Below are 144,179 nucleotides of genomic sequence, written 5' to 3'. Positions count from 1 at the left end.
ATTTGTTAACAAAGCCACGTGCTTTTTGACAGCTGTCATCGACAACAACGCAACGCTAACCTCACTGCTGCCATCTTGACGGGCCTAAATCTCACTAGTGCCAACTTAACCTAACTAGCGTGAGGTAAACAAACCCACGTGTTTTTTGACAGCCACGTGCTTTTTGACAGACAACAACGCATCGCAAACCTCAGTACTGCCATCTTGACGGACCTAAACCTTAGTGGTACCAACTTAACCTAACTAGCATGAGGTAAACAAAGCCACGTGCTTTTTGACAGCCACGTGCTTTTTGACAGATTTGTAAACAAAGCCACGTGCTTTTGACAGACAACAACGCATCGCTAATCTCAGTACTGCCATCTTGACGGGCCTAAACCTTAGTAGTACCAACTTAACCTCACTAGCGAGAGGTAAACAAAGCCACGTGCTTTTTGACAGTCACGTGCTTTTTGACAGATTTGTAAACAAAGCCACGTGCTTTTTGACAGACAACAACGCAACGCTAACCTCAGTACTGCCATCTTGACGGGCCTAAACCTTAGTGGTACCAACTTAACCTCACTAGCTCGAGATAAACAAATCCACGTGCTTTTTGACAGCCACGTGCTTTTTTGATAGCTGTCATCTGCCATCTTTAATCACAGTGCCGCCCTCTTTAGCTACTTACCTTTGAAATGTGGTAGCGGATAATTTGAAAAAATGCTTTTCGACATGCAGCCATCTTTAATCCAGAGAGAACAGTGCTGCCCTCTATGTGGTGGCGGTAAATTCCACGTGCTCTTGTTTGAAAACATACTCACGTGCTTTTTTGACAGCTGTCATCCGCCATCTTTAATCCAGAGAGAACAGTGCAGCCCTCTATGTGGTGGCGGTAAATTCCACGTGCTCTTGTTTGAAATCATACTCACGTGCTTTTTTGACAGCTGTCATCCGCCATCTTTAATCCAGAGAGAACAGTGCAGCCCTCTATGTGGTGGCGGTAAATTCCACGTGCTCTTGTTTGAAAACATACTCACGTGCTTTTTTGACAGCTGTCATCCGCCATCTTTAATCCAGAGAGAACAGTGCTACCCTCTATGTGGTGGCGGTAAATTCCACGTGCTCTTGTTTGAAAACATACTCACGTGCTTTTTTGACAGCTGCCATCCACCATCTTTAATCCAGAGAGAACAGTGCTGCCCTCTATGTGGTGACGGCAAATTCCACGTAGAAACAAAGCCATGTGCTTTTATTTGACAGCTGTCATCTGCCATCTTTAATCACCGTGCTGCCCGGTGACGGCAAATTCTACGTGGAAACAAAGCCATGTGCTTTTTTGACAGCTGTCATCCACCATCTTTAATCACCGTGCTACACTCTATGTGGTGGCGACAAATTCTAAATGCTTTACAAACCCATGTGCTTTTCTGACAGAGCTGTCATCCACCATCTTTAATCACCGTGCCCACCATCTTTAATCACCGTGCTACACACTATGTGGTGGCGACAAATTCTAAATGCTTTACAAACCCATGTGCTTTTCTGACAGAGCTGTCATCCACCATCTTTAATCACCGTGCTACCCCGGTGACGGCAAATTCCACGTGCTCTTGTTTGGAAACAAAGCTTTTAATCCAGAGAGAACAGTGCTACCCTGGTGGCGGTAAATTCCACGTGCTCTTGTTTGGAAACAAAGCTTTTAATCCAGAGAGAACAGTGCTACCCTGGTGGCGGTAAATTCCACGTGCTCTTGTTAGTTCGTGATTTAAAATCTAAGCTAGCTGTAAATCCCCGATTCTCGACAGATTCTTAATCCGAGTTGTCAGGAAGGGCAACCAAGAGCTTAGATACTACTAGTTTTGCATCAGGGAGGGCGACTAGTCTTAAAACAAATTCTTGCGATTTAAAATCTTAGTTTTGCGTCAGGAAGGACATCCGGCCGTAAAACAATAGTTCGTGATTTAAAATCTAAGAAGTGCATCTAGCTGTAAATCCCCGATTCCCCGTGTTAGACGTTGTAAAACAGATTCTTAATCCGAGTTGTTAGGAAGGGCAGCCGGTCGTAAAACTATGGTGTATGAGGTTAGATACTGCTAGTTTTGCATCAGGAAGGACAACTCAACACATTCATGTGATTTAAACACATTTTTATCCCCAAGAGAATCGAACCCGAGACTACCGGGTGAGAGGCATGCATACTGTAGGCTATAGATTTGTTCTACAGTCCTCGAAGTATCGGCACAGTCATTCTGAGCGAGTTGTGTGGAATGTGTGTGTTAGCTGAAATTGTACACGTATCTTCCGGCTCGACCTTGAGCGAGGACACTGATAAGCGGCTTGTAACTCGCGAACGTCTTCTTAGCTGAGTACCATTCAAGCTCTTAAAACACAGTACTAATTAAGGTTGTAAAATATTCTGAAATAGTCCTCCTCTGTAGTGCAGTAGTTAGCTGCTACCCTCGGAGGTCCGAGTTCGATTCCTGGCTCTGCCACGGAATGTGTAGCATTTAGCCTATGTAAGTTCCTAACGTAAACTATCATGATTGTACGGAGAGGTTAAAACACACACAGTGCCTACTCCTATCGAAAGAACCTGCACGGTACCGGCATGTAGGCTTCTCCTGGTGAAGGAGCTTGCACATGGTTTAACGCCTCCTATCAACAGCCCTTACTTAATGCTGGCTTTTTTGCACACCCCGCCTCACACCATAGTTTTATACGACCGGCTGCCCTTCCTGACTAGGATTTTAAATCGCAGTATACGTGATAAACTTGTTGTAGCGGGTTTTATAACTAGATATCCCGGTACCGATACATAGCCTACTCCACTGAAGAAGCCTGCACAAGGCTTATTGCCTCCATCCGACAAATGAATCAGCATCAACACTCTTGTACTCAAAAAATCATTTTCGAAGGAGTCTGCACAAGGTTTAACGCCCCCATCAACAGCCCTTACTTATTGCTAGCTTTTTTGCACACCCCGCCTCACACCATAGTTTTATACGACCGGCTGCCCTTCCTGACTAGGATTTTAAATCGCAGTATACGTGATAAATTTGTTGTAGCGGGTTTTATAACTAGATATCCCGGTACCGATACATAGCCTACTCGACTGAAGAAGCCTGCACAAGGCTTATTGCCTCCATCCGAAAAATGAATCAGCATCAACACTCTTGTACTCAAAAAATCATTTTCGAAGGAGTCTGCACAAGGTTTAACGCCCCCATCAACAGCCCTTACTTATTGCTAGCTTTTTTGCACACCCCGCCTCACACCATAGTTTTATACGACCGGCTGCCCTTCCTGACTAGGATTTTAAATCGCAGTATACGTGATAAATTTGTTGTAGCGGGTTTTATAACTAGATATCCCGGTACCGATACATAGCCTACTCCACTGAAGAAGCCTGCACAAGGCTTATTGCCTCCATCCGACAAATGAATCAGCATCAACACTCTTGTACTCAAAAAAATCATTTTCGAAGGAGTCTGCACAAGGTTTAACGTCCCCATCAACAGCCCTTACTTATTGCTAGCTTTTTTTGCACACCCCGCCTCACACCATAGTTTTATACGACCGGCTGCCCTTCCCGACTAGGATTTTAAATCGATATCCCGACATAGCCTACTCCTACCGAAGAAGGCAGCTTAACGCCTCCATCCAACAAATGAATCACACTCAAACACTCTTCAATCATTCTCGCTACTTCGGAAGATAGCGGGTTCGAACTGGAAGCCGTAAATGCTAGGCGAGGGGCCTGCGCGATCGTCATTACATGATCTAGCTTTAGCTCAATACCTACAGGTAAGGAATACCGCGTATGTACCCTCGAGAAGTCGAGGATCACACGCTAACTTTCCAAGGATCGAACTCTTAAATTCTGACACCTCGGTATCAACAGGAGGTTTGAATACGTCAGCCTGCAGGTAGGAGCTCTTGTTTGCATTCGTTCCGACTGTACCGCAGTTGTCAGCTCAGCGATTATCATATCCGCTTGGTAACAAGCAGAATATTTAGCCGCAGCAGTCTGCGCGAAGTGCTCACAGTTCTCTGTATGCGTTTATTACGTACACACACACATCTCCCGTCTGCAGTGAATATTATTCTTCAGCCTTTATCTTAAGGTAAGGTAGAACTGTTAATTACTTTTTTTTTTATTTGCAAAGCAACTTCTACGCTAGACATCTACATTCATATATGTTTGTTCTTTTTTTTTTTTTAGGTACCGTTCGAAAGTACGCAACAATTTTATTCATCCGAGTAACAGTCTGCAGCACGTGCATTTTTTAAAAAGGTATGTTTTCGAACTTTGAGTTGTAAAGATAATTAGGTTAGATGATGCACCCTACACTACATTCATATATGTACGACCAGAATATTATCATTCGAGTTTCAGGCTCACTGCATTCATATATGTTTGTTCTTTTCTTTTTTAGGTACCGTTCGAGTTACAGGCTTGAACGCACGCATTTTATTCATCCGAGTAACAGTTTGCAGCGCGAAGATTTTAAGGTATGTCTGACCTCTATTCGTTGAAACTTGGTTTCTTCTAAAACATCGTAACTTTAGTCTATTGATAAATAGTTGTTCTCTTTAATCCTCACGCTATAGACGAGGTGCGTACATAGCTATGTCTGCCCTCAACAGGCTGAAACTTGGTTTCTTCCGTAACTTTAAGCTATTCATAAATAATTGTTCTCTTCAACCTACATACTATAGACGTGGTATAATTTCAAACACGCACACATAGTTATGTCTGCCCTCAACAGGTTGAAAGTTGGTTTCTTCCGTAACTTTAGTCTATTGATAAATAGTTGTTCTCTTTAATCTACATACTATAGACGAGGTGCGTACATAGCTATGTCCGTCCTCAACAGGCTTAAACTTGGTTTCTTCCGAACATCGTAACTTTAGTCTATTGATAAATAGTTGTTCTCTTTAATCAACATACTATAGACGTGGTATAATTTCAAACACGCACACGTAGCTATGTCTGTCCTCAACAGGTTGAAACTTGGTTTCTTCCGAACATCGTAACTTTAGTCTATTGATAAATAGTTGTTCTCTTTAATCTACATACTATAGACGAGGTGCGTACATAGCTATGTCTGTCCTCAACAGGCTTAAACTTGGTTTCTTCCGAACATCGTAACTTTAGTCTATTGATAAATAGTTGTTCTCTTTAATCTACATACTATAGACGTGGTATAATTTCAAACACGTACACATAGCTATGTCCGTCCTCAACAGGCTTAAACTTGGTTTCTTCCGAACATCGTAACTTTAGTCTATTGATAAATAGTTGTTCTCTTTAATCTACATACTATAGACGTGGTATAATTTCAAACACGCACACATAGCTATGTCCGTCCTCAACAGGCTTAAACTTGGTTTCTTCCGTAACTTTAAGCTATTCATAAATAATTGTTCTCTTCAACCTACATACTATAGACGAGGTGCGTACATAGCTATGTCCGTCCTCAACAGGCTTAAACTTGGTTTCTTCCGAACATCGTAACTTTAGTCTATTGATAAATAGTTGTTCTCTTTAATCTACATAATATAGACGTGGTATAATTTCAAACACGCACACATAGCTATGTCTGCCCTCAACAGGTTGAAAGATGGTTTCTTCCGAACATCGTAACTTTAAGCTAATCATAAATAGTTGTTCTCTTTAATCAACATACTATAGACGTGGCATAATTTCAAACACGCACACGTAGCTATGTCTGTCCTCAACAGGTTGAAACTTGGTTTCTTCCGAACATCGTAACTTTAGTCGTTCTCTTCAATCCTCATGCTACAGGCCTAACTCACAGCCATGTCCAACCTCTATAGGTTGAACATCACAACTTTAGGCTAATCTCTATTGGTTGTTCTCTTTTCAGAACTTGTTGCATACGCTGTTCACCTAAACACTTTATTCGAAGAAAGAGAAGACACTATGTTCCCATGCGAGCTGTGTAAGGCAATGTTCACAAGACGTGACAGCCTTGCACGCCATGTAAAAACAAAACATCATCAGCTATCTGCTTGCGACTATAACCCTACTATGTTCCCCTGCGAGCGGTGTAAGGCAACGTTCGCAAGACAGGATAACCTCGCACGTCATATAAAAGCAAAACACCCTAGCATAACATCTGCTTTATGTGATGTTTGCGGGCTGTACTTCGCTAATGTAGAGCAATACCAGGCTCACTTAGCAGAGGTACATCAAATATCTACTTGTCCTCAGGTAGTAGTAGGGAAAAAGCGTGCAGCTACTGATGTAGCCGTAGAAAGTACTAGTAGTAAAAAACCTAGAAAAAATCATGAACTTCAAACTATTCACTGCGAGCACTGTAACACTGATGTACCATCTTCGCATTTTCAGGGACACTTACGGAGTAATGTGCATAAAAATAATGCGTGTAGAAGTGGTAGTAACGCAAACATCGAGGAAATTAATACAGCATTTAAAAGTAGGATTGCTAGTTACCGAATTCGCACCAGTCAAAAGTTTCAGAGCACTTCAAACTTTTTAAATTGCGTTCAACCGGATGTACAACAGCTTCTTGCTAAATCTTTGTCCAATCATAGTTTATTTAAAGTTAATTTTGAACTTTTCGCCTTGTACATTAAAAGCACGGATGAATCCGAAATAACGGACATTAAATCATTTAATACGAAGAATTTTGTCATAAGTCAGTCGACTAATTTTGGCGATGTACTTAGGGATGTCTCTAACATTATTTCAACTAAGAGCGAGGAATTTCAGGAAAAGGAATCAGGGTGGGCTTTAGTTGAAATAATGTATCTAGAAGTTAACATCAATAAGTACAATCCTATGCGTGGATCTTCGCACATCGAGCTGCCGACATGGATTCAGCGAAAAGAAGCTGTTGTAAACATCCAAAACAATGACGAAGCATGTTTTGCATGGGCGGTGATGTCGGCTTTAAATCCTGCTAAATCGAATGTAGCGTATAGAACATCATCCTATCCACACTATTCAACGCAGCTAAATTTCGATAGTATAGAATTTCCTGTGCAGATAAAGGATATTAAGCGCTTTGAGGAACTAAATAACATTAGTATCAATGTGTATGGTGTAGAGAAAAAGTCTGTAGTAGGTCCTCTGTATTATACATGTCATAAGAAGAGTACTCACGTTAATTTACTCTATATTGAGAACAGTGAGAATAGCCACTTTTGCTGGATTAAAAATCTGAGTAGACTTGTTGGCAGTCAGTTGTCAAAACGTAATGGTAAAAAGTGGCTATGTGATGGATGCTTGCAGTATTTTAAAACCGAAGATCAGTTAACGGAGCATTCCAAGAATGACTGCAATCATGTACGTACGGAGATACCTACTACAGGCAATAATGTTTTAAAATTTACAAATTTTCACAAGCAGATGTGGGTACCGTTCGTGATTTATGCAGACTTTGAAGCCATCCTCACGCCATGCAACACATGCTCACCTAATCCTGACAACTCTTTCACTAATACTACGCACATGCATGTCCCGTATAGCTTCGCGTATTACATCAAGTGTAGTTACGATAGTACGCTTAACAAGTTAGAGCTGTATCGAGGACATGATGCTGCTAAAGTATTTTTAGAAAGACTTGAAAGTGATGCAGTTCGTCTCAGTCGTATCCTGAATAGTAATATTCCTATGAAGCCACTCACCGAAATTCAGTTAAATGATCATGAACGTGCTACAAAGTGTAGCATTTGTGATGGGGAATTTTCCGAAAATGACCCTAAAGTTTTTGATCATGATCATTTAACTGGTTTCTACAGATGTGCCGCTCATTATAGCTGTAATCTTAAGTATAGAGTTCCTAAATTTATCCCTGTAATTTTTCATAACTTATCTGGTTACGACTCTCATTTCATCATTTCACAATTTGGAGCTTCGGATGAAAAAGTAGATATAATCCCTCAGAATAAAGAGCGGTACATTGCGTTTGCAAAGTCTGTAAAAGTAGATGCTGAGCATTCTATAAAACTGAGATTCCTTGACTCGTTTCGCTTTATGGCGAGTAGCCTCGATAAACTTTCTAGTCATTTACAGCCTGAACAATTTACAGAAATTCGACGCGTTTTCCCTGAAGAAACGCAGTTTAATTTACTTCGGCGTAAGGGTGTTTTTTGTTACGAATATCTCGACTGCTTAGACCGCCTCGAAGAACGTGCCTTACCATCGAAACAATCCTTTTACAGCTCGCTGAATTCAGCAGATATTAGTGATGATGACTATTTACATGCACAACATATCTGGGAGCAGTTCCACATTCAAACGCTAGGTGAATACTCCGATTTATATTTAAAGACAGATGTACTTTTGTTAGCTGATGTTTTTGAAAATTTTCGCTGTGTTTGCATGAGCACCTACAGCCTTGACCCATGTCAGTATTTTACTGCACCTGGGTTAAGTTGGGACGCGATGTTAAAATACACGCGTGTGAATTTGGAGCTGCTAACCGATATTGATATGGTGCACTTTATAAAAGCATCCATTCGAGGCGGTCTGAGTCAGTGCAGCGGCCGGTATTCGAGTGCTAATAATAAGTACATGCCGAGTTTCGATTCCAGTCAGGAATCTCGGTATATCGTTTACCTCGATGCTAATAATCAGTATGGGTGGGCGATGAGTCAGCATCTACCGGTGAGTGGTTTCCGCTGGCTGACGCAGTGCGAAATTGATGCTTTACAGCTACACGCCCTAGGTGATGAAGCTGATAAAGGTTATTTCCTCGAAGTTGACTTACAGTATCCTAAAGAGTTACACACTTCTCATAATGACCTACCGTTCTGCCCTGAAAATATGAAGTCCCCGTACATTGCATCAACGACAAAAATGCTCATTGCTAATTTATGCGATAAATCTAAGTATATCATTCATTACCGAAATTTAAAACAGTGTTTGCAGCATGGTTTGAAGTTATCCAAAATTCATCGCGTACTAGAATTTAATCAGTCACCGTGGCTAAAGCCATATATCGATCTGAACAATAATTTAAGAACGAATGCGGTTAACGAGTTTGAAAAAGATTTCTACAAGCTCATGAATAACAGTGTGTTTGGTAAGACTATGGAGAATGTTGACAAACGCGTTGATGTAAAATTGATTACAAACTGGGATAATATTAAGAAAAGGTATGGTGCTAACTATTTAATAAGTAAACCAAATTTCCACAGCTGCACCATCATACATGAGAATTTAGTTATTATACAGATGAATCGTGTCAAGGTTAAGTATGACAAACCTACCTACGTCGGCTTCACAGTACTTGAATTGGCTAAAACACTCATGTATGAATTCCATTACGATTATATGATGAAGAAGTACGCGCATAATGCGCAATTGCTCTACACAGATACCGATTCGTTTATTTATCAAATCAAAACTGATGACTATTACAATGATATAAAGCCTGACTTGGGTAGGTTTGATACGAGTAACTATCCTGCAGATAATCAATATCATCTACCGCTAGTGAACAAAAAGGTTCTAGGTAAAATGAAAGATGAATGTGCTGGGAATATTATCGATTCATTTGTAGGTACTAAATCCAAGTCATATTGCATAAAACTCTTAAATGAATTACAAATAAAGAGATTGAAGGGGGTTAAAAAGAATGTCGTTCAGAATCAGCTAAGTTTTGAAAACTATAACAATTGCATTAAAAGTAATCCACCTGTTTTGCATAAGCAAATGTCTGTCATTAGAAGCAAGAAGCACCAGTTGTACACTCATTTAATTAGTAAGGTAGCCCTTAATAGCGATGATTGTAAACGGTTTGTCATTCCAAATTCTACCAACACGCTAGCCTGGGGGCATAGTAGTATTGATAAGTACTACTTTACATAAACATTATGCTAGAGGTGTGTGTACTTACGTTACGCTGTCTTACATCACAATTCGGGAGAGGAACGCTGGTACGGCAAGTCTAAACTTGTACATTCAAGAATTGCATCGAGAAGTACGCTAGGGTAAAATGATTCGAGATAAAACTTGTACATACAAGATGTAAATAAATAATGTAGAATTGGCATATTCTTTTATTTTAGGTTAGGTATCACCTTCCTCCCGCTCCTTATTTGCAGGATAGAGTTTTTGTTTATTACTCATAGAAGAAGAAAGAAGGTGATGAGCAGTTTCGTAAGTATAGTTCGGTAAGTATCTCGAGAGCAGAATTTTTTTTTTGTCAAAAAAGCACATAGCTTTGTAAAGCACGTAGAATTTGCCACCACCCGGGTAGCACTGTTCTCTCTGGATTAAAAGCTTTGTTTCCAAACAAGAGCACGTGGAATTTGCCGTCACCGGGGTAGCACGGTGATTAAAGATGGTGGATGACAGCTCTGTCAGAAAAGCACATGGGTTTGTAAAGCATTTAGAATTTGTCGCCACCACATAGAGTGTAGCACGGTGATTAAAGATGGTGGATGACAGCTGTCAAAAAAGCACATGGCTTTGTTTCCACGTAGAATTTGCCGTCACCGGGCAGCACGGTGATTAAAGATGGCGGATGACAGCTGTCAAAAAAAAGCACATGGCTTTGTTTCTACGTGGAATTTGCCGTCACCACATAGAGGGCAGCACTGTTCTCTCTGGATTAAAGATGGTGGATGGCAGCTGTCAAAAAAGCACGTGAGTATGTTTTCAAACAAGAGCACGTGGAATTTACCGCCACCACATAGAGGGTAGCACTGTTCTCTCTGGATTAAAGATGGCGGATGACAGCTGTCAAAAAAGCACGTGAGTATGTTTTCAAACAAGAGCACGTGGAATTTACCGCCACCACATAGAGGGCTGCACTGTTCTCTCTGGATTAAAGATGGCGGATGACAGCTGTCAAAAAAGCACGTGAGTATGTTTTCAAACAAGAGCACGTGGAATTTACCGCCACCACATAGAGGGCTGCACTGTTCTCTCTGGATTAAAGATGGCGGATGACAGCTGTCAAAAAAGCACGTGAGTATGTTTTCAAACAAGAGCACGTGGAATTTACCGCCACCACATAGAGGGCAGCACTGTTCTCTCTGGATTAAAGATGGCTGCATGTCGAAAAGCATTTTTTCAAATTATCCGCTACCACATTTCAAAGGTAAGTAGCTAAAGAGGGCGGCACTGTGATTAAAGATGGCAGATGACAGCTATCAAAAAAGCACGTGGCTGTCAAAAAGCACGTGGATTTGTTTATCTCGAGCTAGTGAGGTTAAGTTGGTACCACTAAGGTTTAGGCCCGTCAAGATGGCAGTACTGAGGTTAGCGTTGCGTTGTTGTCTGTCAAAAAGCACGTGGCTTTGTTTACAAATCTGTCAAAAAGCACGTGACTGTCAAAAAGCACGTGGCTTTGTTTACCTCTCGCTAGTGAGGTTAAGTTGGTACTACTAAGGTTTAGGCCCGTCAAGATGGCAGTACTGAGATTAGCGATGCGTTGTTGTCTGTCAAAAGCACGTGGCTTTGTTTACAAATCTGTCAAAAAGCATTTGGCTGTCAAAAAGCACGTGGCTTTGTTTACCTCATGCTAGTTAGGTTAAGTTGGTACCACTAAGGTTTAGGTCCGTCAAGATGGCAGTACTGAGGTTTGCGATGCGTTGTTGTCTGTCAAAAAGCACGTGGCTGTCAAAAAACACGTGGGTTTGTTTACCTCACGCTAGTTAGGTTAAGTTTGCACTAGTGAGGTTTAGGCCCGTCAAGATGGCAGCAGTGAGGTTAGCGTTGCGTTGTTGTCGATGACAGCTGTCAAAAAGCACGTGGCTTTGTTTACAAATTCAAATTTCGCGCTAGTTAGGTTAAGTTGGCAGTACTGTCGCGCTAGTTAGGTTAAGTTGGCAGTACTGGAAGAGGCCTCTGGCTGAGGTGGAGGTGGCCACTGGGAGCCGGAGGTGGCGGTGGCGGCCGAACTCTCCCATTATACTACTATAGTCTAAAATGACAGAGATTAGTTTTGGATCCACGGCTCTTGGGGTCGCAAGGCTGATTGGTGACAGTCGCAATAACAGTTGAAATCGTGTACGTGATATCTGTAGCGCGACGGGTAAATGCATATAGTTATCACTAATTTCTTTTTGAAAGGATCAAATACTTCCCAGCCAATTCGAGCTTCCACGAGGACAAAGTTTTACTAAATAATTAAATAATCTAAAACTTGAAATAAAACACATCTAAATAACACTAAAACTACATAATAGATCTAAAAATATCAATAAACATTTCAAAGGAATGATATAAAAATCAATTCACACATAACTAACTGGTAATACAAATCTAAGGTAAACATTCAAAAGCTACCCGGACAACGCCGGGTACTACAGTTAGTATATACATGTCGTTATATGTTTGTTTGTATGTATGCATTACATCTCCTCCTAAACCAAAGGAGCGATTTACTCCAATCTTGGTACACTTACGCCTTAGTATCAGGAGACAAACCGCGTGGGGGGTAAGACACCCCAAGTACCCTTAGGAAGGGGCGAGAGGGGTCACATTTTAAAATATTCGAAAATGGTGTCGAATCCATACATTTCGGGGTCGCTGGGATGAATAGTGACATCCCGGAATTTTTCAAAGTCCAAATTCAGCCCCCTTTTGGGCGGAGGGCGAGGGGGAGTGATATGCCAATACAATCGAAAATAGTGTCGAATCCATCCTTTTCGGGGTCGCTGAGGTGAATAGTGACACTCCGGATTTTTTAGACAAACCGCGTTGGGGTAAGATACCCGAAGTGCCCTTAGGGACGGGGGGGCCGACGGGGGTGACATTTAAAAATATTCGAAAATAGTGTCCAATAAATACTTTTTGGGGTCGCTGAGGTGAATATTGACACTCTGGAATTTTTAAAGATCAAATTCAGCCCCCTTTAGGGAGTGAGATATCAAAATAATCGAATATAGTGTCGAATCTATCCTTTTCGGGGTCGCTAAGATGAATAGTAACACTCCGGACTTCTTTTGACAAACCGCGTGTGGTAGGACACCCCACGTACCCATAGGGGCGTGGGGGGAGATGGGGGTGACATAAAATATTCGACAATAGTGTCGAATCCTTACTATTCGTGGTCGCTGAGATGAATACTGACACCCCGGAATATTTCTAATTTCAAACCGCGTTTAATAAGACCCTTAGGGCCGGGGGGCGAGGGGGTCACATATCAAAATATACGAAAATAGTGTCAAATCCATCGTTTTCGGATTCGTGGAGATGAACTGTGATACTCCGGAATTTTTCCAAGTCCAAATCAGCCGCCTGTTGGGTTTGGGCGAGAGGGGAGTGATATATCAAATTAATAGGAAATAGTGTCGAATCCGTCGTTTTTGGGGTCGCTGAGATGAATAGTGGCACTTCGGATTTCTTTTAACGAACCGCGTCGGGGTAAGACACCCCATGTACCCATAGGGGCGGGGGCTGAGGGGGTCACATATAAAAGTATACGAAAATAGTGTCGAATCCATCGCTTTCGGATTCGCTGAGATGAATAGTGAAATTCTGAATTTCTTTTGACAAACCGCGTGGGGGTAAGAGACCCAATGTACCAATCGGGACGGTGGGCGAGGGGGTGAGTATGTCACATATAAAAATATACAAAATTAGTGTCGAATCCATCGTTTTCGGATTCGCTGAGATGGATAGTGATACTCCGGAATTTTTCAAGTCCAAATTCAGCCCCCTTTTGTTTGGGGGGCGAGGGGGAGTGATATATCAAAATAATAGAAAATAATGTCCAATCCATCCTTTTCGGGGTCGTTGAGGTGAATAGTGACACTCCGGATTTTTTTGACAAAACCGCGTTGGGGTAAGACACCCGAAGTACCCTTAGGGGCGGGGGCCTAGGGGGGTAACATTAAAAAATATTCGAAAATAGTGTCAAATCCATACTTTTCGGCGTCGCTGAGATGAATACTGGCAATCCGGAATTTTTTAAAGACCAAATTCAGTCCACTTTGGGGTGGTGGCGAAGGGGAGTGAGATATCAAAATAATCGAAAATAGTGTCGAATCCATCCCTTTCGGGGTCGCTGAGATGAATAGTATCACTCCGTATTTCTTTTGACAAACTGCGTGGGGTAGGACAACGCACGTACCCATAGGGGCGTGGGGGGCGAGGAGGAGTGACATAAAATATTCGACATTACTGTCGAATCCATACTTTTCGTGGTCGCTGAAATTAATACTGACACTCCGGAATATTTTTAAGTCCAAACCGCGTGGGGTAAGACACCCCATGTACCCTTAAGGGCGGGGGTTGAAAGGGGGGTTCACATGTCAGAATATACGAAAATAGTGTCGAATCCATCCCTTTCGGGGTCGCTGAGATGAATAGTATCACTCCGTATTTCTTTTGACAAACTGCGTGGGGTAGGACAACGCACGTACCCATAGGGGCGTGGGGGGCGAGGGGGAGTGACATAAAATATTCGACATTACTGTCGAATCCATACTTTTCGTGGTCGCTGAAATTAATACTGACACTCCGGAATATTTTAAAGTCCAAACCGCGTGGGGTAAGACACCCCATGTACGCTTAGGGGCGGGGGTTGAGAGGGGGGTTCACATGTCAGAATACACGAAAATAGTGTCGAATCCATCGTTTTCGGTGTCGCTGAGATGAATAACGACATTCCGGATTTCTTTTGACAAACCGCCATGGGAAGGTCACCACATGTACCCATGGGGGCGGGGGGGGCGCAAGGGTGGTTACATATAAAATATTCGAAAATAGTGTCGAATCCATACTTTTTACGGTTATTGAGATGAATAGTGACATTGCGGAAATTTTTTAACTCGAAGTTCTGCCCCCTTTAGGGTGGAGGCCCCCGAGGGGGGTGTTAAATTAAATAACCGAAAATGGGTTCGAATCCATCCTTTACGGGGTCGCTGAGATGAATATTGACACTCCGGATTTCTTTTGACAAACCGCGTGGGGGTAATACACCACCACGTACCCATTGAGGCGGGAGGGGGGTCGAGGGGGTGACATAAAATATTTGAAAAAGTGTCGAATCCATACTTTTCGTGGTCGCTGGGATGAATAGTGACACTCGGGATTATTTTAAAAGTCCATGTTCAGTCCCCTTTCGGGTGGAGGCGAGGGGGGAGTGATATATAAAATTAAACGAAAATGGTGTCGAATATATAGTTTTCGGGGTCGCTGAGGTGAACTGTACAGTCCGGATTTTTAGTATCAGGAGACAAACACGTGGGGGTAAGACAGCCCAGGAAACTATAGGGGCGGGGGGGGGGGGGCGCTGGGGGTGAGATATAAAAATCATCGAAAGTAGTGTCGAACACATACTTTTTGGGCTCGCTGAAACAAATAGTGACACTCCGGAATTTTCAAATGTCCAAGTTCAACCCCTTTCGGGGTGGGGGACGATGGGGGAGTAATATATAAAAATAATGGATTATAGTGTCGAATCCACAGTTTTCGTGGTCGCTGAGATGAATAATGACACTCCGGTTTTTTAGTATCAGAAGACAAACAACGTGGGGGTAATACACCCCAAGAAACCTTATGGCCAGGGGGGCAATGGGGCTCAGATACAAAAATCATCAAAAGTAGTGTTGAATCCATACTTTTCGTGGTCGCTGAGATGAATAGTCACACTCCGTAATTTTTTCAAATCAAAGTTCAGCCCTCTTCGTGGTAGGGGGCGATGGGAGAGTGATATATAAAAGTAATCGAAAAGAGTGTCGAATCCATAGTTGTCGGGGTCGCTGAGATGAATAGTGAGACTCCGGATATTTTATAAGTCTAAGTTTATCCCCCTTCGGGGTGGGGGCGAGGGGGGTTTGATATATAAAATTAATCGAAAATAGTTTGGAATACATAGTTTTCGGGGTCGCCGAGGTGAATGGTACGCTTCGGATTTTTAGTATCAGGAGACAAAGCACGTGGATGTAAGGACACCCCAGGAACGCTTAGGGGCGGGGGTGCGAGGGGGTGAGACATATATATCATCGAAGGTAGTGTCGAATCAATACTTTTCGGGCTCCCTGAAATGAATAGCAACACTCCGGAATTTTTTAATGTCCAAGTTCAGCCCTCTTCGTTAGGGGCGATGGGGGAGTTATATATAGAAATAATAGAAAATACTGTCGAATACGTATACTTCGGGGTCGCTGAGATGAATAGTGACACTCCGGAATTTTAGTATCAGGAGATAAACCACGTGGGGGTAATACACACCAGGAAACATTAGGAGCGAGGGCGAGGGGCTGAAATATACAAATCATCGAATGTACTCTCGAATCCACATTTTTTGGGGTCGCTGAAATGACTAGTGAATCTCCGGAATTTTTTAAAGTCCAATTTCAGCCCCCATCGTGGTGGGGGAGATAGGGGAATGATATATAAAAATAATCGAAAATAGTGTCGAATCCATGGTTGTCGGGGACGCTGAGGTGAATAGTGAGACTCCGGTTATTTGATAAGTCCAAGTGTATCCCCCTTTGGGATCGGGGGCGAGGGGGGATTGATATATAAAATTAATCGAAAATAGTGTAGAATACGTAGTTTTCGATTTCGCCGAGGTGAATTGTACATTTCGAAATTTTAGTATCAGTAGACAAACCACATGGCGGTAGGACACCCCAGGAATCCTTAGTGGCCAGGAGGGGCGGGGGCGAAGGGTCTGAGATATAGAAATCATCGAAAGTAGTGTCGAATCCATTCTTTTAGGGGTCGCTGAGATGAATAGTGACACCCCGGAATTTTAAAATTTCAGCCCCCTTCGTGGTGGGGGGCAATGGGAGAGTGATATATAAAAATAATCAAAAATAGTGTTGAATCCATAGTTGTCGGGTCGCTGAAATGAATAGTGAGACTCCGGATATTTTTTTTTTTTTTTTTGCTAGTGGCTTTACGTCGCACCGACACAGATAGGTCTTATGGCGACGATCCGGATATTTTATAAGTCCAAGTTCATCCCCCTTTTTGGTGGAGGGCGAGGGGGGATTGAGGTATAAAAATAATCGAAAATGGTGTCGAATACATAGTTTTCGGGGTCGCTGAGATGAATAGTAACACTCACGATTTTATAACTCAAAGTTTAGCCCGCTTTGGGGAGGGGGAGCGGTGAGTGAGATATAATAAAAATCGAATATACTGCCGAATCCATAGTTTTCCGGGTTGCTGAGATGAATAGTAACATTCCGGATTTTAAAGGCCATCTTCAGCCTTCTTTGACACAGGGGGTGAGAAAAGGTGAAAAAATAAATTATCAAAAATGACCGAGATAATGGACGTGTGTATGTTCCGGTATGAATTTCAAGTATGGCTTACTACCTGGAAAGCATACTGTGGGACTAATACGCCCCTAGAACCACTAGGGAAGCGGGTGAAATATAATCCATATTAATAAATTGTACCCCCCTGTGGGTGGGGGCGGTAGAATAACACACACGGTATCCCCTGCCTGTCGTAAGAGGCGACTAAACGGGGCCCCGGGGGCTGTGAACTTTGGAGCGAGGGTTGGCGACCACGGGGCACTTAGCTGAGTCCTGGCATTGCTTCCACTTACTTGTGCCAGGCTCCTCACTTTCATCCATCCTATCCGACCTCCCTTGGTCAACTCTTGTTCTTTTCCGACCCCGACGCTATTAGGTTTTCGAGCGCTAGGGAGTCTTTCATTTTCACGCCCTTCGTGGCCCTTGTCTTTCTTTGACCGATATCTTCATTTTTCGAACTGTCGGATCCCTTCTATTTTTCCCTCTGATTAGTGTTATATAGAGGATGGTTACTTAGATGTTCTTCCTCTTAAAACAATAATCACCACCACCACCACATAATAAATTGTAGTCAGTTTTGGTATGAAAATGAAAACAGACGTGAGTAAATGAGACCATTCTAGGCACCTTAGAATCTTAAAACTTAGCACCAGACAAGCTGATGACTTCAGGATCCCTAGAAAAATCTAAAAGTCTCAAAATTCACTGAGGGGGACACGCTGGGAGTTTCAAATCTGCATAAGAACATAGTCGGTGGTGATATTTATTGAAAACTAGGTTTCATGGGCTTAAAAGTTTCCCGAAAGTCCTAATTTTTAACACCCTCCCCCATAATAAGATGGCAGCACAATCTACCAGAGGAGTTAGAAAATAGAAATTTGGCAAAAATATCCCTTTTTGCCTGTAACCGATGGAAAATTTACGAGACGTTTAAAATTTTATTTGTTACCCTCGAAAAATATCGAAATATGGAGGCAATTTTAATGACGGTGCAGACTTTCCTTTCGAGGTATTTGGTGGCTAAATGGTAAGTCGTATCACAAAACGAAGTGATCTACAACCTTGGTCCTACGAATTTTTGTCGTATCTCTATCCCATATACGATTAATTTGGCTCTATTTCTGGATTTACGTAAATTTTGCACTTTGTACACGTAGAGTTGATGGTTTGATTCACTTATAGGAAAGATGGGATCATCAAATTCTACACGAATATTGGCCCACCCAGTACCCATATGTGAGCCGAATTCTATGTTTGAAGCTGTCGCATAAGTATCTGAAAAGTAATTCACTGTGTGAAAACCTTACACAAATTTCACCCTATTTAAAGTTTCTAAAACAATTTTACCTTTAAACAGATGAGATACGAGGAGATATCATACGACCAGCCATTTAGATCGCTAAATGATGCCAGAGGCGTCTTTTCGTACAATCCGTTTTTCGATATGATGCACCGTTTAGCAGCAGTTATTCTGTAAATGTATGTGAACATGCATATACTTCCGTATATCGATCTACATTTATTCATTTAAGTCGATTTGTAGCGATCTAGAAAGGGGTGTGTCTTACATTGTAATTAATACTTTACAAATCAATAGTGACCCTCAGCAGGGTCTGCTGTTGTAATCAGTACTCCCCACACCGACTTTAACTAGCAATAGGAAAGGGGTCCTCCTTCAACGCCTGTGTACCATTGTAATGAATAATTCCCTTCTCGATTTTACTAGAGGTAGGCAAGGGAGCGTGCATTTTTTCAAAATTCTTTTACCTGATTCTCTTTATCATTAGATACAGGTGCCCTTTGCAAGGATGCCCCGGATTATTAAAAAAATACCCATAAAAATGTGACCGACGTTACGCATAGTGAATTGCGGTAGACAAGTGGACCTGCCGTTATCATCACAACACCGCAACTCGCACTTTACATCTGAAACAACGTCTGTGGATCTCCCTATGCTTTTTCTCGGATTAACGCCAAGAGAAATGCAATTTAAAAATTCTTATTCTCTTCTTGTACAGTAATTTACTTCGATATCCGTGTACAATGTAGAATACCGTAGCGAAGCACGGGTACATATGCTAGTATATATATAAATGTCATTGTATATATGTGTGTATGTATGTGTGTGTATTACATCTCCTCCTAAACCACTGGAGGATTTACACCGAACATGGTACACCTACGACTTAGAATCAGGAGACAAACCGCGTGGGGGTAAGACACCCCAAACCCCCTGTGGGTGGGGGCGGTAGAATAACACCCACGGTATATCCTGCCTGTCGTAAGAGGCGACTAAAAGGGGCCTCAGGGGCTCTGAACTTTGTAGCGTGGGTTGGCGACCACGGGGCCCTTAGCTGAGTCCTGGCATTGCTTCCACTTACTTGTGCCAGGCTCCTCAATTTCATCTATCCTATCCGACCACTCTTGGTCAACTCTTGTTCTTTTCCGACCCCGACGCCATTAGGTTTGCGAGGACTAAGGAGTCATTCATTTTCACGCCCTTCGTGGCTCTTGTCTTCCTTTGGCCGATATCTTCATTTTTCGAAGTGTCGGATCCCTTCCATTTTTCCCTCTGATTAGTGTTATAAATGGATGGTTGCCTAGTTGTACTTCCTTTTAAAACAATAATCACCAACCAACCAACATAAGACACCCCAAGGACACTACCCTTAGGGGTGGGGGGCGAGGGGGTCACATATAAAATATACGAAAATAGTTTCGAATATATCGTTTTCGGATTCGCTGAGATGGATAGTGATACACCGGAATTTTTCCAAGTCCAAATTATCCCCCTCTTGCTTGCGGGGCGAGGGGGGAGTGATATATCAATATAATAGAAAATAATGTCGAATCCATCCTTTTCGGGGTCGCTGAGATGAATAGTGACACTCCGGATATTTTTGACAACCCGCGTTGGGTTAAGTCACCGAAGTACCCTTAAGGCCGGGGGGGTGAGGGGGTGACATTTGAAAATATTCGAAAATAGTGTCAAATCCATACTTTTTGGGGTCACTGAGATGAATAGCGACACTCCGGATTTCTTTTGACAAACCGCGTGGGGTAAAGGGAGTAACATCTAAAATATTCGAAAATAGTGTCGAATCCATACTTTTTACGGTCACTGAGGTGAATAGTGATATTCCGGAATTTTTTAAAGTCGAAGTTCTGCCCCCTTTAGGGTGGAGGCCCCCGAGGGGGGTGTTAAATTAAATAACCGAAAATGGGTTCGAATCCATCGTTTTCGGGGTCGCATGAAATGAATAGTGACACTCCGGATTTCTTTTGATAAACCGCGTGGGGGTGAGACACCACCACGTATCCATTCAGTCGAGGGGGGGGGGGGCGAGTGGTGACATTCGAAATATTTGAAAAAGTGTCGAATCCATACTTTTTGTGGTCGCTGAGATGAATAGTGACACTCTGGAAGATTTTAAAGTCCAAGTTCAGCACCCTTTGGGGTGGGGGCGAGGGGGGCGGTCATATAAGATTATCGAAAATAGTGTCGAATCCATACTTTTTGGGGTCGCCAAGATTAATAGTGTCACCGCGGAGTTTTTAAAGTACATGTTCAGCCCCCTTTGGGGTGGGGGCGTGGGTGGAGTGATATATCAAAATGACCGAAAATAGCGTCGAATCCACACTTTTCGGGGTCGCTGAGGTGAATGGTTACACTCCGGATTTGTTTTGACAAAACACTTGGGGGTAGGACGCCCCATGTACCCATTGGGGAGCGGGGCGAGGGGGCGATATATAAAATATTCCAAAATAGTGTCGAATCCATCCTTTTCGGGGTCGCTGAGATGAATAGTCAGACTCTGTATTTTTTATTTGTCCAAATTCAACTCCCCTGGGGTGGGGGCGTGGGGGTAGTGATGCATAAACATTGTCGAAAATAATGTCGAATCCACATTTTTTGGGGTCACTGAGATGAATAGCGGCACTCCGAATTTTTTGTATCATGAGACACCCCACCTAACCCTTTTTAATATCCAATTTTAGCCTTCTTCGGGGTGGGGGAACGATGGGGAATGATATATAAAAATTGTACCGGGCGGTACACCTCCACGCCGCTAGTTCAAATATTGCGCCAATTTAATCTACTCTACAGGAGAAAGCCCAAACTTTGAAAAACTTTATTAATTCTACTGTTTCTCCGTAGATGGCTCTATGTGATTTTCGAGGTGTTTTTGTTTGCTCTGTAGCAAGAAGTGTGGACATTCTCTTCTAGATGTTACTACATAAAAACTATACCTGTGCACTCTGGTGCTATGGAATGAACCTTCTTGAAGACATATTGTATTCCTAAGTTTTATTTTAACTTAATTTTGTTCTGTGGCTTTGGGGGATTGGCAATATAAATCAGTTCTTTCCGCCCGTTTTGAATGTAACCAATCATGTATTTTCTAAATTAATTATCCACCAATCCTAGTTTTCTTCTTCAGTTTTGACATGTAATCTTTGGCTGACCAATAAATGCTTGTGGGAGGGTGTTATTATTCATGAAAGGTCTCGAATGTTCCACGAGGGTATGTAAACTGCTGATTTTCTGGGGTCGAGGCCACTTCAGTAACATCTTTTTTTGTGTATGGATATGTAGCAGGGGGCGGGAAGCGCCTCTTCCTTCAAGCAGCAGTTCTTCTACAAGGTAATGGCCTGTTAACATCTTCATTTCTAGCTAGCTCAGCAGTTTAACTCTCAGGGAAGGTTCGAAACCTTTAATATGTAACCGACCTTTTAAAATGTAAATTCTTTTCTGTCTATCTATAAAGTACAAATCTGTAAAGCGGGGATAGAGAGTGCTTCTCCCTCTCGAACTCCCCTTCATTTTGTAAAAAGGAGGTGACTACGTTTTCATAATTGTTCTTCTCTTTTTTTATGTGGTAAAATTTTCTCATACGTGTCACCTCCCTAGTATGGGATTAGCCCCTGTATAACTGGCCGAGTGCCACCTAGGTTTTTGGCAAATTCATGTAGGACTGCAAGCTACGCCTCCAGTCCATTTGGTTTTCTGGGCCATTTAATTGACCCGACATTTTGTTTTCCTCATATAAAGGCCCTGTAGGTTGGGTATTAAATACCCCTGTTTTTTGGTGTGCCTTGAGGGCAGTCTGAAGTGAAGGTTGTTGTAGCCTTTGATAGGCTTGTAATATTGAGAGCGGTTCTGCTCTTTTCTTTAACATAGTAATTAGGAGCAAGTGTTCCTTGTACTTAGGGGTTTTCTGCCCTGTAGATCTGTGATTGTGAGCTGAAAGCTCGAGAGTTAATGAATTCGGGCCGTAGCCCAGTAAATAGTGTACCTGATGTAACGTGTTGTTATTCGCTGACAAAATTCTATACTACTATTGTTAAGTTTTGAAAATATAACCTTGTTAAAATTTTAATTCATCTTTCATGCTTCAGTAGTTGAGACCTATTTCAACGAGCACCTTCTTTCTCCTCTGCAAATCCACAAAACTCCGTAACAAAAATAATAGAAAATCGTGTCGAATCCATACATTTCCATTTTTTTTGCTAATTTGCTTTACGTCGTACCGACACAGACATTTCTTACGGCGACGATGGGATAGGAAAGGCCTAGGAATTGGAAGGAAGCGGCCCTGGCCGTAATTAAGGTACAGCGATACTTTTCGAGGTCGCTGAGATGAATAATCACACTCCGGTTGTCGTTGTTCATCCCCTATCGGCATGGATATTAGAAGGGTTGGAAAGGAAAATGTTCAAAATGACCAAAAATACGGATGTATTTTTCATCCACCATAGCCCTCATATAGAATTGGTACACATATGACTTGCTATCTGAAAAAAATACTGTCGGGGTAAAACACCTCTAGCACACCTGCGGGAAATGGTGAAATATAAAAATAAACGAATTCTACTGATATTAATAACGAATACGTTCTTTACGAGGTCACAGAGTTGATCTGTGACACTCTGGATGGTGAAGTCATACTTCAGCCGCAATCACTTGAGAGGGGGTGAAAATAAATGTAAATATAACGGATATTAAGGATGTGCTGTATGTGGGTATGTTCCAGAGTTGCTCTCAACGAAACTTGGTACACATATGACTTACCATCTTAGAAAAATACTATGGAGATGAAGAATCAGAGCCTCCGTTGGGGGCGGGGAATGAGAGGGACTGACGTGCAAATTTGATGGAAAATATCAGATATTAATGTCAAAAGCCATTGTTTATGTGTCTATTATACGAACTGTGACGCTCTTGATACCGTTTAAGTCCACGTTCAGTATTAGTTGAGACAGGAGCTGAGAACGGCTTAAAAGTATATAGTATAAAATGACCGAGATTAGTGTTGAATACACTGCTTTTGGTGTCACTAGGCTGATTGTGACAGTCTCAATGACTGCCGAAATCGTGTACATCATTACGTACGGTGCGACTGGTAAATACATATAATTATTACTTTTATTTTTTGGAAAGAATCAAATACTTCCCAGTCAAGTCTAGCTACAACAAGGACAAGGTTTTACTCGAAAATTAAATAATCTAAAACTTGAAATCAGATACATCTGAATAAGTCTAAAACTACATAATACGTCGTAAAATCAATATCTTCAAAATAAATCAATAAGCATCCACCTCACACTTAACTAACTGGTAATACAAATACTAAAGGTAAACATTCAAAAGCTACCCGGACAACGCCGGGTACTAGAGCTAGTAGTTATATATACATGAACAGTAGATGCTCAATTTAAATCTTTATGAAAAATAGTTGGTATTTTATTTTTATTTCAATGTACGGCACCGAAATCCTCTAAATTCGAATACACTTGCCTTTGGTTACGCTCGCTTAAAGACTCAACATGGCGGCTCCATAAGTAACATTCGTGTCTTGACCTTCCTAGACAGACCTTGGTGCAGACACGTTTTGATTCACGTAGTTATCAACTTGATTTCCGAAGGTAGTGGGTTCGAACCCCACTTCCCGCAGCCCTGAATATGGTTACCGTGGTTTCTCATTTTCACATCAGACAAATACTGGGGCTGTTCCGTAATTAAGGCCACGGCCGCTTCCTTCCCACTCCTATCCTTTTCCTGTCCCATCGTCTCCATAAGACCTATGTGTGCAGACAAGGTCCGTCTAGGGAGGTCAAGACATGAATGTTACTTATGGAGCCGCCATGTTGAGTCTTTAAGTGAGCGTAACCAAAGGCAAGTGTATTCGAATTTGGAGGATCTAGGTACGAGACATAGAAATAAATGTAAACTAACGATTTTTCATGTAGAATTTAATTTGCTTATATTACTCATGTACTGCATATATAGGCCAAACTGTATAACACGTGACATGAATACACCCACAGCTATGCGAATAGGAAGATAATTATCATAACTTGAATTTCATTTTTTGAGAAACAAGAATCAGCAGAAGGGCTCATGTATATCTTTTTACTTCCATACAACTTGGTCTTACTGTGTTTCTTATCATTATCATATGTAAAATACGTAATATTATTGACAGAAACATAGAAGTCTGCACGTTCCCTCTGTTGTATGATGATTACATGAAACACTGAACTTAATATACTTAAACAGAGTTATAGTAAATTATCTTCAGCATTTCCTTTATTTAGGAAGTAATTACCCATACTACTGTGCCCTACTGCACTTTAAAGTTCCGTCCAGGCGAAGGCCGGTCTCGAACCCAGAGTACAGTAGTGAACGAACTCTCACAGACGTGAGCTGGTGCACATAGTCTTACCTGAACACAGTCCTCTTCATACAGCCGGGAAAGCGCTCTTCTCAGGGATAACATGGGTATAACGGGGCAACATAAAGATAAAACACTAGGACATGTGCCTACTCAGGTAAGAATTCGCTAAATCAAATAACATAAAATATCAAACAGAAAACATCGCTGCATTCAAAGTTTAACAAATAGGGATTTATTACACAAAATTGAATTATTTACAAATGAAAGAGCTTTTCAATATGATAGGGTAAAATGACGCTGAGCCGATGACAACCAGTTCACTGCCTTCACGAACAGCGGTACTGCAACAAGCATGTTACAATCGTGTAAGTAACGAAGTTTAGAAAGATGGATATCTGCTTACCTACTCATACACAGTGATTCCCATAAAAATATACAATGCCTCGCGCCGTCGAACCCCGGTGCAAACAAAAATCACCACAAATTTTACAATGACCTGACTCGGTCACGAACCCTAGTCCCATGACGAGTAAGGCGTCCAAGATACCTATGCAAACCATATAAACGGACCCAATCAACATATACATGGGTGTCAGTATAAAACGGGTCAGTGTTAAAATTTTACGTAAAACAAATAGGACATAAAAAAAGATCACACCCTGCTTTCAAAACATGAAGGTCGTTTCTTCCCCCCAGGCACCCTTGACAAACTGCAGACGTCAATAACCAACTCACAAGCCTGTGACGTCAAGCTCAACGACCTCCACCCTCACCACTTCACTTGCGGCAGCCCCCTAATTTATGAGCTCAAATGGGCGACAGGCTAAATTCTTGCCTTTCAAAAGAACACCTCACGTAGTCAGCTGCTAAAGCCCTCATTTAAATATACCTGGGCTATCTGCCCTCGTCTCAATATCTCCAGCAATCTCGCTAATCTTACTTATGCCTCTCATGGGCTAAATCCTGGTGCTACAAAACACTAATCATTAAGCGATCGTCACATGGCCATACTAGGCATTTCCAAAATCTATTCAATAAACTCTCAATGGTTGGGCTCTCTCATGTCAACTGCAAATTTTTCTTCTGCCTCTCATGGGCTCAAATCTCTTAAATATTCGGACTCGCTCGCTCTATCAGTGAATCTGGGTGAATTACTGGTCACGTCTAGGTCACAAATATACACATCTACGTCTGCAGAAACAAATGCCTAAATGCGATCTAATAAAAGTACCTATCTGTTAGACTAACCTCCTATGACCAAATGAGTTCGATCAGACCCTTACAAAAACACGTACGTTAAAATAACGCAATCAAAATGAAATATGAACTCGCTAACAAGGACTCTACAAATAACATCTACCTTAAAGTACGGGGTTCGAGTTTGAGGCCTAGCTCTAAATTACAAGGAAAATTTTCCTAATACCACAAATCTGTTGACTGACGGCCCCCATATTCCTATCTAAATTTAAATGACATGCTTGAAACAGAATTGGAAAGCTCTGACCTTATTTATCGGGGACATAGCGGAGCAGCCATCCCTGTGGACCACTGGATCTACCACATCATGATAGACTGCGGAGCTGGCATCAGATACTGTTGACCACTTGGAGACATTCTTGCTTGTGTGGCGTCTTCGTACAGCTCCCTCTGTAGTTGGAAGGTGTCCCCTTCGATGTCGTGCTGATCAGGTGCTCCCAATGTTCCTGGATCGATGCCCGTTGTCGTGTTGGCTTCAGCTCCTGGTTGTGGCTTCTTTGCAATGATGCTGTCAAACACTCGTTCTGACTTGATGCTGGGGTAACTGAAAATAAATTCATATATTACAGACTGTCCAAACTCGATGCCTGTCTCCACTACTATCGTGTCTCACACGTCACATTGACCAAGTCTCGTTCAGAGTTTTAACCTGGTACACAATAGTTTCTTCACTCCTCTCAGTCACTGTTCTTTCACCCTATCACACGGACAACAAATAGTTTCAGAATTCCTAACCTGAGCCAATATTAATTCTAGCCTTTCGTCCGTAATAACTTGACCTCATAGAAATATGAAGCTACTAGTTCATTAGTCTCTTATAAGCAGTACTTCATCTCCCCATAGCATATTCTCACAGGTACAATCTTAAATTCATCTGAATATTCAAGTTGATTACTTACTTCCTTGCAGAAATAGCAGTACGGGTAGTAGGTGTAGCTCGAAGACAAAGCGTTGTTCTCAGTATCAACAAGCAGTATGACGATTCGTTCAAGCAGCCTTTTGGTCCAAGAATGACTCTGATATGCCCGGTGGCCTTATTTTATAATCCCGGATCGCGTCATCAAGCCGCTTGACTGCGTGCAATCTTCGCGCGCCCGCGAAGTCTTCCCACATCAAATATATCATGAGCTCTAATTAGCGAATGCATTAATGAATGCAGCCCTAATGCATATCAAAATAAAGCAGAAATTATCCAGGTTGCAATTCTTGTCTCAAATCCAATGCAACTCTTCCGTAACCAAAGATATTAATTTAATTCTTTCTTCCCTCCTATAATAAGTTTAGCCGGGATCTGGGAAGCGTCCCCAATCTTCATCAAGAGGCTTGGCTTGGGACATAACTCCTTTTAATGGGTTTCTGGAGATTTCTCATAATGACACTCGCACACACTTCACACAAGAACGCTTCTTCTGGACCCCTTTATGACATATACTGTAAGACATTGGCTTCGTGGGTGGCCTAGTGTGATTCCAATATCCAGTACTCAAATTAATACATTTGTCCCAATGAACAGAATGGTTCATAGCCCCCGTGAACGACAAAATAAAATTTTGTCAAGAATTTTATTTTCCTAAATGCCGAGATCATCTCCTCATTGCAATCATATATGCTGTCAATATTCAAAACTTCATGGCACGGGACTATCTTCAGCTACAGACATGATAGCCTCCCTATCCTTCCTAACTTGGTAATAGGCATCCAGCAGAGCTAGAAATCTCCGGTGGTTACTCTCGCAGTCTTGACACTCCGTTTCTTCGCGCTGCTCAGATAGCTGTTTCTGGTTCCCTGGAGAAATCATATTTACTTCTTCTTCGTCTTCACCATAGGTTACCTCTGGTTGTTCTTCTTCGCCGTCATGTTCATCTTCTTCCGGGATGACAACCTCCTCTCTAGCCATATTTTCGGTATCTTCCTCCTCAAGTTCTTCTTCCTCTTCTTCGCCTCCTTCTTCTTCTTCTTCTTCTTCTTCTTCCTGATTGTCTAATTGATATTGGCCGGGTTGGAAAAAAGGCTTAAGATTTGATGAGTTAAAGACCTTAGTCACTGTAGCGTCCAAGCTTTGTACCTTGTATGAGTTATTTTCATAACTATGAATTATTCTATACGGCCCAGTGTATAGCTCAGCGAACTTATGGTAGTATCTCTCCGTAGGGTTAGAGACAGTGGGTGTCTTAACTAACACCAACTCGCCCACTTGTAGGGGTCTATGAAATCGTTTATTCCTAGTTCTTCGCAGCCGCTTCTCAGCCTGTGCTTTTAAGTGTTCCGCAACGTTATTAACACATATCTCTCGTGCTAGTTGAGGGTCCCTCGGGCACGGAATTACATTTTCCCAAGGACGCTTAGGCAGCTCATTATTGTGAATCCATGCTGGAATCATACCGGTCGATTCGTGTCTAGTTGTGCTAATACACTCTGTAATAATGGGCACTACAGTGTTCCACTTATAATGTTCTCTCGGGCAGTATATCCTACAATACTACTTATATACAGTGGTGTTCATCTAAATGGCTCTTCTATTTGTCAAGCTTACAGAAGTTCCCTGTCTCACGGCCGTTTCGCAACTTTCTTCACACCCTGTCTCATTCATGCTGCCTTCTAGCCTGCAGAGGTTCCTGGCACTACGTGATTGTTTACTTCTGTAGTTAGAGAGGTTCCCTCTCTCTGTTCCGCTCTTTATTTTGTGGATTAAGAGATATTCCTTTCTCTCGGTTTTCCAGTCAATTTTCTTCCGCCTTATTTCACGACACGCGGAAAGCCACCTCTTCGCAACAGTACGTTTTCTCCTCAACTGTTCCACGTAGCTTCTTGGTTTAAGCATTCGTCCCTCTTTCATATCTTCTTTTCGCCGCTTCTTCTTTCTTCTGCCGATTCTCGTCTTCCACCTACGGCGTATTCTTACTTGTCTTGCGAACCACCCAAACTGGTATCGGTATTTTTGGTTCTTCTTGCGTCTCTTGTATGACCTAGTTCTCTTTACTTTATTTTGCTTCGAATGCTGGTTATACCATTGATCGTCTCCTTCATTTCCGGCTGCTATTACTTGAAGATACTTTCCAACCGTTTCCCTTTGATTAATCTGTGCGTCCCCGGTCGGGTCTCCCATTTCTATTTGTACAGAAATCCCATTAACGTTGTTTGCTATTTTCCTTCTTATATCATCTGCCTCGACCTTGGATACTGTTACATATTCCTGACTCTCTTCTTCCATCGCAGAATTTATGAGGTCTTTACCCTCAGACGTCGTCGCGTAGCACTTGAGCTCGGCCCTTCCTGACAGGACTATGTTGCCAGATCTCTGCACCCTGAGATTCTTTAGCTGTATTTCTTCTCCCTTCTGTAGCCACACCAAAGTTGCCACTTCCCCAGCTTCCTTGCTTTGGTCTGTCTCCACCTCCGTGCTTGCTGTGTCATTCAATCCTTCTTCTGAGGCTACGGTAATATTCTCGTTTCCTGGTGTATCTTCCCTTTCTGCTTCTGCCTCCTGAACCATTGGACTGTTTGTATCTGATTGCTCCATTCGCGCCACATCGATGTCTGGCGGTTCAACCGGTGAATCAGACTGCTGAACTTCTTCGATAATTTCATCCTCGGACACCTTATCGCCGACTTTACCTTCCTTATTCTCTTCCGTGGTTTGCTCTTTCCTCCCAACTCCTTCTCGAGTCCTCGCCTCCATACTGTCTTCTACTTTCTGCTCTACTTTTTCTAGCCTCTCTTGGGTATAATCTATGCGATCTATTGCTGCTACCAGGTCTTCTTTAACGGTTCTCAGTTCGGACTGAGTCTCCTTATCTTTTTCTTCCATGCGCTGTTCTATTCCCTCGATACTATTCTTTACTTCCCGAATTTGCTTTTCTACCGTTCTGTGCGATTCTCCAACCTGTTGACTCAACTTCTCGGTCGTGGTAACACAGCATAGCCGTACATTCTCTATTTTGGTATCTAATTCTGCTATGGTTTCCCTAGTCGCTTCATTTTCAGAGGCCAATTGCTCCAAACGAATGCTAGTGTGTTCCTTTAGCTCCGTGATTTGGGTCGCTACCCGGGTTTCTGTGAGTACTAATTGTTCGGTCAAGTGTTCCTTAAGTTCTTTTACTTGTTCCGAGTTCCTAATTTCCTGTTCTTTAAATTGAGCACTGACTTGGTCGTTCAAACGCTCACCGTTCTGAACCAATAGCTCACGATTCCTAGTCACTTGTTCGTTCAAACGTTCACCAAGTGCCACAAACTGTACCTCGCTTTTGGCACCCTGTTCATTTAATAGCTCACTATTCCTATCAGTTTGTCCTTTAATAATTCCTACATCCTCTCTAAGCGCCACAAGCTGTTCGCTCAGGTGCCTCAGCACCTCTCCCATGTCTACCGACATCCAACTCACTCGTTATAACGTCCGGCGGGAAAAACCGCTCCGTATGTCTTCGATTAAATTTCAAATACTATAAATTTCCTACACTTTCTAATTTATCAAAATGTTCCTACTGCTAAACTCTCGAACTTTCAAAGCCTAAATTGGCTACCTCAATCTAATATCATGTCATTCAAACATAGGGTAACCGTCAGTACAACACTATGATACAAAATATATATACAACACAAACATAAAATTCTCCAACAAAATGTCATAAAAACAGCAAAACTACAACATGCACAAATCCAAGCTATCCGATTATACACCTGTAAAACACAACACCTTGCAGGTCAAATCCCCGCACGAATATCATCCATCACTTCAAGGAAACCACAAAATCAGCACATCCTCGCTAAACACCATCAACAGCAATATCCATCTACTAATGGTAAGACCAAAGACATAACATCACAAAATACCTCTCTGAACTGGCAGTCATTCAACCTCACAAGTTTAACAACATACTCCAAATATATCACACAGCTAACAGTACAGATCAAAGACCAAACTTGGTATATCTGCACAACACATAATTGAATGCAGCGGTCATAACATATGCCTGAAATCAAGCCTTGCACGACCTTTCTTTACCGAAATATCAGGTTCTGCTTTCATAGACACAAGCTATGACCTATAGCCCTATTCTATGGGGAAAATCAGTAAAATACCACTTGGTTGTGTGAGCTCGTTTACACAAATATCAAGCATCACCTGCCGGCATAATAAAACAAGCTGTATGACCCTCCTTACTACAATATCGGTCCTCAGTTAGCCACACCAAGTTCACAATGTAGACAATGGCGCTATGGTCCCTTTTACTGAAATATCGGGCCATTCGTTACTCGTCGTCATTAATACCGTGGCGCTATGGTTAGCCCTTTACGAAAATTCGGCCAACACGATGGCTAGTGCCATTAATACTATGCCGCTATGTTTACTCTGTCCAGGTAGCCCTTATTTACAGAAATCTCGAGCCACACGTTGGCCTGCGCCATTTATACTATGGCGCTTTATTTACACTGTCTGGGTAGCCCTCATTACAGCAATATCGAGGGCCCACTTTGGGCGCCATTTATACTATGTGCCCTACTGCACTTTAAAGTTCCGTCCAGGCGAAGGCCGGTCTCGAACCCAGAGTACAGTAGTGAACGAACTCTCACAGACGTGAGCTGGTGCACATAGTCTTACCTGAACACAGTCCTCTTCATACAGCCGGGAAAGCGCTCTTCTCAGGGATAACATGGGTATAACGGGGCAACATAAAGATAAAACACTAGGACATGTGCCTACTCAGGTAAGAATTCGCTAAATCAAATAACATAAAATATCAAACAGAAAACATCGCTGCATTCAAAGTTTAACAAATAGGGATTTATTACACAAAATTGAATTATTTACAAATGAAAGAGCTTTTCAATATGATAGGGTAAAATGACGCTGAGCCGATGACAACCAGTTCACTGCCTTCACGAACAGCGGTACTGCAACAAGCATGTTACAATCGTGTAAGTAACGAAGTTTAGAAAGATGGATATCTGCTTACCTACTCATACACAGTGATTCCCATAAAAATATACAATGCCTCGCGCCGTCGAACCCCGGTGCAAACAAAAATCACCACAAATTTTACAATGACCTGACTCGGTCACGAACCCTAGTCCCATGACGAGTAAGGCGTCCAAGATACCTATGCAAACCATATAAACGGACCCAATCAACATATACATGGGTGTCAGTATAAAACGGGTCAGTGTTAAAATTTTACGTAAAACAAATAGGACATAAAAAAAGATCACACCCTGCTTTCAAAACATGAAGGTCGTTTCTTCCCCCCAGGCACCCTTGACAAACTGCAGACGTCAATAACCAACTCACAAGCCTGTGACGTCAAGCTCAACGACCTCCACCCTCACCACTTCACTTGCGGCAGCCCCCTAATTTATGAGCTCAAATGGGCGACAGGCTAAATTCTTGCCTTTCAAAAGAACACCTCACGTAGTCAGCTGCTAAAGCCCTCATTTAAATATACCTGGGCTATCTGCCCTCGTCTCAATATCTCCAGCAATCTCGCTAATCTTACTTATGCCTCTCATGGGCTAAATCCTGGTGCTACAAAACACTAATCATTAAGCGATCGTCACATGGCCATACTAGGCATTTCCAAAATCTATTCAATAAACTCTCAATGGTTGGGCTCTCTCATGTCAACTGCAAATTTTACTTCTGCCTCTCATGGGCTCAAATCTCTTAAATATTCGGACCCGCTCGCTCTATCAGTGAATCTGGGTGAATTACTGATCACGTCTAGGTCACAACTATACACATCTACGTCTGCAGAAACAAATGCCTAAATGCGATCTAATAAAAGTACCTATCTGTTAGACTAACCTCCTATGACCAAATGAGTTCGATCAGACCCTTACAAAAACACGTACGTTAAAATAACGCAATCAAAATGAAATATGAACTCGCTAACAAGGACTCTACAAATAACATCTACCTTAAAGTACGGGGTTCGAGTTTGAGGCCTAGCTCTAAATTACAAGGAAAATTTTCCTAATACCACAAATCTGTTGACTGACGGCCCCCATATTCCTATCTAAATTTAAATGACATGCTTGAAACAGAATTGGAAAGCTCTGACCTTATTTATCGGGGACATAGCGGAGCGGCCATCCCTGTGGACCACTGGATCTACCACATCATGATAGACTGCGGAGCTGGCATCAGATACTGTTGACCACTTGGAGACATTCTTGCTTGTGTGGCGTCTTCGTACAGCTCCCTCTGTAGTTGGAAGGTGTCCCCTTCGATGTCGTGCTGATCAGGTGCTCCCAATGTTCCTGGATCGATGCCCGTTGTCGTGTTGGCTTCAGCTCCTGGTTGTGGCTTCTTTGCAATGATGCTGTCAAACACTCGTTCTGACTTGATGCTGGGGTAACTGAAAATAAATTCATATATTACAGACTGTCCAAACTCGATGCCTGTCTCCACTACTATCGTGTCTCACACGTCACATTGACCAAGTCTCGTTCAGAGTTTTAACCTGGTACACAATAGTTTCTTCACTCCTCTCAGTCACTGTTCTTTCACCCTATCACACGGACAACAAATAGTTTCAGAATTCCTAACCTGAGCCAATATTAATTCTAGCCTTTCGTCCGTAATAACTTGACCTCATAGAAATATGAAGCTACTAGTTCATTAGTCTCTTATAAGCAGTACCTCATCTCCCCATAGCATATTCTCACAGGTAAAATCTTAAATTCATCTGAATATTCAAGTTGATTACTTACTTCCTTGCAGAAATAGCAGTACGGGTAGTAGGTGTAGCTCGAAGACAAAGCGTTGTTCTCAGTACCAACACGCAGTATGACGATTCGTTCAAGCAGCCTTTTGGTCCAAGAATGACTCTGATATGCCCGGTGGCCTTATTATATAATCCCGGATCGCGTCATCAAGCCGCTTGACTGCGTGCAATCTTCGCGCGCCCGCGAAGTCTTCCCACATCAAATATATTATGAGCTCTAATTAGCGAATGCATTAATGAATGCAGCCCTAATGCATATCAAAATAAAGCAGAGATTATCCAGGTTGCAACTCTTGTCTCAAATCCAATGCAACTCTTCCGTAACCAAAGATATTAATTTAATTCTTTCTTCCCTCCTATAATAAGTTTAGCCGGGATCTGGGAAGCGTCCCCAATCTTCATCAAGAGGCTTGGCTTGGGACATAACTCCTTTTAATGGGTTTCTGGAGATTTCTCATAATGACACTCGCACACACTTCACACAAGAACGCCTCTTCTGGACCCCTTTATGACATATACTGTAAGACATTGGCTTCGTGGGTGGCCTAGTGTGATTCCAATATCCAATACTCAAATTAATACATTTGTCCCAATAAACAGAATGGTTCACTACGTTTCTGAAAGAATACCCCAGCATGTTGACAAACATTGAATGCCTCGTTAGTTGAGTGCATTAAATTATATTTGCCAACTGTTGTTATCTATTCACGCAGTAATTTCTTCACATATACAACTCGAGTGATGTTCTTAGCTACTCTAACTAGTTTATGGATAACCCATGCAGCTAAATAGTACAGAGTGGTGGCAGTGGTTGTTGTGTTGCTGATCATTGTTTTAAGAGGAAGTACAACTGGACAACCATCCGCTATTATCACTAATCAGAACTAAAAGAATGGAAGGAATCCAACACTTAGAAAAATGAAGGTATCGGTCAAAGAAATACAAAGGCCACGAAGTTCGTAGAAATGAAAGACTCCCTAAGCCTCGAATCTCTAAAACTGTCGGGGGCAGAAAAGAACAAGAGTTGACCAAGGGACGTTGGTTGGCATAGAAGCCCAGTACAAGTAAGTGAAAGCAATGACAAGACACAGCTAAGCGCCTCGTGGTCGTCAACCAACGCTCCGAAATCGAGAGTCCCTTTTATCCCCTCTTAGGTGAGGCAGGGGATAGCGCGGATGCAGCACATTGCCCCCACAGAATGGTACAAACCTACATCTACATAATGTTTATGTCAACATTGTTTGAAAACTGACGATCGCAATTTGTAGGGCTAGTCTTCATTTGGCTTTTGGCAAGAAAATAATTCAAAATAATACTCATCACATTCCTCATCAACCTCGTCATCAAAGAAGCAGAAGAAGAAGATGAATAATAATAATAATAATAAGAAGAAGAAGACCGAAAGAAGAAGAAGAAGAAGAGAAGTAGCTTGAGTCACGTAGCTATGAACTTGATTTCCAGAGGTAGTGGCTTCGAACCCCACTGTCCACAGCTCTGAATATGGTTTACCGTGGTTTCCCATTTTCACATCAGGCAAATGCTGGGGCTGTTCCTTAATTAAGACCATGGCCGCTTCCTTCCCACTCCTATCCTTTTCCTATCCCATCGTCTCCATAAGACCTATGTGTGAAGGTGCGACGTAAAGCAGATTATAAAAGTAGAAGAAGAATACTTAGGCATTTTGTGAATATTGGGCTACACTTATCGTGTCTCACTTTTATAGGAGTGGTATAACACTTGTGGTAAACCACTTCGAACCAGTTTGCTTTCATAATCTTTACCCCCTGTGGGTGCGGTGGTAGAATAACACCCACGGTATCTCCTGCCTGTCCAAAGAGGTGACATGCAGAAGCGGATTGGTGACCACGGGGCCCTTACCTGAGTGCTGGAATTTTTTCCACTTAATTGTGTCCTCAATTAGTGCCCGTGTTACGGATATTGGGAGACTTTAACTACACGTTCTGAGCGGGGGATGTTTCGCTCTTCTTGCTGCAATTTCATATCAATAGAATATTTACATGGTCATGACGCTTACAGTGTCAAGGATGACACAATGTGGACACACTCTGACCTCGTTATCATATGGCCACGATAAAATGTCCCGCTCATCCAATGCTCTCTCGCTTCTCACAGGGAATCCTAAAGACTTCCCGTCATCGTTATATAAAATAAGGCACAGTAGATATTTGTTATGTTCCATTCTCAACTTCCGTGAATTTACTGGTGAGTAAGGTGTTGGATTGGACTGCATATTTTTCTGGTTTCATTTTGGTAAATCGGTTGAACTCATAATAGATCCCAGAAAATCACTGGACGGGGGAATGCAGTATTTTGAAAATCTTCTCAATGTAAATGTGAATGTTTCTGTCGATGTCGCGAAAACCCGAGCTCATCAGGAGGAGGACAAAAAGTCTGTGAAATTAGGCTTGAAGAATTGGAGACGATGGTAAATAATCACCATTGTCGTAAAGCAACTGTAATAGATTAAATTAGACCTAAAATGGTGAAGTGTATTGGGGAGACGGGGATGAAATAGCTTAATAGAAAATTAAGGTTATCATGGAATTTTAGTAAGGTACCTTCAGATAGGACGAACGCAATAGCTGCAAGCAAGGGGACAGAAAGGGCTGCAACAACTGTGGAGGTATTTCATTGATAAGTTGTTCGCTGGCAGTTTGAAAGGGAGGATTCGGTCAGTAGTTGAGAGTATGTTGAATGAAAACCAGTGTGGTTTCAGACCACAGAGGAGCTGTCAAGATCAGATTGCCAATATGTGACAGGTGATTTTAAGAACGATACTAGAGGAATAAGCTGCCATTTTTATGTTCCGTATATCTAGAAAACACGCCAAAGTACCAGAGAAAAGTTGTTCGCCTTACAGCGGACTGCGGGATTGAGGGTAGGTTATTAAAACCAGCCAAAGCCATTTATCTTGACAAATGGGCAACGGCGAGAATTGATGCTAGAATGTTTTCTTGGTTCACCTTTGTTGTTCATAGTTTATATGGATTATCTACTGAAAGATATAAAGTGACCAGGAGGAATTCAGTTATATCGAAATGTAGTAAGCATGTCGACGACTTGGCTTTAATGGCAATAAGTAGGAAATAAAAATTAACTTTTCCAATACTAAGGTGATATCAGTAGGTAAGAAACCTAAGAGAACGGAATGTAAGTTTGGGAATACGTACTTGGAACAGGTAGATAATTTTAAGAGTTTAGGATGTGTGTGTCTTCCCAGGAAGTGTGCAGCGAATCTAATGCAATGAGTTCGCAGTTGCAATCAAGAGTATTCTGTTAGAAGGAAGTCAGCTCCACGACGAAATTATCTTTAAACCAGTCTGTTTTCAGACCAACTTTGCATTACGGTAGTGAAGACTGGGTGGACTCATGTTATCGTATGCATAAGTTCGAAGTGAGAGACATGAGAGTAGCAAGTGTAATCGCTGGTACAAACAGGTGAGAACAAAGTATGGAGGGAACTTAATGGATGAGACTGTACGCATGGAGCGACTACGGTGGTGGGATCATGTGAGGCGAATGGAGGAGGATAGGTTACCTAGCAGAATGGGGGGTAAGCGAAATAGAGGGAGACCAAGACGACGATGGTTAGACTTAGTTTGTAATGATTTAAAGATAAAAGTTATAGAACTGAAAGCGGCCAAATTCTTAGTAAAATCACAGAGGGTTGCAGACTAAACGCTGAAATGCATAACATTAACAGCACGGCTAGCTCACTCGGCTGGACTGTTTTTTCCAAGCAACAGATGTTTAGGGAATTATTATAAAATAAATGTCATTAATTAATTGTGTTTGTGCAATTATTGCCAGTGATTTTTGTGTTAGCGGTTATAACGTGTGTCTTAGTACTTCTACGCTAATCATTGATATAGGCTACTGTATTTATAGTCTTATGTATACAGTTGTGGGGAGTCCGCTGTCTGTAATGTCATTTATTTCGCCATATTTTGATATATTTACCCGTTTTCGGTCAACTCAAGATCGTATCAGTAGTGTTTAGCTTTCGTGTCTGTTTGTCTAATTGTCTGATCTCGACAAAACTTCATATATAGAGTCTAATTATCCAGGGGCAGGTTTCGATATACGTATCATTTAAAAATCCTTGAATAGACTGGGTTTACAGGAAGAACACAAGGGTTTTTTCAATTTTCTCTTACACTATTGATTGTATCTCAATCAAACTTCATATTTATGATCTACTCATCCAGGAGCAGGATCAAATATGAATATAATTTAAAATCCACTCAATACACTAAGGATTTATAGAAAGACCACAAGAGATTTATTTTCAATTTTATCTTACACTACTTATTATATCTCAACCAAATTTGGTATTTGGTGTCTATTCATCCAGGAGCAGGTTTCAATATGCATATCATTTTAAAACCACTCAATAGTCTGAGGGTTTATAGGAAGAACAGAAGAGTTTGTTTTCGATTTCATCTTACACTGTTGTAAATCTATAGGCTACAGTATATGCGAAACGCCTTAATTTAAAATAATATTGTTGTTATGAGAAAAATTTCGCTTACTCTTTAAACGACGGAGAACATTATTATTTTCCACGGGCTTCATACTCTACTGCCAGTGACGGACACTCTCTCAGAATGATCCATAACAGGAGAAAATCAAACGACGCATTATGCTTCGTTCGGCTTGAAAATTCGCCCCACCTAATGTAACTGAACACCGAGGAAAATGAGGTAGAACTTTTCCCTTTGGTGTCTGCCCGTCTGGTTATCTATCTGTTTGTATATTCATATGCATATGATGCATATGCATATGATGTCGTGGTAATCACATGGATTTGGTATTTATAGGAAGATTACTCTCGAATATTTTCGTGAGCGTTAGGTTTATCGAAAGGCTGTATATTACAAACGTTTAAGGAGAGGTCATTTACGTTCCTTTATGTCATGCACGTATTTATCGTACGACGGATAAAAACGCAGATGAATACGAAAAATGGTATTTTTAATCCAAGTCCCGTGGTACATCTCGTGCAAGGTGGGTAACGAGAAAAAAAAACCTCTAGAGCCATTTTATTCTTTTCGGTAGGGCAGATATTAAGGGAGGTATCATCAACGTTAGACCGCCACGCCAGTGGTCAGAGATACTATATGCAACCTGAGAACCACGGAGAATTTCGCACAACTACGAACCAGGACTGTTCCGTACAATAAATTCAGAAATCGTCCTCATTCTCTCTCCCTCGACTTTGTTCAGCTTAATCATATTTCGCGTTACTGCCACGCGCTTTCGTGGGGAAATATTTTAGCATATCGCAATAAACCTATGAATAGAGCCATGTTACTTCTCATACATTCCTGAAGGAAACATGTAATCCGTTGCAAATTCCCGTGCGAAGAACAGATACAAATGCTGGTTATATATAAAATTGCCCTCTTCATTTCACCTACTGATCACCTTTATCAGAACACTCCTCCGTAAAGCGACCACACTTACTGTACAAGTAGGGAGCTTCCACTGTGTCTTCATTAGCTAGAAAGAATCTCCGCGATCGCAAGTTATAAAGCATAGGAACTTCCAGTGTGGGCTAGTCGCATTTCTGTTCCCCTACAATAATACGGTATCTTCCTTAATAAGGCAAGTGTGATTGAATCTGATATCCTTGAACAGATCTGGCAGGTCTGTACCCTGCAGGGTACTGTAATCTGAAATCTTATGGGGATACATTTCCACTACAATGTGGGCACCTACTAAGGGAGGGTTTCAAAAAATTCCACATCTAAGGGGGGTGAAACGGGAATAAAACCCTGAAAACCAAAATATTCATTACTCCGAAACCGTTCACGGGACAAAGTTGAAATTTCACTGAACGATTCCTCCTTTATGTACTAGAAATGAAATAAGATAATTTTAGAAAAATTTTCAGCCCTTAAGATTTAAATGGGAGTTAAGAGTCGAAAAAGAAAGTATTTATATCTCTGAAATCGTTTGATATACGAGGTTGAAATTTCACATGATGATTCCTCCTTTTTGTCTTGCATTTCAAGTAAGATGCGTTCTTAATGCAATGCACCAGTAAGGGGTTTTGACCGGGATGTGAGGCCTGATGAGAAAAATAATAATTTCTCTGAATCCGCATGATGTACAAAGTTGAAATTTTACATGATGTTTCCTCCTCGCTGTCTTCAATTGTGTGTAAGAATTGGTCTTAAAATGATGCGCTCGTGAATTGTTCTGACCTGGATAAGTCCTGATAACAAAATATTACATTTTCTGAAACCGTTTGACTTACGAAGTTAATATCTCACGTCATTGGCGCTCTTCATTCTTACATTTAAAATAACAAGTGGTTTTAAAACAATACGTCCCAAAGGGATTTTGAATATTGGTTATTAGTGGGGGTGGTGGGGAGGGGGAGAGCGCAGTGTGAGACCTCATGTCAAATATATTCATTTCTATGATAGAGTTAAACTTACAAAGTTAAACATTTCACCAGTGGCGGCTCGTGATGATAAAAATAGGTGGGGCACGTTCAACATATTAGGAACACTAGGAATCAAATCAATTAAATTAATCTTACCTTTTTATTTCTTGCATATAAAACTGTGATTGTAGGTTCTATTTTTATCTTTGAACACTTGATTTATGCTAAGCTCTGGTCTTGGTCGGCCCGTTTCTTTAGTTAATAATCTGTTTTCGTAATTAAGCGAATTTGCTTGAGAGAGAGATTTATTAAAGAAATAAATCGTCCGTTCTCCAATGAGGGTGACCATTTGGATCCGGAATACAGTTTCAATTCGAATGGAGTTTTAAAATATCAAGAAATGAAGATTTAATCGTTGAAGCTGTTATCATCTTTTTTCCCGGGGTTAGTGGGGGAGAAATGTCAATCACGTTCTCAGGTACAGATGGAAATGAATGATTTGCGGAGTCCCTCAGTATCTGTATTACTATTTTTTCTAACTCACAGAATGGAACTTCCAATTTTTGTAAGAAGTTCGATGTCTGACTAGGGAGGGCCCCTCTTGCTCCGAATAGCAGGCCTCTGACAATCCACCGATCGATAGGTATTTTATACTTAGATGAAAGGTAAGGCAAGCATGGAATATAAATAGCTTGCTTTTCTAGGTCCACATCCCGAGCCTGATCCAGGTCCCTTTCAAAGCGAATGGTGGGATCTAAGACCACCTCTCTGTTGATGGCTACGATGTCCGCCCTCCGATTAGAGTCATCAGTAGAGATGCATTGAACCTCCTCGTATACCTCCCATCCATGCTGACTCAAGCCTTGAGCAATCGACGATCTTACACGGTGGTGGCTGTGGTTGCACATTAGTTCAGTGCTCCGGCAGAATCCCAACACATGTCCAAGGGTTTCTGTCTCCTTGCAGCCATTTTGGCGGCAACGGGTTGTGTTGAATGACCTACCGGGAACCGACCTGACTGCGGTGAGGTTGCATGTCATCTTCACTGCATTCATGTATTCAGAGGAGGACAGAGGTGATTTATGAGGCATCCAGGAGTTTGCTTTCGGGCAGTCTGAATATAACACTACTCCTTTTCCTTTATGTGGTAGCTGACACCACGACTGAAAGGATCGATTTCTCATAATTTCGTGTAGTTTCCTTCCGTCAATCTTCGGGGGGGAGACTTTCCTTTTTTATATCAAGTCTGTGGAGTGCCATATCTTGTTCTTCAGGTAACTTCCTTACGTATGGTTAAGTAGCTCACTTGATTCATTTTAAAAACACTTATGCTCGCACAGGAATACACTCAGATACATCACACTAATCTTCACACATTTTTCAGACTTGCAATGAACATCGACACCGATGGACACGATTAATCTAACGGACGTACAAGGTAAGCACAGGTTTGCTATAAACACTACTTTTGCGCGCGTTAATAATACATATGTCGACAAGAAAGTTGCTGGGTGCTATCTAGTAGGCTAGTAGGCTGTAGGAGAAGTAAGTTCAAAATACGAACTAGCGGTGAAGTGTCTCGTCGTAGAAATACTGTGACCGGGTCAATGGAATTTGTCATAACTCCCTTCACCCCTCACAGCTCGCAGAATGAGGGGATGATGTTCAGGTATAAGAACGAGTCGGTCCCATCCAGGATTAGACCTTTACTATGTTGCTTAGTTTAGTCCAGGGCTGCTAGAACAAGAACAACCACGGTGAATCATAGCCTCTTGAACTCACTGAAGATGGTCGTGACACTAATCGTGCACAATGTTGTTCTGATTTTTATAATAGTTTTAATCGGTCGAGGGGCACGTGACCATGTGACCTAAAGGCAGAACCACGCCTGCATTTCACATGAGTGGTGCTCCTCACTCTTAGATTTTATGTAAGAAGAGGTCTTGAAGTAGTACATCCCTAATTGATTTTGACTGGAGGGGCAAGTCGTTGGTGAAGCTCCGTGACGAGAATAATTTCTCTGAAACCCTTTGAAGGGGTTGATATTTTACCTGATTGTTGATCATCTATGTCTTATATTTTGAATAAGGAGTAGTCTTAATACACCCCTAAGGGGATTTGATCGGGGGTGGGGCCTGATGACAAATATATTAATGTTTCTGAAATCGTTTGACATACAAACTGAGGGTGAGTTTTACAGGTTCACCCAACGTTGAACTCTCCAAAACTGGAGACTTTTAAAGATAACTTTAATTTCAAAACCGTAGCTTTTGCATCCGGGAGATAGTGTGTTCGAACCCCACTGACGGCAGCCCTGAAAGTGGTTTTCCATTCTTTCCCATTTTCACACCAGGCATACAGTATGCTGGGACTGTACCTTAATTAAGGCCACGGCCGCTTCCTTCCTACCCCAAGGCCTTTCCTGTCCCATCGTCGCTATAAGAACTATCTGTGTCAGTGCGACGTAAAGCAAGTTGTGAAAAATAAAATAAAAGCTGTAGCAAGCACGGGCATCTTGTTAGTCAGTTATATTCTATTTCGTTCACAAAATTACCACAAGTATCGGCGTTACGTACAGTTCTCTAATACCTGGACTGAGGCAGTAGCTACTGACCAGGTAAGCGCAGATTAAGTTACATTGTAGAGATGAAAGATTGTGTTAGGTTCTTCCCAGTGCTCAGAATTTCCTCGTTATTAACAATTCAGTGGAACTTCAAACACATTGACGGATTCAGTTTCAAAATTTGTTGATTATTCTGCAAGGTGGTACAAAGAAACAATCGTATAGACTCAGCTACCGAGACGCATACCTTTTCAAGTGGTGCCATCTGGCTGGCATTGCTATCGATTTCGACATTCTGATTGTGATGCTATCTAGCAACGAAAGTGGATTTATAGTGGAATGACGCTAATTTACTTATGTCACGTGACACTTCGTTCTTCTCCAGATATCTGTAATATACCCATAACAATAACATATGGTGTTAATATATTTGACCGTCCTTCGAATATTGACTACCTTATAGGGGATCATCAATCGGACACTACCACTGAGGCAGCTTAGTCAGGTGGTTTGCGTTAAGTATTGGCAACATCGTGGTCACATGTCAAGTACCTCACGATATGCAACTGAACGAGGACGATCATGGGAATTGATGTAGAAGTTCTGAACGATTTTTCAGAGATTTATCATTGTTACCTGTATCACTGACTTCTCTTCCGCTGTATTGAAGGGATTTCAGTTCCATCCTGACCAATATTAATTAAAACAATGTTGATTTTTCTTCAGGCAAAACCATGCTGCTCTCTCTAGTTTTACTGGCGATGATTATAGAGTCATGGACCGTCTCCGCGCAGTGTGACCGGTCCACAATATTGAAATTCTCGGTGTCCAGTTGGAGGAATGAGTCGGGTCATCGGCTTGTAGCGGTGAGTATACGGGACCCATATTTCGTCCCCTTAGCAGGTTGGGACTTGTAGAAATTCAGGAATATTATGGATAAGGCTAGAAATTGGTATGTATAGTATCGAATATATTCTCCACTTAGGTGAAAATTACAATTAAACTTTACAACGTAAAGTAGTCAATATTTGAGAAAAACATAAACACTATAAAAACCAAACTACCAAAAATGTGTTCGTAATTTCGTCCCTCACCAAATTTATGAAAATTACAATTAATTTTAATATATTTTTCCTTTCTGTCTTACCAAATACGTTCCCTATAATGAATTACTTGAAGGCTGCTACAGTAACTCACGCCAGCCACCTCACTGTAGCGATTACACGCCAGGAACTACACCACACGACTGAAATGCAGTCCAGTACTGTATTTCGTACACATATCAGAGCTCACTCTGGGAATAACAGGCTCTTAATTTGAATGCTGCACTAACTCAGCTTAGCATGAAAAATGAATCCTGCTTGTATATTGAGACTGAACGTGGTGCACACAACTCACTCTCACAATAAAACAACGGGATGAGGTTACACGTGTGGGCGTGGCTAAACATTAGGTACTAGCGTTCAAACTGGAAATCCTAGAGGGACGAAATTAGGCGCGAGGACGGGATTTGGGGTACCTAATGCACGTGCGTGAGTCAATCAAAGCTCATTTCTTCACATTCACATGCTATAAAAGAATCACATCCTCAGATAAAGGCGATTTGTTCATTATTATTACACGCACATACATGCATACCTACATACATACATACATACATACATACATACATACATACATACATACATACATACATACATACATACATATTCATTATAGACTGTTATGCCATTCAGCATTCAGTCTGCAAGCCTCTGTGAATTTACTGATCGCCGCCAAAATCCTCTCTTTGTCCTCGTTCAGTTTTATATCTCTTATCTTTAAATAATTGGAAAACGAGTCTAACCAACGTCGTCTTGGTCTCCCTCTAACCCTCTTACCCTCCATAACAGTGTCCATTATTTTCCTAGGTAAACTATCGTCCTCATTTCGACTCACATGTCCACACCAATGAAGCCGGTTTATGCGTACAGCTTCATGCATCCAGTTCATTTCTAACAGCCTTTATTTCCTGATTCCGGGTACCCTCCTGCCTTTGTTCCCACCTGTTAGTACCAGCAATCATTCCCGCTACTTTTGTGTCTGCTACTTCTGCTTGCAGCTTATGAATAAGATATCCTGAGTCTACCCAGCTTTCACTCCCATAAAACAAAGCTGGCCTGTAAACAGACCGAGGTAATGATAGTTTGGTCCGGGAGCTGACTTCCTTTTTACAGAATACTGTTGTTCACAACTGCGAGCTCACTCCATTAGCTTTAATGCATCTTGATTCAATCTCACTTACTATGCTACCAGCCTGACAGAACATACTTCCTAAATAATTGACATTATTTACCAGTTCCAGTTTTGTATTCCCGATCTGTCATTCAATTATCTTGGTTTTTTTTTTACCTACTTCGTCTTAGAAAGGCTAATTTTCATACCATACTCGTTGCATCAAACATTAGGCTGCCTGCTTTCGGCACAATCTGCCATTAAGACTATGTCGTCAGCGTAGGCCAGACTGCTTACTATATTTTCACCTAACCGAATCCCTCCGTGCGTCTTTATACCTTTCAGCTCAAACAACAGAAAAGCAACTTGCAGGAGAACTCCATATACTCGGAACCATTTTCACATCTGGAAGTAGATACTGCTATTAAAAGCCTCAAACCAGGTAAAGCTGCTGGCTTTGATGGGATATTTCCTGAGTTTCTGATACATAGTAGTCCAAACACAAGGCTCTGGTTGGCTAAATTCTACTCTAATATATTATCGTCTGGACATCTGCCATATGAATTTCGGGTAAGCAAGATCATTGCAATTCTGAAACCCGGTAAACCGGAAGACCAAGTCGATAGCTACCGTCCAACAGCATTGCTGAGTGTTTGCTATAAACTCCTTGAGAGACTTGTGTACAATAGTATTAGTTCGGCCATTAATGAAATGATCCCAGTAGAGCAAGCTGGATTCAGGCAGAACCGAAGCTGTGTTGACCAGGTGCTAGCACTAACAACTCACATTGAAGCTGGTTTTCAAAGGGGTACTAAAACATCTGTAGTCTTTGTAGATCTAAAGGCTGCATATGATACTGTGTGGAGGCAAGGGTTGATGTTGAAGCTGCAACGAGTCATCCCTTGCAAAACTGTAACCACACTGATCAACAATATGCTAACCGAAAGGCTCTTCCGTGTCGTCATGTATGATGACATTAGTCGTCTTAGGAAACTAAAAGACTGGTCTTCCCCAGGGATCAGTATTGGCACCTCTTCTATTCAATCTCTACATATAGGATAACCCTGAGACAAAATCATTAAAATTTTCCTATGCAGACGACCAGCCATTGCCATTCAACATCCAGATCTCAGCCATGCCGAGGTCATCCTGACGTCTGACCTGAATACACTTAGCTGTTACTTCCGAAACTGGAGACTACAACCCAGCATGAATAAGACAGAATCTGCTTGCTTCCATCTCCACAACAAGTTGGCTACTACAAAACTCCAAGTATGCTTCAATGGCTCAGTGCTAAAGCACAATCCTAATCCAAAGTACCTCGGGGTAACGCTAGACCGAACCCTATCTTATAGAAAGCATCTTGTAAACCTCGGATCTAAGTTGAGATCACGTAATAATATTCTGTTTAAATTGTGTGGAACTTCATGGGGTGCTTCAGCGGACACATTACGACGCACTGGGCTTGGCCTTGTGTATTCTGCAGCTGAATACTGCTCTTCAGTATGGCTTAACAGTTGCCACGTGAAGAAAGTTGATGTACAACTTAACACCACCATGCGTATCATCTCTGGTACTCTGAAGCCTACTGCAACGCACTGGCTGCCAGTCCTGTCCCACATTGCTCCACCAAGCCTGCGACGTTCAAGAGCCCTTGTTCAAGAATATGATAAGATCATGTCCAATCCAACTCTACCTATCCACAGAGATGTTGCAGACCTCTGGAGACAAAGGCTGAAATCCCGTAAGCCACCAATGAAAACAGCTAAGAATCTAATGGATGCTGGTTTCAATTTACAAGAGGAATGGAAAGAGCAATGGATTCGTACAGCTCCGGAGTGGCCAAGCCTCTTTAATCCGAACCACGCCCCAGCTGGTTTCAGTTTGCCAAGAAGAACGTGGGCATCACTAAACAGGTTTCGCACTAATTGTGGAAGATCTGCATTCTCCCTTCACCAGTGGGGCTTCGGGGAATCTCCAGCGTGTGATTGTGGTGCATTAGTCCAGACCATGCATCATATAATGGACGAATGCCCTCTGCGTGCTTATGGTGGAGACCGGAAAGACTTTGCTGATGTCTCAGAATCCCTAGTGCAGTGGATAAACAATTTAGATATCCATGTGTAATTGTTCCCTACTTACCATGTATTCTTTGCAGGTTTTTCGTTTGTATAATATTGTATATACTTGTCCATTCTGTAAATTCCATACGCTTAATAATAATAATAAGCAGATGATCCATGTGAACTATGAACAGTAAAGGTGAAAAGGTACAGCCTTATCTAACCCCTGTAAGTACCTTGGCCGTGCGGTTAGGAGCGCGCAGCTGTGAGCTCGCATCCGGGAGGTAGTGGGTTCGAATCCCACTGTCGGCAGCCCTGAAGATTGTTTTCCGTGTTTTCGCATTTTCACACCAGACAAATGCTGAGGCTATGCCTTAATTAAGGCCACGGCCGCTTCCTTCCCATTCCTAGGCCTTTTCTCCCGCATCGTCGCCATAAAACCTATCTGTGCCGGTGCGGCGTAAAGCAAATAGCAAAAGAAAAAAACCCTGAGAAATTATACTGTCAATTCTCAATGCAGCCCTATTATCAACATAAATTCATTTGATTGATTTTAATAATCTACCCTTAATCCTATAGTCCCTATTGTCATTATTATTATTATTATTATTATTATTATTATTATTATTATTATTATTATTATTATTATTATTATTATTATTATTATTGCGTGTCAGAGCGTTGATACAATATAAATATACATAAACATACACATTACAATCACACAAAATACACGGCATTTAACAGATGTACAGTATATTTCGTGCGGTCACACTATGTCCATCCAACCAGCAACGACAGCAAATCCTTCTTCGGTCGCTTGAACGAGGTCTTGAAGTGTATACTAGGGTTGCCACCTGTCCCATATTTTACGAGACATCCCGTATTTGAGGTGAAAATTTTGCGTCCCGTAGGCTATTATGAACTGTTGTCCCGTAAAAACGAAGTCCTGTAACAACCTCCTTGGACTGCATTTCATCCCGCTCAAATCTGAATGTTGGATCGAAAATGATGCCTTTGTTAGATTTAATATCAATGACTACAATGTCCGCTCGTTTAATGGAACCTTATCCCTCCTTTCACTTAACCACGTAAATTACAAGATAATACATATATGAAAGAAATAACACTCTGTTATAAAACAACTAAGCAGAATAACAAATTTGGAGAACACATAATAAAGATGGAAAGCTCAACAAGTACGATAAATAGAAATCCGGAGCATAAAGGTAAAAAAGAAAGAGAAAAGTCATAATGATAAAAAGTAACATAGAAATAAAATATAATCAATGCATAAACAAAACCCAATACATAATAAAGTAATGGAAATACAAGTGTGGCCATAAATACTGATCTATGTATATGAGTTAAAAGCTAAATATTACGTACGTTTACACTACAGTAAATGCCAATGTTACCAGCCTACCTACCACAACCACACAAACTATCATTCGTCACAAATCACACGGAACAATCAGGTAATCTCTACACGCAGTCTTGAATTCTTTTTATTGACTTAGAGCTGGGTGTGAATTTCAAAGTATTGACCCAGCCACAATGAAGGATTTATTGTATATCGAAGCAGTCACACAAGTAATTGGCTGCATTTACAACTTTCTACGTCATCTCCAGTGTCCGAATTCATTTAAAATATGCTTACCTTTCTAATCCTGTTATCCACTTTCCGTAGAGTGATGGTTGTATATAACTTACATAACTGAAATCCGCATGCTCGTTTTATACTTCCATTGGATACAGGTTCAAAAATATGCCCAATATATGTTATCATCGAGCATTTACGTATAGCATTACGTGATAAGGATATCAACCCAAGGTTGTTTGAGATTATAACAAAATGTGTGAGTGATTGTCTGTATTGTGTAATCAGCGTTCACATAGCATTAAGGAAGTTTGAAGATGGAGAATAAATTGCCCTGAAAGCAATGAGAAGTTTCAGTGAATTCACCATGTCAGAAAAATCGGATACAGTATTCATATCACCTGTGCATTTTCCTAAAAAATGTCAGGAACAGTAGGCAATGGCATGTCACTAACTGCTCATTTTGAACTTAATCTGAGTTTCAACGTGGAGGAAAACTAATCTTGAGAATGCTACAATTTATTATGCTCTATGGGGAAAGATAATTGGTTTAAGCGACGGAGAACGGGCTCGAAATTCTGAGAAGAAAGACCTTGAGTTAAGTTTTGTGCAAGTCCTTAGTGAAACGTGGACTTGTTCGAGGAGGTTAAATTTAATCTAGTATTTTATTCGAAGCAAATTCTACGTAAATGGCAAGTTACTTGTAAATTTTCTTTGCAATCATATGTGTTTCGGAAAACCTGATAACTGTCCCTAATCTTGGAACCAACAGAATAAGAGCTGCAATATTTGGAGTTTTGCGCTTATATTCTGAAGAATGTTATCAACAATGTGTAGTTGTACTGTAGAAGCAGTTAACTCCTTAAGTCTCAGGGTCAGATATGAAGAAACTTATGTTACCAGATGGAAATCTGTAGGTGTGCTATCGAGAAAAGCATCCCTTGACATAGTGAAATCGCAAGAGGTTGAAGAAAAACTAGCTTCTGATGTAGTTCTTCATGTGTTAAATGGAACGTGCATTAACTTAGTAGTGGTTTCTTTTTTACATATTTACCACCAGGGACAGGTAAAACATTTCACTAGACACTGCTACGTATTATCAGACGAAACAGGTTTTCTAGCTGCACCAATCGTCTGCCGGAATAGCTTGCACACTTTTACTTGTAGAAAGAAATATTTATGCTGCATTGATTGTTATTGTCAATCGTACTTGCAGCGTAAAGCCAAACATATCTGAAGAAACCACCCTCTTGAATACAATATAAGTTATGAAGGATGAGACTCCAGTAATGCATGTGAATGCATTGTTTAGCGAAGGTCTGACGTCTGAATGGTCTGAGCAACATATCGATAAATTCCGTTGCAAATTAATCGTACTAGGTGCGGATTTACATTCTCTCGGCAATAACTAGCGGTTCACGGTGTCTGACTGTTGTAGGAGTTGGCATAAACAAATTCAGAGTGGTGAAAATTACCTAGGAAATGCACTATGAATTCTTAGAGAAAAATTTCATCGTCAATTTAAAAGTAGGAGAGGACAACGCTGGAATGACAATTATGACGCCATCAAAATTCTATTCAGAAGTACCACACATATTTGAACAATATTGTACGGTGACACTGACGTTACTACTGTCAGCACGCAGCGCTTCAAAGGAAGGAAGGTTCCTGCCACAGACTAACAAGGATACCATAGCTGACTGTTTCGGAAATACAAACCAGTTTGAAGTTTATGAAGTCACTTGTAGGTCAACTGAAGGTTACAATAAACTAGCGGACACTGTAGTCATTGATAGGAAATCTAACAAAGGCATCATGAGTGAGATGAAATGCAGTCCAAGGAGGTTGTTACAGAACTTCGATCATACAAACAGAGAGGGCGCTGCTGGCAGAACACGGCGCCAGGACAAATATCAGTTTACTTTGGGCATTTATGCTGAATATGCTCAAGACCGACTCCAATCCTCAGACCTTAATGCTATTCTCGATCGTTCAAAGATGGCGAATCGAGTAGCCGGACATGTTGGAAATGAGGGTTTGTTTTGGCTTGTTGTTATCGTATGTAGTCGGTGTAATTTAATTAAATTTGACGATAGATGTTAGTTTATTTGTAGAATATAAGTGTGCGAGTATATTTATATGAGTATATGGACACTTAGGATCTGTAATTATAAACAGTATGTGAGAATGCGTTTGTTTTGATCAATTTGTGATCCCGATTTAAGTCTAACTATGGCAATGCCTCTCATACGACTATTATTAATTTCTCTACGGAATAAAACATTAAGGGAGACATGGGTTTGGAATATAAGTTACATGGTGATTATTTTGAAGTCGATGACAAAACTGTAGTGTGCATACATCATTTTGAGAATATGTCTGAGGTTAGGGTACACTTCTCTAATTCCAAACGGTGAACCTCTTCATGTTCCTCAAAAAGTATGATGTAGATAGAATGTAATTGGTGTAATGATATTCCGTCAGTATCTATGCGCTTTAAAGTGTCGAGTGATTTAGATGCAAGTGTATTTCACAATAATTTGTGCTTGCCTGCTGAAATGTTTGACTAGATCTTGGAATATAAGAATATAACAACACTTTTAAGTGTGACAGGTGGAGCAATCTGCATACTGTTACACAGAAGAAATAGTGACTTGGAGGGATTAGCTGGGTTTGTAACGCAGGGTTTAATACTACCAACACCTTGCGATTTACCCATTATCAAGCAGATTACACCGAACTGAAACTCGTCCATATGGTTAAATATCAATGTTTAGAGTGAATAGAGATTTTGCACTCATGTTCCTTAATGGATAGAAACCTATTATATCTTTAAGTGTCTGAATATTTCATTACTAAGGTTACTATCATTGTGTGAAATGCTGCTATGCCATATGTCAATATTTTGTTAGCATTACCAGGGCCGTTTACTAGGTTAACATAATCATTTCGGGTGTACTTGGGCTGAGTGGCTCAGACGGTTAAGGCGCTAGCCTTCTGATCCTGAGTTGGCAGGTTCGTTCCTGGCTCAGTCTGGTGGTATTTGAAGGTGCTTAAATACGTCAGCCTCGTGTCAGTAGATTTACTGCAACGTAAAAGAACTACTGCAGGAATAAATTCCGGCACTTCCGCGTCTCCAAAACCGTAAAAAAGTAGTTAGTGGGACGTAAAGCCAATAACATTATTATTTAGGGTGTACTTCCCTTTCATTGGGTGCTAGACATAAGAAATTGTCCACCACTTCAAAAGTAAGGTACCGGGCGAGTTGGCCGTGCGCGTAGAGGCGCGCGGCTGTGAGCTTGCATCCGGGAGATAGTAGGTTCGAATCCCACTATCGGCAGCCCTGAAAATAGTTTTCCGTGGTTTCCCATTTTCACTCCAGGCAAATGCTGGGGCTGTACCTTAATTAAGGCCACGGCCGCTTCCTTCCAACTCCTAGGCCTTTCCTATCCCATCGTCGCCATAAGACCTATCTGTGTCGGTGCGACGTAAAGCCCATAGCAAAAAAAAGTAAGGTAACAAATTATGTTTCATAATTCTTACGAGAACGAATAAATTGAGGAAATTCACACCTTAATTTATTTTGAAACATTCAAAATGATGTTATAAATATACCGTAATTTTAACAGTTTTATTATGCATTTTCCTCCATCGAGCGAAGTGAAATTTAAGAGAAAACGTTATTTGACTAAATTAAATTTCTAAATTATCGACTTGTTGTTCTCTTTTCTAGTAGAATATAGCCTATGTGATTCTAGTCGATTATATATGGTGCGTGCTTGTTGGCGAAGCGTTTTCATACGTAAAAAGTTATTTTTCCTATGATGTTTCATTTATCACGTTAAATTACCTCCATTTTACGTGATACTTCTGCGTTAGCCAATCCGAGCAATCCGGCTACTTCGGCCGCCATGTTTTTGTGATATTATGGTCTGAGGATTGGAGTCGGTCTTGATATGCTCCGGCTGTCGGCGTAAGCGCGAAATTTCAAGTAATCATTGTCGATATACGAGACTTTTTCTGTATAATTGTAATGTATTGCAAACATAAAACAGCAGGTATTTTCGTAAATGTGATAAGTGAAGGACGTTAGTTTGCCGGAATATAGCAAAAATGGTCATATCTTGCACTGCTTATTGCAGTCAGAGATTTAAGAAGGGGAGTAAAATACCTTTTCACAGGTAAGGAATAAAATCTGTAACTGAAAAGACAGTGACATGATTGCATACCGTATCTGGGCAGCCAGAGAAAGCGAGTAAGCATATAAGTCTTGTACTCTTGTCCCCTATATGGATATTAACATGTTTACTTGTACCTTTAGGGAACTAACTAACTAACCCCATGGCACTACAGCCCTGAAGGGCCTACCAAGCGACCGCTGCCCAGCCCGCAGGCTTGCAGATTACTAGGTGCCGGGTGGTCAGCACAACGAATCCTCTCGGTCGTTATTCTTGGCTTTCTAGACCGGGGCCGCTATCTCACCATCAGATAGCTCCTCAATTCTAACCACGTAGTCAGAATGGACCTTGAACCAGCCATCATATCCAGGTAAAAATCCCTGACCTGGCCTGGAATCGAACCCGGGGCCTCCGTGTAACAGGCAGGCACGCTATTCCTACACCACGGTGCCGGCGTATCATTAGGTCGAAATGAAATATTGTACATATAATTTAGTTCTGACTTATACTACTTATACTACTTAGACCAAAGACCGAAATCCCTTCCAGGACTCACATAGTGGACTTATCTTTGAACATTTTCGACCTCCCAGCATAGCCGTAAAGTCGCGCACCATGACTGTGCGGCTGAACCAGATGCTTGGAAATAGAGGGTTGGAATCCTGGTCCTGACAGTGGCCATCCTGAGAGTGGTTTTCCCGGGTTTCCCCACACCCTTTAGAGGAAATTGCCGAGATGGTACCCAATTGGAATTCCTGGGGCACCGACCCAAATCCTAGAACCTGAAAGCTAGTTATACACGCTAGGTTATCAGACAAACTCAAGAAACACATAAGTATACCTGGATGATGGCCAATATGTCCCAAGCCCCTCAAATCAATTAACATCAACATCATTTATTTAATGTAAAGGACCGGGCTGAGTAGCTTCAACGGTAGAGTGCTGGCCTTCTGACCCCAACTTGGCAGGTTCGATCCTGGCTTAGTCCGGTGGTATTTGAAGGTGCTCGAATACGTCAGTCTCGTGTCGGTAGATTTACTGGCATGTTAAAGAACTCCTGGACAATATTTTCAAGAAGTACAGTTCTCACGGTTTAACAACGCTCCTGGAGAAGAATGGTGTATGACTTACATGTAAATATTTGTTTCCGTATTGTATGGTACATTTATTGACTGGCTGTTTTGGTGGGTTGTAGCCTACATTATTTTATCGGCACACTTTATCTTGGTGCATTTACACCCTAGTGCTGAATCGGTCGACCTCGGCAATCTTCGAGATTCGTAGTGGCAACCTTTGAAACACAAACTATGAATCGCTTAAGCATCGTTGAGCGACATCTGGCGTACACTTTACGTACTAGTACTGTTGTTGTTTACACAGCAAAGCCAAACTATAGAATTCATGCTAGGAACAAGATTCGCATCGAGAAATGTTATATAATGTGTATGTGACACAGTTATTGGCTTAAGATAATAACGGTTTAGAAACTTCATATCGATCGATCATATTCTCGATTCAATTCAGATTTCATTTTCATTCAGTTGGCAGCACTGCCTTAACCGGGACAGTTCCCTCCTTACTCCTCACCCCCGTACACAAATGCACCAAGATATAGTGTGCCGATAATACTTCCTGTCTTTCATCATATTGTAAATTGTTACAGTTTTAATGATAGTTCTGTGAATGGTGCATCTCATTAGGCTTCCTTAACTCAGTTGTACCGGTTAGTTGATATACAGTAGCCTGAGCATTTAGAAATGTTAAACAGCTTGTGGTGTGTGTGTGTGTGTGTGTGTGCTTATTCACATCTGATAGTGGCTGATAACCTACAGGTTAGGCCCTGTAAAACAATAATTATCAACCTGTATACCTGTACGGTATATCTACAAGCTAGATGTGAAGGTCTGTGAGTACGTGTGATAGTGGTGGTGATAGCAGTTCTTAAGGACAGAACATCGAGGTTATCAGCTGCATTAAGTAGTATATTAGTACCTTCAAATTTTCTTTGACGATAATTATTCTAGGTTTTAATGGGAATGGCTGCGTAATTATTGGCCACGTTTCTCGATTTATAAGACTTAATCAGATAAATATCTGCATTATTAAAAAGAACTACTTTACACAAATATTACGGAGGAATTTCAACTTATGAAACTGGAAGACAAGTAATTAAAATAGGTTAACTACGTCGTCTATTCACTCCCCCGCGTCGTTTAACTGATATGTAAACACATCAAAATATCACACATATAATGATATTTAACACTTTTCCTACAAAAAGGAAATGATATATTCCAAGGGAATTGCATTTATCACCGTCCGGCTCCCTGGCTAAATGGTTAGCGTGCTGGCCTTTGGCCACAGGGGTCCCGGGTTCGATTCCCGGCAGCGTCGGGAATTTTAACCATAATTGGTTAATTCCGCTCGTCCGGGGGCTGGGTGTATGTGTCGTCTTCAACATCATTTCATCCTCATTACGACGCGCAGGTCACCTACGGGTGTCAAATCAAAATACCTGCATCTGGCGAGCCGAACTTGTCCTTGGACACTCCCGGCACTAAAAGCCATACGCCATTTCATTTTTTTTGCATTTATCACCATCTTCTATATTTTCGTAAATGTGATAAGTGAAGTACATCAGTTTTAAATCAGTTAATCATAAGGAGCACACTTAAATGGGGATTTAAAAACACTCCGTGATGCTCTGCTCAAAGAAGACCACCTTGTTTTGGCATACATCAGCTGATCGCTCAGAGCTTGATGTTGGTGCCACGCTTGGGCGGTTTGTATGCTCAAAGTTACTAAAAAGTTAAGGCACTCTGAGCCCTGATTTCGTGACTTGGGACACAAGTAAAGAATTCATAACTGAGAAGTTATTGGTATGTTGTTTTATGTGCGCGGAACAATCACAACTCTGTGAATATTTCAAAAGGTTTTTACTTGCTCTGCATGAAATATCAACTACGATTTTGAGAGATTCATTCCAAATAGTACAAAATTATGTGTATAACTTAAAAGTTATTTGAATAAATATAATTCCTCCGTGGGGTGAGGTGAAGGGAGTAGCTTTCCGAAAATTAATAAATATTGCCACATTTTTAAAAATTCCAATGAAAATTAATTAAAAGTGTATTCTTATTGTCCTTGCGGATTAATCAGTAGGCTGAACCGTTGTGGTTTCCCTAGAATTAAGGCAGCTATCCTAAGTGGATTTTCTCTCTCTTTCTGAACTAACTAAAATCAACAATCATATACGACACTTTAAGGGGAAATGAAATCGGATTTTGGGTGAAAAAGTTCAAATTTTGTTTTCTGTCTTACATTTTTCTTTACACCGGACTCTTTAAAATGACACCTTGAACATGACTGTACAGTAATGGTAACTATTTTATTTTTCCATTTATCTGACACGTGAGCGTGGCGTCAATGCTGACTCCATAGCTGTCTCACTTCATTCGTGACTTCAAAGCTGCACCTTGTCAATGGGATGTTAATATGTGGTAAATGATTGTTGATTTCAATAGTTGGTGCCGTGCATGTGATGTTATTCTGTTTATATATATATATTTTTCCCCTTGGATTTTGTTGGATTATCCTTTGCGGCTGTTTCGAATTTTATGTTATGGCAGTATCAGTAGTTTAGTACTCTGTGGAAACGCCTAGATTTAGTGGTGACGTTTTTAAAAGGCGTATGAATTGGCAGAAGTTAAAGGAAATCAATTTTCAGGACAGTGGCAGCATACAACGAAGGGAATATTACCAAGTGTCAGGTCCTGAAAAATTAGGGTTGCATCCTGGTTCTCAGACAGTTGATGCTATGCTGGATTCAGATAAGCTCCGACTCAGAAATGCCGACGTACAGTGAAGATTTTATCCAGAAGAGCAAGCCAAGATAGGATAAGTGCCAAGAGATGCCTTTGAAGATGACGAAGGAAGTGGAGGTTGTGCAACAGGGATGTTTTAACTCTGAGCTCAGTTTTCCGTAAGTTAAAATTTTCATATTCAAGGAATTAATCTCAAATTATACTGACTCTGTTCTTCTCAACATTTCAGAACCTGTTCATTACGGTACTACAGATGTACTGAAACGGGTTTATTCCAAAATCTACCACAATGAGAGTTTTAGAGGGAAAAATATTCATAAAATATGTTGAAAAATTCATACCCACAGAAAATTAATATCCCACTCAGGAATAGCACTCACAAAAAATTATTGTTGCTGTACAGATGTTTGCATGCAATTGTATGCAATGTCAAACATTTAGATTTGTGGCCGCAGTGGTTTATAAGAAAATGTTCCCTGTATTAGGCATAACTTTGTGAAGACAGGTGATTCCATTTCCCCTTAAGTTTTACTACGAGGTTCGGTGGACGGTATTGTAAACAACCATGTATATGCTCAATTTAATTACCCCGAGGAATTGTTTAAAAGCCTAACGCAAACCGAAATGCCCTCAACAAACATCAGCTGGAAGACGCTCTAAGTACGTTACTGAGAAAATGAAAGTTATTATTTATTTATTTATTTTATTTTCGTGTGGCTATTACTAGCCGAGTGCAGCCCTTGTAAGGCAGACCCTCCTATGAGGGTGGGCGGCATCTGCCATGGGTAGGTAACTGCGTGTTATTGTGGTGGAGGATAGTGTTACGTGTGGTGTGTGAATTGCAGGGATGTTAGAGACAGCACAGACACCCAGCCCCCGGGCCATTGGAATTAACCAATGAAGGTTAAAATCCCCGACCCGGCCGGGAATCGAACCCGGGAACCTCTGAACCGAAGGCCAGTACGCTGACCATTCAGCCAACGAGTCGGACAATGAAAGTTTAATTACGCTGAAGAATTGTTTATCAGCCTAACGCAAACCGAAATGCCCTCCACAAACTTCAGCAGGAATGTGTTGTAATTACGATACTGAGAAAAGTGAAATGAAATAAGAATTTTACTTGCAGAATTACAGCATAACATTGTAGAAGGAACTGTCAAGGATTTTGTTCGTAAGGGAACTGTTACCGTACCAAGAATATATGATGTGAGCGAACCTTTTAAGTTAACAAGGTCGTTTCAAATATGTTTTACATTTTCAATAATAATGACTTATGGCTTCAGGTGTGGCCTGCTTCAGGCTAACTACATGTCCGTGAGGTTGGGGTCCTACCTAAGATGGTTTCTAATAATGAACACCACAAACACACCCAGTCCCAGCTCTAGGCGAATTAACTAATTGAGGTTAAAATCCCCGACCTGCCCGGGAACGGAACCCGAGTTCCTCTGGACCGAAGGACAGAAAGCTAATCATACAGCCATGGAGCCAGGCAACCAGCGTTGTCAACCCTACAGTTTGAACCGTTCACTAACGGTTTTTAACCCTTTATGTACGGTGTACTGTCTCGAATGTTAAACCATACGCGCTATTACGGTTCAGCAACATTTTTAAATTAACATTTTTTATTATTGGAAATATTCAGATTTTGTATACATATCTTTTTTTTGTTTGAACACACTTCATTTCCTGGATATACACGACGTAGCCTCTATTTGAATGTCGTGATTCACCTTTGAGGTGATCTGAATAGTCTGAAACGTGGGATTTTTCTGGCCGGGATTACGCTACTTCAAACTTTATCGGCTGTGAATGTCGCAGTCGTGTATTTGTTCACAAGGACACACGTAAATGAGCCCACACCGAACTCCGTCAACCGTTTCTTAACCAGCGTGAAGTGTGGCGTAACATCAAACATGTGGCCTCTAGTTGTATATTTGATAGATAACGTGATTTCGTCAAACTTATGTATAATATTGTGATGCACTTACAAATTCTTTTGCGTGAGAGTGAAGTGTTTCAATTTCTTATTGGTTGCCTTACTATGTATTAATTAAGTATATATTGATCCTTTGGTGTTTTTTTCGAATGTTACTTAAGTAAAGATGCGGTTAACTTCTGATTCTAAAACTGAAACAGGTCCTTCGACACGCAAAAATGTAAATGGGAGAGTATAGACAATGTAGCAAGTGGCTGCGTCCTCATCCAACTTGTGAAGAAAGGCCAAAGTGTTTATGTTGCATTTTCTTACTTCTAGTAATGCGTTTCAGTTAAGTATTTCTATGAGATATTATTGCTACTTGCTATTATTGCATTCATTCTATTGGATTCTAGCGTATTTGAGTGAATATTAGTACTGTACGGTTTTACGATTACTTAATTGGTGCACGGTCTTTTAATTTTCGGAGGTTGGCAACACTGCAGGCAACAATCTCAATGACGATCTGTAATTCTCAGAATCACATTTTTGACGAGATTTGTCTTTATTTGTAAAAGCTAGGCTTTATTCATTTCCAACTTTATGTAGGTCTTTCACGAGGGCAATCGCTAGATAGCAGGTTAGAACCTGGCAGAGGTAGCCTGATTTTTGAAGGGCAGAAAAAGTCCATTCGGCACTCCTTGACGTACGATGGCGGCATTGTAAAGGTCTTTCTCTGGTGACACATTTGGTGTTGTGCCATTTCACCGTTCTATAGTTGCAGTATTAGGAACAAAAATGGCGTTCCAGCCATTAAAGGATCAATATAAAAGCAGTTAACAGCGGTACGAGTCGAAAAGATAATAATTTCAACCGGCAATCACCGAAAGAACCATTCTTAGAAGGCGGTGAGAAAGAATGACAGGAGCGGATTATTTAAACTGATTATTGAAAAAAGACTTCCATTAGAACAAAAACTCAATCCAGCACTGCAGCGAAGAAAGGACGGAATCGTGTAAAGAAACGAGTTAGATATCAGATTCTATAATCAATTATTGAAGAAAGAATTAATTCCGCGACAGCACGCTCAACGTCAGCTGTAGGTTGACATATATGCGTGAAATTGTAGACCAGCTACAAGGAAACGTCAAGTTTGGTTCAGTACTACGTCACAGTTGGGCTCGGAAGCATTATATTTTGCCCGATACTGCACAACGTAGAGAGAGCGGAATTCAACTGGCTATAAAGTGCAATTCTAAAAGCACAGAAAATTTACATCAATTGAGAAAGCAAGGGAGTTGACAAATAAGAGCACATTTAGAGCTGTTATAGTCAAATTAGACGGCCCAGAACACATATTTTCTTTTATCATTGGCAGTACGAAACGGATTACATCATGTCGAAATCAACTAATGCATTGTGTTATTCTGTCCCTGACGTTCTGAAGACCACTATGATGTTCTAAGAGGCTGAGGCAGAGACTACTCCGACTATGGTGGCGCTTCACGAGATTGATGACCCAGGAGGGTGGTAATCAGCTGAGAGGACGAGATGGACCCGATTACCTAAGCCGAACCATGGAGCGAGGCCTACCATTCCCGATGAACAACAGCGAGATGGAAGACACTACCCAATAAGCAAAGTCCCCTATGAGTCGTTTCGTAAGTAGAAACCTTTATTCTTTTGGCTATATATATAATATGCTTTATGACATTGTGCGTGCGTAGTTAATATTCAAGTGTAGTTACAAGGAAGTAGGTATTCATCTGAAGTTACCGTTAATCCCATACATAGGTGTAAAATACCAGTGAATGCCGTTCGCAAGTTTATCAATGTGGTGTTAGAGAAGTGATTAATATTATTAAATCGTTGTCAGTGATGTGTTAGAGTATTAAGTGGAGGTTAATATACATGCGTGATGGCTTAACTGTATAATAAGCGAGGAGATCGTATTTAGGGAATGTTTACGACGAAGTATAGTAGCACAGTTTAATGTTGTGATGTACTTTTCTTTGATACTATGACGGTAATGATAATGTTTTTATATGTGTAGGTTATGACACATATGCTGCGTATTTGATGAAATGAGTGCCTTGAGACGCACTAATATGAATGCTACGTGATATTTGAAGTGATAAATGGTGAATGAAATAATAATATGAGTTGATAGTAAGTTATGATGGTGATAGTTATTGTTATTTGGAAAGTTGGTCATAGTATTCTTCGAGAGATGATAGTATGTGTAAATTGCGCATGCTAAGGTATATATTGAAACGTACTGTTTTCAATTGCTGTTTTTATTCCCTAATATACAAAATAGGTTAGGATACGATCTCAATGCCATCAATATAGAGTTAATTGAGTATGTAGGATCATCAGAGGAGCCGAGAGGCCAATAACGTTAATATTTAGGCCTTCACTGACTTATCTACGATCATTTTCGAGTATTCTCACTTACGGCAACTTAATTTATGGTTTTATGGGAGCAGTTTGACACATTACTGGTAACTTAGTCTTTCATATATGGATTTTAGAGGAAGGTAGAGTCTTCTAATATGTCAATTTTTCCACTCATGATATTATTTGTTGGAAAGTTAGTTGAATACACTTGGCAATGCTACATTAAGCCAGATACGCACTTTAATTGAATTTCAACCATGAATTAAAATAATAATTGAGTGATTTAGCCACATAAGCCTTATGATAGAATTAATTTGAGATTACTTACGACTTAAAGTGGACTTGAATTTGCTTATATGGAGGTCAGACAACATGAAATATGAAAGATTATGGAAATTTTCAAACTTAAATTAATGGAAATCCCTAAATAACAAACATTACTTTCTCACACGATTTTCCTACTGTGCATGGACATGGATGTGAAGTTTTCAGCAAAGTGATATTCATTTCTCTAGTCACATGGGAATTTAAGTTCAAATGATAGAATTTTTGGTAATTTTGAGGAGCAATCCAGCTCAATAAGGAAAGATTCCAAACCTTAATTAATTAATTAATTAATTAATTAATTATTGGCTATTTTCATTGCGTTTCACATTCTTAATTGAAACCATAATTTGAAATATTGTATATAGTAGGGAATATAGTTTTGTTTTCACTTAAACCAATTGGATGCATCTAATTATTTCAACTATATTGAATAATTTTTCACTTGATTATATATATAATTTAATTTTTCCTTTTCATTTGATTTTCACGGATATTACTTAATTACAACATAATATTTTGACAGGCCAGAACTAGCGTAACAGATGAAAGAGGCCTGATTTCCATTTATTTGTTAAAGGTTTTTCAAACTTGTTTTCTTTCAATGCAACATAATTACGGCACATAGAGGTGCTGATTGCGTTATGGAACCATCTACATTATTAGAGACAACTTCTAACGATACTTTACGTGAGTTTCAAATCATACTTAGACTGATTTGTCAATAAAAACTGAGTAGTGAAAATATACAAATTCTTTTAATGCCTACTTAGAATAAGAGCTAGATATAAGGCTATAATGACTTTATTTCTGATTACGATTTCGATAGCAACATGCACGAATTTCTTGAAATGCCGTAACAACCTGGATTTTGCGATAAATTTCGGCAACATGCGAGTATGGTATCCGACTGATAGCGTGTTGGAGACGTCCTTCTGCGTAGGTTGGGATTTACCATAGGCCATCGGTGTATTTTCTCACGCGGAACTCACAACCCAGCAATATTAGATAGATGGAATCGTTATTAAGAGCTAGTCTGGAACTCATGTATCCCCACCTGGACGCGGGAGCGGTACAGTGTTCATCCTACAAAATTAATTGGAACTCAGCCATGGACGCTCAATAGATATTCGGTTTATTCTTCCATCCAGTAGGCCTAGAGTAAAGGTCGATTCACACATCTCCGTGACGTGACGTGAAAATAAATCATCGTCGCCTTGTAAAAGGAAGCGATGAGTTCCAACACTTCCGTGACCTTCAGTGCTTCTCCGTGATCCGTGCCGGCAAAACGTATTTGGTCACAACGATATTTTCTTGTTTTCACGGACGTGATTCTACCCTCACACCTTCCCGCTTCTCAGATATCTTGGAATGCTGTGGTTGTCTGTGAAAGTCTGAACTACCCGAAATGAAGGACGGACTGCTGACTGAATTAGTGAAGGCACACTCTGTTTCATTTAGCTGATACGAAATACATGGAGAGGCGTGAAGAAGCGTGCATGGGACTGAATAGGAGAGAAAATGGAAGATGAACGGAAGTAATTATAACATAAGATAGAGTTTGAGGGATGTTCCACCGTTCAAGATATTGTAAAATATATTAATTTATAAAAGACCGGTTCCGACTCCCTTGGAGTCATCATCAGTTCTTGTTGAAAATCAAATCAAGGGGACTCTGATAACAATCATCATAATAACAAATTATATACCTAAAGGCGATTGCCTGTAAACACATCAATGGGTTGATAGCCTAATTCATTTGATTACTTATCAGATAAAAAAAGCTGTGTGTGATATTTAATACAAATTTAAGGAAGTTAGTAACATTACAGACAATCATGTAGGCCTGTATAGTATAATAATATCATAGCAATTAACAATGTTGTAAAAAATTGCCTTTCTGAGAATTTGACATTTTAGCATTTCCTTCGGTGTAATTGTAGGTCTCCAAAACGTGCCCTCTCTTGTTAGTGAAAGTTCGACCTCCTTCAACAGCACACTGAATGTATTTTTGTTCATCCTAAAATTTCCGTGAAATTTCATTCCGTCCTCCATGAAACCTTACTGAGAATAGAAAACTCTCATTCTAAATCTCTGTGTTTCCATATAGGATGAACCCACTCTTTCTTCCTTTCTTCCTCTGAATCCGAGATTACAGCTATCATTGACAGGTGATCATCACTAAAACTCATCATAGAACACTAGACTACTCACGTAACTGCACTGAACTGAACCGTGGGAACAGACGTCATAAATTCATTTCGGAAAGAACGGATAAGGAAATGGAGATGTGTGAATCGATCTTAAAACGGATCGTCGATATTGACGAGCAAGCAGCTAGATGACATTAACGTAATTTGTTTGCACATGGTAGATGAGACCATAAGATTATTATTATTAATATGTAGACTTCCACGACAGCTAAATGTCATGACAATAATTAATTTGGGGATATTAGGTTACGTAATGTTAATAATCTGCTGACGCGTTTCGAACCTCCGACCAGGATAGTCTTCAGAGCAGTAACAAGTTATGTACTGGCAACTGTCACTCCATAGTAACGAGACTCCAGATAGAGAGACCCTATTAGAAATATAGTTCACTAGCAAATGTACCCGTGCTTCGCTACGGTACTCTGCATTGTATACGAATATTGAAGTAAATACTGTGCATGCAGTAAATAAGATTGTTTTAAAATAGCATGTCTCTTAGCGTTATTCGAGAAACAGCATGGAGAGGTCCCCATACGTTGTTTCCAATGTAGTGCTTGTTACGGATTTGTGATGATAACGACAGGCTCACTTGCCTACTGCCATTCACAATCGAGTTGGAAAGTTTACATTATAATTGCAGGGCCCATTGCCTACTGCGCGGTCACAATCGAGTTGGGAAGTTTACATTATAATTGCAGCCCCCCTTTCCTACTTCCAGACATATTACAAATTGAGGAGTTTTTATTATAATGGCAGGAAACTTCCCTACAACCAGTGAAAATTGAGTTGTGCAGTTATCATTATAATGACAGGCCCCTTTTCCAACTGCCAGCCACCTTACTGCCAGTCACACCAACTTGGTGAGTTTCCATCAAAACAGCAGGCCAGTATGCCTAATACCAGTCACATTTTAGATGGGTACATCTGTTTATAACTGCGGGAACGCTTGCCTACAGCCAAACATAATCGGGTAAGGGGAGTTTTTTTTATTTGGTTTTTGGCATTTGGTCCGTAAGACCATGCTGCCAGCTCTGTACATTTAGAAAACAGGAAAGTCAAAGAGCAACATCTTTACAACATGGGACCGTTAATGGCATTGTGACTAATTGGTGATGGAAAGCCACGGTACAGGAACTTTGGTTGGATGAGAACAGTTTAACTACAGACTACAGAACAAACTTATCACAATGTTAAATTGGCTTCACTAAAAAATTTGGCTATTGCTTGATATATACGGATGTCATAGCTGCTGAACAACGACGAAACGGAAGTGGGAAGTGGAACTTTCAGTTGTATAAGCGTTTGATATAAATTGGTCACTTGTGGTTTGTATCTAGTGCATCCTAAAATTGTATGGTTGAGGTCTGCTTCTTGATTGGGGTCAGAGGGACAATTTGGGGAGTCTATGACTTTGAGTCTGAACAGATGACTGGGGTAAGATGCATGTCCAAGTCGCATTCTGATAATTGATGTCATATGGCGGCGAGTTAGAGATAGTAGACTGAACCATGGTCTCTGTGGGATGTGTCTCTGGATAGCGGCGTAATGCTTGCCTTTGATGCGTTGAGTTGTTGCCCAGTAATTTGACCATTCTTTGTAAGCCTGTTCCTTGATGTGGCTTTGGAAGTCCGTGTATGGTAGGCGTAGTGCTTGGAACTGGCCTTCTGTAATGCTCTGCTTTGCCAGTTGGTCTACGGTTTCATTGTGTATAATTCCAGTGTGACCTTTGATCCACATAAGATGAACTTCTTTTCCGTTTTCCTTAGCTTGGTATATGCAACTTAGGATGTCCATGATGTATTTATTCGAACGCGTGTTCCTGCATGGTTGTTCTAGTTTTTGAAGTGCACTCTTGGAGTCCGTGAGAATTAATATACTGCTGAAGTGCTGGACGCCGTACGTGATGGCTGATTTAATGGCAAGTATTTCAGCTGTGAATATTGAAGCTTCGTGGGGAAGGGAGAACATTTTGCTAGTGTTGAATGCAGGGCAGTAGTACGCATATCCGACTCCTTCATTGGTCTTAGACCCATCTGTGTATATTTGAGTATAACTGCCCCAATATGCATTGATAAAATTTGTTACTTTTTCGTTGATATTGGTATTGCAGATTATAAAATCTGGAAGATGAAATGTGGATGGTTGAAATACTGAAAGTTCATACCTCTGCCGAAATACTGGAAGCGCTGTATCTTGAAGAGTAAGGGGTATGATGTGCTGCAATTTCTTGATACTTTTGACCAATAGAGGTATCCGTAGTCTTCTGTTTGTTCTTCTGTCACACAGTGGAAGGAGGCGGCGCAGTTTAGATGTTATAGGGTGGCTAGTTATGGACGAGCGTTGCAGAAGAAAGTTTTTGGCAAGCAGATCTCGTCTTATCTGAAGGGGCATTTCTTTAGCCTCTACCAGTAGTGCGTTAGTAGGACTTGAGTTCATGGCTCCGAGACATATTCTGAGTGCGCGGAACTGCAGGACATCTAGTTTTCGAAGGACATACTGCGGTGCGTTACCGAAAAAGATGCACCCATAATCTAGTACAGATCGGATTAACGATCTATATAATTGTAATAGGACAGATGGGTCAGCTCCCCACCATACTCGACATAATGTTCTGATTATGTTTAACGTTCGGCCCACTTTAGTTGCCAGGTACTCGACGTGGGTTCTCCATGTAAGTTTACTATCGAGGTATAAGCCTAGTTGCTTGGCTGAAGTTCGTAAAGGGAAGGAGTATGGCCCAAGATGTACAGATGGTGATGTTGAGTAGAATTGCTTTCGAGTGAAGACAATAATAGAGGATTTTGTTGGGGATAAATTAAGACCTGTTTGAAATGTCCAGGCGTGGAGTTTCCTTGCAGCGTCGTCTAGCCATAAGCATGTTAACCAAAGAGACTGCGATGATGCGTAGATACATACGTCGTCTGCATACTGAAGAACTTTGACTGTTTATTTAAACATGTGATCGAGATCTGCAGTGTAGATGGCATACAGTAAAGGACTCAGTATAGCACCCTGAGGGAGTCCTTTTGTTACTAGTCTGGGCCCATACAGGGTGTTATCTTGGGTTCGAATATAGATTGTCCGCCGGAAAAATAAGTTATATATACCTCGCACGTATATTTCGGGAAGACCAAGGTCATGTAGCTTTTCAGAAAGTACTTGTATATTAACGCTGTCATATGCCCCAGATATATCGAGAAATATGGCGGTAAGGTAACCATGGTTTAGAAATGTATGTTCAATGTCCGTAGTCAGAATGCTAAGATGGTCGTAAGTAGAACGACTTTTCCGGAACCCATATTGAGAACGAGGCAATAAATTATGAAACTCTAACCACCACTCCAGTCTTAGTTTCAACAGCCGTTCAAAAGTTTTAGCTATGCATGAAGATAGAGCGATGGGTCTGTAAGAAGCAGCTTCGTTAGGATCTTTACCTTGTTTTAAAATTGGGACAATAATCTGCGTCGTCCAGTCGTCAGGAAAATTGGTTTCATTCCAAATATATGTGAAAAGTAAGAGCAATATTTCCTTGGCATTGCGAGATAAGTTAGAAAGCATGCAGTAATGTATATGGTCATATCCAGGTGCAGAGTTAGCAGTAGTTTTTAAAACTTGTTCTAATTCATGTAGCGTGAAAGGTGATGTTAGAATATCTTGCGTAGTACGGAAAAGTTCGAACGGTGGACGTTGTTTTGGAGGAAATGAGGTCGTAGGTGGAGCAATAATATCTGAAAACTCTTCTGCCCAACATTTAAGTGCTTTAGGGGTTGGCGTTTTGTTCTTCATTTTGTTAACCATCGACCATATTTGCGATAAGGGTGTATCCTTGGTCAGTTTTTCACAATAAGATCGCCAGCTATTCTTCTTTACCCTTTTCAGAAAGCGTTTGACTGCTGCATCTATATTCTTGTAATTGAGGAAATTTTCCATTGTAGTTGCTCGCTTTAACTTGCTGAGGGCCTGATTTCTCTTAGCTATCTGTCGACTGCATTCGGAATTCCACCATGGAGCAGGGAATCTTTTGGAGATGTTGGTTTGTTTTCGTTCAGGAATGGATATGGCGGCAGCGAAATTAATGGTGTGTACGAAGGCGTTGTATTTATCAAGCGTGGTTTTTTGATGTAACACAGAGTGTATATTTGCGTCTATCACCCTTCTGTATTTGACCCAGTCAGCGTTTTGAACATTCCATTTAATAGTGGGTTTGATCGGTGAAGGACGAAATGGTAAAACAGGCGAAATGATGATAGCATAATGATTAGAACCCATTGGATAGGCAAGATTTTCCAATGAAAATCATATGAGATATTAGAAGAACAAATGGTTAGGTCGACAGCGGAGAGACGTTGTCCCGGTACTGGTAACAGGGTAGCCGATCCATCGTTTAACACAAATAAATTGAACTCATCCACTATTTGTAAGACAGCATCACCATATGTGTCATTTATCTCGCAACCCCATGTTGTGCTATGTGCGTTATAATCACCACAAAAGAGAAAAGGTGGCTCTATCTGTTGCGTAAGCCGATACCATTCTTGAAGTTGAATTTTTGTTCGTGGTGGGCTATATAATGAGACCAATGAAATATCTTGGTTGTTAATGTGAACTCTTGCGGCAACGGCCTGAAAACTTGCAATCTGCGAGTGATCAATAACTGCTTCTACGTATGGAATTGTATTCTTTATTAATATTGCTACCCCTCCATATCCGTCTTCTCGGTCCTGTCGGATGACATGATAGCCAGGAATGGTTAGATTAGAATCGTTCTTAAGCCAGGTTACACTCAAGGTGGCGAAATCAATATCTTCAGTGTATAAAACTCTTCGTAAGGTCTCTTTATTCGCAAGTACGGAACGTGCGTTCCATTGGAGTATTTTATTCATTACCTGAAGTAAATATACTTGCGATCATGTTATGTATTATAGCCGGGTTAAAGGCATCGGGCGTTGTAGATTGAGCTTGAGTAAGGAGGAGCATGATAAGGTTAAATATCTTTCCGATCAAATGCTCATAATTTTTGGAGGTGGTTGTCATGATGTTATGTGGTTGGGGGGGATAGGGGTTGTGGGAAATTGGTGTTACAGGCAAATGTGGGGGAATATACTGACGTTGTTGTATCGATGGATAATTTGGTTGCGGTGTAGATGGGGGAGGAAGTCTCTGGGGCCGTTGCAATTGCTGTGGTATGCGAGGATGCACTCTCATCGGCGTTTGTTGTCTTTGAGGAGGCATTATTTGTTGTTGATGGTGCTGTGAGGTTAACGACGTGTTGGTTAAGTTGTTTACTTGCAGAGAAACCTGTTCTGGATACCGAGGCTGCATGTTAGCCGGCGGGATATCCGTGCGTGGTAGCTGTGGCTGAAAGTCCGTTGGAGACGGGACCGCTGATTGTGAGAGAGGAGGGAATTCTTCCCTGCTTTGCCAATTGAAAGACGGGGCCAGTACAGCAGTAGAATAATTTCTGTTATGGTACATTTTGATTGCTACTTCTTGAGATACATTATTCTGAGCCATAAGGTATTTAATTTCGGACCATTTCTTGTACTCGGGACACTCCCTATCCGTGGCTAAGTGTGGACCGTGGCAATACATGCATGATGGTTGTGCAGTGTCAGTACAAGTTCTTACGTCATGGGGTCCCGCACACCTACTGCAGCGTTGCTGTCCTCTGCATTGAGATAATGAATGGTTATATCTTAAACATCGGTGACATTGCATCACTGGAAATATGTAAGGTTGAACTTCGCACCGTGTTCCTAGGATATAAATATGTTGAGGTAGGTGTTGGGCACGAAATGTTATGAGGCAGACTGGAATAGGCCGCGTGTCTCCATTAGGAAGCTTCTTTGTAAATCGTTTCACTTGGGAAATGGGAATAGCACTCTGAATTTCCTTTAGAATTTCATCTTCACTAAATGTCGTGTCTACATTTCTGATAATCCCGAGCCTGTGCACAACACTGCTGGGAATATAGACATCAAGGTGTTTTTCCTTCAAAAAGTTTGATACAACTAGCTTGTTTGCTGCTATTCCGGATAAGGTCTCGATACGAAGTCTATTCTTACCAGAAGGTTTAATGTCCAGAACATGTTGACGGGGAATTATATTTTCACTAAAGATCAATCGTCCTATTGACATCGGATGTAAGTTCCCTATATTATCCTTAGTCCCTTCAACAACAACAAGGAACGGTCCGTTATCAGTATTATTGTACCTATTATTTTGACTGAGACGGGATGACGACGGTGTACCCCTAGTAGAAGATGATGGGGCAACTAATGGGGTATTAACAGAAAGGTGGTTTGATGCATTTGTGTCATTAGTTGTGTCGGAAGAGGCATTTTCATTCTCAGTATCCATGTCTATTAACTGTTCCGTATGTAAGTTGGGATCGGCACGAAAACGCTTAGTTTTAGGGTCTAAATTGCACTTCATATTAGAACTATTATGACTACATGTACCTGTACTTGATCCTCGTTCGGTTGATAAGGTGTCCGTGCTGACGTTGCTCTCTTAACGATGTCGAGTACGTAAAGTGTGATGTTGCTCCACTGGGAGGGCTGGTTGCTGTTGATCTTGAAGTCTTGATTGGAAATCAAGAGGATTTATTCGTAAAGGTGTTGTAGCTGGATCTGCATAACAAGTCTGTAGGGCAGAATTAATGATCTGCCCCGTATCGGGCGGATCATTCATAGTCCAGTTGATAATGTTAGCTGCAGTTCAAGAGCGATACATATCCTACACGAACACTGAAAGCTGTACGACGGGAATACCAGGCTATGGATGAGTCACACGTAGCGAGCACGAAAGCGACTGCACTCCACCAAGGTTGCGAACGTACTGGGTAAGGGGAGTTTTGAACAAAACTGCATGCTCCCTTGCCTTCTACAAGTCAAATCGAGAAGTGAATTATTCATTACAATGGTAGGCCTGCCTTATTAATGCCAGTTACACAGAAATTGAGAAGGAGCCCATTCCTACTGCCAGTCAAAGTCGGTGTGGGGAGTACTGATTACAATAGCAGACACACCCTTTCTCGATCGCTACAAAATCGACATCATTGAATATATATAGTTCGACATACGAACGTATGTGCTTGTTTACAATATTGCAGACCTTCATTTACAGATTAACTGCTGCTAAACGGTACATCATATCGAGAAAGGATTGTACCATAAGACGCCGGATTTAGCGGCCTAGATTGCTGGTCTTATGATATCTCATCTATTCATGGGTCAGATTGAGTTAGAAACGTGGAATAGGGTAAAATTTGTGTAAGATTATCTCACATTGCATTGCTTTTCGGATAATTAAGTGACAGCTACATACATAGCATTTGGCTCATTTATGGCTATTGGGTGGACCAATTTTCGTGTAGAGTTTGATGATTCTACCTTTCCTATAAGTGATGGAGGGTATGAATTATGTATGTGAAAAGTCCAAATTTACTTAACATCGAGAAATAGAGAAAAATCAAACGTAAAAGGGATAGAAATACGACAAAATGTCGTAAGACCAAGGTTGTAGATCACTCCAAATTGAACGGGGATTGTGCCATCCGTTATGTGATAATACTTCCCGAAGGTCTGCACCATCATTAATATTGCCTCCATATTTCGATATTCTTCGGGATAAAAAGGGGAACATTTTAAGATCTTGGAACTTTTCCGTCCGTTACAGGCTAAAACGTATAATTTTGCCAAATTTCAATATCCTTCTTCGACAGATTATGCCGCAATCTGAGGAGTGTAAAAATGAGGACTTTCAAGAAACTAAACCAAAACATATGCAGATGGACATTATTACCCCTTAAACGTGTAGTTGTACGAAATTTTCGCCAAAATAGTCAATGTACAGGCACACAGTCGTTACGATTTTATTTACATAGATAAGGAACCTGCTCCACGTACAACACCTTTTGGGCTATATCCGCTGGACTTAACCTGAAAAACGGACCGTTTATAACATCTCCCTTATTAATCCTCCTATCGACAAAATGCACATTAAAAAAAGTTTTAGAGATGGAATTCCATCACGTCTGGTCAATTTCCAGTCAGGTTGGTCTTGTACTGTATATATTGTGTAAGAGTAAAATCACCATTTCGGTTCCCTATAAACCGCCAGTCCATTCCGGGAACATGAAATGTTATTGACGATTAACACCTACTGTTGGACAGGCGGATGTTAATGCAAAGTTTGACTCAAATACCTTCAGTAGTTTTCAAGTTGTAAAAAATACGCTTTACACGCACCCGCTCTTGAGTTAAGTCCGATGGGACTTGTACCGGAAAACGGTCCGTTAATGATATCTCCCTTATTAATCCTCGTATTGAAATGATGCACATGAGGAAAAAAGGCTTAGAAGTTAATTTCCATTAAGGCAGGTAAATTTACATTAAGTTTGTTTGTGTATATTTTGTGGGAATGCAAAATCACGGTTCCGGTTTCGTATAATCCCCAAGTCAATTCAGGGATTTAGAAACAATATTTGCCCTAAAACCTACCAAAGGACAGGTAGATTCTAAATATCAAGTATGGTGGAAATATATCCAGTAGTTTCCAAGTTATAGACAAACAGACAAACATACAAACAGATACCAACACTGAATATATGCAGATGGTCATTATTACACCTGAAACGGATAACTGTACGGAAATTTCGCCGAAATCGTCAATGTACAGACACACTCTAGAAGTGCACACCTTTATTTCGATAGTTACTGCTTTGAAACTGTACGACATATCTACAAACGGACTTCACCATCAGACGCCCCTTTCAGTGCTCTACATGGTTGGTCCTATGACATCTTCTCGCATCTCCTATATTTATGGGTTAGATTGAGTTAGGGTCATTGAATGGGGTGAAATTTTGTACAGTTTTCACATACTACTTTATATTTTTGATACTCATGTGACAGCTAGAATCATAAAACTTGGCTATAACACGGCCAATGGTCATGTCAATGTGCGTGCCGAATGTCATGATTCTACCTTTCCTATAAGTGTGCCAAATGATAACATATATGTGTAAAAGTACAAAATCAACTTGAAATCGAGAAATACATCTGTATTTAACGTATTAGGGATAGAAATACGACGAAAAGTCATAGGACAAAAGTTGTAGATCTCTCCAAAATGAAACGCCATTTGCTTTCTGACTTGTGATACGACTTACTGATTAGCCACCAATTACCCCGAAACGAAAGTCTGAACCGTCGTTAAAATTGCATCCATATTTCGGAATTTTTCTGGGCCAAAATTTATACATTTGCATAGCTTAGAATATTTTCCTCAAAGTAAAGAGTGTCCAGCATTCGGGATTAGCACTCGCATACATACGTGTTAATTAAGGAAGAAAATAATACAGTTTAGTAAGTTGAAATTAATAGAAAATGGATTATAACTGAGGACATCCGGATGACGACAAATATGTAAATACCAAGTGAATGTATTGGAAAATCAAATGCTCCTCAATAAATTATGCCGGTGTGAGTTGTGGATATAAGAAAGCGGTAATCGGAAAGAAATTTAGGCGTAGGGATTCTTAGGTAATCAGATAAGAAGATGAATATTTGTGTTATTACTTAAGCTATTCGAGGGGTTATAACCTCCAATGATATTCCGCCAATATCCCGCAGAATGGCCGATTGACGACTCTCTTGCTTTCTACTCAAGGGACAACCACGAATTTAAAGGAATGATGAGGAAAATGGCAATACGTTACTTTCCTGCTGGCAAGCAGTCAGAGACGTTGCCATGGTAACCCATGTATTCGTTGTCGGTCTGTCGGTCACTCAATGCAGAGCATGGTATCGGCAGAAAATAGTACGTTTCTCCGTCATTTGAAGAGTAAGGTAAATTATGAACATAGCAAAAGTTGTTTATAATGAAGAGACCTTTCACATACGGTCCACAGACTTTACAGAAAATCAATAGTATAAGAGAAAATGGAGGAAAACCGTTGTGGTTTTCCTATAAAACCCCCGTCTTTTCAAAGATGTTAAAATGATATGCATATCAAAACCTTCCCCGGGATGAGTATACTCTAAATATGAAGTTTGGTTGAGATCTATCCAGCCGTTTCGACGTGATGGTGGAACAAACAAACAAACAAACAGACACGAAAAGTAAAAACCACCGATTCGGTCTTGAGTTGACCTAAAACGGATAGGTATTTGAAAATTTGGCAAAACAAAAGAAATTACAGACAGCGGACCCCCTACAACTTTATTTATAAGATTCCAGGAACTCCAGACTCAAGGAGGAATATATTGACGAGTTAACTATGGAAGGTAGCCTTCCATTTGGTTGAAATATGTCGATGACACGTTTTTGTTATCTGGCCCCACGGTGAACACGAATTATCCATATTTTTGGATCACTTGAACTGCATACATCTAAACATTACATGGATACTTGCCGTTCTTGGATGTTTTGGTTTCTAGGAAATCAGATGGAACTTTAGGTTATTCGGTTTACCGCAAATCCACCCATACCAATAGATATCTTCATGGGTCCTCTCATCACCATCCTTGCCAAAAGCGTGCTGTGCTCAACACTCTTATCAGCCGAGCAAGGGAAGTTCGTGAGAAGGATAAGGTAAACGGTGAACTTGAGTTCCTAACCATATTATACCTGAGCAATTGCTACTCAAGGAAGCAGATTGACGAATTGCTACATCCTAAGCCAAAAGACAGATTTTCACATGATTCTCGTCCTTTGAGTCTGGCCTTCTTGCCGTACGAACAATCTGTCACGGAGAGGATTGGCAATATTCTCAGAAGGCACAATATCAAGAACATTCCAAAGCCTAATATCATCACAAGCAATTGCTTGCGAGCTGTGAAAAGAACCTATTGGTTTAAAGTGTGCTGGAATATATATGATTCCTTGCTCCTGAGGATCGGTTTATTTTGGCCAAACATGTAGCAAAGCCCGCCAGGTGGCCATGATCCTTAAGGCGTTGACACCGAAGTTAGCCGGTTCGAGTCCCGTTGCTCGAAAACATTTTCACCATCATAATGTAGGCTGCAGGGTATGAGAGGTGGTGATAGACAATTTCTAAACACTAGATTGTGTACCAAAATCCTAGATTAAATTCCAAACCTCTCCGCAGTGCTCATATGGAGCGAGGGCATATGACTCTGTTGGTGATTTGTCTGGCGGATGGGGACGTAAGACCTTGAGCAGGCCCCTTGGTGCTATTCGATAGGAGCAGGCTATGTGCCGGCATCGGGTTTCACTTCTCCCTTCCAACTACCATCCATCACGTCCTTCATTTCATCTCATTAAGTCCTCTGATGAGCTTGACGTCAGGAAGGGCATCCGGCCATAAGAACCCGCCACGAAAGATTCATCTCAGCTCATACCCGAGCCCGTAGAGAAACGGGACAAGGGTTGGAGAAACGTGTAGGAAGGTAGCAACGAGTGTTAAAAAACACCGTAGGCACTTACGTCTTTGCCAGGCAGAGAAGTCTGCTGTGGCAGAACACGCCATACACAATGGCCATCAAAACATTTTTGATGCAAGTTCTATCATTTATAAAGAGAAACATTTTATACCTAGTGAGGCGATATAAATTGCTAAACATCCGAATAATTTTAACAGAGGTGACGGCTATATACTGAGTAGATTATGGCTGCCCTCCATAGTTAATTCGCCAGTATCTTTCTCCTTGACTCTGGAGACCTTGGAATGAACTATATTTCTAACAGGGTCTCTCTCTATCCTGAGTCTGGTTACTATGGAGTGACAGTTTATAGTACATTATTTGTTTTTGCTCTGAAGACGATCCTGGTCGGAGGATCGAAACGCGTCAGCAGATTATTAACATTTCGCGACCTAATATCCCCAAATTAAGTGTTATTATTATTCAGATCATTAAATGATATATCACCAAGTCAAGAAATGAGTAATTATGTATTGAGCATAATTTCCGATGATGACTGCCATGAAACCAGCCAGATTTCCTGCTATCGAATGTTACGTAAAGTATCGAAGGTAATTTTGGAAGTTGACTGCTATGAAATAATTGCTGCAGTGGAATTTGAAGGTATGTTCAGCCTCAACGTGGTTTATTCTTCAAAGAAATAAGAAGGCTGAATTAAGTGTGCTTTATAGAGCCATGTTCTACACACACAGGAAGATATACGTACTTTCATGAGGAGTTCATTTGCATACCATACACCACCAAACTTGTAGATGTCCACGCCGTATATACAAGCAGATCAAAATGAATTGTTCACGTGTCTGTAACGAATTTCTTGTATCATGAACCTTTTACACGTGCTAAGAATGGTCAAGTGGGCTGGACAGGTAGCCATTAAAGAATGTCATAAAAGACGTACACTTGAATCAAGTACGAGAGGCATATTACATTATCGGCTTTGAATATTTCCTTTGACGATGGGGACAACCCAACTGGTCGTCATGTTGTCGTGCCCCACAGCGCGCTACTCTGCGAACCTTCCAGAAGCGCTGCGTGTTCCTGATAGCGAGCATACGGAGCAGTGACGTCATCCCGCTAGTGGCTTACTATCGTGGAAAAAGTATAGATATCCTTTATCCTTTGTCCTTCATAGAAACAAGCTATACCAACATTTAGCTTATTTCATTCTACGTTTAATTATGTGAAGTAGAAATTGTTATCGTATCCAATTAAAATTTTAACGCAGGTTGAACACAACGCAGGTTGAACACACACACAAAAAACAATTGCCGGTCTTTTCTTCCATTTCCAACGGAGCGTTCACTTTGAAAATTCACTACTTTAAAAGTATTGATATGATCTTCACTAAATTTAATAAGGCTTACAGCAACTTATTGTTGATTTGTATACCAAGCTTTTATTTAATCTGATATTTGTGAAGAAAGTTGTTGTAAAGTTTGTGAAACAACATTTTCTCATTACTGGGTGATCATAGCCGTAAACAATTCAGCTCATTATGAAGCTCATGAGAATGTCTGGCTAAAATTAAAACGGATTTTCTCTGCATGCAGTTGTTGATTTTATATATATATATTTTGTTATTTGCTTTACGTCGCGCCGACACAGATAGGTCTTATGGCGACGATGAGGCAGGAAGGGGCTAGGAGTGGGAAGGAAGCGGCCGTGGCCTTAATTAAGGTACAGCCCCAGCATTTGCCTGGTGTGAAAATGGGAAACCACGGAAAACCATTTTCAGGGCTGCCTACAGTGGGACTCGAACCCACGATCTCCCGAATACTGGATACTGGGCGCACTTAAGCGACTGCAGCTATCGAGCTCGGTATTATTAATTTTATATTGATTTATATTTAACTGAGTGGTTTTGAGGGAAGAAAGCCGTCTAGGTGGAGATTGTGGGCGCAATCCTGTTTCTACAATGTATTAATGACATTCCCTGCACTACCAAAACCTTCACGGCCATCTACGCCGACAACACGGCCAATATGGCCAAAAGCCGCAACCCAGACTTAGCAACACGTACAGTAACACTTAAAGAGGCTCGAACCCTGTCTCACCAAATGGAAAATCCAGGTCAATCCCCGCAAAACGAAGTCTGTTCTCTTCACTCGGAGACACCTACAACCTCAACAACACCTAACACCACACAACCAACCTATCCAGCGGGTCACAAGTCACAAATATCCTGGAATTACACCAGACGCAACACTCAGATTATACAATACAGCGATCTAGACAGCATATTCTAATGCTATACCCACTCATACATAAGCGTAGCACTCTCTCAGCGAAATGTAAAATGTAAAATAATAAACCTACACTACACTCATGGGCTTTATTACCCACTCCACTATAATTATACAAAATACAGTATAAGTCATTCAAAACTGCGCACTTCACCTAGCAGTTAAACACTACACCATCCCCACAGTAGAACTACACGACATCACACAAGTACTCTACATTCTAGATTACGCACTAACACTCACCACAAACTTCTACAACAATACCCAACATAACTGTAAACCACTCATTAAAAATGTAGGACAATACGAACCAGACCAACGAGATAAAATTAACAGACGCCCTAAATACATATTCCTAATTAAGGACATTCTCATCAACCCTGATGAAACAATCTACAGCCGTCATAATGAAGACCTAACACTTCAACCACATCAAACAGGATCAAATAACCCTTTAGGTCTTAATATAAATTCAGATAAAATCCCATTTCACCCCTACTTCTCCTTCAAACATATTTTCGGTTTAATTTTTATAGCCATAAGTAACCTGTAATTAATTAACACACACCAAACTGTTACTCTCACAACACAGATAAAGTCAACCTCTGCGGTGTACATGTTCACGTGATTAGCTGATACACCGGAGGACCGGGTTCGATTCCCGGCTTTGCCACGAAATTTGAAAAGTGTTACGAGGGCTGGAACGGGGTCCGCTCAGTCTCGGGAGGTCAACTGAGTATACGGTGGTTCGATTCTCACCTCGAGGTGGTTTGCAGTGGTTTCCCACTTCTCCTGCAGGCAAATGCCGGGATGGTACCTAACTTAAGGCCACGGCCGCATCCTTCCCACTTTTGTCTATCCCTTGCAATCGTCCCATCTCTCCGCAAGGCCCCTGTTCAGCATAGCAAGTGGGGTAGCCTGGGCGAAGTACTGGTCCTCCTCCCAGTTGTATTCCCAACGCCAAGTCAGAGGTGGAATCCCGCGCTGAGTCCGAGGGATAAACCAACCCTGGAGGGTAAACTGTTTAAGGAGGAAAGAAAGAAAGAAACAAACAAACAGATAGGAGTCGTTTTTACAACTGATTCCCCGTTAAGCTAGTCGCACCACATCAGCCGAGGTGAAGTACCACCAGCTGCCAACAATGCTGTAATTAAATAATATCCGCAATTACTTATTTAGCCTTAGCAATAAATAAGTAGCGTGGCCGTTGTAACCACAAAGCAACACTGGGCCTGGATAGTATCTGGATGGATCACCATATAGCACTACCACATCGTGCACACTAATTCACTGTGTCAACAAGCAACCCATGATCCTGGACACACTATACACATAAACAAGCACACCTTAATTGCTAGTAAATTATTAAATGACATCAAAATTCGCGAGATAAAATGTAAAGTCATTTGTGGTATTTGCTGAACGTCCAGAACTTAATAACTGCGTGAGCACACGGACATGTCCTTCGTCTCTAGAATGGTCGAACGGTGGGTCGAACATTCCAAAGACGTGTTGAAGTATAACAGTTCTAGGTAGCAACCGCTGCCACTATGAAAGCCGCATGTTCGTGTACTGGGATGCAGCACCTGTAGTGAACTCTATCATCGTATTCGAGCAGCTTTGGTCTCCTCGCTACGATCTAGGAAGTCCACTGCGTGTCACCATGTGGCACCAACAGGGGAGTGATAAACTAGAAGCTGTAAAATAATAATAATAGTAATCGTATGGCCTCAGCTACCGTGTGCAGACATTTCAATTTGACGCCATCTAACTGTCTGCTCGTCAATTTCGACGTTCCGTTTTACTCTAGGCCACCACTAGACGGCAGACCGAGTAAACCGAAACTCTCTTGGGCGTCTATGGCTGAGATTTAATGAATTTTGTCGGGTAAACACCAAATGTGTCACCAGAGATCTTTTACATGCCGACATCGTACGACATGGAGTGTCGAATGGACTTTTTTCCGCCCTTCAAAAATCCGACTGCCTCTGCCGGGTTTGAAGCCGCTATCTTGGGATCCGGAGGCCGACACTCTACCGCTGATCCACAGAGGCAGCTACTAGAAGCTGTGAGGTACCTACAGTACGTCCAGGATCCAGGGGTTCTGCTTGAGACCAGCTTACAGCAAGCAAAGGAGATTGATGCAGAGATAAAATCTACGAGCCATGTCTTCCATAACACAGTGAGAAATATAACATCCCTTAATAAAGTGGAGGGTGTACGATCTACATCTCGGAGCTAGAGGCGGCATGGCTCGTATTCGGGTAGAGCTGGGTTTCTCAATGGGCTTTCTACAGGATACATTCCTGACCTTGGTGAAGGATTCTCACACAATTTTATATGACCCTTGAATATCTACAGCCTGTTTCCAGTCACTCGACCGGGTCAGGAATGGAATTACAGTGACTCTATATGTACAGTGTGGCCAAGGCCAGTCCAGCCGCCATGTTTTAGCCAAGTACTCAGTCAGCTGATAGATGAAGGAGAGTGATATTATTATTATTATTATTATTTCAATAAAGAATAGACTAGGTCAATATTTTAAGATGTTATTTATTTTGCTTATGCGGTATGTATATAGGCCTTTCCGTATTTGTTATATTCAGAGTCTGACTACCTGATGTAAGACTTCAAAATTTAGAGTTATACGTGGTTTAGGCCTACAAGTCACAATTATTGAAGAGGTTAGAAATTCTTTCTTGGTAGCTAGGCCTATCATAACATTTATATTATAATACATGTGGCATAAAATAGTATAGTCATTGTCTTGAATAATATATGTGGTGACTGTAAAGTTAGCCTACATTTAATTTTTTTCTATTTGCTTTACGGCGCACCGACACAGATAGGAGACATTGTCAAGGTCTCTGATCCACTCATGCGCTCTGCGCTCTTTTCAGTGAACTCAAGTGTCAAGCGATATCTCGACAGAAATTTATGAATAGTTAAAAGATAGAGTTATAATAATGGTCGAGCATATACAGTCGTATAGAACTCGCTTATCATGTTAATTAAGACACTCTTAAACAAACTATAAAACTCGTGTCTTAATTATTGGCGTTATAGGCTTGTTGCATAATGTACTATTATTTGCGAATGACCACTTAGGATCACGCTGCAATTCATTTTTTCTTTGTCTGAAGTTTCCTCTTCTTCCAGTACTCCTTCATATGGGCGCTATGCTGTTTCTTCTATTCTATCAGTCCAGGCTCTTCCCCTCTTTGCAGTTCTTTCGACTTGAAACCCTTCCAAATTTTGAATCATGGTCCGAAATGTTTTCCTGTGTAACATCTGAACTTCCTGGATGTTGGAATTCTCTAAATCTTTACGAACTTCCTTAATCCATGCCGTCGTTATCTTCTTGTTCCACAGGTAGTCGAATAATTTTTGCTTAGTCTGTATTTGTCCATTCTGTACAAATGTCTGAGAAGTGATAACCTCCTCTGAAGTTTTCCCTATATTTTTGTAGACTTTATTTTTGGTCCGTAGTCTCCAGTTGGTTTCAGTCTGGATTGGGCCCAAGATTATCCGTAGTATTCTCCTTTCTAGGATCTCCAGCTTCTCCGAATTGTAATTCATATTTTAATATCTAAAGGATGCATTTTAAAGTTTCATTAAGAATTATTCTTTGTAGCTTAATACTTTTGAAATAACATGTAAATTATTCTGTATCCATGCGCCCAGCTCTATCAACAGTCAGATATTTATTTCTACAATAGTGTTTTCCTGTTATGATACTATTCCTTTGAGAACAAAGTATTTCCGTTTAATGACAATTACTTCAATATTTCTAAAGTTTTATTCAGCCAACTACATAAATTATGAATCAAATTTCAAAAACTGTTGTATATACGAAACCAGGCCAAAAAGGAATAATAATAATAATAATAATAATAATAATAATAATAATAATAATAATAATAATAATAATAATAATAATAATAATAATAATAATAACCACAAGTTTACAGGAATGATGACGAAAATGGCAATACGTAACTTTCCTGCTGGCAAGCAGTCAGACACGTTGCCATGGTAACTTGTAGGTTCGTTGTCGGTCTGTCGGTCACTCAATGCAGAGTAATTTTCTCCGTCATTTGAAGTGTAAGCTAAATTATGAACATAACAAAAGTTGCGTATAATGAAGATGTGTTTCACATACAATCCACGGATTTCACAGAATATCAATAGCATAAGAGAAAATGGAGGAAAACCGTGTTGGTTTTCCTATAAATCTCACTTCTATTGACATATTTTTAAATTATTGCATACCAAAACCTTCTCCTGGAAAAGTATGCTCTATATATGACGTTTGGTCGAGATCTATTCAGCCGTTTTGCCGTGATGGTGTAACAAACAGACACGAAAAATATAAACCACTTATTCGGTCTTGAGTTGACCTAAAGCGGATAAATATCTAAAAAATTTGCAAAAGAAGCGAAATTACAGACATCGGACCCCCTACAACTTTATTTACATAGATTGCTATGAATTAATAAAGGCCTAGGTTTCATACAGAAATGACAGATGTCAATTGAAAGATATGGACTGTGGGACCATGACGGAATAGATACAGAAATAAATCACTCTCAGTATTTAACTTGGTAGATGTTTGTTATGAGTGGTAGTGAAACCGAATATGATGATACACATGTAAATGAAAATTATCAAAAGATCACCCTCCATTATCCGATAGGCAAGCAATCACCTTTACAGTCACCAGATTTATTAATTTCGAAACGAACGAGGAATCTCTTTCCCCCCGAACAGTTTGTTACAACATTTCCTAGCACTAGAAGACCCGTACTGCTCCCCAGGATTGATTTTGATTTGCCTGTCGTCGTCATATTGCTTTTCCTGCCATTTTTAATGCTTTTATGACCATTTAACAAGAAGCGCGTTATGGTATGCGGCAGTTCGTAGTTAGAATTAATCCAGTCTGGCGTCGTCATGTCGTCTGTTTGGTAAAAATCTATCCCTGTCTTCGCTTTTTTTTAATCCTACAGTTCTTGATGTAAAGCTTGCTGTTGTGTCGTAGAAGGCAATGGTATATTTTAATCGCAGTTCTTCTATATAAAAGGGTTGTCTTGTGAGCTCATAGGTTAGTTTGAAGGAGCGTTTCCTTTTTTAAGATACACGTCCTTCACTCTTTGTAGTGTGGCTAGGTTATCCTTCAATATGTGTTCCCAGATAATATGTCATGAGGTCATGATGGGGTCTGTTTATTTCTCGTATCAGCATGTAAGTTATTAAGAACGCTCTGCCATCTTTTGAATATATTGCAAGCTGGGAAAGTTTAGAGAATCAGAGAGTATCTACGAGGGGCGAACTATGTAGATTTACACTTTCTTTTTTGTACGTCGGCGTATGGTTCACATTTCACTTTTGAAGGTGGTAACGTATAACTGGTGTCTTGTTCCACCGCTTGGTAGCACCACGCGCAGAGAGGCCAACGAATGCACTCGTCATAGCCATTATATAACAACACTGTCAGCGCAGGAGCAGGCAACATGGAAAGCAACCGTCAGGGATAGCGCTATACGACTTGGTTCCTATGGAAAGAAAGTGTGGCCACTGCAGAAATTCATCAGCGCTTGGTGGCGGTCTGTGGAGAATATCCGCCGTCACGGAAAACAGTTTACAACTGGGTGAAAAACTGGGAAAAAGGGCGCACATCGGTGGACAAGGGAACCAGCTGGAAGGAATGTGTCAGTGTCAACACCAGCCAAATTGCACGGATCGAACAGGCCATCCGATGAAAGGGAGGCAGCCACGGGAATTAGTCGAAACACTCTGCAGCCACTTACAGTTGGAGAAGGTGTCATCCACTTGGGTGGGTTCCTAGGCTAGACGAAAAAGCAGAGGCGTGTGGACGTGTGCAACGCCATGACCAAAATCAAGCTGACTTCATGGCTAGGCTTGTGACTGGTGATGAGACATGGCTTCTGCAGCATGGCAATGCCCGTCCCCATATTAACCGATAGATCACCGCTGCAATTGATCAAATGGGATTCACGGTGCTGCCACACCCACCGTACTCTCCCGACGTGGTACCAAGTGATCATCACCTGTTCGGGAACATGAAGAAACCTCGGAAAACCATCCTCAGGGCTGCCGACAGTGGGATTCAAACCCACTATCTCACGGATGCAAGCTCACATCCGCGCGCCCCTAACCGCACGGCCAACTCGCCCGGTGTGCATACAGTTACAAAGAGATTATGTTGAGAAAGTGAACCTAACAACTGATGTGTAATGTACTTCATTTGAGTAGAAAAGATAAAGTGTAAAAATATAGTACGCCCTACGTAGCAGCGAATATTCTTCTTCTGTGATCAGAGGAAGAGTATATTGTCTGGCTTGACAGGTAGTAATCAAACATGGCTGCATGCAGTCACATTACGTAGGATGAAAATCACATATGTATATCAGTATAATAATGAAAGTGTTAGTCGCTTAGCAACCTGCTAAGTACAGAATGTATTGTGGGTTAGGAGCCTTTGCCAGCAGTTATTGGAGTGATCATTTAATGATTTGATTTTACCCCCTGTGGGTGGTGGACGCAGACGCAGAATACACCCACGGTATTCCATGCCTGCCGTAAGAAGCGACTAAAAGGGCGACCAAGGGATGATAGTATTAGAACTACATCTGACTTGTACCACCACGCGTGGAACACCATGGGTCGCTTTTACTTGCGTATAGTACCACTTTGTTAGGTACCAAATAGGTTTGTGATTAGTAGCACGCAGGAGTACCGTGCGATCAGCCTCCACTTAGAGTGCACTGCCGGCTTTTACAGTACCTATGATTGGTACCACTATATGAGCGACACCATGGGTGAGCTACACCATGGCTCTGGCTTGCCTATGATTAGCACCCACTATATGAGGAACACCACGGGAAAGTACGAGTCCCTGTGGTTAGTAGACTTATGTGATGAATACCATAGGTTTGCGTTGCCTGTAAATGCCGCCGCAATATCTGTATTACATGTGCGAATTTCACTACCTGTGAGTAATACCGTAATGTGTGGAATACCGCGAGCCCCCGCTACTTTTGATTAGTACCGCACCATGACAAATACCATGGTTCTACTTTCCTAGCGACAAGTACCATTATGAGGGGCCGATGACTTGGATTTTGGACCCCTTTAGACTGCAAGCATCATCGATTCAGTCTTGTGCTTTAGGAACAGTTCCTTGGTCAGTAATACTATTGTTTTACGCAAATTTCTGTGAAAGTGAGTAACTGCGGGTCGGATCCACTGATTGTTTTAAATTCATATCCATCCATTCATTCTTAGTCCTAACGTTTTGAATTCTGGTCAGTGGAGGATATTGGACTTTTAATTTGTCATTATATTTCGTCTCATTTCGTACCATTAGGGGCCGATGACCTAGGTATTAGGCCCCGTTAAACAACAGGCATCATCATCATCATCATCAATTATTTGATTTTATGATTACCCAAAGTTGGATGAACTCAGAAACCTAACAATATTTCATGATTCACCGGCAGGTGATTCCGGAGAGAATGAAAGAATAATGGTGCAAATCTGTCCAGTAGAACGGACGGATGGATTTGCGAAAGCTGTATTTAGTAAACTCTTTTAATATGTAGATATTACTAATTGTGATGCCACGTGGCAAAAATAACGGCGTGTTTCACTTTATCATGTTCTAGGCTGATGTGCTGTCTGATGTATCAGACAAGGATGGTGTTTACATGACCGTGGAACTGCTGTCCGAGAAGTGCGGTGACAGCAGGGCTGTCGTCCTCAAGACACTGAGTAGTGCTGGACAGCATGAGGAGCAAGCGTCAGTCAGCTATAATGTACCACCAACGCAGCCTGAGGAACAAACGTCTGTCAGCTCTACTGTAGCACCAACAGGTTGTATCTCCAAAGCAGTAGGATGCGATTATTGGCCCAAATATTGTTTACAGTAGCCAGCTGGCGTTATTGGTCCATAGAAATCTATGGCGGTTAGGAGATATCATTGGTCCAGATATCTCTATAAGAATTGGGTGATATCATTACATTAGGCTGGACACATTTTTAAGTGTTAGGTGGTGTTATTAGCACAGACAACTCTATAGGAGTTATATGATGACATTTGTCCAGAAATCTCTAAGGTAGTTAGGTGGTGTCATTGGTCCAGACAACTCTCTAGGAGTTATATGATGACATTTGACCAGAAATCTCTAAGGTCGTTACGTGGTGTCATTTTTCCAAATATCTGTAGGTAATAGGCGGTACCATTGGTCCAGATGTCTCATTCAGCTGCTGCCTGCGGTAAGTATAGCTATAATACGTATAGTTATATTCCTGAAATATAATATAAGTCTACAAATTTAGAGGAGGCGTCATCCTGTAAATCATTAATCAATTTCTAAATGTGTCTCATAAATGAGTTTTTCATCGTTTATAGTAATGACTCTTACTAGCGTTCTAGACGGCTTTTGTTCTTCTGGTGATTTAAGCTACAGAGTACCTATGTAGGTAACTCTTATAATGCTACTTTCTCGACCGTAACCTTGTGCTAGATAATTTCACTAGTACTGTTTTACGGAGGCTGTTATTGCTTGCCGGTGCTCTATCGAACTCCTATTCCGGCGATGCACTCATCAACGGTTCGAAGTCAACTGCGGTTGTTGCGCCATTCAGAGCTGTTTTAACACCGAAGCACGTAGACTAGATCTTTCCGCGTAACTGCCAGTGACTGATTTGTTCACATATTAACATTCGAAATCGCAAATGCTTAAATTATTCAGCCGTACATTTTGTATCTCTGTAATATTTTTTCACAGCCCGCCATACACAATGGTAGTTGCTTCTTCCAAGGGTTTTCCTTCTTAATAAATCACACTACGATTTTGTGCAATGAAATATCATAACACACCTTTGAGGAAGTTATTTGCATTTCTGTGATATCGTACGTTTGATTTTGGTCGAAGTCATCTACTGACTTTGTGTCAGGTAGAGCAAGCTTATGTCTAAAGGTGTAGAATATACTCACGAGCAATTAAATTATAGAAACCTATCCGGTAGCGTGTAGGACCTGATGATGGCGGAGATACGAGGAGGCATGGGAATGACAAGACAATGGTAGGGTTGGGAATTCGTCCCGATACACGACCGCTGTACAGCTTTCCATAATGCATGGACATTTATCGGAACATCCTCCAGAGCAATCAAATCGCTCTTAGCAGCATTTCAGGTGTGCTTGATAGGGCTGAGGTTAGATGAATTTGGGTTCAACGCAAACAGCATCACTCCCAAGCCATTTTAACTGAAGTACACAGCCACATTTCTGGTCCAATAAATGAGTGAATAATGTTGGCAGAGGGGTCTCTTGCAGTGTGGTGAAGGTGAACTACCGAGCTCGATAGCTGCAGTCGCGTAAGTGCGGTCAGTATACAGTATTCGGGAGATAGTAGGTTCGAACCCCACTGTCGGCAGTCCTGAAGATGGTTTTCCGTGGTTTCTAATTTTCCCACCAGGAAAATGCTGGGGCTGTACCTTAATTAAGGCCACGGACGCTTCCTTCTCATTCCTAGGCCTTTCCTGTCCTATCGTCACCATAAGACCTATCTGTGTCGGTGCGGCGTAAAGCAAATAGCAAAAATAAAAAGGTGAACTAATGGCTGGATATGTTCTGAGAGCTTGTTCGTGTATTTTTCACCGATGAGGGACGTGGACATATGTTCCAGTGGCAACATTTCATCCCAATGAACAGTCTCCACACGAGGATGCTACCATCGGCAGACTGAACTACACCATCCGAGTTAGACAGGACCATTGCCTCATGTTCTTGGAGATACACTTGTACCCTGATAACGGCGTGTACCACTTGGTACTTCAACTCATCCGGTGAAGTGATCTTCAGTCAGGCTTTGAGAGTTCAATGGCGAAGTTCTTTTGCCCATGTCTGTCGTTGTGCCTTATTACTTGCAAAAAGGAGAGGTCTTCTAGGTAGACGGCGGCTTCTGTACCTTTTTGGGAGGAAAAAGTTTTGATGACTCACACATTGTTATTATCGAGGACTGAATTCGTGAGAGATCTGCTCTTATTGTCCGAGCTAGCCGAAGGCGACCCCTGAAATAAACACCTTGTACTTCACGCGATTTGACTGCGACGGTGTTGGTTGTCCTCGAGTGCACGTGCATTTTCGAATCTTGCAATAACTTTGCAGTTTTGTCTCACAGTTATTACAGTGTAACTGTGTTATAACTCTTTAAAAATGTTTTACACAGTTTACTATTTGCTACACAAAATTACATTTATTCTTGGAAAATCGTTTCACGAATGTGTTCACTGCGCATCTAAAAGTAGGCTGTCTCCAGAATTGCGCAAATTTCTCGCCGGGAGCCGTTCTGATTTGCGGACGTGTACACTCTTGCCTTACGTATCTGAATACAGGATGGCCGATAAAAAACGTGAGAGTTACAGCGTTGGTCAAACTGATCAGCAATATTTAAAAAAAATACGTCGATATCTCGCGCCGATTGCAATTTATTAGCTGCTGAATTAACCAATCAAATCGCTTCGCGGGTTAATTCTAATGGGCTATACGACGCACACGTGGCTTGGTCGGCACGTGAGCCATGCCGAGAAATGAGCATCAAACACTAACACACCGTGGGTTTCAGAGAATGTCACCGTAGTGTGCTTGCTGTGGGCCGAACCTGTCAGCAGGGATGTCCTTCTTCAAGTTCCTCCCCTGGAGAAGTTTTTTCTTCCATGGCGCTCTCAAGCCAATCATGAGCAACGTACATATTTAGCATCACTGCCTCTCAAAGTCCATCAGAAGTTCCCCGCGAAGCGATCTGATTGGCTAAATTCAGCGGCTGATAAAATGGTAACGGCTCTAGATATCGACGTAATTTTTAAAATTATTATTTTATTATACAATCTTCCCACAACAGGTGCAGGATGCCCAAGGACAAAGAGTACGTTAACAACAACAATGGATATAGGTACAGTAGATAATGAGATCGTATGAGCTTAAATGTAGGCAAAAGAGCTAGGCACAAAAAACATTTATTTGAGGTCCGCAAGTGTGGTTCTTGAAGAGAGTAGTAACGGCGACGTTGTTCGTAAAATCTCTATTCAGCCTAAAGGTATTGCAGAAGTTGACAAAACATTTAGGTATGATTCCTCGAGCACCTAACATCAAGCCCATTACAGAGATGGATGAGAGCTTACAGTATATTTTGCTTATGGAAGTCCACCGTTTCTTCATAAATTCTTCTTTTTCTCCACATCGACCTCTTCTGGCTGGTTTTGTTGGTCTCAAATCTAAGTGTTGGATCAATGATGAAACCTTCAGAACAGGATGGCTTGAAAGCAATAATGTTAATGCGTCGGTAGCTCTGTTGGGGAGACCGTATACTTCATCATATAAATTACAACCTTCTCCTCTCAAAGCGTTAGCTATTATTGATCTGCCTACAGTATGGCGTGAGTTGGGTAGTAATTCACAATGTGGACAGACTCCCAGGACCCACTAACGCTCAAATAGCTGGTTCACGTTGTTTCCGAACATCCTCTACGAAACACGACTGCACTGCACGCGGTTAATATCTTAGTTTCACAAACGAGATATAGCATGACTTGAAATTATATTCACACTTCACAATCAACTTTACAATGCACTGACAACTGTTAGTCTGCATTACGACGACTCAGTATTCGGCTGTCACCGAAGTAACACAAGAACTCGACCGAACAGATGCACGAAAACACACTCCGAAAATTTAATCCATTTGGTCACTGACGACTAAGTATCCATGTGACTGTTATACCTTTTTCAGACCAACTGTGGCCTCACTCTCCATACGACTGACTATCTCATTGTATACCATCCGTCTCCTTCCAACTGATTCCAATTGACTTACTGGCAAGTCTATCCATTCAACTCCTTCCAACTAACTGAACTCTCCAACTGTACTATCCCTATAGGATACAACCCTTTATATAGACATAAGTTGTCACACACACGTCATTTCTAAAAGAGTATATGATGTAACTCCCACCCCGTTACAAATGTTACAGAATGTGATGAAATACCCTCAGGCAACATTAGGAACTCCCTAAATATTATCTACAGTTACAGTTATCTACAGTTACTGTAACATTATTACACCATATTTTGTAATGTCAAAAGGTTTCACAAAACATATCCATATCTGATGTTAGGCAGCAACTCTCACTCTACATGGTTTTAACGCTAATATACAAACACACATATATACGCACAATAAATTAACTACAATGAAACAAACGATAATTATTTAATACATAGCAAAATCAGATTACAGAATTGAATCAAACAAAAATACGAGTTACAGATATAATAATAATAATTGTTACGATGTTTTGTGGGCCGGCAGAGGTGAAAGAAGGTGCTGGGATGAATAGGTCTCAACTTACGAAATTAAAGTTAATTTAAAATTTAACAAAGGTTATATTTTCTTTTCAAGATCAAGAAATAACAAGTATAACAGGTACTCAGTAGCATATCAACAAATTAAGAATGTACAATTGCAATTAGTTAATGGATTTGGGCTTCGAGCCCCCAGACACGCAATCCTTGAGCAATGAGCTCAACTTTAGCTATGTACAAAGTTCAACAAAGGGGCAGAAAACCCCAATCATGCCAAGGAGCACTAGCTCCCAATTACCCAGTTAAGCCTGCTCGAGGCACACAGAAACCAAATTTAAGAAAGAGCAACCCGCTCTCAAAGTTCAAGCCTATTCAAAGGCCACACCAAACTCCACCTTCAAGCTGCCCTCCAGGCACACAAGAACAAGGGTAAAAATACCCAACATACTGAGGCCTATTCAGTAAAGAAACAGGACAATTACATGGCCCCAAAATACCAACTTGAGTGGAGGCGTAACTTGCACTCCTAATACACTTTTTTAAAAACTTATTTGGCACTAGGCCGCTTATGCAAGGGCTAATCCCATACTACGGAGGTGACACGATAGGAAAACTTTATTACATTACGAAGAGAAGGGAAACTGTTATGAAAACGTAGTCACCTCAAAACAATATGAGTGGGAGCTCGAGAGGGTAAGCACACTCTATCCCAATTTGTAGTTAGAGAGACAGAATTTATACCAAGTGTCTTTTACATTTTAAAGGAAAGTTACATGATAAAAGTTTCGAACCTGCCCCGAGGGTTAAACTGCTGAGCTAGCGAGAAAAGAAGTTATTAAAAGGCCATTACCTTATGGATGAACTGCTGCCCGAAGAAAGAGGCTCTTCCCGCCCCCTGCTACATAATCACACTAGGATAGATGTTACAGAAGTGGCCGGGAGACTAGAAAATCAGCAGTTTAAATACCCTCGTGGAACATTCGAGACCTTTCAAGAATGAGAACCCACACCCCCCTCAATTTTATTGGGTAGCATAAAGCAACATCTCCATATCGGAGAAGACATACGTTATTGGTCAAAAATTAATTAGTGAAATTCGGGATCGGATAAATTCAAAACAAGCGGAAAGAGAAGGGTTATACTGCCAACCCAAAAAATAACTGAAAGAAATTTAACAAAGAACAAACTTATGACTACAAAATTTCTTCAAAAAAGTTCCTTCACTTCGCACTAGGGTGCACAATTGTAGTTCTTAAGTAGTGCCATCTAGAAGAGAATGTTCACACTTCTTACTACAGAGAAAACAAAAACGAATCGAAACTGACATAGTTCAGAACACTTCAAAATTGACAGTAGGGACATCTTCTGAGAAATCTTAGAATTAATGTGGCTGTTAAAGTTCAGGCTTCCCCCAGTAGAGGAGTTTCAACTGGCGCAATGTTTGAATTACCGGCGTGGAGGTGTACCGCCCGGTACAGGCCTCCCCCCCCCAAAAGTCCTTCCAAGGGGTGACACAGAAGAACACCAAATTTTGTTTTAAAACAAGGTCCAAGTTATGATGTTGATATAGAAATTAATTGCAGAAGGATTCACAAAAAGGTTTTCTTAAGGTGGTTTGATCCAGTTTCAAAATTCTTTGTAGTAACTTTTGATTAAATGTCTTTATACTGTAGTAGTTGAATTCAGAAAGAAAAACTTTTAATTCTTGAAAGGAAAATAAAAATTCTAAGTCCACCAGATGTTGCAGTCCAATCCAAAAATGTAGTAATTGTAGATATGGAATGTCCATGTAGCTGGATAAGTACATTAGTTGCCTATTACTTGATGGCAAGACCAGCCGCAGCAGCTTGTGTCCAGATGAGGCCGCTCGGATCCCTCAAGTACCCTGAGATACCGCTCTCCCGCACTATGAGAGGGGTAGTGGTGGTGAAGCACGCCGCACATGCGACGATTGTTTACAGTCCGCGGGCAGTTTGCCGGAGGAGCGCCGCACATCAGCCTTGGCCGGGAGGAGGGCTCCGGCTCGCCGTACACTGTTTGTCCTCACTGGAGTAGATCGGGCCCGTTCTCTACTACAGGAGCGGTACGGCGCCGCACGGTTGCGGGGGCACTGAAACATTAAGATCTCGGCGGCAGACTTTTGTTGGACCATAATGATTTTAGGGTACAGTCTTTGTGGTGAGGCAAAGGGGCCAGCGGCGTGGAGGTTTTATTTCATTTCAATTAGCCACTGGTGTGTTTGAGCAGGAGACGGGAGCATGATAATGACCATTGCGAGGACAGGATAGCAGTTTAACTGGTCGGGGGGAGGTTGTACAAAGAATATTTTAATACAAGAGACCTAATTCAAGGGGCAGAATGCCTAAAAATGAAACATAAAAAATATAACCTTCCGAATTCTTTCAAAATGTAACAAAAATTTAAAAACCCGCTAAGTTAGCGCTGAAGTTACACCGGTTTCACCTGCGACAGGTGAACCCTAAATATCCTCTCGGTGGCTGGATTGCTTAATAATAAAGTAACGGGTGTAAGGAAATCAAGAATAATACATGGCCCATGAAATCTGGGGGCAAGCTTGCCCGCGGGAACAAAATTCTTGACCATAACCTGGTCGCCTACCTTCAAATGGGTGGGTCTCCGTCCACGATCATATCTTTCCCTAACCTTTTCATGAGACACTTTAAGATTGGCTTTAGCCTCCTTCCAAAGATCTTTAATATTATCAGGATCTATTGTCTCAGGTAGAATGTCACTCAGATACTAAAGGTTAGAGAGCGGCGTGTTTGGAACAAACTTGAACATCAAAGAAGCTGGAGTAAATTTATGGGATTCATGAACCGCCAAATTCAAAGCAAAAGCTAACCAATGCAGGGATGTGTCCCACCTGGAATGATCGTCGTGATGATAGGCAATAAGGGCCGATCTCAGATTACGGTTGACCCGTTCTGCTAGAGATGGTTGAGGATAGTAAGCAGATGTTGTTACATGCGATATGGACAGATCAAAACAGAATTTACGAAAGAGATTGGATGTGAAAGCTTTGGCATTATCAGACACAATATATTGACACGGACCGAAAGAAGCAAAAATGGAATTTAAACAAGTAATGGTGGACTGGGCGGTAGCCAGTTTAGTTGGAAATAACCAAGAAAATCTTGCAAAACCATCTACACATACAAGGATGAACTTGTTGGCATTCCCCTTTGACTGGGGGAATTGTCCTACGTAATCGATGTAGAGACGTTCCATGGGGCTCGACGCTTGATGAGAAGACAAAAGTCCTTGCTTAGTTGACATGGTAGGTTTACTAAGCCATCATGATTTACAAGATTTTACCAATTCACGGATTTCTCCGTCCATACCCTTCCAGATGAACATTTCACGAATCTTTTCTCGGGTTTTGAAGATGCCTAAATACCCCCCTAATGGGGTCTCATGGTAGTACTTGAAGATCATTGGTACAAGAACAGCTGGAACTACAACTTTCATTTTTTATCATGCCTCGACGGGCAACATAAAACACCATTCCTCAATACATAAGGGACGACATGTTCCCCAGAAGAAAGGGTTTCCATAATGGGAGCCAGCACTGGATCTTCAAGTTGATATTTTTCAATACCCCTAAACAACATGGGAGCATCAGTCAGGATGGCATAAACCTCGGGTCGTATGGACTCGGGAGGTGACGAACTATCGACCAGTTCATGGGTCTCTACATCATTGGAAAACATACGGCTTAGTCCGTCTGCTACAACATTTTCAGTACCTCTGATATGCCTAACATCAAATTGGAAGGCAGAAATTCGGATGGCCCACCGGGCTATACGACCAGTACGACGCGGCCTACCTAAGACCCAGCTTAAGGCTTGGTTATCAGTTTCCAAGTCGAACTTGACATGTTCCAGATAGAGACGGAACTTTTCTAAAGCAAATAAGACTGCCAAACCTTCGAGCTCATAGATGGAATACTTGGCTTCTTGAGCCGATAGAGTCCTAGAGGCATAGGCGATGGGTCGCCTCTCTAGTTCAGTCTCTTGAAGAAGGACTGCAGCTACCGCCGACGACGACGCGTCGGTTTGGACGATGAATTTCTTCGAGAAATCGGGCATAGCCAGAACAGGGGCATTACAGAGAGCTAATTTCAGATCTTCAAAAGCGGCTTGTTGAGAAGGTCCCCACTCAAATTTGACGCCTTTCCTACGTAGTAAGTTCAAGGGCGCCGCTCTATTGGCGAAATTTGGAATAAATTTCCTGAAGAAATTCACCATACCAATGAACCTGGCGATACCTTTGATGTCCTTGGGAGGCTTGAAATCACGGATAGCCTGTGTTCTAGAGAGATCGACTGCAACACCATCGGGCGACACAATATGCCCTAGGAATGACATGGAAGGCTTAGCGAAGGCGACCTTGGACAACTTCACAGTTAACCCAGCCTTACGAAGGCGATTGAGAACTTCTTTCAGATGATCTAGATGTTCTTCGAAAGTCTCCGAAAATACGACGACATCATCAAGATAGTGGTACAAGTACTCAAATTTGATGTCGGAGAAGACCCTATCTAGCAGTCTCGTAAGTACAGCTGCTCCCGTGGGGAGCCCGAAAGGTACGCGCTTGTATTCATACAAATTCAAATCCGTGGCAAACGCTGTAAGATTTTTAGATTCTTCAGCCAGAGGAATTTGATTATAGACCTGATTCAGATCCAAGACGGTAAAGAACTTAGCCTTCTGAAACCATGGAAAACAAGAGTGAAGGTCTGGAAGGGGCACAGATTGTAACACCACCTTCCGATTGAGAGCCCTATAATCATTCACAGGCCTAAAGCCACCTTGGGGTTTCGGGACTAGAAAAATAGGCGAAGAATACGCCTACTTAGGGGGCCGAATAATACCATCCTTTAACATTTGATCGATGATTTCTTTCAATACCTTCATTTTAGGTGGAGATAGCCTATAAGGTGGAAAACGGACAGGAATCGAATCCGTGACCTCAATTTTGTATTCAATAAGGTCAGTAACACCCAGAGTATTCGAGAACACCTCTGGAAACGACTGACACAGCTTACGGATACTCTCAGCCTGCTCCTCAGGTAGATGTCTAAGATCTAACAACATCTCATCCTGGGTAGGCGAAATAGATGAACATGATACAGAACTACACTTTAACAAAGAGATTTTACCATTAGAAGCAAATTTGAATGTGCACGACCTACTCTGAAGGTCGAGCACCAGACCAGTGGGGGACATGAAATCTGCTCCTAATATAATGGGGCAGGACAAGTGCTTTGCCACAAACAATTTAACTTTCCAAGTAAATTTAGAAATCCGAATTTTGGCATATAAAAAACCTAAAATTTCTAATGGAGAAGAATTAGCCGAAACATATTGAACTGAAGATGAGCAATAGTCAGGAAGTTTACAAACAGTTTTCAATTTGGATTACCATTCAGCCGAAATAATAGAACACACACTGCCTGAATATAATAAAGCTGTTACAGGTTCATTATTTAATTCAATTTTGAGAAAAGGAACAGGTGCGGGGGTATCCGCCGCAATCCTAAGACATTCTTTGGGACCTTCAAAAGATAAATTTGAAGACAGAGTTTTCCCTGAAATTTCGACATGATTATTTGGGGCTGAGCCTCGAGAAGAAGGGTTCGCCGACTCAGCCGAAGCCCCTAGTCACTTATTATTATTGGCCTTGGTGGAAGTTGCACCAGAAGTTGAGCAGGAGGGAGCGCTGTTAGCATTAGGGCAGTTCTTGGCAATATGTGAAAACGCGCCGCATTTAAAGCAACCTTGGGATGAACTTGCTCCATTATTTGTCCTACTAGATTTGATCAATGGACATTTATTGCGAAGATGGTCAGGCGAACCGCAAGCGTAACATTTACGGGGTGTGATGGGTCGGCGAGTTCGAGGCCGAAAGCTACTAGAGGATGGAGAGGGTTCTTTCGCGACACGCAAGGTATCGGCGTATCTGACTCCTTCGGCTGGGACAGCCATAGCCTCTAACTCAGCGAAAGTTTGCGGACGCGATGCAAAACACAAGTATGATCTGTAAGGTGGTGAAATACCTTCTACAATAGCCTGAACAATTTGATCTTCAGGGAAATGTAGGGCAAACACCCTAGTGTAAAACTTGATGTCTTGTATGAAGTCTGCCAAATTCTCATCCAACCGTTGTACTCGGTAGTAGTACTTTTGAATGAGCGATGACCTAGCTCGAGCGGGGATAAAATTTGACAACAGATGGGCATGGAAGTCTTCTATGGATGACTGTTCAGCGATTGCCCTAACTATCTTGTCGGAGAGAACACCAATGGAATAAGGGTAAATTATCTGAAGGATTTGACACGTAGACAGAGAAAAAACAAGGGCATGATCTTGTAATTCAACTAAAAACCTTAAGAAAGCAATGACATCAGTAGTGGAGTTAACAGAAAACTTGGAAATACCTCTAAGTAACATAGCTAATGGATGGGGTAAACTGCTGAAACCAGGTGACATAGTAGAAAGGTGCCTAAGTGGCGGAGAAGCCGATTCCGAAGGTGCCCTATTTAACACAAAGGGTGGAATGGACGTGCGACGATCGGACTCAGTTTCTAATGGGGGAGTGGTTTTTTGAGTAACTGTTGTAGTTCCATTTTCTTCCCCTTTGGAAGAAGTTTCCTCGCTAACAGTGTTTACCGCCAGGGGCGGGTCAGTTTTGGGAGGCGTTACCCCCGATAACAAGTGTCCAACAGTACTGGACAATTTAGAAATGTTTTCAATGAGGGCACTAGCCTCCTTTCCCTGAATGTCACTCAACTTGAGAGACAAGAGATCATTAAGCCTATTATAAAAATGAAATAGTCGAGCTTGCACACGTTTAAGTTGGTTAGGGGATGGGTTCCCTTCTTCGAAAAAACTTACTACAGTTGCTAGCTCAGTAGTATTGTCATTGATCGTGGAGAGAGCATCGTCAATTTCTTTCTCTCCCAACGTTGGGGTGATAATAGGCAACTCAAGGGAATCTTTAAATTTATTAGCATCCAACGCAACCGTGCCTTCAGATTGAACGTTTCGGAGAGATAGTTCATAAATTGTTCTTTACGCAAATAGAAAGGATGGAGACCTCGTGAGGGCCGGACATGATGACAGAAAATGTTTTGAAAAAATAAAAATTAAAAATTCCAGCAGCTGAGAAAATGGTTAGAGTTCGAATTAAAAACAATGTTTAGCCGTCAAAGGGGGCTAAATTGAGACCCATTCAATCACGCTCTGCTACCACTTGTTACGATGTTTTGTGGACCGGCAGAGGTGAAAGAAGGTGCTGGGATGAATAGGTCTCAACTTACGAAATTAAAGTTAATTTAAAATTTAACAAAGGTTATATTTTCTTTTTAAGATCAAGAAAAAACAAGTATAACAGGTACTCAGTAGCATATCAACAAATTAAGAATGTACAATTGCAATTAGTTAATGGATTTGGGCTTCGAGCCCCCAGACACGCAATCCTTGAGCAATGAGCCCAACTTTACCTATGTACAAAGTTCAACAAAGGGGCAGAAAACCCCAATCATGCCAAGGAGCATTAGCTCCCAATTACCCAGTTAAGCCTGCTCGAGGCACACAGAAACCAAATTTAAGAAAGAGCAACCCGCTCTCAAAGTTCAAGCCTATTCAAAGGCCACACCAAACTCCACCTTCAAGCTACCCTCCAGGCACACAAGAACAGGGGTAAAAATACCCAATCTACTGAGGCCTATTCAGTAAAGAAACAGGACAATTACATGGCCCCAAAATACCAACTTGAGTGGAGGCGTAACTTGCACTCCTAATACACTTTTTTTTAAACTTATTTGGCACTAGGCCGCTTATGCAAGGGCTAATCCCATACTACGGAGGTGACACGATAGGAAAACTTTATTACATTACGAAGAGAAGGGAAACTGTTATGAAAACGTAGTCACCTCAAAACAATATGAGTGGGAGCTCGAGAGGGTAAGCACTCTCTATCCCAATTTGTAGTTAAAGAGACAGAATTTATACCAAGTGTCTTTTACATTTTAAAGGAAAGTTACATGATAAAAGTTTCGAACCTGCCCCGAGGGTTAAACTGCTGAGCTAGCGAGAAAAGAAGTTATTAAAAGGCCATTACCTTATGGATGAACTGCTGCCCGAAGAAAGAGGCTCTTCCCGCCCCCTGCTACATAATCACACTAGGATAGATGTTACAGAAGTGGCCCGGAGACCAGAAAATCAGCAGTTTAAATACCCTCGTGGAACATTCGAGACCTTTCAAGAATGAGAACCCACACCCCCCTCAATTTTATTGGGTAGCATAAAGCAACATCTCCATATCGGAGAAGACATACGTTATTGGTCAAAAATTAAGTAGAGAAATTCGGGATTGGCTAAATTCAAAACAAGCGGAAAGAGAAGGGTTATACTGCCAACCCAAAAAATAACTGAAAGAAATTTAACAAAGAACAAACTTATGACTAAATATTTTCTTCAAAAAGTTCCTTTACTACGCACTAGAGTGCACAATTGTAGTTCTTAAGTAGTGACATCTAGAAGAGTATGTTCACACTTTTTACTACAGAGAAAACAAAAACGAATCGAAACTGACATAGTTCAGAACACTTCAAAATTGACAGTAGGGACATCTTCTGAGAAATCTTAGAATTAATGTGGTTGTTAACGTTCAGGCTTCCCCCAGTAGAGGAGTTTCAACTGGCGCAATGTTTGAATTAGCGGCGTGGAGGTGTACCGCCCGGTACAATAATAATAATAATAATAATAATAATAATAATAATAATAATAATAATAATAATAATAATAATAATAATAATAATAATAATAATAATAATACACATAAAATAACAATAATATAAATAAAATAATAATAATAATAATAATAATAATAATACAGATGCATGCTTGTAATGGGATTCGAACCGTTACGGGGTGGAGTAGATCGATTGATCAGTTTAGAGAAAGATATGCAGTTGGGAGACGATCTATCAAATGATGGCATCGAATATTTTATTTCTTGGTTCCTATGGCTATAATCAATGCATTTCTACTGTGGAGACTCAACTAACGTGGAGTCCCTGATCAGCTGACATTTAGGAAAGGGTTAGCTCGATAGCTAATTGACGGCTACAGTTCAATAAAGCGGGGAGATGGAGTGGCATTCAAGGCACCAAAGTGGGATGTTATTGGACTACCTTGTGACATTCATCTGACACAAGTAGATATTCATAATCCAGCACAAGGCAATGGCTGGTGTAGACGCAGGCAGTGCATTACGAAAATGAGGAGAAACGCTCCAAGATTATCTGTTTGGCTTGTCGAGTACCACTTTGTGCAGTTTCTTGTTTTGCTCAATTTCATGGACAGTAAACTACCTAATAAACCAAAACATTCAGACTATCATTATGTAAGACTATAAACATTATGGTTGTAGTAGAAAATTGGTTACGATCAGTGTGTAAAGCTGTTTCTCCCCCGCCGCCTTTTTTAAAATTACAAAATCTGTTGATTTATATTTAAGAATACAAAATGTATTCATTTATGTTTAAGAATACATGTATATATATTACTGTGTTAGTATTGTTTATTTCTGAGCATCTCCTTATCATGATTATTAATTTGAAATGCTAATGTGATCACAGCATTATAGCACAGGGGAGACCACCGGGACATATTCTTCCCGCTAACTGTTTTTCAGAAACGACTCATAGAAAAATGTAGACAATGTCCTTGTCCATTATATAGTTAAATTCATTGATGTTTAGCATCAAATTTCTCTAAAAATATTAATGGAATTAATTTAGTCACGAAAGGGTTTTCTGCCACGTTTTACGTAGTTCACCATCTTCTGCACAAAGTTACTTTTATTATTTGTGATTGGATGTTTTAGGGATCCGTTCTGATTTGCGAACGTGCACACTCTTGCCATATGTATGTGAATACAGGATGGTCGGAAATAACGTGGTCATACTGATCAGTAATATGAAAATAATTACGTCGATATCTCGCCATATCACATCGCTTCGCGGGCGAATTCAAATGGGCTGCACGCGGCGGTGTTGCTAAAACTGCACGTGCCTTGGTCGGGCTTGTGAGCCGTACCGAGAAATGAGCGTCAAACACTAACACACCGTGGGTTTCAGCCAAGGCCACCTTAGTCCTTGTTCAAGTCCCTCCCCTGGAGGTGTTTATTGCTTTTATTGGCACTCTCAAGCCCGTCATCAGCCACCTGCAGATTTAGCAACACTACCGCGTGCAGCCCATTTGAAGTCGCACGTGAAGCGATCTGATTGGCTAACTTCAGCAGCTGACAAAGTGACAACGGCTCGAGATAACGACGTAATTTTTGAAAATTACGTATCAGTATCACCAAACCTCTAAGGCTCATATACCATGTTTACGTTGTTTCCGAACATCTGTACGTGACACGACTGTATTGCACACGCTTTATATACTACGACCTTCTTCGTGCTTCGTTCAACGAAAGGACAGGTCTGCAGCACGGATGAGAAAAACGTTACAGGAATTATACGTGGAACTAAATTCTACAGGATGTAATATCAAATATTTATATGATCAGTAAGGCGATGGAAGAAGCTGTAAAGAAATAAAACATAGTGATTACGACATAATTGAGTAGTACGACTTTCTATGAAGGAGCAGCTCAGCTACTTTGAAATTGGGGATATTAGAGACAAATATGTTGGCTCACTGTTGTATTTAATTAGAAATCACTCATTTGCCTTCAGTGACCTCGCATTGATTCTCTCTTTTCATCAACAGTTCTGCCTCTACCTGGCTACCGTCATTTTCCTGGCTTTGGATATTACAAAAAACTTCCATGCCAAATGACCTGGAAAGATGGAGTAGAGGCTTGCCGGAAGGAAGGTACGCGTATGTTGCTCGTGGAGTCTCAGGAAGAGATCGACACTGTCTACGGGTGGTCTGGATGTTGTCCATGGGTTGGAGTACATCGTGAGAGTTCCTCTGGACCTTGGATTAATGTCTTAGGTAAGTCAGATACCGCTCGATTGGGTATAGAATATAATATCTGATCAATGGGTCATTGCATACAGATTATTATTATTACTACTATTATAATTGACATGATATACGCTTTTGGGCTTATGCCGTGTCAAGGAATTTATGTTTGTAGAATTAGACTGCCATAAAAACATATTAATAGGGATTGTATACAAGCCGCCTAAAACAAGAAACACTGATGATTTTGAAGAGGCATTAGCAAATCTTATCTCGGCATACGATGACATTATAATCATGGGTAACTTCAGCACTGACCTTTTAAAGCAGGCTAGTGACTATAATTTCACCTTATTTTCTATAAGTACGGGTCGTGAAATCATCAATGGCAATTGTTATTATATATATATAATTCGCTGGGGCCATCAAGGACCACGTTAAGTCTTGTTGCATTTGACACTGAACTTGGCTTTCTTTAAAGCCCAAATTTCCCTCATTCTTTGTGAGTGGTCCTGCTTACGCTCCTCTGTCCAAGGGGCACCGTGTCTTCTCTTCGGTTGCTCGTCTCGGTTTAGCCCGTTCGTCAATATTTTCTTGCGGAAGAGATCTCTGTTAAGGGCGTCTTCAGCTGAGATATGTAACATTTGCAGGTCTTCTTTGGTATTTCTAAACCAGGGAATTGTGGGTTTGGGGTTTGAATAAAAAAAGTGAAAGATTTCTTTAGTTAACTTTCTTCCGTCCATTCTTTTCAGATGACCGTAAAATCGTGCCCGTCTTTTTCTGATTGTGTCGGTAATTTTCTCTATTTTGCTGTAGACTTCCTTGTTGGATCTCTTTTGATGGATTCCATTTCTGTACCTTGATCCCATGATTCCTCACACAATTTTGCGTTCTCTTTTCTCCAGTTCTTCAAGGAGTCCTTTGTTGGCATTTAGAGACAAGGTTTCGGCTGCATATAGAACTACTGGCTTCAGAACTGTTTCATAGTGGCGTATCTTGGTGTTCTGGGAAAGGCATTTTTTGTTGTAGATTGTGCGGGATGTTTGGTAGGCTATTTCCAGTTTGCGTACTCGCTCCTGAAGTGCTTCTTTGCCCAGTCCATTTTTCATGATGATCTCACCCAGGTATTTGAATTTGTCTACTCGGGTGATGTCCCCGTATTTTGTATGGAGTTTTGGTGGAGCCTCTTTGATGTTAGTCATTACTTCTGTTTTCACTAACGATATCTGCAAACCAGTTTATTCGGCAATTTCCTTTAAAATTTCAACTTGAGCTCTAGCGGTTTCTATGTCGTTTGGGAGAGCAGCAATATCATCGGCAAATGCTAAGCAGTCTGTTGCGATCCCCTTGGATTTCGTTCCTATTCTCAATGGACTGTAGTTGGTAATTGTTATTATTATTATTATTATTATTATTATTATTATTATTATTATTATTATTATTATTATTATTATTATTATTGCTATCGTATCAGAAATATCATTTACACAGTTCAATTATGTATACTCAACTACTGTACATAACAAACTAAAACGCAGATAAATATCAAAGAACTTCACACCAATCTCGACCAGAAACTAGCAACATCAGGTGCACACCATGTTGCATGAAAAAGATATTCTTTAGTGCAGGAAGATGGGCACAGTGAACACTGAAGCATGCGCTGCACAGTCACACTTGATGTTGGTTGACTTCGGATATGCCCACTCCCGTCCTCAGTCTCTTCAAGAACTCCTCATGACATGCATTTGGCAAACGTTCTGCAACTGTCATCTGTCCTGGTATGACGGGACCTTGGTTTAACAAAGCTGTAATCTTGCAGTGATACATAATCCCGTTAGTTCCTCAGACGTTCATGACTTCAGTATCTTGACTGGAGGTGTATGGCCATGCAGGGGTTGAGTACTTTGTTGATCCACTATAGTCCCTGCAGGTACTTTCCCTCGAATCCAAGGTGGAGCAATCCCTCTAAGACAATAGAATTTGTCATCTGGCGTAGACTTTAAGCAGCCAGTCACTAGGCTACATGTCTAATTGAGGGCCACATCCACCTGTCTCGCATGGGATGATGAATACCAAACAGGACATGCGTTTTCTCCGACGGAATAACAAAGTACCATTGCTTATGTACGGAGGGTTTGCAGTTGACTATTCTACTGTAAACCAGCCAATTTAATAAATAGGTTATTCCTTGCCGACACTTTGAGTTTGCAATTCATGCAGTGCTTCTTAAATGTGAGAGTTCTCTCAAGGGATACGCCCAGATATTTGGAGAATTTCAGTTCTGTAATTTGATACCAGACCATATTATTTTGAGTCCACGATGAGCTTCCTTGTGCTTCAGGTGGAAAGCACACAGCTGAGTTTTTGTAGGGTTAGGTTTTAACTAGTTTTCACTGTAATAGCTTGACAAGAATTCAAGGGCATTAAACATTTGTTTCAACTATTTGAAACTCTGCTTGGCCGGGGCGAGGTCATCAGCATACAGGAAGCTTCTGGTTTTTAAAAATACTGGATTATCATTCGTCTAAATATTAAAATAACGGAGCCAATACACTTCCTTGGGGTAGACCATTTTCTGTATTCTAGAACGGCTACGCTGTCCTTGAAAGTCGAAGAAAAAATTTCGGATCCGTAGAATCGTAACAGTGATTCTAGTTAAACCATTATCTTTCGTCAGATTTTAGACTTTGTCTAGATATATTTGATGGTTGACAGTATCATATGCTATTGCATACAGATTGTATGGTGTAATTTTTTAATTTACGCAGTTCATGGATTATTCTAATCACGTGCTGGTCATTAACCAGGAACGACGTCTGAATGGCCTAGTAGGTCGTCCAAGAGACGGGATACCAGTTGCTATGGAATAAGCGGACATACTCTCAGTCGTGGCGGGACAGACAGACATTGCGCTCAGGTGGAATGGACGGTAAAACGTACTATCGGTCCTTATCACTTAGAGAAGGGATCCCCTCTGGATCTATGTGTAAGGAGGGTAGCATCCAACTTCACAGAAGTTTTGCTGAGCACGTTCGTAACGTTTTAAGCAAGCCTCTGATTAAAGAGTCTGATGGAGTACCACTTCCATTTGATACACATTGGAGTCCTAGAAAACAAATTAGCAAGGGAAATTGAATTCAATGGAGATCTATCAATATCACTGCGGTTTATCGAAGTAAGAAGGTAGAACTGGCTGAGCCAAAAAAAGCGGGGATGCATACGGATGTGCTAGGAATTGGGTAAGGGGTGATTACGAGGAAAAATTGTAGTTTATGCTATTAACTTAATATGTGTTTGTAGCCATTTCTGATAACCCTTACTTCTACCTTGACAAGCTTCCCTCATCATTCATCATTCCACCTAATTCTTACCTCTGTTGCATCTTTATACTCAGCTGTTCCCCGGCATTCCCTTGATATTTCTACTACAGCATCATTGTATGCCACCCATTCTCCTTCTATATCCTGAACATGATGCCTGTCTAACGTTTGAAGGTGTTCACTAATCCCATCCATGTACTTCTGTCTAATTCCTCATCTTGGAAATCTTCTATACTTATTCATCCGCAGACAGATGAATTTTTCTATATCCTAGGCCTAGAGATACTTAGTTCACTACAGATCACAGGGTGGTCTTTATCCTAAAAAATCTGCGAAAAATCCGCACATTCCTAACATAAATATAAGTCGGTTTACACATATTCCATTAAATATCTTGTGTCCCTACCTTACAATCTGTATCAGTGAATAGCCTTGTTCTGGAAGAATAATTCGTGACTGCTATTCCATTACTAGCACAGAAGTCCAGTAAATAATTTCCATACCGATGAACTTCCCAATTTTCTCCATATTTACCCATCACCTTTTCGTAACCTTGAATTCTATATCTAACTCTCGTATTGAAACCGCCCATTAGCGCTAACCTATTCTTGCACTTGGCCCTATATACGGAGTCACGCAATACTTCATAAAACTTGCCAATTTTCTCCTTGTCTTCACCCCCACATGGTGAATTCACTGAGACAATTTTCTTCCTAATTCCTCCAACATTTGTATCTACTTACATCCTTCGCTCATTTGCGTGCCTAGTGGAAACTATATTTCGTAGTGCCTGGTGTGGGTTATTGTTGTCACCGCAGGCAACGGCTGAGTGTCCTAGGAAGTGGTCCTCAGGGTCTGGATACAAGTTGCCACGAAATGGAAGTGAGCATCTCAGATATATTCTGAGTCATGGCCCGCTCGTCTGCTCAGGCTGCTAGGACTGTTCAATCCACCGTGGTCTCTAACCTTTTAGAGAAATGTGTCTCACTTGGACTATGTGTAAGTATCTGATGATGTTTTCCTCCCAGAAGATAGCACATTAAGGGGAGTACGTACTGCCTATGCTGTCAATGGTAATTTCTCCATTTTACGTACGCTCAGGTAAAAGGTCCTTTGTCCTACAGATTTGAATCTTTATAGTGTTATTGTAGGAACGTTGTTCTTTACATTGCTGTCCTTAGTTTTAGGATTAGATGGTATGGTTACGTTTTAGGATTTTTTTCCAAATGTAGAAAATGTTCATGAAAAATTTGAGTAATAATATTTTTTTCTGGTCTCATATATTAACATATTTAAAATTACCTGGTAGCTTTTCAGAGAGAAGGTATGGAAGTATCACTGATAATTATTTCAGATTTCTACCTTTTATAGTTTTTCGACTGAGCGTACCTATATAAAGAAAAAAACAAAAGCAGAGAAAATTAACTTTAAAGTTTAGCTGACATAAATCTTACTTGAGATGTAGTCTAGAACCCTCCTGCTGCATATTCCTCATCCTACTTGTCCTCCAGACTCCTTTTCATTGCTCTCATTGACTTCCTTATCTTGTTTTCCACTATGAACATTTTTTTATCCTCCATTTCGGTCCGACGAACATCAAAAGCTTGAAGCGCACTGAGCGAATTCCACACTGGTTGGATCTCCAGCTGTTCTAGAACTTTAATTCTGCCTAAGTTTCCCATATTAAATGATAAAACAGCATCATGTACTCCTAATTTTAAGGTTTTATATCCAACAAAAATATTTTTAGGTACCGGTACACGGCTCCAAATAACACTGTTAAAAGACTCGTGGGATGGGCAAGATCCTTATAAATGGGTTTAATCAGAAGCATCACTCCTCCTGGAAGTCCATGGTGTTTGTAGGTTTCCTTGTCTTTATTATACGTGCACCAAGAACTACGACAAGCAACTCAGTAACCCGAAATAATATGCTAACATAAAAACCTTGAACAAAAATCTAGCCTAATATTGCTATAACTTGAAGTTGGATTAAAGTGATTATCTGTAAGAAATTATGAGGATGGACTAAACGTATTCAGATCCTAGATATTATCTGTACATCATACGGTATAATTCTTGGAAAACTTCATGTTAGTTTGTTCTCTCTTTCTGTCTAATCTTGGGCAAGTTTCGGTAATGATGCCGTTTGTGCTATTTTGGATATTTCTGTTGCTGTGGGCAACTTTTCTTCACAAGATTTCGACTGATGAGAAGCTCCAACATAGTCTATGCGGTTCACTAATGGACTTTTATTTCCCAGAACTTGAAAGTTATCAAGAAGTAAAACCCAGCCTACAGTCAGAGGAGGGCGTGGCATTTGTAAATGAGAGGGGCCATGCAATATCCAAATTATGGGCACTTGTAACGCGATTTCACTGAAATAAAAAATGGTGCTCTATTGTACACATACCAAAAAATATTAAAATGCATTAAAATTAAATTCGCAAATTTTTGCAAAAATTGAGGTACGTACTCCCCTTAAGCGAAATTCAATAAAGTTGCAGCAAAGCTAATGCTGTGATCTCACAGTCGCAATCAACGGTACTTGTGTTCTATAACAGGGACCTTGCACAAAGGGGAGTATCTTTTTATGTTGAAATGTCAGGACAAGTGTAATTTCTGAAATATATTGCAACCGTAAATTCTGCACTTGGTGGCTAGATGGGCATAAGACAAACGCAAGGCGTGTGCTTACCTGGAGTGTTACAGAGTGGGAGAGGTTTACTTGAAATAAGTATAATGGAATTCAAAGAGAGCTGATAAATTTATTAACAAAAAATGTTCTGTGAAGAAGATATACTGGATATGCCTTATCTTCGCCCTGGGCTGGCAAAATGCGTTGTGGTCCGGCTGCGGTTCTCGTTCGACCGTGGGACGCCTTGCGATTTAGATCTGGACGGTCTGGATGATCTGGAAGTTCTAGAAATTCTGGATGGTCTAGATATTCTAGAAATTCTGGATGGTCTGGAAGTTCACGTGATATGAGTGTTGGTCAAGCTTATATACTCCGCACTTGTTGCTCTGAACGTGTTTGAGTTATACAAACAGCTTCCGCACAGTTGAAAATGATTATAGAATCGGCCTCAGAATTGTTTGCAACACTTACAGATCGTGCACTCCAAGAATTAATTAATGTTAATACACACATACATACATTATCATTAAGGACTGGTATGCCTTTCAGCGTTCAGTCTGCAAGCCTCTGTAAATTTACTAAACGTCGCCACAATCCTCGATTTGCAACTAGTGTTGTGGCCTGATTTAGTTCAATGCCTCTTATCTTTAAATCGTTAGAAACCGAGTCTAACCATCGTCGTCTTCGTCTACCTCTACTTCTCTTACCCGCCATAGCAGCGTCCATTATCCTCCTAGGTAGCCTATCCTCCTCCATTCACCTCACATGACCCCACCACCGAAGCCGGTTTATGCGTACAGCTTCATCCATCGAGTTCATTCCTAAATTAGCCTTTACCTCCTCATTCCGAGTACCATCCTGCCATTGTACCCACCTGTTCGTACCAGCAATCATTCTTGCTACTTTCATGTCTGTTACTTCTAACGTATGACTAAGATATTCTGAGTCCACCCAGCTTTCGCTCCCGTAAAGCAAAGTTGGCCTGAAAACAGACCGATGTAAAGGTAGTTTCGTTTGGGAGCTCACTTCCTTCTTACAGAATACTGTTGATCGCAACTGTGAGCTCACTGCATTAGCTTCACGACACCTTGATTCAATCTCACTTACTATATTACCATCCTGGGAGAACACACAACCTAAATACTTGAAATTATCGATCTGTTCTAGCTTTGTATCACCAATCTGACATTCAATTCTGTTGATTTTCTTACCCACTGACATCAATTTAGTCTTCGAGAGGCTAATTTTCATACCATACTCATTGCACCTATTTTCAAGTTCCAAGATATTGGACTGCAGGCTTTCGGCGCAATCTTCCATTAAGACAAAGTCGTCAGCATAGGCCGGACTGCTTACTACATTTCCACCTAACTGAATTCCTCCCTGCCATTTTATACCTTTCAGCAGATGATCCATGTAAACTACGAACAGCAAAGGTGAAAGATTACAGCCTTGTCTAACCCCTGTAAGTACCCTGAACCAAGAACTCATTTTACCATCAATTCTCACTGAAGGCAAATTGTCAACATAAATGCCTTTGATTTTTATAATCTACCTTTAATTCCATAGTCCCCCAGTATGGCGAACATCTTTTCCGTCGGTACCCCGTCATATGCTTTCTCTGGATCTACGAAACATAAACAAAACTGTCTATTCCTCTCGTAGCATTTTTCAGTTACCTGGCGCATACTGAAAATCTGATCCTGACAGCCTTTCTGTGGTCTGAAACCACACTTGTTTTCATCCAACTTCCTAAGATTCTTTATTACTGTCCAGAAAGGTTTCCCTGCTGCTTGACCTAGCCTTTCCAGGTTGTTACCAAAATCTTCCCATGACTTCTTTTTGGATTCAACAACTATTTGTTTCGCTCTGTTTCTTTCATCTACGTACAAATACCTGTCTGCCTCGGCCCTTGTTTGGAGCCGTTTCTGATAAGCCATCTTTTTACGTTTACTAGCTGCTCTCACTTCATCATTCCACCAAGATGTTCACCTTTTCCCATCTTTACACACAGTTGTTCCTAGGCATTCCCTTGCTGTTTCTACTACGGCATCCTTGTATGCCACCCATTCACTTTCTATATTCTGAACCTGCTTACTGTCTATTGTTTGAAACTTCTCACTAATCATATCCATGTACTTCTGTCTAATTTCTTCGTCCTGGATATTTTCTATCCTTATTCGTTTGCAGACAGATTTCACTTTACCCTAGGCCTAGAGATACTTAGTTCACTACAGATCAGATAGTGGTCTGTATCATCGAAAAATCCGCGGAAAACTCGTACATTCCTAACAGATTTCCTGAATTCGAAGTCTGTTAAGATATAGTCTATTATGGATCTGGTACCCCTAGCCTCCCATGTATAGCGGTGAATAGCCTTATGCTTGAAGAATGTATTCGTAATAGCTGAACCAATACTAGCACAGACGTCCAGAAAACGCTTCTCATTCCCATTAGCTTCCATATCTTCCACACATTTACCAATCACCCTTTCGTATCCTTCAGTTCTATTCCCAACTCTCACATTGAAATTGCCCATTAGCACTATTCTATCCTTGATGTTGACCCTCACCACGATGTCACTCAATGCGTCATAAAACTTGTCAACTTCATCCTAATCTGTACCCTCACGTGGTGAACACACGGAGACAATTCTAGTCCTAATTCCTCCAACTGACAAATCTACCCACATCATTTGCTCATTTTGCGTGCCTAACAGAGACTATGTTGCGTGCAATGGTATTCCTGATATAGACCTATCCCAGACTCTGCCCTTCCCTTTCTAACACCCGTCAAGTACACTTTATAATCTCCTATCTCTTCCTCGTTATCTCCCCTTACCCGAATTTCACTTACTCCTAGCACACCCAGATGCACCCTCTTTGCTGAATCAGCCAGTTCTACTTTCTTTTTTTTCCATAAGCCCCATTAATATTGATAGCTCCCCATCGAATTCCATTTCGTTCTTCAAGTTGTTTCCAAGGAGTCTCTCGCCTGTCAAAAGGGAGTGGGACTCCGTTACTCCCATAGGTCCGAGGCTTGCTTAAAATGTTCTGAGCTCGGTAAATTAATGAAGCTGGATGCTACCCTACGAGCACATAGTCCAAGTGAGGATCTCTCCTCTAACGGGTTATGGACCACCGGTGAATTGTATAGTCCTAGCCGCCTGAGCACAAGGAGGGCCATGACTCAGAATATGTCCGAGATGCCCACTCCCATTCCATAGCAACTGGTATCCGACTCTCAGGACCACTTACTAGGCCAGTCAGCCGTTGCCCATGGTTCACGAACTAGGACGTGACTACAGTAATCCACAAACGTGAACAATTTCAATAATATTAATATAATCTGACTCGCGTTCTGAAATTAAGCACTTGAAAGAAGTTGAATACAGTAGAGCATCACTACAATTGAACACGCAACTACACATTGCTTCTGGAAATATTAGTATACTGAGTCCAATGTCAAATAGAATCGAATTCGTAACACAGAATATCCACTCAGAAAATTGTATAGTTGTATAATTTTGCACTGTCGAATGTCACTGGAATCGACTTAGGAAGTAACACAAATAACGCGATACTTGGTAAAATAAAGTTTTGTCACTCGGTGACTGTTCATAAGTTTACTGAAATTCTTACAATTTTGAAGGTGATCACTTCAAAAACGAAAACATTCATCCAGTGAAATTAGTCTCGTTCACTTTAGTTAATCACAAATTATATCGTAACACAAATGGAGTTAAGTCTGTTTATAGGCTGTCCTTGGTTCGACTGCACGAATATTAAATACTGTTTACAGCAAGTTCAAATATACTGCTCGTAGCTAGGAACCTATGGGATGTCTTGGAAGTATATGAGATAATCTCCACTTCGCTAAAATACAAGTTCAGTGAAGCATTCAAAGTACTATCTCAATCGTCTATCACTAGAGAAATCCTAATCTCAACTAAAATGTTATACTTTGTCAAAATATTTCAACCACTCGATGAAAACTTAGATTTTAATGCACTCTTCGAAGTCTATCATTCGAAGAAATATTATGATCAATTTGAAATGTAAGCACTAAGTCGCTTAGCGAAATATTTCAATCACTTTGAAACGTAAACATTGGGTAGAAAATAATACAAGTCCCAGAAACACATAACTTGATTAAAAGAAATGATTTGTCATTTGGAAATCAATCCAAGTTAAATTACACTGTTCAAGTTCACGTAGAAAATTTTTATCACTCGCGAATTGACAACACTGAAAATTTATATGTCCGGTTCATGTTACCGTGGAGTTAAAGTTTTCTAAGTAATGTACCAGGAAAAGTTGTTGGGATAAGGAGCATGAGAAAGGTCTCAGGTAGTGATCGATTCTTAGGAGCCGGTACAGAGAAAGTAGTTCGCAGAGCGAAATAATAGATGTTATTTTGCAAAATTAAAATTAATTAAAATGAGTGGGCGCATTAACTTACTTACAATCTTGCATTGAAACTGAGAAATTAATTGTAAATATCTTCTGTCATGTTTATTCTTGAATACGTCAATCAAAATTTGAGTTCTGAAAATTCATGCAAGAAATTGAAACTGAAAAATGAAATTTTCTTCATGAAATTCGTGAACTAAATATCGTTTCATGTGTCTCTAAAATCATCTGGAAAAACACTTGTAGTCTTTATAGATTATTCTCATGTAAGGCCTACAGTCTTTTTAAATCGTCCACTGGTAATGTCTGCAGTCTTTTCTAAGTTATTCACTTCACAATATTATTTGAATGACTTTAAGATGAAATTACTTTAAAGCACCTAAAGTCTGTTTAAATTATCACATTAAATTAATTATAACTTGAAATTAATTGTCACTTGAAAGTAAATCGGCACTTGTAACACTTGTAGTTACAGTAGCACTTGAAAAGAATGACCTGAAAATAATAAAGTGCTTGTTCAGGAAGTTCGCAAATGTCTAGTGTTGTGAATGGTTTCAAATAATCACTGCCTTTAATAGTTTGAAAATCTAATGCTAAATGCACTCATATCACCTAAATGTTTATGACGCTGGAACTGGTGAATGCGGTTCTACGAACAGCATCTGGAACTCCATTGATGTCAGCACCACGTTGTACCACGTACCACATCCCACGTTGTACCACGTTTCATTTCCCTCGCTGTATCACGTACCATATCCCACGTCGAGTTAGGTGTTAAGTTAATATGGGGATTAAACACTCGGTCAAGATTTCTGGTGTCACTTAATAGTGAAGGCACACGAGAAAGTTCAATTGACGATTGATTGCGAGTGTTAAAAAATAGCACTATGTGGTTAAGTGAAAACTAGCAAGTCACTGGTAAATAGTACCCAGAATTGCACTTTGAATCACAGTCTATTACGTAACTTCAAAGCAACAATCATACTTAGATATAATTATGGCTTTTGAATGAATTAAATCACAGTCTGAAACATCTATGATTTTGAAACACACATCACATTTCGAAGTTTCCACAGTTTTTAAGCAGTCACACTTCTTAAGTAATACGAATTTTTGAAAACACTGGTCATATAATTCAGACTATTTACACAAGAGAATAATGTTTCTGGTATTCAGAACATGTTGTACTAGGTTCGAAATGAAAGCATAAGTTCAAAGCTTATCGGAATGTCGAGTGTTAGTTCAGTCCATGCCCTACACACGCAAGATGTATTTAACTGTTTCAGTTATTACTAACATAAATATTAAGGGGATATTAAGTATTATTTTACTTCACTTTGGTTAATATTTTATGGAAATGCCATGAACTGTCCTTATGGTTTACTAAGTTATTTGGTATCACTGTTCAAATATAAGTAATATTTGGGAGAATTGTCCCCACTCGGCTACGACAATTACTAAGTTCCGAGTTCTCGAAATATTCTAAGTTCTGATAAGTCACTATCCAATGTCGAACACTCGTTCTTGCACACGTTGAAATTTTACTTAGTTCGGAGAAGTCACCGAAAACATTAGAGTTCGACTTAGGACACGCTGGAATTTTCCAAGTCCGTAGCACTGCAGAAATTTTATAAATTATCGTAAATATTACATGCCGGATATTTTCTAAGTCCCTACCACTGCCGAAATTTTACAAGTTACCGAGAATAATAGAGCACCGGTACAACTTAATACACGCCGGATTTTTCTAAGTCCGTAGTACTGCAGAAATTTTATAAGTTACCGTCTTAATACACGCCGGATATTTCCAAGTTCGTAGCGCTGCAGAAACTTTATAAGTTCGACGACTAACTTCGTGTAACGCGACAGAGTTTCAGGTTCGACACCTGCACGCGGTGACCGTACAACCCGTCATAGTCAAGTTGTAGATTGCAACTTGTTGAGGCTCTTATATACTCGAAGCGAAGCTGGCTCTCTGCTTCTCGGGAATAATATATGTTTCCTTTACATCTTAATATCTTGGAAATCTGTAGGTCGATTTTCTTGAAACTTTGGCCAGTTTACTTTTAAAATAGGGCTTCACGATGGTATGCTCCAGTATGTAGGATGTTAAAAGGTTTGTTTTTTTCACCTATTCAATACATATAAATTTTATAAATTAGGAATTTATTGTAGATTCCACTTGAGACATGTTTCGCCCTTCATTGAGGGCATCATCAGTCAAAATATCACCTCAAGGTAAAAAATCAGGTAACTGGTTGGTAGTAGACATGTACAAATTAATACATATTATTAACAACATATAAAAATTAAGTATGGGAAAAATTTTCACAAAAGTGATGGTTGAACATGTAGGTTTAGATGAAAAGTCAGCACCAATGCCTAAAAATAACAAAGTAGAGTTCTGCAGTGGTGCTCTGGAGAAACAGTTGACGCAATCATATGAAAATAAAAAGTTTAAAAAATATTTACGATAAAACAATTAAGGGAGAAAAGGTGTAGTGTTTGGCATCAATGTTAGTAACCAAAAATTGATGTCAAAGGTTGGTAACTATACAGTATTTACATAGTTCAATTGAACAGTTGAGATAAAGTTTTTTAAAAATATTTACATTTAACATTCAGCGTAAATGTTTGTAATAAAAACTAATGTTAATGATTGGTAACTATATAGTAATTACATTATCTAATTGAAAGTTGAGAATTTACAATTATATACATATTTACACAAGAGCAGCTGGTGCGCAAGGATAAAAAATTTTAGTACCAAGTGCGTCCTGATGTTTTAGAGGTTGGAAGAAAGAATTAGCATTGACATTTCAGAAATATGTAGAGCAGATTATTTTAGTTAAAAATCACCGGGGGTAGGGGAAATTTTTATAGCCAAATGAGGTTATATAGGCATCAAGCTGAAAGTTTTCCAGTTGAAGCGCCGAGATCGGGACGGAGACTGGTCAGTGTGGCTGGAGATTCATGGGTAATCCGTGCGTTTGAACGACAACAATGGTGACAGTTAAAGTGGGTAATTGCTAATTAGGAAAAATGTTGTGGGTTGAAACTTCTGCTTATTCTTTTAGTTGACTTCAGTAGCATCGATTGTGATGTGGAGACATCGGTGTGAAATGCCGGTGAGACAAAATGATATTGTTCCGTGGAATGTATATATATTGTATTGTATATATGTATTGAATAGGTGAAAAAAACAAACCTTTTAACATCCTACATTCACTTGCAATGCTCCAGTATGTCGTAGCTAAAAGGGTTTAGCAGATATATAAAATGTTCCAGCACTTTCTAGACTGGTGAGTGGCAGCACGTGGAGATTACGTCATCCGGCTTGCTGCGACGTAGCGCTCTCTCTCACACTCACATAGCTTGCAGCTGCGTCTAGAACATTCGCTTTGCACGCTGACTTCATGTGCTAGCATCTTCATTTCGCAAATAAATTACGAATTAAGAATTCAATGTGCCAGGCCGTGGGCATTCCTGGCACAGTACGAAGAACTTCATCAAACACTTGATATTCGGCGAAACCGTAATTTTTGCGACGGATAATGCCACCAGCCTGACATCGAGATGTCATTATTTTACTTCTCCTCCTCCAAACGTTTTAGATGTGGCCTAAACGGCATGGAAATTTGTATCATACTAACTCTAAGTTTTCCTTGAATTATCTTCCATTCTGTTCCTTATTTCTTCAGGTTTTATTTAGTTCACAACTTCTCTGGGGATAGCGCTCATATTATTCGATCGAACTTAAGGAAAGAAATGAACGTTGTATGTGCTGACCTCTACTCGGAGTCCTCGTACTACGATGCTCCGCCTCCTAACCAATTAGAGCTCCCTAGTACCGGAGGCTATTCGTTGCTCAGGGCGAGCAGCCATTAAGCGATTGTTAATTGAAGAAGAGGCATCGTGTGTGTACTTGGTGTCTCGTGCAAGAGCACTTTCCAGCCTGTGAGATGGAGAACGGATAAATATTACACGTGAGAGGGTTCGCCTTCTACCCCTCAGGATTTGTCTTGTGTGTATTCATCATGGGAACGTCCACAAACTGTATGGATTATTTATTTAATTTAATCTGCATTCATACGTGAGTACAAAATGGCGCTGCGGCATCCATGAAACAAAACAAAGAAAAACTATTTGGCTAGGTGTCGTGTGTCTAAATCCTTATTGCGTTGGACTGGTCATTCTCGGCTAAATTTTAATGATCTGCTTTTCAAAAAAAACCTTTCGGGTTAGTTGTTATTGTAGTGCACATGGTTTGATCACGTGCTGTATGTGTTTTTAAAATCGTGTGATATTGTTGTGGGGTGAAAGTAAATTATGATCTAAATTGTTAAAAGAAAGGTAGATGCTAGAGTACTATTTCTTATACTGGTTTTCAGTTCACCCCAACTAGGTTGAGTTTCGAACCACTTAGTTCTAACCAAGGAAACTGTAGTTTTATTTCATTTCCCCGGTCTTGTTTTAATACTTTTCTTTTCTTTCTTGATCCTTTCGACCAAAATATGCTTTTCTCTTTCCTTTTCCGGGCTTCTGTTTCCGTGGTTACCTTTGGTTTTGCGTTGTTCATGGCGTTCGTGGGTTACTATGACAACGGTTGATGATGGTGATTGTTGATTATAAATAATCTGATGGTGGATGATGGTTTTTTCTGATTTCCCCTGGACTTACTATCTTGTGTGACGTTTCTATTTAATTGAATGATTTCTCCTTGCCATTATTTAATTTCTTGCTCGCGTTTGTGATTTTCAAAATTTATTTTCTGTTTTATTTACCTCCTGTGTGAAGTGTTGTCGTGATTATTCTACCTGGACTCCTGGTTATCCCTGCCCTTGGATAGAACTCGGTGGTTAAAGTCGTTTTATCTTCAAAAAATAGAATTGTTATAAACAAATATTATTTTAATTATCCTATTTTCTCTAGTATCATGGGGCCGCCATGCCATTAATTTAAGTTAGGATTAATTCATTTTCTTGTGCGGTGGTCGACCACAATTAATCACGTTAATTTTCTTTGGGTGTTATAACCTAATTTAATTTTAACTGTTTAATTTTCTATTTTCCTACGTGGACGTTTTCTGTTACCATTTTCAATCATTTTATTTATTTAATAAATTCTATTTACAATTTTTACGAAAGGATTGGTGTTATTCTTTTAGAAAGATAGCAATTCGATACCAGGTTCCTGCTTTTCTTTCCGCGGGTTTTTAAGATACACTCTTCCATCTATTAAGGTAAGTCTCCTTCTGGTTGGTTTTGGTGATGTTTGAGAGTGTCTGTTTACGCTTCCTGTTTATTATTTTCTTGACGAACTAGCTCTTTAGTACCTGTTAGTTTGTTTTGACCTTATTTTACTGCCGTTATCGTAGTTTTTTGGGGGGTTGATCTACGTAACGGGTCAAGCCGACCATCCTGTCTCGACTCTGGTACATGACTGACTTTGACCTGCTAACTGGCCCTCCTTTTATACAAGAATCGTGGGAATTTAAGTCATCATATCCTGTTGAATATTTCCCTTGTTTCTGGTCGGATTCTCTTCCATCTAGGTGAAAATGGGGAAATAAAATTGATTAACACGGTAATGCTTTGCTCTTAATTTTATCTTGACCCAAAAAGTTATTAGAATGGAAAGTTTCGAATGTTCTACCGGCTGACGTAATCCAACTGTGACAATATAAGGTGGGATGTGACGTCACACGTTCCACGTCGCACTCTGCCTGCTGCTCAGCCAGCTGTGCGCTAGCGCACGGCTCGTAGTTCGAGTTCAATTGGTGGGGACTCTGACTTGGACCAGCGTTGTACCAACTTTAATACAGAAATCATTCACTTATTAATGTGGCTTTAATATTGGTCTAATATGGTATTATATTATTGAATAATGCACAATAGCAGAAACATAGTACGCATATTATCCGCAAATTTTTCAATTTTTAACTTTTAATTTTATGAACTTTATGAAGTTGCGCAGTCATATTTTAAACTAAATCTGTCCTCGCATTGTTTTACATTACGCTGCAATCACAAGGTAACTAGAATATAAGGTAAGCTACTCCGGCGGTTGAAGCTTCCATTGGCTGGAGCGCTCTGACGTCACGCGGTGTGAACGATAGCGAGTAAGGAACATAGTCGCAGTACAGAAAGCCTGTGAATTCTCGTGCCTGTGAAACATCTTCTCAATCTTTCATCAAATAATAGTCTGGTTTAGTCCGATTCGATAAGTAACGGCACTTCCAATAGATTTAAAAACGTGAAAATGCGTTAAATTTCGTCACATGCTGAGCAGGTAGAACATCAACTATCAAATACATGACATATAATACGATAAGAAATAAAATATTGCCATGCAACTCAAAATAATTAATTTATTTCCTGATGAAGTAAATATTTAGATTAAATGGCATAGGAAAATATGCATCATATCGACATCCTTATGGGATTATATTAAATTATTAAAACGTACGTGTCAGGAGACTTAATTACTTGATGAACCAGCCCAAAGCTTAGCCTTCTTATTGGCATATTTTCTCAGTGCTAGCTCCTTACTCTTTGCATTAAAATGCCATATCCTAATAAATGTCCTGGTCCTTACGTAGAGACAATTTATTTTGTCATGGAATACTGGAAATTTTGACTTAATAATAGAAGTAAGAGTTTTCACTTTTTTGCATCTGAATACAGTCTTACCGTGAAACACACCAAATGAAATTTCGAACTGGGCTATATTTTTTAACCACTCATGACTGGGATGTGTGAGGCCCCCTTTCGAAATAACCGAGATCAAGTAACAGGTCTCTTCTCGCACGACATTTTTGTCTCTTTCTTCGTATTTACTGTATATCGGATCACGGATACTGTATTATTTCACGACCTTCGAAATATATTCAGAAATATAAGTTATTAGCACATAATTATGTTAATGTTATTGGATTTTATGTCCGACTAACTATGTTTTTGAGCACCTTCACCACCGGACTGAAACAGGATCGAACCTGGCAAGTTGGGCTAAGAAGGCCAGCGATCTACCATTTGAGTTGCTACTCAGCCCGGCTATTAGCACATAACAATAATTATAGAAAATATGATTTTCATTCAGTCATTTATATCTGACACCTTTTTACCGTACGAGCTGTAATAATGGAGATATTCAAGAGTTTATTACAAAGTGTTTCAATAAGCAAGCATTGCCGACGAGGAAGTATTGTTATGCCATCACAGTAGCAAACTAACTGGCTTTGATGGTTGTTGTCGTTGTTGTCTTTATAGTATGCGAAATAATAATAATGTTATTTGTGTTACGTCTCACTAACATTTACGGTTTTCTGAGACTCGAGGTGCCGTAATTTTGTCCCACGGGAGTTCTTTTACGTGCCGACAATTTATAGCGCCACACACGTTTCCATAATATGTTGACTGCATTTTAATCAGTACAGTGGTTCTACTTCAGATACTGACAACACGGACACTGTTCACGTAATGTACCACTATAAAATTACTATATATCTGTGATCCGATATGCAGTAAATACGTAGAAAGAGATAAAAATATCGGTCGGTCGGTCACTTGCTTTCTTGGCTTACGCTGCGTGAACCATCAACGATAGACCCCAAGTGTAAGTGTACGAAATGTAGAGCATAGGATCCTCTACAAAAAAGTCCCAGATGGCACAAACCTATTTCCAACCGGCTGCCCTCTAGAAGCGATTTTATGCTACAGTCCGCGGAAAAAAATGTAGCTCCTTAAAATTAAATAAATATTTCGATATTATCCTCGAGTTTCACATCAAAATAAATTATTTGACCTCCTCCAGTATTTTATAAGGATTACAATAACCTTATCAGGACATTATTTGCATGAATGGTTCAGAAGTTATGACCATTTTAGACTGTAGTGGTAATCCGTGTCAGCAGGACGGGTGACCGCTGTCTCATACCACATGACGTCACGCAGAAGGCGGGCAGGGAGAGAAACAAGTGAGCGCAATGCGGGAAGAGACCCCTGTGCTGCAATCATTTGATCTACTCACGGTCCCTATCTCCGCGTTCAACATTTGGCCAATTGTAGAGTGTGGTGTAAAATGCCTGAAAATTATCTGGAATGTACAATTCTAATTCGTTGATGTTAGAAATTTGTCCCGAACTTAGTGGCACACATGTGTTACATGCTTTTCCTGCGGGAAATGGAACTGAAGAGTTACAGTAAATACCAGGATGGAAAGTGTGCATGACAGTACTTTGGATAAATACCTTTCCAATCACAGTACCAGAAGTGTTACTTCTGTATTCATATTCAAAGAATTTGGACACCACAAATGACTACTTCTGATCCCTGGACACCTTACTACTGGGACTCCACGGATGGAGGATATTCTTTTCGTAAAATCTAGGCCACCAGTTTTTGAGTGAAAGAATATCGCTTAGTGAAATTACCTTCACTTGGAACTTATTAAAGTTTGAAGTTGCGTTTGCAATCATTTCAACAAATTGCTTGATATGGTACACTCTATCGAGTGAGCGAATTCTTCTCTTCACTACCGCGTATTCCATATCATAGGGTAAAAATGAATGTCCACTAACAGAAAAACGATTAATAGTGAAGAATTGCTCTGAGGATGCCAAAGCCAGGAAAAACCTTACGACGGTATGATTCCTATTTTGCCGTGTGCAACCATCTGAAAAGACATGCAAATATTTAATGCTTTTTGGGATATTGTTTGTCATGAAATCTAATAATAATGAACACAACACAATCGTTTTTTTTACTGTTCCTTCATGGTAAACGTAGAATTTTGAATCACCGTCTTCAGGTAGTGTATATTAAAGAAATTCACAGTACGTTGACGAACTTGAACTAGTATGGTTGGTAGGCATAGATTTTGCATGAAGTCAATAGCAATTCCTGATAATTCCTCATTATCAATGCATTTCTCTATAATTTCACTAATGCGAAAATAAATCTTAGCTGCCCGTCTCTTGTGCACGACGAGTTCTGCAGCAGCTACCCGTTTCACTGTGTCACTAAGCATTGTATTTTTCGTTTTAGTTAACAGTTCTTCACATTTGGCGCAGGTGCCCGAAACAGAGTGAAAATCTCTCGCTGAATTTTTTCATAAAATACTCGTATTTTTCAGCTATGTCGTCATATTTCACTTGAAAATGTTCACACATAGCTTTCACATTATGCTGTTCGTACAAATAATGACGTTCTCGATAGCCACAATGGGTTACTTTTTGAGGGTAATAGTAAATATGTTCAACAATAGCATTTATTTCTCAACCACTTTTCGCACTGCCTGAACGGTAGGTGTCTTGCCGAGTGCGGGTAGTTTGCTAATCTCATGTTCGTCACGCCACTTTTCCGGTATTACAATTCACAGAATACCTGAAATTTCGCTATCTAAGCCAGTTATTAAAATCATTTTCTCCTTTTAGCGAACGTCTTCTTTCAATACCTTCGACAGTAATCAGTCCTTGGAGATAACAGCTGTGAGCATTCTTTGAGCGCATTTCATAAAAATGAGCGAAGATCTCTATCCTTGTGTTTTCATTAATTTTCTTAAATGACCCGTCGAGAACATCTGAAAAGTGAGAAAAATATTCTATGTGAACTAGCAATGCCAGCATTTTTCTTATTACTAATCAACGCAAAAGTGTACATAAAATGTATAATGGTTAGAGTTACCTACTTGCAATCATCACCAATTTGTTTCTTCAGCACTATTTTCCCACTGAAGTTCTCGTGCTCCTGCCCTTTAGTACATAACCTTTTAATCTTCTCGTGTTGACATTCCACATTCCTCACTCCCTCCTTTCGTTTTAATGTCCAGCAATCTCGCATTGATTCATTAGAAGACATGTTGCACGATAATGAGCTAAATGCGGTTTACTCTCTTCGCCGCAGGAGAATCAGTGCGAGAGCTCTTTCTCACTTATTTAACTTCTACCAACACTGAGTATAGAAACAACACTTCTCCACGACAATTGCTCTTTCTGTGCTCACTTTGTAAATTATGCTGGTGCAAAACTCCGATATCGATTGCGGAACAAGTGCCATTTCACTTTACCAACCGATAGAGCTATCCTCACAGAACAGTGCCACACCCTTAACTCAAAATCGACAATTTGTGGACAAGTGTTGTTTCTGGAATCAGCGATTCATTTAATGCTAATGGTTCTTCTTCCACACGATTTTAGACAGTAGATATTTAGACAGTAGAAATACCTATCTGAAAAGATTGTAGGAGCATTGGAAGATACAAGGGGACGAACATGAAGAGCGAATGTAAACCAGCTCTTAGTGGCGATCCGTAAGGCCGGTGAGCGTCAATTCAACTGGAATTTATGAGGTAGGTACAGAGACTTGAACTGGCAAGAATTTTATATGATAGCCTCCTTTGCTACTGGATTCGGTAGTCAGGAGTGGAGAGGGGCAGGCTAGGGTGAATGTTAGCCGGGTGATTGGTGGCCTGTAAGAGGTTGCTGGCTGTCCGCGACGTGGTGTAGGGGTGTTCACATGTTCAGTGCAGTAGAAGTACCGGTAAGACTTAGACTAGTTTTCTTCACAGCATGTTTATTTTCGTGTTATATATATATATATATTTCTCCAGCGATAATGATCTAACTGGAAGAATTCTGTATGAATCAGGAGGAAATACGGGAACTATACGCCCCCACTAACTACTTTTACGGTTTACTGAGATGCCGAGTTGCAGGAATTTTGTCTCACAGGAGTTCTTTTTCATGCTGGTAAATCTAACGACGCTGGGGTGTCATATTTCAGCACATTCAAATACCACCGGACTGAGCCAGGAACGAACCTACCAACTAGGACTCAGAAAGGACGTAACAGTCTAAGCCACTCAGGTTGGGGCTCTAAATAAGGAGATGAAAGCCACGTTAGGAATAAAGTCGATAGACGGGGTTGTACGCATAATGCGGCTTTAGGATTGGGTGATCTGAGGCGAATGGAGAAGGAGAGTAATGGGCTCGATCAGGGAGGTTGAGGGTAGAAGAGGGACACTAAATTGATGATGTAAATTTTCAGTTTTAAATGATTTAGTAATAGGAGGTGTAGAATTAAATTGAGGCCGCAGAGTTAGTTACAGATATTGTGGAGATGTTTGTTTATTTCATAGAAGCTTGCAGACTGAACGCTGAGATGTATGTAAGGAACACAATTTTTATTTATGTATCTTGTTCCTGGAAGTGGCTCTGCTGTGGATGTCTTGATCCATGATGTTCATTCCTTGCACGTCCTTCTTGGTGGTAACAAGCAATTTGTCACCAGAGTTGCCTTTCCTATTGGGCTTGTTCAAATAGTTAAAAAAGTCTTAGTCAGTCTGCCGTTGGGCATTCTTGAAATATTTCCATCGAATTTAACACTTCGTTTGCGTATTGTATCTTAAATCCTGCTGCACGTTTAATATACATCTTTGTTAGTGCGCAATCGGTATCTGTCGGCACATCTTTTTGATCCAAGAGTTTTTCTTAAAATCTTTCTTTCTTTCTAGATATAACAATGTTTGTTTCTGGTTGTCAATCCTAAGAATTATGAAACATACAGGCATACGGGATGGTGTAATAGTTTAGTTCTAATAGAAATCGCTCTCTTGTTGTATGTGCTTTTATGGCTCTCTTAGAGTTTCCTTTTTTATCGAGCCCGTTAGGCTGAAGTATCTCAGCAAGGGACTTGAATTTAACAACTTTATTTATCTTATTGTCCTTTGTTGTCATTAAGTATTTTGGAGCTTCTTTAATGTTGGTCATACTTGGGTTCATAAGGCACGTTATTCCTCCCTTTGGGCGCCCCAATAATCCTTGCGTCGCCAACACATGTGCCCAAGTATATCGCCCTTTTGAACTGACTTATAAAACAGACAATGTATTGGTTGTTAAAACTGCACAGTGCACCACAATGGGGGTCTACTTTCCACCAGACACCCACGACAGGACTATTATAGAGGAGTGAAGCACCGCCTTCCTTAATATAAATAAGAACGAGTCTCTCATACTAGCCGGTGATATGAACTGCAGGATAGATCGTGAGTCCACAAAGACAAAACTCATACTAGATTTTCTGGAAGCAGAGGGTTTATCCCTTCTCAATGATCCAGACAAACACACATACTTCTCACATAATGGGAGCAGTACAATAGATCTTGTCTTTTTAAACATAAAGGGACCTCACTTCATCAAACATATAGTACTTCAAGATGTAATTATCAGAAAGCACTTACCAGTCGAGACGACTTTCATCACGGACGTAAGAAACAATGTAGACTTCCAACCACAACGAAAGAAAAATCCCTGAACGATTAATAGTGACCGTCTAGTAGAGGAAGTAGCAAAAGCACCGGATCTACTAAACATAATACAACATGGAGATTTGAACGAAGTAATGCGTAGAATGGAAAAATTGTTAGAAAATTCAAAGGAATTAGCAATATCACATAAACGCAGAGCTAAACCATGGTTTAATGCTACTTGCTATGAGGCAAGAAGAAATGCCATTGATGCAGTGACTCGTACAAAAACTGACACAAACGTACAAAATTATTCGACATTAAGGAGATTTAACAAGAAGATAGTTAAGGAAGCGTATCAGCGTCAAATGGAAATCCAATTGGTAGGAAAGGCAGGAGAAAACCCATATAAGGCTCTGCAACCGAAATTTCCGAGGCACATGGCAATGGAAACAAGGACATCACATTTTGGCAAGGTACTGCAAGCAAGGGACTCCCGACCGATTAGGAGAAATACTAATGAAACAGATTTAAATATCCAGCTGTTCACAGAGGACGAAGTAGAAGCGGCCATTCTGCAGAGTAAAGATGGAAAGGCTTGTGGTCCAGATAATATTTTCAATGAACATCTTAAACAAACCTTAACAGTGCTCAACGCGGTTTGGACAGCCATCATGAATCATTGCTCTATACGAGGAACCATCCCTGACAGATGGAGGTACGCCACTCTAAAAATGTTTTGCAAGGAGAAAGGAAATACTGGAGACCCCGATACTTATCGGGGTATCGCTTTAGAATGCATTCTGGTCAAGATACTGACAAAGCTTATCGCAAATAGATTGACTGACCTCGTGGACTGTAAAATACCCGAGGAGCAATTTGGTTTTCTCAAGGGAAGATCTACTCTACAAGCAGTTAAGTGTCTACAAGATGACATACAGGGAACGACGAGAAACCCAAAAGGAAAATTACATGTAGCTTTCATAGACTTTTCAAAGGCCTTTGACTCAATCAATAGAATGTTACTGTTGGAAAGACTGGAGCATGTCTTGGAAAGTGATACATATCTCATAGTTCTGATACGAAACATACTCGCAGAAAACTACGTACAGATTGATGACAATCTGACAAAATCTATTCCAATAGAGCAAACGACTGGAGTGCTTCAGGGGGACCCACTGAGTCCGATCCTGTTTAACATAGCGACCATGGACGCATTAACAACAGTAAATTCCAGTAATGTAAAAATATATGTTTACGCGGATGACATGGCGATTGCGTCATTATCTCATGCAGATCTGCAAGCAGCCTTCAATAGATTAGTGGAATGGGTCGGCAGAAACTACCTACAGCTGAATGCGAATAAGACAGTAGTTATGAATGTTATGACATTCAGAAGAGGGGGAAGAATTCCATCACATGACACAATTTATTATAGGAACGAAAGATTAACGACGGTCGCATCCTTTAAATACTTCGGAATGACGCTACAGACTACAGGAACCACATACACACTTCACATCAAGGACAAGGTCGCAACTGCTATAATAGCAATGCACGACATTTCAGACATAAGGAACCTCTCTGTGGATACAACGATAAAGCTATTTAGAGTGAAGATCTCGCATATTGTGAGTTACGGATTACATCTAATATGGGACCATCTTTCTAACAGCAATCTTCTGGAATTGGAAAAGATCAAGGCAATGTATCTAAAAAGAGTACTCAGCGTATCTAAATTTACCCCCTCACGGTTGGTATATGAGCTGGTGCTTGTTGTTTAAAGCTTGTTGTTTAAAGGGGCCTAACATCGAGGTCATCGGCCCATATGAGCTGGTGAGAGAAAGGTTCTTTATAGAGGATCTTCGAGAATGGATATTATTAAATTCTACACCTGTGTATCAGAGTGCCTTAAAAGAAGTACAGGACAAGAAGAAAGAAATATGGAGCACGTTTTACATCACGGATGCTATGGTGACTCAAAATTGGCAACGTCGAAATTACGACCTGCGACATATCATGACGCGATTCGCTGTACATGGATTCCATCACAAAATATGCGACAAGACATCACGACCCTACTAATGACTGTACTTGCAAATTGTGCAAGAAACATTGCGATCGGTACCATCTTAGAGAGTGTACGGAAAGAGCAACGTCGTTGACATCATTTTGTAGCGAAGGAGCAATGTACGATATTGTATTTATTTCTTCGCCATTGGCTGCATTAAATTCTATTATTAATGTTGGTCATGAAATTGGTCTTTTCAAACGATATCTGCAGGCCGGTTTTCACTGCTATCTCATCCAAATTGAGAACTTGCATTCGATATTCTCTGACAATAGCTATTTATTTATTTATAGATTTATTTATTTATTCACTTACTCATGTATTTATTAGTTAGTCAATTATTTAATATACGACCCTGATTTCCTTTCCGGCGTGTTGGAGTTTGTATCACCAATTCATAGACTGTAATGAACCACTGGTCACCATGCCCCACACTGTACAGCTGACCTTTACCGGGACATGCGAAGGAAGATAAGTAATTGTGCTTAGCATAGTCTTAACTTTCAAATATCGACTCTCGGTGAAAGAGAAGGAAGATAGTATCAAGAGGGAGGATGGGTTGTAGGCAATACGACCGGGCGAGTTGGCCGTGCGCTTAGGGGCGCGCGACTGTGAGCTTGCAACCGGGAGATAGTGGGTTCGAATCCCAGTGTCGCCAGCCCTGATTATGGTTTTCCGTGGTTTCCCATTTTCACACCAGGAAAATTTGGGAGCTGTACCTTAATTAAGGCCACGGCCGTTTCCTTCCAACTCCTACGCTTTTCCTATCCCATTGTCGCCGTAAGACCTATCTGTGCCGGTGCAACGTAAAGCCACTAGCAAAAAAAATATCAATACGAGAAAAGTACAATGCTATACTGTGAATAGCATCCTTCAGAGTCGAGAACATTACTTTGAAAGGATTTTCAAGTCATTCTCTTCAAATGTTAGTAACACCTTAAGACATTTTCGTTGTCAGTGACCATAATTTAGTTGGACAAAATAGTGAATTTTGTTAAATATCCCCTAACTCTAGAAATAATCGAAGGAATTCCCAGTGTGATAATATAATACTGCAGTCAATAAGTTCGTGTACTGGCTCCTACTGTGTAGGCAGCATGGTTCACACTCAATAACTTGTTGGATTGGCACATACAGGTAGGCAACACAGTATACACGTGTGTACTTACTGCAGTCGATAAGTCCTTGGTCTGGCACTAACAGTTCGAGAATCACATACTCCTTTGACCAGTCTTTTCCCGTCTTTTTCCTATCGTGGTGATCTGGGTGATTTCAACTTGATCATCTCAAACGTTTTCCTAGCGGTTTTGCCTAATATTTTAGCAGAACTTAAAATGTATCCGTAGCTCAAACTACATTTTCAAGTTCCGCCGCTGACTTTCGACTACCCTTCACAACAGAGACTGTGGTTCTATTTATACTTTATGCATGCAACTGCCCCTTGCAGGGACTAGAGAAGGACTGTCACGACAACATCCTGCTTTTTAAACTCTCCACACCAGTCCACGAACTTAATGTCTCTACTACGTATTTCATTTAAAGAAGCTAGTTTTATCCGAAGATCTCTCTCTGATTACCCAAGCGCTTCCCGTAAATTTCCTTTCTTAATCCAAGGCTACTTATTTCTATTCTTCTGCACCTCTGAGTTCCAGGACATTAAATTCTATACCATCCTTGTCCTTCATGTATCTTACCCTCCACAATGGTGTTTCATAGTCTTTCCTTAGAATTCACCTCTCTTGGCTCTAAACAGTCAGCAAGAAGAATGTTCATCAAATGTTTGTTGCTTATTCTGTCTTCTTTCCTCCAACTATTGTTACTACATTATCTCTTTTTGACAGTTAGCGTATTACCTCGGTAACACGACTTTACTCATCTCCATAACTCATTGAATTCTATTCGCAGTATGAGGAATATATCGACTGAAGAAAGAGGAATGCTATGCTGGAATTAGAAAACATACCTAGGGTTACACAATTTCATTCTGTAGAGAGCAGCAGTTCCTTAGTCATGTTAGATTAAGGAACTAAAATAGAAAATGTGGCTCATGTAAGTGGAATATTTTCCAGATTCAGCGGGGTCCCGTCGTCTCCTTATGGTCTCCCATTGGTGGAATTTCGGAATCAGAATGAAAGAAAAATTCACATTCGTAAATTCCTTTCACAGTCGCTCGATGAGACAACTAAATGGCTTCCACAGATAGTGAAAATTTATGTAATTTTACAGCCTTAGTGTTAGAAACAGAATTCATATATTATAAATCAAACAGTGAATGAGTTCCTGTAGTTTCCTTTTTCTTTTCCTTCCGCCATGCCGTGATGCTTTAATCACTTTATAGCTACAGCTATACGGAACTCACCATCCTTTCATGCACAGTAATTATGAAAAATTTCACCGCTACCTTACAGTACGGTAACAATTTATACTTCCATTTACAGGTCAGAAGATGAACTCAACAGACTTCTTCGGCTGGATACAAAACTATCCAAACGATCAAGACAATTGTGTGATACTGAATTCATCATCCCGTAGAGGTACGTCCAACAAAGCATGTGATGCAAGAAAGGATGTAATCTGCGAACAAATGCTGTAACTGCACAATGATCTGGTGATATAAGAATTTTCAGAAAATGTGTACTGAGGAATATGTATTCAATAAAAAAATATTTTACCATCAAGATACAATATTAGTCTTTCCGCACTTATTACGGTGAATAAAGAAGATACTTTATATCCTCTGCAAGTTATCCTTGCAGTTTTTAGAAACCAGTCCATGAAGCCTTTGTTCAGTCTGTGAAATAACAAAGAAAATATTCGACATTCTTCGATATAAGCATGCTAGAAAATATTCCGTGACAGTGCTGTAGTATGCCAATAGTCCATGTTCTTCTTTTAATATTTAATTGAATGGTTTTTGAAATTTTTAGAATCCTTTTCATTCATTACAATAATTCAGCTAACTTTGCAAATATCACATTAACAATCAGTATTGAATCATAATAAACATTCCGGTAAAATAGCACTTCTGTCCGTCCGTCCATCCATCCATCCATCCATCCATCCATCCATCCATCCATCCATCCATAATATTCTTAAAATTTCTAAACAAGCCCATCTCCGTGTCGCATCAAACTCTTCTCTACCGACCATGACAAAAATACTGGATTCTGCAGGACCATGTGTTTATCCCCTCCCGTACACAGAATGACCGGAGGCCTACAGTAGAGGTCAGAAGCATGTCAATGAACTCACCTTTAAAACATGTCTGTGTCGAATTACTAGGTAAACATGAATGACTCATCTACTTATGACATCCTTTCACAGATCATTCTTCTTCATATTATTCCTATTCCTTCCCTTTACATCTCAATCGAAAGCGATATTTCGGTATGTTATTTAATTTAAATTTTATTTAATTACTGTATCTAGTACTTGTTATTCAAATGTTCTATCTCCATGTACTATGTGTTTTATACAGATTATATAATTTATTATACAGTATATGATATGATTATTCCTTAATATCTCAAGCTTTGATTACTTTATTAATACAATTGCTGTTATTATTTTTAATATTTTTGCATCTTATTATCATCAGTAGTTTTTATTTACAGTGTTGCATGTTTAGCCTGGGTAAGAGTAAGAATGAAAGTACATGTCTAACGTTTCCAGAATAATTAAAACAAATTATTGTTTTTATTATTTTTTAAAATATAATTTCCTTCCTCTTTCGTTTCTCCCTCTTTGGATTCCGTTGAATCAATCATTTCACTGCGTGTTGTTCTTTCCCGTAGTGTTCAGCATTTCTTCATTATTTCTTATCTTTGTTTCCTTTCATCTTCCTAGATAATAGGTTAGGTTTTCAATATAGATTTGTCCTGTAACCTTATATTTTCGTCTTTAGTTATTACTATAGCTGTTGATCTTGGTACATTTATTTATTTATGTTCCTTCATGTGTTATACTTCATTTTTTCAAGTGATTAATTTGTAACTGTGTGTGATTAATTTGCTCAAGTTTATTTTCATATTCAGTACATATAATCACTATCTTTTGCTTGTATATATTGGTACCCCTGGCACCAATAAATAAATATTTTAGATGTTTGATTATGTAGCGAATTTCTGTAAATATTAATTCTACTAGGTCTTTTTCAATTTCGTCAAACCAGTTGGGTATTGTTTTGCGGATACGGAGGAAGTCAAAGATTCGTTTGCTTGATCTATTAGAGTTCATTCTTAGAAGATGAGAGTAAAAATTTACTCTCCTTTCCCGCGTAGTATCTGAGAATTTTTCAATTTTCTTGTAGGGTGTTTCGTTGTTGATGAGTATTATATTGTCATCCCGAAATTTTTTTTCTCTGATCTTTCTTAAAATGTTCCTTCTTTTAGCTCGAGTTTCTCCATATGGTCTTTGAAATTCATGTTTAGATTTTCTGCTGCGTTTAGTACTGGTTTAATCACTGTTTTATAATATTTAATTTTGTAGCCCACGAAGGGGATTTCTTGTTATATGTATCTTTTGCTAGTCGGAAGGCCGGTTTCAGGTTTATTTTTCACGGATGCCATTGATTTGCAGTCCACATCATTTCAACTAATCCGTTCTCTGAGATATTTGAATTGCTTAACTAATTCAATCTTTTGTTCTTCGACTTTGAGGTGTTTATGTGGGGGTTTGCTGTTTGTCATAATTGTAATTTTTTTGAAGGAGATGTGAAGACCTATTGATTATTATTATTATTATTATTATTATTATTATTATTATTATTATTATTATTATTATTATTATTATTATTATTATTTTGCTAGGGGCTTTACGTCGCACCGACACAGATAGGTCTTATGGCGACGATGGGATAGGAAGGGCCTAGGAGTTGGAAGGAAGCGGCCGTGGCCTTAATTAAGGTACAGCCCCAGCATTTGCCTGGTGTGAAAATGGGAAACCACGGAAAACCATCTTCAGGGATGCCGATAGTGGGTTTATTATTATTAATATTATTAATATGGTTATTAATTACCCTCACAACTATGTGCAGAGATCTGTACCCTTTACGTACAATCTCGTTTAGGTGATTAATTAACTGAAGATCTTTCCTTACATTAATACGTAGTCACTTTCAGCGGTCCTCAATAAGGATCTTTCACCCCATCAACGCAGTAATTAAAACGGGGAGGACTTTTCCTATTAGTGAAACTCACAACCTTACTTTCAACCCCGTTTATCATCGTACCATTGGCTGAAAATTTGGACTGAATTCTGTTCTTAATTGCATTTCTCATTATTATTTGGCATTATTTAGCCACCCAACATCCTTTTCATTTAATTTTGACTGAAAAATCTGCTTTGGTTCACATTACCGAACTTACTAATTTAGTTTTAACTTTATAGCACATTGTAACTTTAGTCTCCCTCTGTGGATGGGGGTGCTGCGATAATCCTTGCCTGTCGAAAAAGGCGAGTTAAAGGGACTCCAGGCTCTCTTAAATAGGGAGCATGGGTTGGCTACCACGCGGCCCTTAGCTGAATCCTGGCATTGCTTCCGTTTACTTGTGACAGGCTCCTCACTTTCATCTATCCTTGGCTGTGAGCTCACATCCGGGAGAAAGTGGGTTCGAACCCCACTGTCAGCAGCCCTGAAGATGGTTTTCCGTGATTTCCCATTTTCACACCAGGCAAATGCTGGGGCTGTACCTTACTTAAAACCACGGCCGCTTCTTTCCCATTCCCAGTCCTTTCCTGTCCCATCGTCGCCATAAGACCTATCTGTGTCGGTGCGACGTAAAGCAAAATGCAAAAAATTCATCTATCCTATTTGACCTTCCTTGGTCAACTCTTGTTAATTTCCAACGCCGGCCGTATGAAGAAAGCGAATCCTAGGGAATCTTTCATTTTCAAGGATTTCATGACCTTTATATTTTCTTAGCACTGATTATTAACAGAGCATGCCTGTCCAGTTGTACTTCATCTAAAAACAATTATCACCACCACCACTACTTTGGTCAACATACAGCAAGTATAACTAAATAGCCTACATTGTGCCTAAAATTTTAATCCGTTTTAGAGTATTTAATCTTTAATGAAAGTTGTTTGGATTCCTCTTCACTTCTTTGAGCACTCCCTGCAAGGTAACTAATCACGACATGCGTCTTTATCATGTATGCATGCAGTCAACTCTCCTTAACTGCTGTACCTACTAATATTGGAAATAAAAAATAATTTTATCAGGGCAATTTATATATTGGTAGTATATTGAATTACTAAATACATCCTCAGGTGTTTCATGACAGACTCCACTGAAATAACAGGAGATTAATGTATAATTCACATCTCTACTAAATCTTGATAGTTTAGATTCAGGAGGTCAAATGGACTGTCTCGCTATTGACCTATCAATTTTTACATATGGTAGATTATGGGAGATTGCTGATGAAACTGAGGGATATTGGAGTAGACAAAAGAGTGGTCGAATGGATTGCTAAATTTCTAGAAAATTGACCTCAGACAATTAGAGTTGGTGAAATATTTTCTACCGAGCTCGATAGCTGCAGTCGCTTAAGTGCGGCCAGTATCCAGTAATCGGGAGATAGTGGGTTCGAGCCCCACTGTCGGCAGCCCTGAAGATGGTTTTCCGTGGTTTCCCATTTTCACACCAGGCAAATACCGGGGCTGTACCTTAATTAAGGCCATGGCCGCTTCCTTCCTATTCCTAGGCTTTTCCTATCCCATCGCCGCCACAACACCTATCTCTGTCGGTGCGACGTTAAGCAAATAGAAAAAAAATCTACCTTTGCAGGTTATGTTATACAACAATTTTGTTACTTTCATTGATCTGTCCGAGTCTTATCCTTGGCTTTGACAATTTGAAAATGACAGGTATGAGCGATGCTAGCAAAGCCATTCCTCATGCGGCCACTCCATGCTATGTATGGTGAGTAAATGTTGCTCATGGGGTCCGTTGGTGGATGAATTTCAGTGAGTTTGGCAGGCTGTTATGTAATAATATATTTTGGCCCAGTGAGGAAAGCAAAGGGAAACTACCTTACTCCTCACTTTCCTAGTAGGGCTATGCCGTCTATGACAGCTAAGGGTGGAGCTACTGAGCATCAAACCAGCTTGGGACTGAACATATACATACAAGTGTTATGTGATCCTGTAATGACTAAGAGGGCGGTCCCGCAATGCAGCGTTGTTGGGCCTTTATGTTTTCGTATGTACATAAATGATATGAGTAAACAACTGAAATCAGACACAAGGCTAGGTGTATTTGTGCTGATGTTATGCCAGTACTGTATAGAGCAGTGAAAGGGTTGCAGGATCATGAACGACCGCAGGGGGACTTACACAATGCTGTGATGGTGAATGGGATTAAAAAGCCTAGTTGTTAATTTCACCAAGAAGAAAAGTTCACTCAGTTTTAACTACACTGTTGATGGGGTGATGGTACCTCATACGGAATACTGTAAGCCCCTAGACGATAATAATCATATTAACGAGGTAGTTAAGAAAGTTTATAGATCTCTTCACATGGTTATGAGAGTATTTAAAGGTTGTAATAAGGATGTAGAGGAGAGGGCGTATAAGTCCCCGGTAAGACTGAAACTAGAGTATGGTTCCAGTGTATGAGACCCACACTGGGTCCACTCAATACGATAATTGGAAAAGTTCCAAAGGAAAGCGGCGCGATTTGTTCTGGGTGGTTTCCGCAAAGGAGTAGTGTTACAGAAATGTTGCGAACTTTGGTCTGGGAAGAATTGGGAGAAAGGAGACGACATGCTCGACTATGTGGTATTTTTCGAGCTTTCAGTGGAGAAATGACGTGGAATGACATTAGATGAATAAGCTTGAGCAGAGCTGTTAAAATAGTAAATATATTCTTTATACCAGTCCAGTTTTAATACTGCTAAAGGAAGATAGTCATCTTAACCACCTTCCCCATCGCAGAACCTTGTATGCCTCGCCTCGAAGTTTATGACCCAAGAATATATTTCTGATTTTGAGTTTCTTTTACTGCGTTCCAATTGTAAAACCTGCTCGTTGCTTACATGTTTAACCCAGAAGGCGTTTGTGCTGCCTCAAATCTAAGTTTTCCAACTTCTTAACTCAGTGCTGTATGTAACATGTACGTGTGTATTATATCTGTACCGTTGACAAATTATGTTTCTCGTTGAAGTAAAATGGTAATAATATCTCGATAGTACTTCATTCTAATCGTTAATTTTATCTGCTGTTAACCTGAATATCAGTTTAGTTTTTGGTTGAGGAACCTGTAAGTATATAAGAGAAGAGTCTTGGTCCGAGGGGCCTCAGAGTTAATATCTGATGCACACCCGAAGCGTTAACCTCTCTTTCCGTATTTTCCTGTCCTCACCTAACCTAAATTTAAAGACCTTGAATGCTGGTACACGCATGCACAGAAATAGTGTCCCGATATGAACAAAGCACCTCCTCGCTTAACATATTGATGCAGGTAGACAACCAGCTATAAGTTTTTTGTGATTGAAACGGACACGGTGGTGGATGTAGAGTACTGGTAATATACACACTGTGCCTTCACCACTTCCCATTCACTGTCTTCCCCTCGTTTACAGTACTGCAGCGGCCTTCAACACAACACAACACAACAAACACAACACAACACAACAAACACAACACAACACAACAAACACAACACAACAAACACAACACAACACAACACAACACAACACAACACAACACAACACAACACAACACAACACAACACAACACAACACAACACAACACAACACAACACAACACAACACAACACAACACAACACAACACAACACAACACAACACAACACAACACAACACAACACAACACAACACAACACCTTCCCTCCTTTTCAGTACTGGAGTGGCCTTCAACACAACACCTTCACACTCTCCCCTCCTTTTCAGTACTGGAGTGGCCTTCAACACAACACCTTCACACTCTCCCCTCCTTTACAGTACTGGAGTGGCCTTCAACACAACACCTTTACACTCTCCCCTCCTTTTCAGTACTGGAGTGGCCTTCAACACAACACCTTCACACTCTCCCCTCTTTTACAGTACTGGAGTGGCCTTCAACACAACACCTTCACACTCTCCCCTCCTTTTCAGTACTGGAGTGGCCTTCAACACAACACCTTCACACTCTCCCCTCCTTTTCAGTACTGGAGTGGCCTTCAACACAACACCTTCACACTCTCCCCTCCTTTACAGTACTGGAGTGGCCTTCAACACAACACCTTCACACTCTCCCCTCCTTTTCAGTACTGGAGTGGCCTTCAACACAACACCTTCACACTCTCCCCTCCTTTACAGTACTGGAGTGGCCTTCAACACAACACCTTCACACTCTCCCCTCCTTTTCAGTACTGGAGGGGCCTTCAACATAACAGCTTCACTCCTCCCCGCCTTTTCAGTACTGGAGTGGCCTTCAACATTACTCCTTCACTCTCTTCCCGTCGTTTCAGTACTGGAGTGGCCTTCAACACAACACCTTCACACTCTCCCCTCCTTTTCAGTACTGGAGTGGCCTTCAACACAACACCTTCACACTCTCCCCTCCTTTACAGTACTGGAGTGGCCTTCAACACAACACCTTCACACTCTCCCCTCCTTTTCAGTACTGGAGTGGCCTTCAACATAACAGCTTCACTCCTCCCCGCCTTTTCAGTACTGGAGTGGCCTTCAACATTACTCCTTCACTCTCTTCCCGTCGTTTCAGTACTAGGGTGGCCTTCAACACTACCCCTTCACCCCTTACCCTTCTTTTCAGTACTGGGTTGGTCTTCAACACTGCCCCTTCACCACCTTCCCGCCTTTTCGGTACTGGAGTGGACTTCAACACAACACCTTCACACTCTCCCCGCCTTTTCAGTACTAGAGTAGCCTTCAACACTATCCCTTCACCCCTTACCCTCCTTTTCAGTACCGGGGTGGTCTTCAACACTACCCCTTCACCACCTCCCCTCCTTTTCGGTAGTGGAGTGGCCTTCAACCGTACCTATTCACCCTCTCCCCTTCTTTTTTTGCACTACCGGAGTGGGACAATAGTGATAATTTATGTCGGAACACCATTTATGTGCATTATGTGAGAATGAGAATGAGGTGTACTTGATTCACTGCAGCTTGATTCATCGTTGCTTCATTTAACATAACATGAAAGACCTGCAGATTATAAGCAGAACAACAGGTCAGATTCTAGATTATAATCTGTATTTGTATCTATCCATCTTTAAGGGTTTATCAGCAAAAAATCACAGTTACTATTAGCGCTATATTTTAAAAGAGAATGATAGTTTTTCTTGCCTACTTTAGAGGTAAAGTCAAAATGGTTATCACCCAGTAATCTTTGAGCTTCACTGCCCTAAGCGAGGTAACATAAAAGATTGATACACACAAAGGATACATAACTTTTCGTTGTTGAAAAAGTAAATTTTAGGTGGTTATGTGAGCGGCCAATCTATATCTGAGATGCTTGGAGCCTGTCAGACTGCAAAAGCTTTGCGTCGTGTTTAAAGATATTTATGAAAAACAGGGGTACCACCTGTCCGACAGAAGACCATAACGTCCGGTGAGAATGAAGAGGCTGTTATGGACACAGCTCGCAATAGTCATACACGAATACACAGACAATATCAGCCAGGCTTCCGTACTACGAATAGTAGGTGCATAAATATAATCTCTACCATTTACAGTTAAATCAAGAGCTCCAAGAGCGGACTTTCGAAACACTACTGAATTTATGTCACTGGCTATTAAGGGTTCTGGAAAAGATGCAGAATTCTTTCGGAAATTCCACTCTCGGTTGAATCGTGATTCTACAATATTGGTACAGTCAGCCGCCAATATTGGAGTGCTGGCAATCCCCAATGAGTGGGAAACGCAACCTATCAAGTTGTTACTGCACATATCGCATTCACAATTATATTTCAGTAATTTTATAACTTATTTGTGTTTTAACTTAACATTATTTTAGTATTTTATTTATATTTGTTGAAATTGTGTATAGAGAGCAGCTCTTCGCTTCCGGGACTGTTTTCTGGCGCAAGTGACTGGCTAGGGAACAGAGAAGCGCGTCAGACATGCCGCGAGTAACACGTGGAGACAACAGTCTCATAAAATAATGTAATTGCACAACAGTGCTAACATTTCAAGTGCAGCCAAACCATTGGCACAATAACAATTACGTCTTCAAGTGTAAAGTATATTTCTAGTGTTTTTTAGTGTCAGTGCGTACCTCATGTGTAAATATATAATTGTATATGTACAAGAAATACTTACAGTACTAGTGTGTTTTTTGTTCACGTACAACTGAATAAATAAGTGACTTGTGTGCTCTTTATGTTTTTACATACTGTATTTTCTTAATATCATTTAAGTGGTCCTCCGAAAGTACTTTATTATGTGGTTATCATATGCGACCACCAGAGGTAAGGTTAGATCGAAAAAAAAACCAGTTTCATCTCGATCAAACATTTTGGTCCTCCGGGACGGATACTTCGAGCTTTCATTTTATGTGACAACAAACATAGTTCATTTACAGTGACTGGATTAGCCCGACAATATTGTGTGATGTATCGTGGTGCAATTTATGACGCAATTCGCCACATGGCTGATTTACGCGCGAACTCACGCCGCTATATCAGAGATACCATCCGCGCCGGTCAAATCTTCCGCGCTGTGGAACGTACAACCTGTGGACTGTTGGCAGTAGCAACCCTGAGTCATGTCAAGATGGCTCCTTGATGACAACAACTACTTCCCACACCTTACAAGGTCAGATCCAATTCATATCTTTATTCCTATCCTTTCATTATGGCAGAGGAGAGTATTAAAATTCTAATACGCAAACGAGATGTAATAAATGGCAGCGTAACACGAATTAAAAACTTCGTAGATGGGTTTAACATTGAGCAGGGAATTGCGGCTATTATTTCTCGTAGAGAAAGTTTAGAGGAATTGAAACAAAAGTATGAGGACATTCAATCCCAGCTAGAAATCAGTGAGGAGGGAGAAACATACGAAGCAGATAGAGAAATATTTGAAGACGCATATCATCAGATAAAGGTCGACATAGACAGAATAATCACCCAGCATGAATTAACAGGTCTTTGCAGACACTCCAGTCAAGGGAATATCTCAGCAAGCAATAATTACAATGGGGCGCACATCAAATTACCTACTATTACACTGAAACCATTTGGAGGCGAGTATGAAGATTGGAGAGGATTTCACGATTCCTTTGTATCTATGATCCATAATAATCAAGATTTGCACGATATACAGAAATTTCACTACTTAATTAGCAGTTTAAGAAACGAACCTCTTTCAATTGCACAAAGTCTCCCTCTATCTGCTGAAAACTACAGCATAGTTAGGCAAAGGTTAATCGACGGTTTTCAAAACAAGAAATTAATTTCGTCAATTCACATTAAACGGATATTAGAGCAAGATTCAATCCAGAAAGAGAATGCCAATTCTCTCAGAGAGGCTATAAACACAAGTCAGGCCAATGTGAAGGCATTACAGGCCCTTGACTTAGATGTTTAAATTGAAGATTTATTATTGTTACAATTATTAATCAACAGACTAGACCCAGCGACTAGGAAGGCATGGGAAATACACACTTCAGGTTCTGAGTTAGAATCTCTGGAGGTGTTGTGGACATTTTTAGAAAAGAGATGTTTAGCACTTGAGGCTATCAAGCCAGGTACTCAAGTTCAACAGATTAAACAGTCAATTAGAACTACACCCAAACATCAAGTAAGCAATGTGCATGCTAGTGTTAATTACCAATGTGTACTCTGCAAGGGCTCACATTACCTATATAAGTGTGAGTCCTTCAAAAGGCTTAATGTCCATGAGAGACATAATGTTGTGAGAGATTATAAATTATGCTTTAACTGCTTGGGCAGTAATCATAATGTCAATCAGTGCCAATCAGACTCGTGCAAGATGTGCGGAAAATATCATAATTCACTATTGCACCATGACACCAGACGTGACCGCAGCAGGCCAATGCTTAGCTCACGGGAAACAGAGAGGGAACACAGCTCGCGCCAGTCAGTAGCTAATCACACAACCGGTTCAACAGATGTTACTCACTGCGCTGTCAAGGAATCCGATCTGTCTACAGTCTTGATATCAACACCAATAGTCAAGGTTAAGGACATTCACGGTAATATGCATGAGGCTAGATGTCTTTTGGATTCAGGTTCTCAAACGAATTTCGTGAGCGAAGAACTAGCTCAAGTATTACGCCTCAGGAAGCAAAAACATGTTACACCAGTAACTGGAATTAACGGTGCAGGAGTTCAAACCCCACACTGCATCACAGTTCATTTGCAATCTGTGGTCAGCCCTTTCAATATAGATGCCACATGCTTAGTGCTACCAAAGATTACAAACAATTTGCCAAGTAGAAAAATCGACATTTCAAGATGGAATCTACCCACCAATATAAAATATGCCGACAGAAATTTCCACATTCCAAGTAAGATCGATGTGCTACTCTGTGCAGACATATTCTTTAATGTTATATTGGAGGGCAAGAAAACTCGTGATGGGTATCCAACATTGCAGAATACGAAACTGGGTTGGGTAGTAGCTGGCCAGGCACCCATACACCAACACCAAGGGGAACATGCAACATCACTATTCATCCAGGTAGACCAATTAGACACACAACTTAAAAGATTCTGGGAAATAGAAGAACTGAATAAGCCACCAATCACCAAAGAAGAAAGTGATTGCGAAGAACACTTCACTAAGAACACAACGCGAGATGCTACGGGAAGGTTCCGAGTTCGACTGCCACTTAAACAGACTTCATCGCAGTTAGGAAATACATACCCACAGGCAATAGTGAGATTCTACAGTATTGAGAAGAAACTTAATCGTGATCCCAAATTAAGAGAAGAATATTCAACATTCATGAATGAGTATCTGAAACTTGGGCACATGAAACCGGTACCCACGTGCACTGAAGATGGAGGATACTTCATGCCAAATCATGCCGTATTCAAACCGACAAGTACCAGCACTAAAACTCGTGTTGTCTTTGATGCGTCTGCTAAAACTGACAGTGGCGTATCTTTGAAAGACAAGTTACTCGTAGGTCCTACCATACAAGACGACCTGCATTCTATTGTACTACGTTTCAGATCACACAAGATTGCTCTTGTCTCAGATATTACAAAAATGTATCGACGAATTCATGTTGACAACGAGGACATGAAACTACAACGAATACTATGGAGAAACACTAGCACCGAACCACTCCAGTGTTATGAACTCACGACAGTTACTTACGGAACGGCAAGTGCTCCCTTTCTCGCTGTGAGATGTTTGAAACAGTTAGCCGATGACGAGTCAAAGGAATTTCCACATGCAGCATGTTGATGACCTCCTAACCGGAACCAATACTGAATCGGAAGCCATTCGCTTACAGCAAGAATTAGAGACATTACTGTTAAGAGGAGAATTTGAACTTAGGAAATGGTGTTCTAACAGCAGTAAGGTGATGTCAAAAATACCAGAAGAAAATAGAGAAACCAAATCACCACTTCAACTCGACAATGCAGACACAGTAAGAACATTGGGAATACTCTGGCACCCTTCTACGGACCAGTTTCAATTCGACATAACTGTTAAAGGGGTTTCCCATGCAACCAAGAGAAGTGTACTCTCAACTATTGCTGCAATTTTTGACCCTCTGGGCTTATTGGGTCCAGTTATTCTCTCATGCAAGGTCTTCATGCAACAACTCTGGATTTTTCAATTAAAATGGGACCAAGACCTGCCAAGTCAGCTCCTTAACACTTGGAATGCAATATACTCGCAATTACCAGAACTTAACAATAAAAAAATTGACAGGTACATTTTAAGTAAGACTAAAGTTGTAAATTGTGAATTACATGGTTTCTGTGACGCCTCTGAACGTGCTTACGGGGCGTGCGTATACATTCGTGCCACAGATGAACAAGGGCTTATTTCATGCAATTTGATGTGTTCTAAACCAAGAGTCGGCCCACTTAAACAATTGTCAATTCCACGCTTAGAATTGTGCGACGCTCTCCTGTTAGCAAGATTACTTAAGCGAACGTTCACGAGTCTCAACCTGGATATGAGTTCTATTCATGCGTGGACAGACTCAACAATTGTCTTACAATGGATTTCGTCACCGTCGACACGGTGGAAAACATTCGTCGCCAACCGGGGGTCTGAAATCCAGGACACGGCTGAAAACTTCACATGGCATCATGTATCTACACAACAGAACCCAGCTGAAATATTGTCACGAGGAAGCGAGCCTCAAGCATTAAAATCACATTACCTCTGGTGGCATGGACCATCCTGGTTGTGCCAGCCTCAAGAATTATGGCCAATCAGTACTGCAGAATGTACCTCAGAAGCACTTGAAGCCAAACCCACTACATGTGCAATCAACAGCTGCGATAATGAAGACATCACTACAAGGTTTTCCTCCTTATCAAGAATGAAACGTGTCTTTGCGTACTGTAAAATATTCATCTACAATCTACAGCACTCTCATGCGAAGATTACAGGAAATCTAAGCACGGAAGAATGCAACAATGCGCTACTTTGCTGTGTACGATATATTCAACACCAGGAATTTCAGAAGGAAATTCAATATCTTCAACTGAAAAAAGAAGTTGACAAGATAAGTCAGTTAAAATCTCTCGCTCCATTTCTTGATAAAGACGAGTGTCTCAGAGTGGGCGGGTGATTACGTAATGCAGACGCAGCATATGACCAGAAATATCGGATTATATTACCAGCGCATCACCATGTCACGAAATTAATTATTCGTGACGAACACTTAAGACTACTACATGCTATCACACAGCTACTAGTTGCATCACTTAGAATGAAGTATTGGATTCCTCACGCCAGGACAACTGTCAAAGGTGTCATTCGCAAATGTGTGACATGTTACAGGTTCAAGGCCGAGAGCTCATCGCAATTGATGGGCCAGCTGCCTGCTGAAAGAGTTAAACCCACTCGTCCTTTCCTATATAGCGGTGTAGACTTTGCGGGACCCTTCTTCATTAAACAAGGTTCTCCACGTAGTAACACGAGAGTAAAATGCTACGTTGCACTTTTTGTCTGCTTAGCCACCAAGGCCATTCACTTGGAACTTGTAAGCAATTTAACCACCGAAGCCTTCATTGCTGCCTTAAGTAGAATGATAGCCCGGAGAGGAAAGGTACTTCAACTTCGCAGTGACAATGGTTCATCATTCATCGGAGCCAGAAATCAACTTCGAGAACTTCACGAATTATTCCAATCAGAACAACACCAACGTGAGATTGATAATGTTGGAATCCAAGAAGGATTTACCTGGAAATTCATTCCTCCACGAGCACCAAATTTTGGAGGTCTTTGGGAAGCTTGGGTCTAATCTATGAAATTCCATCTTACTAGAGTTACAAAGCACGCTCACTTGACATTCGAAGAAATGGCTACTCTTCTCTGTCAGATTGAATCCATTTTAAATTCACGTCCAATCACTCTCCTGAACAATGACCCAAATGCCACCTGCTATCTTCCACCCGGACATTTCCTGATAGGAGAACCCATGATGGCCATACCTGAACCAGACCTAACCTTATCAAATACTTAAAGGCTTTCCAGGTGGAATCATCTTCAAAAATGAAGGGACATTTTTGGAACAGGTGGTCATTCGACTATCTGGGCAGCTTGCAGCAGCGCATGAGATGGAGGTCAGCCCAGCCCAGTGTATCTACAGAAAATGTTCTCCTAATTAAGAAGGACAACATTCCACCATTGGACTGGAGATTAGGCATCACTGGGCAAACATTCCCAGGCAAGGACGGGTTGGTGAGAGTCGTTGATGTCCGTACACCCGCAGGAGTTTATAGGAGACCTGTGTGCAAATTATGCCCACTCCCAATTGACTAGTGACCTCAGTGTAGTGCGTCGTCAATATTTTCTTGTGTATTTGTGCATATGTATTTATCTTTGCCTTGACAGTTTTTTTGAGACAGACCTCAATGCATTACTTGTTTTATTTTCAGGGTATTTAATTTCATTGTTACTGCATTGAATTTGTAAAATATGATCACATTTTAAGTGGGCCGGTATGTTACTGCACATATCGCATTAACAATTATATTTAAGTAATTTTATAACATATTTGTGTTTTAACTTAACATTATTGTAGTATTTCATTTGTATTTGTTGAAATTGTGTATAGAGAGCAGCACTTCGCTCCCGGGACTGTTTTCTGGCGCAAGTGACTGGCTAGGGAACAGAGAAGCGCGTCAGACATGCCGCGAGTAACACGTGGAGACAACAGTCTCATAAAATAATGTAATTGCACAACAGTGCTAACATTTCAAGTGCAGCCAAACCATTGGCACAATAACAATTACGTCTTCAAGTATAAAGAATATTTCTGGTGTTTTTTAGTGTCAGTGCGTACCTCATGTGTAAATATATAATTGTATATGTACAAGAAATACTTACAGTACTAGTGTGTTTTTTGTTCACGTACAACTGAATAAATAAGTGACTTGTGTGCTCTTTATGTTTTTACATACTGTATTTTCTTAATATCATTTAAGTGGTCCTCCGAAAGTACTTTATTATGTGGTTATCATATGCGACCACCAGAGGTAAGGTTAGATCGGAAACAAAACAACAGTTTCATCTCGGTCAAACACAAGTGTAATGGAGAGTGAATGTATGGCGAGGAATCTTGGGTGATGGCCCTATCGGACCGTATTTATTTCAGGGTCACTTAATAAGCAAACTCGGCCTGCAATGTCTACGCCATGAACTCCCGCTTCTACTGGAGATTTTGCCACTTGGAGAAGGTTCAGTTATGTCTTTTGTATTTCTTTCTGCCTTTCTTTCTGTCGTTCTTCTTTATATATATATATTCTCAAATTTGGCCTACAATGAACATTTTATTGTGTGTGGAAATAAGAGGCTATCATTCCTTTATTAAGGGTGATATATTTCAAGTACATTCTTACACAGTCGTGTTCGCATGCATACAACCGGTTTTTACAGGCCGGGGGAGCGGTATTGATTTTTCAATCGACCAGTCAGCTGTATCATGTGACCTATTTGGGAGATTTCAAGGCCAAATTCTAGAATCCGCTTGTAATATATGTACATAATTTCGTGTATCATTTGTATGAGTGTTGTAGTTAATTACATTTGTTTCTTTGATTATTGAAATGTGGTTCTGACCTGGCCACGTGTTCAACTTGTCGGGCCCAGGTTATCGTCACCGTTGTTTACGATGATTTATTTTGTGTTGATTTAAGCCCTTAGTGGATTTTATTTAAAATTGACATAAAAGTAACATTAAAGTACCAGTCACGAATGAAGAAGTGTGTAATACTTCATAAGTGAGTTCAAAGATACCCGAATTTGTAAAGTTGTTAATTTCATTTTTGAGGCGTCAGATAATGTGAATTGATTAATAACACGTATTATTCAGTGAGATTTAGAAGGACTTTCGTGGAAATAACAATTATGAGAATGTAATTTAGTGGAGATAAGTCTTAAATAGACATGCTTTAGTAAAATGTTATTATAAATATTTTGAAGCATAGTTGAGGGGAACTGGCACTAGATAAATGTAATAATGTTAATGAAACTTATCCGCGAGAAGGACGACTTTGTTACAATATTTCGGACATATTTTTGTGAAATTAATGACGCCACAATTAATTCATTTCGTCAGAAAACATGAAGTTTCTTTATGGAAATGCAGATGTTATCCCGATAACACATGAAAGTATAAGATAGCCTAGGATAGCC

At 40.5% G+C, this 144,179-nt stretch overlaps 1 protein-coding gene across 1 annotated transcript; it reads left to right on the top strand.

Moving 5' to 3' along the window:
* Positions 1-35,961: 35,961 nt before the first annotated feature.
* On the top strand, positions 35,962-128,346 carry LOC137500509 (uncharacterized). The gene is made up of 5 exons (XM_068227432.1): positions 35,962-36,088; positions 43,570-43,709; positions 84,953-85,160; positions 100,464-100,691; positions 127,789-128,346. The coding sequence occupies exons 1-5, from the start codon at positions 35,962-35,964 to the stop codon at positions 127,941-127,943; spliced, it is 858 nt and encodes a 285-aa protein (XP_068083533.1). The 3' UTR covers positions 127,944-128,346.
* The last annotated feature ends 15,833 nt before the right edge of the window (positions 128,347-144,179 follow it).

Source organism: Anabrus simplex, chromosome 4 (genome assembly GCF_040414725.1).
Source record: "Anabrus simplex isolate iqAnaSimp1 chromosome 4, ASM4041472v1, whole genome shotgun sequence".
Taxonomy (NCBI): domain Eukaryota; kingdom Metazoa; phylum Arthropoda; class Insecta; order Orthoptera; family Tettigoniidae; genus Anabrus; species Anabrus simplex.
Note: the sequence above shows the minus strand (reverse complement) of the source record. Positions and strands in the feature narration are given on the sequence as shown.

Excerpts from the sequence above, each read along its gene's own strand:
- LOC137500509 (XM_068227432.1), top strand. The coding sequence starts at position 35,962 with ATGTCCCGCTCATCCAATGCTCTCTCGCTTCTCACAGGGAATCCTAAA. Across the intron at positions 36,089-43,569 it reads CAACTTCCGTGAATTTACTG|GCAAAACCATGCTGCTCTCT; the intron begins GTGAGTAAGGTG and ends ATTTTTCTTCAG. Across the intron at positions 100,692-127,788 it reads ACCTTGGATTAATGTCTTAG|GTCAGAAGATGAACTCAACA; the intron begins GTAAGTCAGATA and ends TTCCATTTACAG.